This window comes from Seriola lalandi, unplaced genomic scaffold (assembly GCF_002814215.2).
Source record: "Seriola lalandi dorsalis isolate HSWRI2012SDOR001 ecotype SW California unplaced genomic scaffold, Sedor1 jcf7180002054972, whole genome shotgun sequence".
NCBI classification, from domain to species: domain Eukaryota; kingdom Metazoa; phylum Chordata; class Actinopteri; order Carangiformes; family Carangidae; genus Seriola; species Seriola lalandi.
The window spans coordinates 281486-425664 of record NW_019525660.1 but is presented as its reverse complement, the minus strand read 5'-3'; the positions used below and the strand labels follow the sequence as shown (position 1 = coordinate 425664).

The 144179-nt window shown below is 38.4% G+C and overlaps 1 protein-coding gene across 1 annotated transcript; it reads left to right on the top strand.

Annotated features, from left to right (window-relative positions):
• The first annotated feature begins 37163 nt into the window (after positions 1-37163).
• On the top strand, positions 37164-118950 carry lingo2 (leucine rich repeat and Ig domain containing 2). The gene is made up of 2 exons (XM_023397978.2): positions 37164-37246; positions 116010-118950. Exon 2 carries the CDS (start codon positions 116022-116024, stop codon positions 117861-117863), a length of 1842 nt encoding a protein of 613 aa, XP_023253746.1. The 5' UTR covers positions 37164-37246; positions 116010-116021; the 3' UTR covers positions 117864-118950.
• Positions 118951-144179: the final 25229 nt, after the last annotated feature.

Genomic DNA, 144179 nt, shown 5'->3' with positions numbered 1-144179 from the left:
AGGAGACAAATGTTAGTGTTAGTCTTGTTATGAAGTGAAATGTGTAGAAACCCATCTGTGCAATGAGACTGCTGAAGTAGAGGGTGTGACTCCATGTCAACCACAGCTTGTGGCTGCAGGGAGGAGGAGTGGGATGTGTTGTAAAGGTGTGCAGTGTACCTATTTTTCAAGGCATCTTTGACTTTGAAGCAGTCTGAGGTGAGTTGATGGTTTGACTTATGCAATGCTGCGAGATGTTCAGTGCATAGTTTTTCCCTTATGCACAGCCTTGTAGGCTCTGCACAGTTCAGTACTATAAATTCCCCAAGCAGTGACTTTTTAAAGCATGGTGAGTGCTTGGCAGCACTGTGTGAATCTTGAATGATTTTGTTGAGGTTTTGTCTCTCTATAAACAATGCCTGTGGTTCCCAACCTTTTTGTCTTATTATACCTTAAAATTAGACAATGTCTTCTCAGCACGCCTTGTCACTTTTTGCTTATGGCAATGAGCTATGAGCAGTTACACTACTGAGTGTCAGATTTGTTACATTTAACAAAATATTTCTCAAGAAAATGCTGCAATATTTGTAGCAAACTGTTTTAGATTCATCTGTTGACCATTTCGAGGGGTCCTGCCTCTCATGTTGGGAACCACTACAGTGGGTCAGGATGCCTGCACACCAACTGTGCTTCTGCAGGTTCCATTTTGAAAAAGTATTCTGATTAAAAAATACTGTTGTAAAACAACAGCAACCTTGAATATTTAAATTTGTTTTGCACATACAGTATTTTAAAGAATACATTCAACAGTTAAGCAGGTTTTGTTAAAGTTGGATCCATAAGATGAAAAAAAAAAACTAGTTATGTTTTGAAATAACATGCAAAGCAAATAAACTAATAAATCGAATGATGATATTAATAAAAATAATAATAATTCAGTAACCCAATATTTGCTTGTCATATAAAAGTCTTTTGTGGAGTGGCTGCGCTTTTGGATATCAATATTGTTTCATCAATAATGTTTATAGAAAAAAAAAAAACATGTCAAATCATTTCAGCTCAAGAGATTTTTTCCTTCATGAAAAACAAATCATCACTTCAGCGACAGGACACAATGATGTGATTATGTATTCTTGGAAACAAACATGTTTACACTAATCCATGCCGTCACCAGATATTTGTGCTCTGATTTTCCTCAGTTCTTCTTTCATTTGAAGTTTTTCTGTGCTTCGCCCTGTTCTCAATTTATTCTCCCATTTATTTATTTATTTCTTCAGTTTTCCTGTATTTCTGTCTGGAATTTGTATGAGACACATTATTTGCATTAGTTGCTGTGCAGAATAAAAGTTGAACTCCATTATCTGGCTGGTCTGGCTCACCCTTGTTTGTTCCCTGCCCTTTATTTCTTTTGCTCCCTATTTGACGTTATTTGGCCAACTTGTTTGTTGTCATACCCAGTTTGTTCGACTCTATGTTTGTCTGCCTTTATATTTGTTTTAATGTTTACAGAGAGCAAAGATGGATTTGTTCGCTCTTGTTTGCTTTTGCTGTTTTAGTGAGGAGGTTTTTGCTGCAGCACTTGCAGAGACCAAACGAAAGAGGGGCCTGTGCATTCCACAACATGTTCAGTCTTATTATACTATATAGAACTCCACTGAGATGTACATATTTCCTGAAGAAATATATGAAGCTCTTCTATAGAAAGTTGTACACAATAACAGCACCTACTATACTGTATACAGTATATAATGCATATACCATTCAATACTGCTCTTGTGGCACTTATACAGTTTTTGTTGAAAATGTGACTGTTAATCCAACACTGTGTGCTGTAGGTTATAGTAGTGTGATGTTGAACTGCAGCATAGGTACACACACATACACTGCAGGGAGGATCAGGTACACAGAGGTAGTTCTGTACTAAGGTGCACATTTTAAGTAATGCCTTATGGTGTTATTTATTGCATGGCAGCAGTTGCTGTTATTTTGTTCTGCCTCCTATTAGTTTATAGTTAAATTGATATCTTCTATCTAAAATCTATTCATTTTCAAGTATTTCACCGAATACTTCTTGAACCTTTAAAATTTCAGGATACTATGGATAAATAGCCATCACAAGTTCTCAGAGCCAAAGGTGACATTTTCATATTATTTGTTCTTATTCAACCAACAGCCACAACCCCAAATATTTACTATTCAGTTCACAATGATAGAAAACACAGAAAAGCTGTAAGTCATTGAGAAGCTTTAGGTTTGGCATTTGTAGAGTTTTGTATATTTTTGTGGACTGATTTAATAACTGACTTATTATTTGGGCACTAGCTGAAATTAATTTTTCTACCTTGTATGTGTTCAGATGAAAACTGTCTCGAAAAAAAGTAGAAAGGTCACTGGCTATATAATGGGAGGTTTTTACCTTTTGGGCAGAATGAAATTTTGACTGCTCCTTGAGACTATTTTAATGGAAATATTACAGCTTTGAAGCAATTTATTTATTATATTCATTGATCTATCCAACTAATATGTCAATACATGGGCACAGGGCAAACAAAATGTGTGTTTATATCTCCAGCTGGAATAACTGAATCCAGTTATCAAATCACCAACTACATGAAAGAACATAATGATTTGTATTTAGAGAACTGTGTGTGCACAGTTAGTTGTTTATGATGTCCCAACCCCCTGTGGAGCCACAAAGGTTGAGAGCATGCTAAGCAAAATGTTGGTGTGTGAGCAACAAAATCAGAGAGGGCTTGTCCTCTTCTGAACTAACAAAGAGGTCATGTTTGTTTAAAAAAAAAAAAAAAAAAACTCAGAGGGGGAGGTGAGGGAGGGGGCCTCATTGCCATCACATGAAGACAGAAATGCCAGGCCTCTGTTGTAATAAGAGAAAGCTCTGAGGTGGCAATGACCTGTCAGACATCCACCATACTTCTGTGACCTTTGACTTTTTGGAATCTTTCTATGTCCAAGCAAACATTATCTGGGTCATGGAAATACAAATGTCAAGTATTTCCGCATGAGAATAGTCGTGATTTGGGCCCTGGGGACAAACAGTGCCCCTTTGTTTCCTTTTTCTCTCAGCTTTCCCTCACTGTCTGATCTGTCATTCCTTATCCCTCTGTCTTTTTCATCTTTCCCCTCTCCCTCCTCCTCTCTCTCATTCTCTTCCTCCTTACCTCCGTATGTCTGTGATGTGGCACACAGGACCTGTCCGCTTGTTTGTGGAGAGTGTTGTGGTAATGTTGTGTGGCAGTTGCTGAGGACAGTGGCCGCTGGGTATTTTGTGATGTAATGATCCCTGCCATCACCTCTCGCCCCCCTCTGGTCAGTTAAGATGAGAAAAGGATGCAAGGTAACGGGCCGAGTAGAGAAACACGTAAGGAGGAGCGGTGCTGGGAAGCAGTATGCAAACAGAGCAAAGCTTGTGACTGGCTATTTGCCGGCTCAGATATTGTACAGGAAATTTAGCTGGTGAAGTATGCAGGCTCTCCCTTTTCTCATCAGCTGCTGCTGATGAGAAAAGACCTCAGCCTCCAGTGAAGCTGCTCAGTGGTGACCTGTAAAAGACAGAGGTTGCTCTGTATACTAGAAAAGGGCATGCGTGCTCACCAAATGTTTACGTGTTAATTAAATGTCACATTGGCTTATATTTGTTAAACAGCATGGCAGAAAAGAGAATTTGATAGAACAGCATATCAGCATTGCTTTTGCCTGCAGAGTTGCCTGCACGACAACAATATACTAATGACACACATGTGAACTTGATGTTTAAGAGATTCCACCAACACCAACAGTCTAATGGTGAGCATGAAAGTTTATTCTTGATCTTGGAAGCAGCAGTTCGACACAGTAATCTTAACTCAAGGTCCTGCTAGTTTTGGACCCCATCTTGGAGTCTTCATTAGTGGATGGTGTGAGCTCAGTTGTCATCACATGACCTGAGTATTCATTTTCTTTTACTGCGTGCACTGGCATCTCATTCTAAATCAGAGAGAGAAAAAATGAAAAGAAAAAAAAAATCTAGCTTCTTAAATGTGAATGTGCTTGTGCAAGTGCTTTTGCTCCCTGTAGTCATTTTCATCCTCACACTGTTGTCACTTTTTCATGCAGATGCATTGTTTCCTTGAAGCAGTGGTAAATACCTCTACTCACACAAAAGCATTACACAAGCATACCATGAATTGGAACAACAGTAAACAAGTGTGAAAGCAGACTAGTGAGGTTAGAGAGGGACAATTGACCTCAGGTTCAGACATAAACAAACAAACCCAGTGTGAAAACAGTGTAAGAAGCTGTTGTTAGATTGTTGGTGGTCAAGGCTTCTGCTGCATTTCAGTAACTGGCTGTTACCTAGTGGCCTTCAGCAACTGGTTCAAGTTGCATTTGGCTTTATTGTGTCTTTAATCCAGCATGTCAGCTATCATCTGCTGAATATGTTGCATGTAGGCTGTGAAGGTGGAAGTGTGTTTAGGATTCTGACTGGCTGTTCTCAGCACAGCCAAAGGTTCATTTCAACTGCCAACACAATAAAACTTTGCCATGCACAACTGGAATTGAGAAGCCAAAGAAGCAAATATATAAATCTGATGTTTTTTTGTTTTTTTTTAATGCATGTACCGGTGTGCACACGCATACAAACATGCAGATTGGTATTGTCATTCGTATGTTACCTGCTCAACTAACAGCTGACTTTAATGATGCTCCAATAACTAATTCATAATAGATGGTAAAAAAAGGAACAGAGCACAATTCAGCAACTCAGCTCTGCTACATAAAAATACTGTCAGTCAGGGTTCCATGTTCTGATGCAAGATTAAAAGAAAAGTGCAGATTTAAAGGCAGCAGACTCTAGTAATGACGAGAGAAGTTTGGGATGCATTTTTGTGGGGCAGCAAGATAAAATTGCTTCTTTTTTTATTGTTCGCTGCATTTTGATGTCACCAAATTCCACAGAAATATTATTTCAGCTTTTTGAAAGGGGACACACAGTTGACAAAATAAAAACATACAAAACACCAAAAAGACCCAAATATTTGACTGGGTTGCAATGTTCTTAGAAACCTTCAAGTCGTAGAGCACAAAGTCATCGTACAATAACGTGACTGAGAACAAAGCTTTGTGAATTGAGCCAACACTGCAGTTGTCTCTGGAGGACTCAGCAGACCTACATATTCCAATCAAAATCTGTTCAAACCGAAACACAACTAATAGGAGGAAAATTGTCAGTAATTAAAATGTACATCAGAACTTCTTGTCGAAAATACACCACAGGCTGCTCTTCCATCTGTTAATTACTCTATGAGTGGCTTGTTAAGTGAGTGCCTTGGCAATATGCTCATTTCAAATACATTCAGCTGATGAGCATGACTTCAATGATGAGGTCTAGATTTGTGTTTGTTAGAGCCAAATTTGATACATTTCTCCAGATATTTCCTGCCTCTCTCACTATAGAGGCTCTGTGTTTAATGAAATATTTACAACACATAACAGCAATTCTGTAAATGCCTCTATTTTCTGTATGCGATTTTGGAAAACATAGATTATATTACCAATAAAATAGTTATTTCTTTATCTATATATTTGTTTTGTTACTATTTGAAAAAAAATATTTTCATATGCACAATTACAAAATTCTGCTTTCTATTTGCATAGACAAGTTTGTATTTTTTTCACTCAGCTTGGTTAAATAAGGGACATGCAAGTCGCATCACAAATGGGATTTCATTATTCTGCAACTGAATTTGTCCAAAAAAAAAAAATGTTATTGTAATAATCTTCACTGCAAAATCATTCTGAGTTTGATGAAATTTATGTTTATGTTAATTATCTGAACTGCTGTCTCCACCTTCCATCTTCATGCTCACTAAGGCAAACTTCCTCAGCCATCATAGTTTCGGCATCTTGCTGAGTCCCGGTACAACTTGTCATTCTAAAACGTAAGTAAAACTGAGTATAATTTTTTGTTTTAAAAAGATTTGATTTAATGGCTGTTTTATTTGCAATAAGATTATTGTAGGATAAGAGATTTTTTTTAAATACATCATTTCATCACTGATTTGGAATAACTGGAATTGTCTTATCGATCAAGGCATGTGGTCCTCCTTTTTAATAAACCATGTTTTAATTCCAGTTATCAAACTACCAACTACATTTTTACAATATATTTTCTCTTATCTTTGATCATTCAGTCATACAGCGATATACAGAAGCCTTTGCAGAGTCAATCACTCTCACCAAAGAGTCTAATGTGTGACAACCCTTAGGGGTTTCTGGAGGTACGTTTTGGATTGATTAGCAAAGTTTGTGGTGAGGCAACAAATCTCCAATTGAACAGTAGAGAAAGACAACATGTTCCGAGCAGCTCCCAGATACTTGAATTTATTGTATTATTAGATAAAGCTGAATGAAAAAGAAGAAAAACAAATTAACATTGGAAGGGACCATTTGTGCCAAATATGTAAATACATTATAATTGGAATAAATCTGTTTTATTCTTTACATACATACATTGTGGCACTCACTTTGAATAGCAAACCTTGTTGTGATTCTTTTGAACTGCCAAGTGTTGTAGTTGTTTCCAGAAAGTAAACTCTTGTAAAGATTGAAGTTATTAGGGTCAGAACACAGCGGAGTACTTTGCCTTTGAGCCCACAGCATCTGCAAATCAGCTCAAATGGATGTGCTCAGGTTACACAACCGTTCATTATAATGTTGAAGCAGAAGCCAATGGTATGTTTTCCCATGAAGAACGCCATCACAATGAATTCTGATTGCAATGATTCACCCTCAAAATTAGTTGTTTTTCTCTTCTTGCAAGGGGACGTGCTTCCAGCAACACAAGCATGTTTGCGCACTTTCATCTGGCCATCCCTAGCTAAAGTGGGATCGCCCACACATTCCCCTCTCTACTGAAAAATGATTTGATCACTGCTGCCAAGCGGAGTTAACACACGAGTGTGGAAATGTATTGCAAGGAGTGGGAGAGATATGTGTGCAAGCTGAGTCTGCTTGTGATGTCTTTATCAGGCCTATGCAAATAGAGGCATCGCCACATTCCAGCAATGAGTGGAATAGATGGCAGTGTTATGATGCAATAGGATCCTGAATAAAAATGCTTTGTTTCATTGACTCCATGTCATTGTGTAAACAACGTGTAAATATTTATCTTTTGTTATTTTACTCATCACTCTTTTCACTCAGTATACTATATTTAACTGAATACTATATACTAAAGTGTATATACTATATCTTACTGAACGTCAGTCAAACCCTGCAGTTTTACCCTTCAGCGCTTACTGTATGTTATTCTGGTCAGTTGGCTTTATGATGTTTTCTTTAGCTGCCAGACTATACAAATTAATAATATTACAGTGATCATTGGAAGAAACACTAAAGGGCTATGGCAGCGGAAGAGCTAGAGTAAAACAAACATATCGTGCGGAAAAATGTTTCTCTCCTCTCTTTTTTTCCAGTGTCAAGTTTAGGTTGGTCAGCTTGGTGAGAGACTTCACTCCCCCTCTCCTGTATCTGTGTGGAATAACACCATTCTGAAAATGCATCAGCTATATTTTTGCTGTATTTGAATAATTAAATGAGGCATGAGGTAAAAAATAAATAAAATAATGTATCATGAAAATTTAACTTTGTTTTTACACCTTAGCTGTGGCTTTTCACAGAACTCCCACGATCCTTTTAACATAGTCAAGAATAACTATTCTGTACATCATCTTGGCAACAGCACTGTGGCATCTATGCTTTTTTTTTTTTGCTCTTTTGACTTGCATGACTTCCCCCTGGGAGGCATGTTAGAGAAAGAGAGAGACTCCCAAACACTATTATATTACACAGTTTAGCATGCACACTCATGGCAATGCACTATGCAATGCTTGGTGTTCCATGGTGAAAGCCATCTCTAGAGGCCAGTTTTGCATAATTTCATGCTAATATATCATGTAGAACCTGGTCTGCCTATGTAATTTGGACCCAGTCATTTACAGTACATTTTGATGGAAGCAGACAAATTAATCCCATATTCCTTGAGCCTGAGGTCTGTTACACATCATGTTGCATTCCTATTGAGGTTGAATGAAGCTTAGCAAGGTGGTATTTTTACAAAAAATACATAAAATCAATATTAGAAGAAGAGGAGAGCTCCCCATCCCCACTAATGTGACTCATACTACATTTTCTCTTTATATTTCTGTATTTTCTGTATGAATTTGATAAGGGCTCTAGCCAAAAATCTATCTTTCAGCTGGTAATTACTAATGTACTATTTCACATGTATGAACTTAAATCAGTGATAAAGTTGTTGTGTACCGGTTGTTGACATCATATATATTGTGGGTGCTTGCTTTGAAATTGTTGCTTGTTAGTGCTGTTTTGACCAACTAATCTGAAAGTAAAGGTGAAGGAAAAACCAGCATTCACAATTGAATAGTCTTGTATTTTATTATGGGGCAAACAACAAACACATTACAGCTATAAGCCGTCATCAGTGTAAGCATGCTTACTTACATCTTTCCTAACACTGATGATGGCTTATAGCTGAAATGTGTTCGTTGTTCATCCCATAATAACTTTTCAATTGTGAGTGCCGGCATTTCCTTCACTTTCTACTCTGCTATGATCGTGCACCCGACGGAGCTTCCTACTCGGGATTTGGAGCTGTGCGCGCTGTCACTGTTTTGCTAATCTCAAAGTCAGCACAACTTGACACCACTGAAGCAACTCCTGAAACTACTGAACGACATCATTGACAACTACTGTAAAACATACGCACTGGAGAGACACATGGGTTTGCTGTCATGAATGATTTGTCTGTTAGCCATAAAATATATGTAGTCTGTCATATGCAGAAATTCCTCAGGGAATCTGATGAAATCACCCTACGTACTGACCGACCCATGAGCTAACCTATATAGCTTCCTATGCATATTATCTATAAATGTATTGCGTCTACAGTATCTATAATAACTGTCTGTCACTGATAACATCGACATGCGTCTTGTTTCTGAGGCAGTGACGTACATGAACATAGTTCCTATATCCCATGTTTTCTATCTGCTCATCTCTTTTCTTACTCTCTCTCATCTGTCCCTGTAAGCTTATCATCTTTCACATACACACACGTTTGATGTTACATCCAGAATGATCAGATAATGAGCCAGAGCTTCTTGGTGCATTTGGGTCAGCATGTATACAGCAGTAGTAAATAGATGGATTTAATCTGTTGCCTTCTGGAGATTAATGGCAACCAGTGCAGTTAACCAGATCTAATTGTCATTTAGTTAATTACAATTGGAATCAGCAACAAAGGGCTTTAGCACTGCTGAAGCGACCCTCCATCAACTGTAAACCAAGAGTCAGCTTGCTTGTAATGTGTGACACTGCACAGTGGCAATGCTGGGCGTGACTACAGGTTTGAGGCATACTGGGATGTAGAGCCGCGTCAGGCGTGCTAACATACTGCTCTCAGCTCACCGAATGAAATGTGATGTCTGAAAATTATCTGTAAAACCGGCTTTGTGACTATTGCAAGTTGTTTACAGTAAATTGTATTACTTCATTTAAAAAGAAAATACTCCAGCATAAAGCTTTGTAGATGCTATGGGATCAATTAGCCAAGTAAAGCTGCCACAGCCTTGATAAAATGGATTTAGTCATTTGCATCAGTCATTATTTATGCTTTTGGCATTGTTATTTAAGGATTATCTTTCTTTTTGGTGTACTTTAATATGGTGCTTATAGCGCGCTTCATCTGCTGAATCAATAAAGTCACCCATGGGATGACTATTAAGCCTTTCATTAACATGACATGGTTGTACAGCAGTGACAAGTGTTCACCTCCAGTGTCAACATCAACAACTTGTAATGCTCATTTGATAAGAGTAACTAACAGCAATAAATAACTGCAGCGTGTCTCACCACAGTGTTAAATAACTAAGATGATTAGCGATTGTAGATTTTATAACCTCTGAAAACGACCTAAAATTAGAGTCATAACGGAAGACATGAGGCTGGGGTTTAAAAAGAAAAAGGCTTGCACAGGGGTTTTAAATCTGGGGCCTTGTGTGGGGCCGTGAGGTCATATGCTGCTCGTCTGATGTGATTTCTTAATTACCCTTATTGAATTTATTATTTATTTGCTCTGTTGAACCTGCTTAACCTTGCTGCCCTTCAGCAAAAATGATTTAGGAGGCAATAGGAAGTCAGCAGAGACCTCTACCTGTGGGAGGACCTCCAAGTTCACTTCACCTCTTTCAAAAGTCATCAAGTGGAATTAATCACATTTTGAGATATGAACCAGAAGATATAAATTATATTATCAGCGTGATTTAAATGCTTGACATTTTCAGTGGTGTTTCAACAGGCACATTAACAATTAAAACATTTGCTGAAAGTAATATTATATATATATATATATATTGAAAGTATTTCAATACATTTTTACTGATTCTAGTATTCAATTCGTTCTCTATTCTGATATGCAAAATACCAAATCAGTGTTCCCTGACAGTCATGTCATCATGTCCCTCTTGAGGTCGAGCCTTGACATTTCTGTCATGCAGTATGCTGGTACATGTCAAAACACCTCATCACGCCATTTATACATGGAAGACAAGCTACATGGTTTCGGCAAAATCCCATTAAAATTTGACGGATGGAAAATTCAGTCTTTCAACAGCATTGAAATATAATATCTAGTCATTAGCTCAAGGTCTCTAATATCTATATATCTATATATCTAATATCTGAGTACGATGGTTTCACATGTATTATCATTGATTTATATTAAGATTATCCCTTACTGTTGTGAGGTTAACACATGATTCTTTACAAAGGCTGTCATAGGTTTGGATTTTCAGGAAAACTGAGTACCATGTAAAGAGAAGTAAAATACAGTGTGATAGATATACATTCAAAAGTATGCTTAAAAAGTCCATTGATGTTCACTTTGGTGCATGCTATGTTAATATTTACTAATAACATGGTAAATATTTTAATATATTATCTGTGAAATGCAAAAATTCAAACATGTATCTCACAAATGACTTTGTATAAGTTATAAGTTCTATATTAAGCTTCAACTGGGTGATTTGCTTTCTGAGGTCTGTTCTCTGCTGTGTTCTTTGTGGGAATCAACAGAATTGTTACTGTTTCGTTTCCATGTCATAGAACATTTTGTATAAAGTTGCACTTTGCTTTGCCAGTTTTGGCGCAGCTTGTTGCCACTTTGCATCTTCATACCTCTGATTCTAGTTCCTCCTTGTGCCGCAGGTTTCCATCAGAAATAACTGATATCCCACTGCTTCTCGCCTCTTTGTAGCTGCAAGTCTGTACACACCCTACTGTCTGCCAAAAACGTTGCTAGATGTGTTGCAAGGCTCTTTTTTTTAAATGACAAAGTCATTTGGTTTGCTTCAAGGATGCCCAATTGGGTTGCTGTAAATGCAAGAGACATTCAGTCTCCAAGGCCAGTAAGTCACTCTGTTGAAAAATTGCATACATTCATGATTGGATAAAAATCTTCTATCAGTATTGCAGTGTCTTAATATTAGAGAAAGTTTTTCCTTAATTATGTCGCATAGGAATTTTAGCTCAGATAACTCTCCAGAATAGTTTACCACCCAAACTGGGGATTGTGGAATGACATTGAGTTGCCAAAAAGACAGGAAAAATGTAGAAGTGCATTGAAATTAGATAAACCCTGAACATGGAACACCTATCAGCTCCACTCAATTGGGCAAATGTGTCTGTTTACTCCAAGTCCTTGAAGGGCTGTGCTTTTGAGTTTGCCAGCTACTGGAACACATCTCATGGTCACATTTGCCTTCCGTTGCCATGGTATTTCAGGCAGAACTTACTAGATAGTAATGATCATTTCTGCACACCTTTAGCATCCAACTCACTCTTGGCAAAATTTATTGAGACGGAGAGAGAGAAACAGCATGCAGCAATTTGTGTGTCAGTCTGTCTCAAGGATTGAGGGAGGCATTGCCCTGGAGTTTCATGATTCTGTGAAAAACAGGACAAAGGGAAAAAAAATCGTAATTCAACAGATCCCCACACCCAAAGGCCTGGCATAGTGAGATTATTTATTTATTGTGTTGGTCCTGCTTCTTCATAGATGCTTTGTGAATGATTCATGAGTTAATTCATACAGTAAATAACAAAAGGTGAAACAGTTCGTCCATACATCAGAAGCTTAGCCTAATATTGCACAACCCCTGTTGCTAGCCTCTGCATGGCATATTGCTCATAAAGGATTTATAAAGCGTTTGGAAAAACCTTCATTACGGTACAGATACTGAAGTCTTTTGAAAGTTGTCGTCTAATTTTGAGGCAGAATTCTTTTTTCTGTGTACATCATACATTTAAAGGCAACTTAGCATGAAGAAATAGCCTGTAAAAAAAAAAAATAGCCTGCTAAAACTATCCTTTAAATTGTGTGGTAAGGACTTTGAAGGAGTTTCACTCTTCCACTTCTCATTAGAACTGACTGTGATTCTGTGGCAAATCAGTGGGGTTTGCCGTGAAAGGCAAGAAAAATGTATTCAGATCAAACTGAATTATGAAGTAGCCCTGGAAAATTGGGGTCAGTGATGGATCCCTTTGATTTATTTTTTTTTTCTATCTAGCAGCTGTGTGTCCATATAACTAAGGTCTGATTTGAAATCCAAATTTAGTGAAAGTAGTGCAGCACAAAACATCATGGCCATTTGAGGAAAAAAAACAACCTCTTGCCAGTGAATCAGGCTGTTGTGTAAATTAAAGGATTACGTCTTCTGCTATTTGCTGCGTTGAAGTCAAAAGGAGAAGCTGTGTAGGTGTATTGCTAGTCAAAACTGTTTCATATGAATATGATATTACAGTCTACAGCATCAGAAAACAAATCTGCTACACAGGTTTCTCATTTTCTTTGGAAATATACTTATGTAAAATGGCTCTGTCAATTACCCGTTTATATTGGATATAAAATGAAAGTGGAAAGGGTCAGATCAATTGTACAACTCTGCACCTAATAAAGGGAATATGTACTTCCACAAGTATTATTTGAACCAGCATGTAGGCCTGCTACATCTGGATTAATGGTGTTTTGACTACTCTCTGAGGCACTATGATTCAGTAGTTGATATTAATATGATCAGCTTTGAGCGCTTTGATTTTAATCCACAATTTGAGCTACTTAAAATCAACATATCACTTTTTTTTTCAAAAATCCATTTATTTTAACCAATGATTAGATAAGAATTTGTATGATCTGTTAAAAAAGGTCATGTTTATTTTGTAGATAAATGTAAAAACATTACACCAGCACCAGGTGGGGAGAGGTCCGTGCACTAATGTAGGATCAAACGGTTATTTGTTAAAAAGGAAAATAACTGTAATCATTTATCTGCCATTTGCAAAGTCACTCTGATAATCATGGATTAGGAGAACTGTAATTGAGCTAAAACCAGTAGTGGTCCAGTATATTGTTTAAGGAGGGACAGTCAGCACAGTTTTTTTCCCTCCTAGCACTCTGTAAAAGAGACGTCATGTGGTGCCACGCAGGAGGAGGTCTGTAACAATCAGGGCTTGTGACCTCACCTCAAAGAAAAACAAGCAGTGAGCACATCCATAACAACTTTTTTGGCATCTTAGTGTGTAAAACAACAGCATTACCCAACCACCAGTCATCTGCCTCTTTTCAAATAATCACATAGTTGTGGATGAATGCATAACAGCTTTAGCAGCCACCCTGTGTGCCCATATCTCACAGTGAACCCCTTTTTAAAAACAGGAGCAAGAAAAAAGAGGCCATAATGGTTTCCACTTCTGCATCCAATTAACTGGGAGGCATTGTGTCACTATTCATTTGTAATCATTATGTATATTTGCACGAGTCATGGCAGAGAAATACAACAGGTGAGGCACTCCCTCATTGCTGCGGATGATAAAGTTGCCGCTCGACATCTTTGATTACAAACCATTAAATGGCATTGGAGGCAGTTCGCAGTCTATAGCATCCATCATTACAAAAGAGCATGGATTCCTGATACAGGCATGGGAGGCTCTAAATCAAGATTCTAATATATTACATGTAGTGAGAATTAACAAACAGTTGTCAGCGTATATAATTTGTATGTATATAAGTACAAATAAGCAATAGGTTTCAGTTAAACAGCTAATTATTGCAAGATCTTATCTATCTGTTGATGCTGCCTGAACATTAATGTTACTGTTAGGCTGCTGCAGAGTTCTGTTCTTTATAGAAAGCCACGGTAGAGCACTTTAATAAGCAATGTTATTTGAAATCAGGACAAAGCCTCAAGACATAAAGATGAGGCAAGAATGGGAAGATTAGTAGAAAAAGCTGCTGTTTTTTTTTCTTCTTCTTCCTCGGTGAAAATGTTCTAGGACTTTTGACTCTTTTACTACAATGGACAGATGATGAGATATAGTTGTTCATCTTTCATATTAGGTATGCACAGCAAGGTGGACATTTTGTTGCAATAATAATTTTCATCATGTCAGCATGTCGCTTGGCTTCAAGAAATCACATGATGATGATCAAAAGTTTTGTCACCTTAACAAGATCTTTATTTATTGGGGTTATTCATTCATTTGTTTATTTTACAAATATTGTAAAGAGTGAGACTTGCTTTACATTAATGAGATGATTAAAATGAATTTCGCTATGGCAACGATTGTGTTGCAGCACAAAGGAAAAGTGGTCTGTCATAATCAGCTGGCTGACAGATTAGTCTCTGCTCATTTAGATGGCTGAGAACCAAACACATTTCAATTTTCCAAACAAATTAATGATGGAGATGAAACAGTGTTTCAGCAGTCATGATTAATGTAACTCGTGGAAGAGTGTTACAAAATTAACTTAATAAATGCTCGCCTATTACATCACATTATGCTACACATGTAATGCACGTGTTTAATGGCTGTTTTACCTTAAATACGAAACACTTTAAAGGCCATTGGTAACCACAGCATCCACTCAAAAAGTATTCGGTCTACACTTTTATCCAAAGCACCTTATGGTACCAGAAATACATACATGAGCAAAACATATATTTATTATCAAAGTCTTTAATAGTATTAATTTTACAAACACTGAGATAGAGTATTTTAACAGTCAGTAATGGAGCACCTCACCAATCAAAAAACAGACATCCCAAAAGAAACTCAACAGAGCGCACTAAAACAATTGTAGAGGATCTGTAACTCACTGATGCAAGAAATTGGGGTACAAATTGTCATTCTGTGTAACTCAATAGGTGGGAATTAGGGGTTGATTTACTGCAGAGGTCAGCCATGTAAAAACAAAAGTTGCTCTTGAGGGGCTGTGAGGTTCTTTAAATGGAAACATCCATCAAAGATCATATGCTACTTTTGTTTTTCACCGGTCCCAGAGCTTCGAAGCCGTTTTTCCAGGCCAGCACGCTGAATGCAGTTGCCACCTAATGCTTTTACAACCACTAAATGGATCACTTCATGTTCATGGATTTTGCTAATTCAAGTGAAAACATTTAACGTTTGCCGCCCAATTTGAACAGAATCGTGTCCAGATGTTAGAGCCCAGAGACCACCAAGATACGTGCTACCGTGTGTGCATCTTTGTTCGCCTTAGACAATAGCAATTGTGATGGCAAAACCATGCAATACTGCCAAAGCATGTGTGTGTTATCCCAGATACTATGCCGTCATTAAATATTTATTCAAATCTCTGCTTAGAAGAGCCAGCTGTTGTGCTGCCCTATTTAACCGCACTTCTGGCTGTTTCTGAATCCTTGAAGCAAGAACTTCTCTGCCCTAGGGGTCTTGGAAACTTCCCCTGCTCACTGGCATGAGATAATTGAATAACCTGTATGTGTCAAATATTTTTTGATTAATCACACAGGGGCAGCAGGTATGTATGGCAGGGTGCTTAGCAGAACCATTTCCTGATTGGAATGTCATAGGTTTGATCCAAAATATAGCCATCTCTTGTGAAACGCCCTTGAGCAAAACACTGAATCATGACTGGCTCCGTGTATTCCGCTACAGAGAGACTGTGCTCCGACTCGTCTTGTGAAATGCCTACATTTGTGTCTTGGAGGGAAGAAAGAAGTTTTAATTACCCTGTTTTGGTATTGTGATTGAGGCGCATTGAAATGCTTTGGAAAAACAATCATAGCTTTTCTATTCTTGAAGTGCTATATATGGCACCATAGCAAGATAAAAAATAATCGATTTGTTCCTTCAGGACGTTCTCTATGAATGTGCATTGGGTTTACAGTATATTTGCTTAAAATGTAATACATATATAATTGCCGCCACTGACTTACAAATATATGTAAGCAATAGTTTGTGTGTGTGTGTGTGTGTGTGTGTGTGTGTGTGTGTGTGTGTGTGTGTGTGTGTGTGTGTGTGTGTGAGTTAACAGATATCAGCCTCATGCATACAGTTGAAGCCTAGGAAACAAAATTATGTGAATCTGCCTAAATCTAAATTTAATTTTTTACTGCATTTTTTCTTCCTTTCAGCACTTCCGCTCTCTTATTGGAAACATCTCCACTTAGACGTCAGCATCAGCCTGATCTTAGAAAGGTCAAATAACCATCTCACATCCTTTGACATTAACAGGGACTGAAAATCTACAGTTTGGTTAGAATATATGAGGAGTAACTGAGCACAGCCTGAAACATAATATGTGTGTGCGCGTGTGTGTGTGTGCGTGTGTGCAAGGCTTTACAGTATATACAACGTTTATATCCTGGCTTTTGACTTTTGTCAAAGGCATTTTAAGACATTTTTCTCTTTCAAATCGAGGGACAAATGCCTTAGTCTCCAAATTGACTGATTGCCAAAAATTAAGATACAAGATATTTTAAAGATACATTATTTAGTGACCTTAGCTCACGGCTCTTGATGGATATAATGAGAACACTTTTACAAGATCAGCGTTTTAAGTATGTCCTTATCAGAGACAAATTAAGTGATATTTTACCCATTAACACTGAAATGAGCCTGATGGATTGATGAGCACATTGCCATGTACTGCATGTAGTGTCTGCCTCCAATCTGCCATCTGGCGGGAAAATGAAATGAGAGCTAAAAGGCATGTGACCATTTATTTTGTATGGAAGAAAAAAAGGAAAGACACCTTCACAAAGGACTCTTCTGAGCTGCCTGTGGCCTGTGGAGAGAAAGGGGTTAGATAGAAAGACAACGACAACGGAAACTGGGGGGGTATTTTTAGTCCACAGAACAACTGTGAACTAGATGGAAACCATACATTTAAATCATAAATGAGGCGTAGGATTAATCTCTGGGGAAACAATGTGCTTTTTTTAATTTGCTGCATTTTATGAAAGAGGTACACAGTCTAAATATGGATATATATATGATTTGTCTCAGCGTCAACACTGCCCCTGTCAAGACACTGGGTTTTTTTTTTATGGTGAGGAATCAATGAAAGGGGAGTGGAGAGGCAATCTCTTCTCAGGTACCCTTGTCTCCCTTCATGTCTTTTTTTTCCACATTGTCAGAGGCTACAGTAGCGACGACCCCCTGGATGTAGCTCCAGGGGGTCAGATACTAGGAGCAGGGAGGGAGGTCTGCTAATCTTAGCCATGCAGGCTTCGATTACACACACACACACAGAGAGAGAGAGAGAGAGAGAGAGAGAGAGAGAGAGAGGGTCTGTTTTCAAAGCATAAAGAGACAAAGAACGCATGAGCTAGAGGACATCGGCTGCCAGATTTTATTTCTTTTTACTCCATCGCTGGTTGTGAAGCAGAAATGTCAGTCACTCAGGCCTACAAGTGGATGAGATTTACAAATTCCCAGGTTAAAGTGAATTTGCTGATGTGATGTCATGGTATATCAGTGATTTCAGGAAATTTCAAGTGACTTCTAAGAGCAATACCCAATAATTATTGGCACAGAAAAAATAGACACAGTGACTGTAGATCTGTTGAGAAAATTTTCATTTTACTTATCCTGCTGTATTATACAACGATACACACTGCATCTTACTTTGCCATTGCTACTCACTTGTAAATATTTCAGTTGTAACGCAACGTGAAAATATTTATGATTTCTGACTAAATCTGCCAAAAAAATATGTTTGCTTTGCATTTCAAATCTTAAGGCCATGATTCAACTCACTCTAATGAAATATTTATCAGGAAATCATGCATACTCTGCAAATTATGGACACTGTTGTGGTTCAAGGCTGTGAGTAAACAAATGTAAACAGTTTCAGTGAGAATGCACATCTTTTAAATATTTTAGAAATGTGACTCAAGGGAAATTCAAAGGGAACTTACGATAGATATAGTGATCTCTGCTTCATTTTATGTGAAATTAATATTAACAGCTGTTGCAAGAAACAGACCAATATTATTAGTTTAGATACACTCCAGAAAATAAGACAGAAAAAACGTTGTGCTTTTTAAAATGTAACATAAGCTGATGTCATTATTCTAAGTGCAACAAAGCTGAAATTCCTTGATCACAAACAAGCCGTTGTATGAAGTGTAATGATAACACCATGACAAATTGTCTAACAATAGATGTAAGGACACACTCATGTATTACAATAATGATCAAGAGCTGCTTAAAACGTGATAAGGAAATGAGGAGGGTGTTTTTTTTTTTCTATAGTCTGACAAAAAAAGAAAGGAGGATTTTCAGAGTGATCAGTAGCAGAGGTGGAAATCAGAGACAGCAGTGCGAATCAGGAGGAAATAGGAGGCTGAGAACATGAAGTGTCCCCCTGTGTCCCTTTTTTTTCTCAAAAAGGAGAGATGAGTTTCAGCTTCCAACTGAAGACATTTTCCTTTCATGTATATCAGCTGATTTGGGCAAAGCTGATTAAGCTGAAACTGAACTGCCATTGTCTCTGTGCCAAATTATTGGCAACCTGATGTGCTGCTATATTTTCCTCACCCATTCATTTTCAGTCCCTCTCATTGTGTTATGGTGAATGCAGTGTTAGAATTTGCATTTTAAGTCGCCTATTCACTTGTGAGTCTCAAATTTCCCCCATTGTTCATTTACATTTCCGATTATTTGACTGCGCAGGCTAACTTCATATTGGATGATTTCACAGTTTTAGACCAAATCGATCATTATGTGTGAATCAGTCTTTACACAGACTCACTGTCATCCCGACAGGTAAAACAAAATGAAACCCTGAAGTATCACTTCTTCTCTATCTAAAGGAAATTGATATCCTTGGAGTCCTGTAATGCACAGTGTAATGCACAGTGTAATGCACAGTTCTACATCTCTCATAATGTACAGTGGGCATAAAGACACATATTATTCACTGTCTAATCACCTGTCAGTGATTCACTGTTGCCTTTCATATTCTTTCTTTTCTTTACCTGGGGTCAAGTATGGGCTTTTATGCTCTTGAACCCATACCATCTAATTTTAACTATGGCTCTCCAATTTTATAGAGGACTATCTGCAGAGAGTAGTGGGTTGTTTCCTGTTGTGATCCAGTTACTCAAGTGTTAGTGCATTATGATTCACCAAAGCACATGGATGAACGCCCATTTGCTGGGTGTGAGCCCTAGTTGATGTAAGTGATGGATGGCTAATAGCGGCATGCTAATGAGGTGGAGAGGCGATATGGACATGGCATTCTTGTGAGTGAATCTCAGCCATTAAGAGATGCCTCTCTTCCCAAGCAGAAGTGCTCTGCTTAATTGGTTCATTTCATCAAAAAGCTTTAATTGGGTGAGACACTGAAAGATGGATGCATCAGTTGTCCTGGAAAAAAATAAAGGTGGTATCTGATGTAGGTGGTTTATTGTGGTTTGTGTGTGTCTCAGTGTGCGAGTTAAACAGAGTGGAGGCTTGAGAGAGATTACATTAATAGCGCCCATTAGGTCAACAAAACTTTTTTTTTTTGCAGCACTATGGCTTTAATACACAAGAAAGTGTGTGCCTTTGTAAAGGTACTAGACACTTTCAATACAAGAACATGCTCGGCAGAGATACAGAGCAGGAGCCCACACATATTGTTGTGATGGGCGGATGAGGAGCAAAGCAGCTGAAGGAAATTCTCTTGTACATTATTACAGTATAACCCCAAAGTGTACAAATTTATTCTAACTATCAAAGTATCACTCGTGTTTGTTCTTGAAGCAGTGCTGTATCTAGAGAGCCTATAACTTCAATGTTTCATTTGCAACTACTGGAAAGCACATATGACTGACGTCACTCAGATACAGGTGCTCCTATCTGACAGGAAAATCACACAATGGGGCTTTTGTGTGTGTGTGTGTGTGTGTGTGTGTGTCTTTATTTGTTTCAACTCATATTGGTTCAGAATAATTGAAATCGCAAATTACTGTGACAATAGGTATTCAGAACTGCTTCTCTAGTCAATTGTTTAGGAGATAAAGAAGGAATAATTATGTTTTTCCATTTTTGTAAGTGAGGCCATTATCACGGCAGATGTTGAGAAGTGTTAAACCTTGTATTCACGTGCTACCTATTACTTTAATGATAATATTTCTTTCCCAGTGATACTGGTTGATCTATTTTTATCTTTTCACACTAAAACTTGCAGTTAAATGCAACATTTAAATGACCAACCTCAGTAGCTGGTATAAATAGACTTTCCACAATTTCACGAATGACAAAGCTGAACAAAATCTTTGTGTTTACTGAATTGCAAAGAACAACAATTTTGTTTGGTTGGCGGAAAGTTTTTTTTTTTTTTAATTTATTACCACTACTCACAACAAAATATGTATAGCGGGACAATCTGTATTTTTGATGTAAAAATCTATCTATAACGACAGCATACCCATCTAAATGGGCTGTTGTCTGTGACTTGCAGTTTGCAGTAATTTTATGCTTGGGGACAGCAGGTGAATAGGATTTATTAACATTTAAAAATCATTTGCTCAGTAGCCGGACGCATAATGTATAGAGATCCACCAAATGAAGTCAAAACAATGTGTGTCAGCAATAGGAAGAGAGGTTGTTTTTACCATTTAGGCCTTAAAATAAATCGACTTTCTTCCTTTTAATACAGACCCCTTGACTCCAGTGGAATCTGCTTTGCACATCTCTTTTTTTTTTTTTTTTTTCTAGTTCAAATTTACTTTTGAAGTGTAAAGAAATTATACACACTGTTACTTTTTACCACTCTCAAAACCAGCATCATTGTGTGCAACTGCACTCATGCCTCTGCTTAAGCTCACTTAATAGACATTCCCCACAGTGTGTGTGCAAAATGTCACCTCTGTGGTTAAACCCAGCAGCGCATTGTTGTGTTTGTTTGTACCTCTCCGGTGCCCGTTTGTGTTTTCTCGCCATGGAATCTGTGTGATAGACATTTTTAAATTAAAGTTATTGCAGTCTGTTCCTTGTTATTTTGTGCTTGGTAATGTTTTCCCTCAGGGCTTGTTGTACCTTTATGCCTGTATGTCAAGCCTCAAGGGACAACAGTACCAAATACAGAACAAAAGGAACCTCATAACCTCGCACACAGCTCAGAGAAGTGTGTTATGTTGGGTCTGTATGTAACTCTGCCCGTCTGGCCGAAGCTCCTGTTACATCAAAAGCCCCTCTTCTTTGACAATGACTGCATGCTGTTTATGTTTCTATTTTTTTTTTTTTTTAAATTTGGGGGCAATGTTACAAAGCCAATGAGGGACTTATAGCTTTAAGTTAACTAAACACTAAACACAAATGCTTATGATACTGAAAGTAGTGACCACGTATGAAAAACTCACAATACAAAAAAAAAAAAAAAACTCCTGCCACTTGGGGCAGCAGAACACTGGCATATCATATGGCTTTTTAGCCGGCTAAATGCACCACCATGATGACCAGTCAGTCACTAACTTTGTCACTGATGAGACCTGTGAGTGTGAATCGAAACAGTGAAGTTGCAGAGTGTAAAGCCAAAATAATAAGCTCTAGCTTTAAGACACTAAAATGCTACTTGGAGCTAAGGGGAGCTCCAGAATCAGGTGACGAATAGATTTTGGTTTTTATCATTATGAAGGACCCGTGACAAATCATATTTATGAGAGTGCCAGGAATGAAATAAAAAAATAAAAAAAGTCTGGGTGATCTGATTTCATCTTAAAACATGTTTGTTATATGTTATTTGATGACAGAATTAAGCAGTTTGTGACTACGGTACATTATACAGAGAGAATCAAGCAGACACCTGCTCTGCTCAGTTTAGCAGAAAAAAACACCTAGGTGCTGTGTGTCTCTCTTCCTCTCGGTTCCTCACATCCCTTTCTCTTTCTCTCTGTGTGTTTGCATGTGTCTGGCTGTGAGTGAGTGTATAGGAAACTGTGTGTGTGTGTGCGCGCCCATGCGTTTCTCGGTTCTCTAGCTATCCCAGTGGTGCCTTGCACCGGTTTTGCCTACAAGCTAGCGACCTATTTTTCTCTGCGTTGAACGAAGTAGACATTTGAACAAAGTGGGAGGCAGAGAGACGGGGAAAGGGGGGGGAGATCAGTTCCTCTGCTTTTTTTCAGGGCTATGGATTAATTACCCTGTACCTAAACCTGATCCTGTGCTGTGAGTGAGACACTTTGGCATCACGCTGATCAATAATGCATTTTTCTGTCTCTCCATTTAATTTGCACGCAGGCCCCACACGCTGGCATCACTATCTCCCTAGAAAAGTGCAGGAGACACCTGATACTCAAAGTGCAACACTCCACCCCCACCCTCATGCCACGCTCTATGACACCCCCTCCCTTCTCTGTTGTTCACTGACAAATTGATTCTCTCTTAATGTCCTGTATGGAAAAAAAATATCTCCTCAATCCTCAGGAGCAGCATAATAAGATACATGACATGTTGGATTAGCCCATCGGTTTGTACAAATTTGTACCTGTTTTGTTTTAAATTGTGACACTCTCCATTTCTAGGGATGATTATTTAGCAATTTAGGGAAGGCTTAGGTTTAAGAAGCAAGACAGTGTATAGTAGTAGCTACAACTCCCAAGTGGTAGCAGTGTTAGAACGGTGCTACTTCGAAACTGTCGAACAAGAGTAGCTCTTAATGGCAAGGTCAAGCTTACGGGGGAGAGAGGTAGGTCATTCGATCTTGTGTGATTTATCTGCTGTGTGTCTGTGTGTGTTTGGTTCTGCATTGAAAGGAGAGCCGTATGTCGGGACCTTAGACTCTTGCTTTGTAAAGCCTGTGGTTTTTCCTGAGTATCTAATTGAGTAGCCACTCTCTAAGGTGGACCAGGAGTCTCCAGACTTAGTGACCTGCATGACCAGATAGGCACTTTCCGTATGTCTTAGGGCTTTAGTTTTGGGAATCTATGGATAATAATAATAATAATAGGGACAATAAAACTTTTGGACTTGTTCTATGCTAATATCAGGAATGCATACACCTCATCCCCCCTCCCCCACCGGGACGCTCAGATCACAACGTCCTTCATTCCAGCAGCTGTCAGACTCCACAACTCCTGCTCTTCCTGACCATGTGCAAACTTGCACTTTTTCATGTACATATCGTGTGTATTGTGTATATTGTATTTATATTGTATTTATTAGTGTATATTTGGTATATTTTTGTTGTATATTTCCATAGATGTTTATTCTATAGATGTTTATTTTCTGCTGTGGTAAATGAATTTCCCAGTTGTGGGATAAATAAAGTTAATCTAATCTAATCTAATCTAATCTAATCTAATAAGAACAGGTAGTAACCAGTTGATAATTTGCACTGTTTCATTGTTTTAATGGCTGATCAGTGTATGATCCATTAAAAAGACATGAACTCTATGGGAATCCATATGTCCACAATAGTGGAACATTTTGAAGCAGCAAACCACATATGCTCTGTTGGTACAGTTTCACTAGTCTAGTCTTGTCATGTACACAGACCATAGTATGCTATGCATTGTTCCTTTGCACAGTATGTGGCCCTGTTGTCCTTGTACCATGTTTGTTCAGTGCTTGTTCAGTAAGTTGTAAATATGGCTGCCCTGCTGCCACCAAGACACACTTCTGAACTGCACATTTATTGCGCTTGTTAAGTGATTCTGATTTGTCAGTGCTCACATGTACCTTTGTAGAGATCCAGACTGACATCATTAGTGCTCTTACTGCTTAGTGCTTAGGAGAATGCTGAGCCAATTAACCAGCTGCCTGACTTCTGGCAACGCGGTGAACAAATAAACTCCTCTTTCCACTACCTTGCCTCTGTCTACTTCAGCATCTCATCTCAGTTAAGTGCAATGGAATATGATTTTAATCTTTTATTATGTTTCACTCTTGTATTCTGAGACAGAAGCTTAGAATTAATTGCTTATTAAATCAACATTAACCTTACGACACCATTTGCTGCCAAATAATACCACTGTGGCATAGGAGGGAAATTACGATGGAGCAATTCTTTTTTTCTCCCTCTGCATCTCCATTTTGTCGTTACTGAGAGAAGAGAGGAGATGGGTGTACAGCCCACATTTGAAGTATGTTGGTGTGTTTGCTTCTCATACCTGTAGAACTCGGGTATAAGAGGTATACCAACTGTTATTAACGAACAACTGATCTTTACAGTAGATATACTGTATCTTCATCTTTCTGCTCTTTTTTTAATTAGCATTTCCAAACACCAGTGTTTTCATAGTCGCACAATGCATGAACCTGTTTTTTTTTTTTTTTAAATAGACCCTTCTGTTATGTGAATGAGTGTGTGATGGGGAAATCAACTGATCATCAGTTGATGTGTGTGGCCAAATTACTTTCTTCTTACTTGAAAACCCTGAACTACAGTTATCTAAATCAAATCTATTTGCTTTAAGGTTTCAGGACACAGAAATGCACACATGGATTCTGCATTTTTTTTTGGGAAGGCAGCAGCTCGATTTCACTACTTTGTAATTTTGTTTTTGCTTTATAATCTTGTGGCTCTTAACCTTAACTTGTAACCTACATATGATCTGACCAAACATATCTGTGAATAGAAGTCATCCACATAAAGTACTTGCAGTGCACTGTTAACAAGTGCTGGTACTGATTTCCACTAGTGTGTTGACAGCAGAAAAAACATTTAAGTGTCTTATTTAATGCAGGATAATGAAAACACAGAGGTAGTGTTTGCCTCGGATTGGAATCTACAGCCAAGAGGTGGCTGTGTGCTGCAGACAGGAGTGTTTTCTGCTTACACTGCCTCTCTGTATCTGTCTCCATTACAGACAGAACTAGCCATAAAATCCAGACAGTTGTATAGTTTATAAAACATACCACACTCCTGGTAAATCATATTTATTTGTGAGGTGGTTTGTTGTGTTCTTGGGGACAAAGCTGGCATATCCTTGCTGTTTTGTAAAAAAGAAGAAAGAAAAAAAAAAAAGACATTTCCAGCCAGATGTGGCTGGAAATGGGTGACATAAACCCAGCAACCAGGGTAGCTCTGGGAGACAGTAATGTACCCTTGTAACTCAATCCCTAAGCAGACCACTGAATGGAGAAATGTAGCTGCTCTGGCTCACACCATTCTCTCATTCCCCTGTTGTGACCTTTTTCAGTACTCTTCTGCTGAGGGACAGCACTGATCCCGGAGCAGTCATTTGAGCAAGAGGAGAACAGTAAAGGGATAGCAGCATAATGTTTTGCTGTCATTTACGGTCATGGCATAGCAGTAGAAGAGGTTGTAGACAGTCTCTTTCAATAGACTATACCACACCAAAGTAAGCAAACTGATACAATAAAGCCATTGTAATCTGAGTTCAATGATAGTTTATTACTGTTTTTTTTTCCTCAAGCAAAATAAGATAAATGAACTGATCAAATGACTGAAAGCTTAAGCAGACCAAATCAGCTTTCTTTAAGGCCACTGCTTGTGTATGGAAGTGGTTTGTCTTTCCAGCTGGAAAGCATGTTATCACTTGAGCTATGGTTGCAATGTTTCTTCTTTGAACGGGAACCAATATAAACCTCTTGCCTTGAATAATTTACCTGTTCACACAGATTTAGACAAATTTGAGCAAAGCCTCAAGCACCATAGCAAATCATTTGAAAGATCAACACACGATGTAACATAGTAGCTTGTAAATATTGTAGCCCTACAAAGTCACTTAGGAAATAAATGAAAACAAAAAATACCTGCAGCTTTGGTTGATGTGGTGGTTGCATACAGAGTGAAGGACCGCAGTTCTCGGCCCCCTGAATTGGAAAGGCACCACTCAAAAAGCAGCAAGCGGTACAATATCTTCCCTTCCCTCAGGGATAATTGCTTCAGACATATTCTTTGACCTATCCCATGCCTTAACAAGCATAACAGTCAGGAGATTGATCTCTTCAAAGTTCATAAATGGACGGTTTGATTATTTTTCACACATTGATGCTGAAATAATCTCCACGTAGACACGTACCACATAAACATACTGATTTCTAAAATCACCATCGGTACAACCTGCCACCACGAACTTGTCAACCAGCAGGAGATATTTTGAGGTGTGTGTGTGTGTGTGTGTGTGTGTGTGTGTGTGTGTGTGTGTGTGTGTGTGTGTGTGTGTGTGTGTGAGACACAGAGAAGTATACACACATCCTAGAAAAATCAATGGATTGCCAGCAGCAAATACAGATTAAAGACTGATGAGTAATATCAGGCAGATTTATTTTTCTTCCGTTATGTTTTGCATTGTCTTTCATTACATTTTTTTTACATCTGTCTTTAGAATGATTTTTCTCGTCCTACAATTTTTTGCAAAGAACGCTTTCTGTCTTTCTGTGGTCAGACATTTCACCCATGTAGGCGAGATGCTTTGATGGAGAGATGAGTGACAGAGAGTGCAAGGTGTTTTTTGAGATTGGATGTGGCATGACATTGCCTGGCACTGATAAGAACTGTTGTGAACCACGGTTGTGTCATTTGTTAAAATAAGCCGTTGGCAGAAAAACAAACATCAGTGTAACATCTGTCATTGCCATGCTTGTCTTATGACTGCCACATTGCAATTGAAGTTCTGTTAAACCTGCAAGCTTGAGCATTTGAAATATGACAAGCATGAGCATGTTTACCATTTGACTTTTGTCCTAAGTATTTATCTTAATTAGTTGCATTAATCAGTTTTTTGAAGAATGACATTCAAAAATTGTTGCATACATAAAATATGCAAATTAATTTAATATGTTTTTCTAATCATTTGGATCTGTACCTGTAGAAACAGTAAGTGGCTCTGTTGTGGGAGGAAATGTGCTAAAATAACATGAGTGAAAAAAATCTATATTTGCTGTGGTGTGTTCAGTGGTACACATAAACCAAATGAAGCATTTCCATTGATTGTCCCTTCTTTGGATTCCTCTGTTTGGGAATGAGGAGGGGGGTCTCCCTCTGTGAGCTGACACGGCTCATTGTTCACCATGGACTAATAAAGAGCTTTACTGGTGCCATTACACATTCTCCGTTTCTAGTGACAGACTGGTGACAAACCTTAAAGATGGAAGCCATTTAACATTTAAGCAATAACAGATGGAGGGCCCCAGTCACTGGATTGCCTCAGCAGACATAAACCTGCATGTAATATTATTTCAAATAGCTTGGATGCCACAAGTACATATTTATATGTTAGTGGTTCAGAGCATACATATTAAGACTGGAGAATATTGTGTTAGTGTGTAACATCAATCCTTTGTATGTCTGGTGCACTGAAGTTTTCTAGTAAAAGAAGAAAAAAAAAAGACCAGCAAATTGAACAGCTGAGGTAAAAATTGGGATCATAGATCTTCTTAAAGTGTGTTCTCCGTCGCTCCTTTAGAATCTACACCAAACATCAGGGCCGTTACATAGCAATTGGCAGTTTCATGGGGGAAGCGAGCTGAGGTTTTGATGTTTTGACTCAAGCGCAAGGTCAGCGGAAGAGTGCAACAGCTTTCTATTCATTTCTATTGATGATTCTATTCATTCTATTGAATCACCAAAACAGGAAGTTTATGGAATCAAGACAGCCAGGTGGTAAGACTTCAGGTCCTTAGCCAAAATGCCGCAGGTTCAATCTCATGTCAGTGTCCTTGAGGAAGAAACTGAGCTCTACTTGCATGGCCACTGGCGGATTCTCAGTATAATTGCATAAGTATATAATAGTCTAATGAGAATTCTTAGCTGACTTTGACAATGATCAGAAACCAATCCTGTAGATAAAAGCTTGACCTTTCTGTTTCTTTCCTCTGTAAGATAATAAGCCAATTGCTTCCTCTTAATCATAAACTCATAAGCGTGAGGACAAGGAGCACCCGTTGCCATAGGATCAAGGTTTTCATGCTTGCTTCTTCTCTGTCACTCTGTCAATGTATCCTCATTGTCACATGTGATAGAAAATGGTTGTATGTCACATAACAAAGATGTGTTATTATATGTAACTTCAGTAAAACAAAATAAAACATGGTAAATGTGACCAAATGTTAAGCAACATAGTGTGTAACTTATACACTTGGTGCATTTTTAGATCATTCAGCCTTAAATATTTGTTTGCTGTTTGCAAGGTTGTCACTTTCATCTTCTGCAATTGTTTTCAAATTGTAGCTAGCTGCTTTGTTGTCAGGGGTTTCAAGATGCTGCCATTAGTGACAAAGTCATTTAAAACTGATGAACACAGAAGAAAGCACTGATTATTTCAGTAAATAATGAAGTGTATGGGTTCCTTTGGTATTTGCTAAAAAATTGCTGGTTGAGATGCCTTTGTGAATAGAAACATTAATTAGATCTGTGAAGGAAACAACGAGATACAGAGAAAGAGAGAGAGACGGACCAGCAGGCAGATACACAGAGAGAAAGACAGAGAGCTTTTTGCCACCACATACAATTTCAGAACACTTAAGTGATTCTCAATGCCAGCATGCCTCAGCCTGCCACTGGCATGACAGATGCTCCAAAATTGAATATAGATTTCAGTGAGCAAGGCAGGCGTGCCTGATGAATTTCAATTTGCTGCTGTCCATATTTCATAGTCACCACTATGGATAGCTCAAGGGGAGGCAGTGCGAGCACTATGGCTGCACCTGCCAAACTGTCAGTTGGCTAGTGTCAAATGATGATCGGTACTTCATAGAAGCCCATATTTATCCCGTACTAATTCATGCCCTACATCATTTTATCACCAAAATGTACATCTGTGAGTCGGGGGAAAGGAGTAGCCATTGAAAAGACATGCTTCATTTCAGTACTGCAGTAATCTTAAGAGAAAAAGAAGCTCAAATGATGACAATTGCTCAGCAGTAGAGGATTGTTGAAATGGTGTACAGTAGCTTGAGTGTGGAACATGTGTAGAGAGCTTCCCCAAGGGGAGTTCAGGGGCCTGGGCTGCTGTGTACCTGGTAGCCTATTTATAACTCGGCCTGAAGTAGTTTAATGACACTCGATGCTATTGTTTTGCAATATTACTGTTGTGAAGCATTTCTGCATTTCAAAATGATGACTGTTTAATCATTTCTTTTGTGTTAGAGCTGTCACTGATTTGAGTCATTTTAATGAACATAGCCGTGTTTTTATACATGTAATCCAGTTTATGACTCATTGTGTGTACTTCACATTACAGTTGCCCATTCCCCAAAGTATACTGCATATATAGCTTTTTATAGCTGTTACTATACATTTTCATACATTACATCCAACCTCTGTCATTTAATCAGTACAGTCCAGTTCAATATGAAAATGAATCTGCTTAGAACCCACTTTTAAATCTCTTCACCACTTAATAATGCCTCAGGGGGTGCAGAAAGCAAGCTAACTAAGATGTAACAAATGGGCAATCCGTCATATGACAAAATGTTGGAGCACAGTATACCACAAGAAATGTAGCACATTATGCAACATAATAAGTGCAGGGAAACTGAAGTATAAAGCATAAAACACAATATAACATGTTGGAAATGCAATACTGTGGAAGCTCTAGTTAATGATGACAACTTTCGACTGTTTTTCTCTTGATTTTTCATCTCACAACTCAGCTATATGGGCCATGCTTAACTTAGGAGATATGCAGCTACTGTACCAGTAAAGACTATCGCTCTCTATAGGGAACTGTCCACCTTACAGGCCACCAGCTTTCTGCAACAAAGGCAATACTGTGCTCAAGATAGAACAAAGCCAGTGCAGTGTCAAACTCTGGTAAGCAGTAAACCAATGTTTTGTGAAATGAAAAGATAAATGCACACACAAAGTAAATGGTATAACACAAAGTCCTATTTGAATTCCCTTTTAAAAAGCATTTTACAATTATTTTATTTTTTTTATAAATCTAGTAATTTATTAATGACGAAGACAGAATAACGGAATGGTATAATGAATTGAATATCTAACGAACATTTCGAACATTGTTTTATTAACAGATTAATTGTGCCATTAAATGTAAATGTGTTTAATTACCGTCTTGATTATTTTTTATGCATCTATAATTTAATCAACAATAATTAAACACTGAACTAATCTATTATAATTAAGATCGCTTAATAGAAGAAGAAGTAGAATATACAACACAAGCTTACCTATCTTACCTATATATCTTACCTATATAATACTGTATCTGGAATACTTAGACATACTTAGAGTAAAGTGAAGGCAAACAAAAGATTCCCTGAGCCTAAATATTTCTATCTTATTGCACTTAGAGCTACGTAACAAGGTGTCTATGATATATGTTAAAGTTATATATGAGTCAATGTCGACAACAGACAGCAATTAAACTAGCGCTCAAGAGAAGAAATGCATTACATGTAAATCCGCTTTATTCAGTATCTACATATGGCAAGACTTTAGTTTTCTGAGCACTAATTTCAAGCTCTGAGGAAAATGGGCACTGAGATATTTGTTACATTTAAAGTCTAACCTATATTCTGTAGCTTTTAAAACATTATTTCTTACAACTCCTCACTTGCTAGTAAAGTTTATGATGCTGGAATTTAATCTACCTTCCTACAGTGAGAAAAATCAGACAGATGCTCAGAATGCCATCTAGGATGCAGATTAAGAGAGATGCAAAGTATGTCTGTCTCTCAAGGTATATTTTATTGAGTGAAATGGATTTCATCACATGGAAATAACCATAACCAGTAGTACAAAACATTGCTCTATTGAACCAGTGTTTCTGCTGTGTGCTGTGGTGCTGTTAGCTTCTTTTCAGTTACAACTGCCATTGTACATAAAAGACATTCTGTTTTTTTGTTGTAGTTTCTTTTACCCTTTTAAAAACAATCCTTTGGAGTGAATTGCACAATGCCACCAGGGGGTGCAGGAGATGACAGAGCTTTCTTGTTTAATTAGAGTAGACGTGCTACATGTGTCTGTGTGTGTTGCCGCATCTCATTAAGGCGAGGTATGGGCCACTGAGCCGGCTAAAAGGAACGGATAGAGAGCATGTGGTTGTGTAGTTTTCTTCACCACAAGCACAGACACTCTGCTCTTTCTTTTCCTCTCAGGAGTCATGCTGTGGCCCCTAGAGCCAAGGCCAGTCAAAATGGTTCCACTTGATGCAAAGACCCTGAAGGAGCCTGTCAAAATGAACACACATTAAAAGCAAAATACAATCTATACGTGTGTTAATGTACAGTGCAAAATGTATCACATTGAACAAATGCAGTCATACAGAATATGGACAAATACACACACATGCAGTGCTGTTACTATAATAAATTCGAATGGAATGAATTGAAACAGGCACATTTCTCTGTTGAAAAAATAGAATGTCAATAGCTGTGAATACAAGAACACTCATGAATGTATGCATAGAGGTCAGTCTGAGATGTGCTGATGACAATTATCCTGACAGCTATACCCTGGGACTTATTTTCCTAGTTTTTATTATCGTACCAATATTGATTTTGTTATACATTTGCTTTATTTACGTTACTGTAAGTGCTGCTCGCTAGCATGCACTTAGAGGCCCACAAAGTGAAAAAAAATAGTCCTTTCAACATAATAATACACACTGTAAAATGCACTTCTTTAAAGACATGATTAAACAATTATTTTCACATTTACTTATATAAGTACATTATATACTCTTTGCTTATATACCCCAGTAAACCACAACATTAAAACCAGTTACCTCTTATAATGTTGCAGCTGATTGTTTTACTTTCTTGATTATTCTTATGGCTGCCAGTCATCTGCTGTAGAAGCAGTACACTTCTGTTGCTTCAACCTGAATGTGTCTTCCCTTTATTTTACACCCACGTTCAAAAATGCTTATAATTGGAGCAAAAGACCCTTTTTTCTCTCTCTTAAGTAGAGCTGGTTGTGTTAGTGCAAATTGCTGCTTGTGTTGACACATTGCCACACTTCTTGATGCCAGGTGGTAGCTAACTGGCCTCTAAAAATCCCAGATCCTTGAAACTATCCATCAAAGATCGATGTGAAGTCTTCTTCTCTGAATGACCGTATAAATTGTTTGTACATACCTACTGACACAAGGCATCTCAGGAAATAACCCCCCAATATGCAGCAGGTATACCTTCAATGTGTCATGGTTACAACAATAAACATGCAGTTAAGGTTATGAGATGGTCACCGTTTGGTTAGGTTAAGGTACAAAAACTTCTTGGTTAAGGTAAGGACAAAATTGCAGTTTGGGTTACAATAAGTACTTCCTTATGGTTAGTGGGCCTTTGTTGTGATTAAGGTTGTGCAACGGTCACGATCAAAAGAAACTGATGTCTATCGGTCTACCGTGTCAAAGTCATATGTTTGGTCAACCGATCCATCCACCTAGACCTTTTAAATAGAACTTTGTCATTCGACACATTTTTAAACACACTGAATAACGATGGAGAAAACACTAACACTGTAAATAACTAAATAAATTATCCTTTATGTCCATCAAATAAATAAAAGTTGACATTGATTTCAAATAGTGGGTCAAGTAAAGGTGGGAGATTATGGGAAGTTGCGGAGTTGTCATACTTGGTCAACAAGGTCAAGTTAATCTACTTTTTGTTTTCTTGTTCCCTTTTGTTTTGTTTTTTTTTTTAATGATTTTTTTGCATTATGATGTAATGTTTACTTGGGAGGACCCCAGGGGGAGTAGTTGCTACCTTTGTAGTGGCTTAAAACAAATAAATAAAAAGATGTACTAAATTTTTATGTTTGACATTTTGGTTTTAAATAAATCATAACTGAGTTCAACACCATTAGTAATGATCATTAGGTACATTTTTTACATTCTATACTATGCACTATTGTAAGCAAACAGAGGGGACGAAAGGGGGAAACAGAAAGACAGTAACGCCAGGCTACCTTCCATCAATAAGAAATGGCTAGTGTTAGACATTGCTGATTGGTTATTGATTTTGCAAGACAACATTTAGGCTACCAAATCTTGGATGCAAAGATCTCCACACCACATTGACTATGTCAAGGGTTCATTGATTTTATGTTAGCAAAGATACTTAGCTGCTTGTTACCTTACAGCAAGACTCAAAAGTCCATCTTTTTCCTCACGCCTTGTAGGCCTGAAAGGTGGATACAGAAAGTTGGTAGTTTCCTACCTCAGAGAAAAGCAGTTCTGTTTAGCAAAACACCACTGGACAATAAAGCTATGAAATCATCAATAGAACCCTCTTAGTCCTGCAACATCCTCCACTTCCGAACTGTTCATGTCTAAACCTGGAGTTTTTGACTCTTTTGTAACAATATTGTCTCTCACTCGAGAGCATTCACGCTTCACAACTTTGGGCTTGAAGAACATCTTAAGTCATTCCAGTTGAAAGGGTCGAAGTCCAAGTAAAGTCATACTTAACTGATGTCAAAGTCAAAGTTGATCAAATCTTAATGCTTCTTTCATGTGTAAGATGTGTGAAGTCACTAGAGTTGAACTGTATATGCAGGTACTGATTTCCAAGACTAGTCCCTATTGTCACATTGAAGTTGTGCAATGTTAAATCACCTGATGAAATGTAGGTTGACCTAATCTGGTATGTGTATCATTGTTTACCATGGGAACTGATCTCTCGTGCTAGTTATTGGAGCTTGGTAAAACAAAGGTATATCACATTATCTTAACGGCAGCCACTGTTATTTATAGTATAGTAGTAGTAGTAGTATATTAATGTTTGACATTTTATGAGTACCCAAGCCCTTGAATGCAAATCTGCCACAAAGTAAAAAAAAAAAGGTTATGTAACAAAAGGCTAATGGATTTAAATCTTCACATATGAACAGCACTTCAGTGGTAACATGTGAAACCTTGTCTATGTGGAAGAGTGGGGTTGATGGATGTAATTTACTGACTCACATTAACTTCCTAGAGGGAAACACTCTCACCTCTCTCATCCTGGGCTTTTTTTCTACCTTCACTGGAGCAGACCAACTTCTTAATTACCATAATAATGTGATTAATTGCTTTCTTGTCATTGGCCCCACTGAGTTTTACACTGTAAAGAAATATAAATCAGGCGTGTATTTACAAGCAATCAAATGCTCAAGATCGAAAGGAACATATAAAAGATGCCCAGCTGTGCAAAGTAATTGGTTCTGCTTTATTAGCTGTGTATCATTAGTTGAAAGGAAAGACATTTGGATCAGGCGGATGAGTTATTATGGCATGTAGTTGATTTTTTCAGATTTTTTGTATTTACTTCTGCTGTGATGGTGTTAAAACATAGAATGCATATGGCAGCCTTTCTGGTGAAATTAGGAGACATTAAAGTCTTGTGTTTCTCTCTCTAGTGAAAGAATATCAGGAAAGATTTAGATGCAGATCCCCCAAATAGGTTGTAGTCTCTGTTGTACCAAACTGGTTGGAAAATTATAAACGACATACAGTACTTTGGCAATCACAGGTTCTTTCACAAACATCGGGGTTCAGACCTTACTAAGAGTGACTCGCTGTGTAACAATCAGATTTTTGAATGTTATCATCAAGGTGCACAGGCATAACATCTTATTTCAAATGTAAATATGTGTAAATGAAATAATATTATTGACAAATAAAACCAACTGCTGCAGGAAAACATGATTATTTTAAATTTGATAAAATTATAAAACTAAAACAGAATTTTATATCGGTGTTCACCTTCAAGGATGATTCTGACCCATGAGATCATCTTCTCTTTATACATGCAGCCTAATTTTTACTCTTCAAGAATGAATTCTGCTGCTGCTGATGAAAACCTTTTTTTTTTCTTTAACCTTTTTCTCACTTTCAGGTGATCAGTGAAATGGTAAAAAAAACAAAGAACATCCCATTTCCTAATCTGTCCAAGCACCAGTTATCTGGGATTGGGCTGTGGTAGTTAAGTACAAATGCTGATGAAGCTCTGATGTCTATAACAGCATCCAGGTGCTCTTGCATATTAGGACACTTTATGGTCACATAATTAAGGGGAGACACTATTGTCTTGATTGGTGTGCAGCTTGATTCCAGGTGGCAAATGGCGTGCTAATGCATCCCTATGAATCAAGGCCAAGCTTTGGACAGACGGGGGAATGTTGACAATGGTATCTGAAGTATGACAGATTGTCCATGAATGATTATTAAATCACATTATATGCGATGATATGCTGTAGTTACAATCTGAATCAAGTTTTCTTTATTTGCAAATCACAATAAATACACAGGCATTCGCCATGGTGGCACCGGAGACATACCATCTATACATACTGAAACTGTACATCTCTGTTTATGTGTTACGAACAAGGGAACTTCACACAGTGCAAAGGGGCAGTGGATATATCCATAAGAATATAATGTAACAAGAATAAGAGTGTTATGTATTTGACCATGCTAACATGCTCACAAAAACATTGCTAGTTTAGCAGGTATAATGTTAACCTGCATCTTAGTTTCAATTGTCAGCATGCTCACATTTGCTAATTAACTCAACTCAAACGTACAGCTGAAGCTGTTGGGAATGTCATTAATTTTAGAGGTATAAAGCACAGTACAAGAACATCAGCTCTTTTCCAAGTCACATCAGTATTGGTAATAAATAGTCCAGCAGAGGTGGAGATATTTCATTCAGAGACAAAAAAGTCAACCTTTTGGTGATAGTAAAGATAAGTCAGGGGTCACCAAAGTCTTTAGGAGACATTATCTAGGTACCATGAATGCATGTACATAATTTTGTGCCAATCCATCTAATAGGTGTTGATATAATGTATTCGATACAGCAAACTTGCTGACCTGCTGGTGGTGCTAGGGGAAAGGCCACAAGGTCATCAGAGTCATTGGGCTTCATCCTTTGGGGACCATGAATGTAAAGAAATTCACAACAATCCATCCAATAGCTGGCATTGCCATCCACTATCAAGCTGCACTAGCATGCCTAAACATCCATGCCGATATAAGTACCTTTCAGTATGTATCATTTCTGTCTAATATTGTCATTAAAATTATTAGGAGGCCTATGTCAACATCAAGGAATTCATTTTTCAATCATGGATGTCAAAAATGTTTGGCTCATCTGTAATATCAAGGGCAGACAAAAAGGGGATAATAATGAATTCAGCAAAATCACCCTTTCACGGCCCATCAATATTCTGTGGCCATTGTGAGGAAGTGGGTTCAGGCTTAACAAGAGGATCCAACAGATAAATGATCAAAAAACAGGACAGCTATTGTCCTTGAACTCTTAATGGCGTACTAATAGCGCAGGGTGTCAAGAGTGATTTTAACAAGAGTGTCCTGAGTCAAACTTTTTTTTTTTTTTTAATCTCTCTGCCTTTGGACTGGAGGAGATAACTGTCTCCTCTCTCACTCTCTCTCTTTATCTTTCTTTCTCTCATCATCGCATTACCAACTCAGGCACGCTTTTTGCATAATCACCATCCTCTGTGTTTCCTCCTGCAGTCTGGATAAGGGGACTCATTATAGTAGAGAAAGTAGCAGGCAGGGGCCAGTGTGCATTGTGTAGGTCACACGGTTTGCTAGGGACTTGAAAGAGATCAGGAACGTCTACGGAAAAATGAGCCTTGCTTGGGTTAAAGGAAAATTGAAAAGATATACAGTATGTCATGTGATTTATTTATGTGGATTGAAAGCTCAGCATACAGTGAAGCTTTTGCTGATGCACTGTCACTGTTTCTACTATTGATTCCCCATCTCTTCTGTGTCCATCTAATTTCTAAGCATGGTGTTTTCAAGATGTTTGAAATTGTGATCTTCATGTATTGATTCTCATTGTGCTTTATAAGCTTACCTGTAATTTTTCTTTTCGTTTCTACTTCTTTCTTCTCCTCTACTTCTAGATAAAAGACAGAAAATAGGGACAACCACAGCAAAAGAAGAGAGAAAAGAATAGGCCATGGCTGAGGGGATGATTGCTTCTCAAAGTGGTAAGCAGCAGACATTTGTGTGTCATAGCTGTTTTGTTCCAGAAACTTGTGTGTTCATTTCTGGAAGATTTCATTCCTTTTACATCAATCCTGTTGCCTTTATGGTAGAGAGAAATGGACAAATAACATAAGCGTATAAAAGACTCTGTGGTTTCTGTTAGGTCAGGGTGACATAATTATGTTACTCACTACCTGTAACTATCTTGAACTTCAATGTGTGGCTCTCATCCAACCATTTCAGTCTTTCTATTGCTGCAACATGTTTCTCTTTCTTCATTTATGGTCACTGCAAAGAGTGAGAAAAGCCTATATATTACTTTACTGGCCAGAGTCCTCTAGTAAAAGACCAACAATTACATAAGTATGGTCCAATGGAATTTATTGTACAGGGCTTTGTTGGGCTCCAGTATTATTCAGATATATACAGAGAGTATCTTCAGAGAATATATATCCTGTATAAACTATAGCTTTAGCTTTGAGGCACTGGACATGTTCAAGTCTTCCAGCTCCTTTTGCTCGATGTGCTCTGTGTCGCTGAGTTGCATTGATGAGTCGATGTCCCCTGTTGCAGTCTCTCTGACCGCTGACATACAAATTATTTCTGAATGATGCCTTGATCCCTCATCAATGCAACCAGGACAAGCAGGTCAAAACAGCTGGATGTTTGCCACCTGAGGAAAAGGCTTCACGTTGTCACCTCGGATTTTCAGTTGAATCGGGAGCATCCTTTGAATTTACAATGCAGTCCATGAACTCTTCACAGCTTCTAAAGAAAACACCTACGATTCATAAATAATTTAAGATCATGGATTGCAGAGTAGAGCGAGTACTGCGTATTTCTCTTCATGCGGTGCTTTCAAGTTATAATAGGCAGTCATACTGAGGGAATCTGAATTATTATGTACTTATTCATATATATGATCAGATAATTAAGTTTGACGTTTCCTTTTCACATTAAAAAGTTCAGCGCCATTCATGACATGCTTTCTACTATTTAAGAAAATAAAAGCATGACACATAAGAGATGCATATGGATATTCTAAACCAAAGGCCATTACAGTATATTATCTGTGTGTCGATGTAATATGGTAAATCATAACTTTGACGACCTGCTCTTTTCATGACATTGTCTGACCCCGTGAATCCAGGAGACTGTCCTGTAAAAAACGAGCCCATAGCTCACCTTTGCAAGCAGCTTATTAAGATCCATAGTTATGCTTTATTGTTAGGTGACCTCAGATGTAGTAATGAAGACGGGAGCAAAGGAGAGGATAAGTTGATGTTTTACAGGGCCTGAAATTAATTTTTCATAATTGGAGGTGGTTGGGGTTTTTCCCCCTTCAGATAGGGGGGAATTTATACACTTTCTACAGCTCAAAGACAAATTCTTAACTCATTTACCGTAGGTTGCATTTCATCACTCTCCCCCAAATGAAGGGATTCTCTGTTTTCTTAGTTGTGTTGATGTTATGTTGACTTCACTATATTATAAATGTAGACATCAGTCATGTTTTCCTGCAGACCTACAGAACAATGTAGCTCCTCCTTAAGTCAGCACACACTACAGATGGTGTGGTTACTACTAGACAGAGATATACTAGAATTGTGTGTTGTACTACAGTGATTTAGTTTAGTTAGGATATAGATCACGGTAATTGATGACATCCGCTCTGTTCGTTACAATGTTAAACAGTGTAGAACAGTGCAGCCCCTTCAGACATGTTTGTTTTGCCAAGCATGTTGAGTGCAAATCCAGATTTTCTTAAGCCAATTCCAGTATTCGTACAACCAGAAGATCATCTTGACGAGTATTAATTTACAAGTCAGTCTTCAGTTGACTTCATCTGCCAGTTCCTGAGCTTTTGTCAGATTTTAGATTGCACTTATGAGTGTCTAAAAGTGTGTGTGTGTGTGTGTGTGTGTGTGCGTGCGTGTGCGTGTGTGCGCACGTGTGCGTGTAGGCAGGCGCCTGTGGGGAGCATGCACATAGTTGTGTGTGTGCCCAAATTTGAGTGTATGCATGACTGTGTAGTCAAGTGCGTCTACATCTGTGTTGGGGGGAGAGAAAGCGATAGAAAAGCAACAGAGGTGATGTTGTGTGAAGAGATGGGAGGCTGCAGACAGATAGTGTCATTCCCTCGGTATCACCATTAAATCTTAATCTCCTGGCACCTCATGGGAGGAGCCAGCCGAGCATGGGATTGTGTTTTGCATCTAAATCAAGATGTCGTGTTCCTTCAGAGAGGTCTTTATTGAGACAAAGTTTGATGTGTCTGTTCCAAAACTCACATACATCTGGACGCACAGGCTGATTATCCAGCTGCTGTTGTTTGTTAAATTCAGTTGCCTCATAAACTGTAACATCTCTAATCAATTAAAAAAAGAGAGAAAACAAATCTCCCAAGGGAGTGTAGTAAAGTTGTCAACCAGTGAGCGGAAGTTTCCACAGGTTGCATCATGGGAGCTGAATTTCCATGACAGTCAATACCACCAGCTCAGACCTGTAATTATATATACATAAAATATATTCTATTCTATAATCTATATATTATATATTCTAATACAAATAATATGATTGAGTATTGTAAGCAAATATTGGAGCTTGGACTAATATTGCTTTGTTCTCTTTATGTATTCAAACTGTTTGCAAGTAACCCTACAAATTTACAAAAATTGTTTTGATTCATTTATTTTCACAAATAATTTTAAAAAGGCATAATACTCCAAATGAATAAAAAAAAGGATTGTGTGGGTGAGATTAAAAAACCCAAAAAGACAATTGGAAATTACAAACAATTACAATGAAAATCACAGTTTATAAATTAAAACACTCGCATACACACAAAATAGCACCGACAAATAAATAAATAAATAGGACTAGTATCTATTTCATGTCATATGTTAAATGAGCAAAATAGTAATACTACAATTGCTACAAAACAGCAGAATAAATGAGGCCACAAGATACAAAATTCAGGTGGTCTGGCTCATCGAATAAGTTCTAAGTCTGATTTTAAAGTTTGAGAAAGAGGAGGACTGTTTTGTAGTATGATCGTATTTATTCCATAGATGTGCTCACCTGAATCTGATAAACTATTGACAGTGAGCTGTTCTAAATCTTGGAAGATGTAAGTGATTAATACATCTGGAATTATATGTGTGAATTATTGAATTTGTCTGAAAAAAATATAAAAAGACTGAGATTACCAAATTAACCTGATACACAAATTCGTAGACAAAATACATGTAAAATGGACATACATACATATATGTATATATGTATATATATATATATATATATATATGTATATGTGTATATATATATGTATATGTGTATATATATATATGTATATGTGTATATATATATGTATATGTGTATATATATATGTATATGTGTATATATATATATATATGTATATGTGTATATATATATATATATGTGTATATATATATATATATATGTATATGTGTATATGTATATGTGTATATGTATATGTGTATATGTATATGTGTATATATATATATATATATATATATATGTATGTATGTATGTATGTAAAGAAGGTTTGCTCACTTTTATTATGAAAAAAAGAGATCAAAAGTAAACACACCACCTGGCCTTTAGCGCTGTGAGATGTGCTTCTTCCAAATCTTTTCTCAGCAGGAAATGGCCTCTATTTCTCCACCGCCTTCCCATTTTCTCAGCTGGGAGAAGAGGTGAGCAGTAGTCAGTATGCATTACATTTCAAAATACCTCACGGTTTACCTTCAATTTTATCACCTGCCACACTTCATTCCACATGCCAGAGAAAACTGTGACAGAGCTTTTAATTATCGTTAAGGCAAAAATACGAGTGTTTATCCAGCGGGGATTAGAGATTCTGGTGCTGACGTTTGTGGATGCAGGATGTGTTTTCTTTTTGTTTTCATATATATATATATATATATATGTTATTATTTTTTTTTTCAAATGAAGTGCTACATTTTCCCCAACATCAATTGGATATGGTATTATTAGATCTGGCTGCACACTTTGAGATGTAAAAGGGAAAAATAATCTCTCTGGAAGAGGTAGGCTCTGACAGCACATTGAAACGTAATGGAAAGCCTGGCCACTGTTACAAAGGGAGAACACAGTAAGAAGACTGGTTTGGAGAGGGAAGCCTACTCACTACAGATAGAAGACAGGGATAAACCCGCAAAGATGTACTGCACCTAGTTATAATTTGTTATAGATCTGAATTTTTTATTTTCCTTTGTTGAAGCTTGAAGGAAAAGGCTCCCTTTTCATTCTTGGACAACTGTAGTTTAGTGAAGGATGCAGAGGGAATACACACGTGCTGTCTTAGTATTTGCCCGTGTTTTATTTTATGATGATTACTGTGAAATGTCAGAAATTCAAATTCTTGTCTCTGAGTAGTTGTTAAACTTTTCTTCTTCATAATGAGGTGGACAGTTGGTCTACTAGACACAGATGTATTTCTTTCCATTTCCAGTAAGACACAGTCATAATAATGGAAAACACACAGCATTCATCTTGTCTCTTATAATTTCTGTGCTGCCCACAGGCCTCATTATTCTTGGTAATAGATTCGTATCTCCACCAAGTATATTGATTCATCATTATTTTCTCAAGCCTTTGGCAATTATATTGCAAATAATACCAAATGATGCTTTATTGTTGTTGTTGTTGTTGTTGTTGTGTGGAACTACTTTCTATTAAGTATACATTTTTTTTTATTTTTATGCCTGGAGACATATTGTTCTCAGGTGGTCCATCTGTCCCATTCACATGAACGCAAAATCTCAGTAACACCTGGAAGAATTTCATTGCATCTGGCACAAACACTCACTTGAACTCAAAGATGAACTAATCAGAAATTGATTGTCCAAGGGCAAGAGCACTGTGACCTCAAAAAACACATTTTTAGCCATAATAAGAATTACTACATTAATTATGACAAAATTTCATACAAATGTCTAATAGGATAGAATGATAAAGTATTGACATTTTATATCCAAATGTGTGTCAAAATTCATTCTGACTTCATTATTTTCTGCAAAAGCACTTGTGGCTGTTATCAGTGCTGTAACTCAGGAACAGAAGGGGAGATTGTGAACATATGTCCTGCAACAACGTGACACTGCAATTCTAGTTTAACTTGATACATAAAGGTTGCACCCCAATAACTGAAATGTTAAATACATTTTAACATATATTCCTTTAAAGTGGCAAAATGATTTATTCATGCAGAAAGCTACATGTATAAATTAAAGCATGCGTTACTTTTTGACTTGGATATGATGAGGCTTGCTTTACAGTATTTTCTCAGTCCTCCTCAGGCTAACTCAGGTATTCACGAGCACCTCAGGTTCCCCAGTGTCAAATAATCTTGTGCCACCAGTATTTTTAGGACACGTATCTTTCAGAGGATGGAAACCCGTCATCTCTTATTGTTTAGTATGACTAACCTGTCATTATCCACTGACACTGTCCTCAAAATGCTATTATGGGCTGATTAGGGACATGCCAGCAGTGATCAGAATTTTTGGCCTTGATTAGAGAATATTCACCCCTTTTGTTACTGTCAAGAATGATCAAGAGGAGACAAGGTTTGTTAAGTGAGTGAACGTGACTGAGAGCGCCATCATCATCTTCTCTGTAACACAGCGGCCCCCTCATCTCTGAGAGAACATATTAACATGCTGCCGCGCTGTCATCCCCAGTGCCCTACTTAGACCAGATGGGCCTCATTCAGGTCTTTCACAAAAATAGGGATCTTAAATGTCAGTCTCAATATCACCAAAGCCATAATTAAGAATGAGCTGGCAAAAAGACATTTACTTTTGTGTCCTGCTTAGATGGATCTCATAAAATGTCTCATAATTGTGATAATTCAAACTGTGATCAGGAAGATCACAGATTGAATTATCTAAACCTAATAAGCCCAACCTGAAAAGGCAATGAAATAAGTCAGGTTTGTGTTTTTAGTTGGGCAAACAAGGAAGCATTACAAAGAAACACGATGTCTTTGAATGCAAAAAGCATGAATTATGCATATAAAGTCAAAAACAATTATCTTTCCTTGCCTAGACAGCCATACTGTAATTGGTATATGTGAAGTTTTCATATGACAAATAGACGAAAATGGCTTGTGGAATCTTAACCTTCAATTATTGATGTGCATAACATGTAAACTGTATTCCTGAAAGTGTTTGTTTTGTGTGTAAAAGGTTTAAGTTTCACATGTCTGAGTACAGCTACATCTACACAGCTTGAATACAGCACAGGGCTTTCTGCATGCTTTGGGAAACAAGTCTGAGCTGACTCTTTGAATTGAACATGTTGTGCATTGGAATACAAGTTTTAGTATGAAAAAATATACATACTTTATATTTTCTGCATAATTTTCCAATTTAAGTGTAGATAAGACTTTCTCATCTGGCTATTTTATATTTTATTTGTAAATATTTTAAATTGATATACACTATATATGTATATATATAGTCTAGAGTAAGTAGTGTAACTACACTACTTATCTTATTTTAATAGATTAATGTACAATTTTGATAATCATTTTATTATTTCTGAAGATTGCAGATCAGAATTGCATTAGATGCAGCTTATATTATATCATTGAACGGACCTACGTCTACATCAACAATATCATTTTCATGTAGGCATCTCTATTTCATCCCTGGTTATTTATGTATTTCGACATTGTTTGCACACAACTAACTCTCCACTGGGCTTCCATTTTGGCACTGACTTTGGTTGCCAGGCAATTTGTGCAGCATCTGCACAGCCTCTATAAATGCAAACCGTTATGCATGAAGGAACTGGAGGGTTGTAAGAAGGTGGTAGGGAGTGCAAATCTTTGAAGATAGCAAAGGTGAATAAAAGAGGGCAGAAACCAGGTGTTTATTAGATGTTCCTGTTCAAGGCTCTGTCCTCTCACATAGCCCACAATTATTGCAAACTGTAATAACAGAGTTCAGTGGTGGAAATCAAAGGGTACGCTCCCTGTGGCTTTCTTCCCCCATGTTTGTTTGTTTTTTTCTGTTGTTTTCCATACAGGAAATGCAAGGCTTCTAATTAAATCTTGGCGGGGGAGAATGAGGAGTCTTAGTCGGCCAGCAGTGAGCGGCTATCGCAAACTCAACTTCGATGTTTAATTTATGTGTGCTCTATTATTTATGGATGCCGTGATCTGTGTGTATATGGGGCTTTATGAAAACTTTGGCTCTGTGCAGTGTTTGTGAGTTTGGTACAGAGAAAGAAGAAATATAAAATGTGAAGCAGAGTATTGAGTGCATAGCCAGCTCAACTATTGTGGGGTCAACGTGAACATTTACATGCAACAGATCACATGCAGACCACAGTAATCTGTTTCCTGTCCTCACTCACTGAATTATACATTCACTGCACATTATATAATCCCACAGAAATCCTTTCACCTGTACATATATGGCATTCAAACATATGCACACACTTGACCTAGAGTATATAAGGATATTTTGTTGACATGTTCATTCTCATGAGGATTATACTAAATTTAAACATAACCTCTGTATACTTAGCCCAGTTTAAGACGGAAACCAGGTTACACTGTTTTGAAGGAGATAAGTGAATTCTAAATGACGAAACCAATTTTGTCCCCATTTAGAAAAGCCAACCCCAAATCAGCTGTGTATTCAAAAACCTCCTCTCTCTCTCCCTTTGTCTTTTTCTTTCTCCCTTTCTCTCTCACGCCCTCTAACACCTTATCTCCACAAACTTTATCATCAGCAGCAGCAGCAGCAGATGATGATCAGGTGGATGGGGTAATAACACCCATGACACTTCTGCCAACAATCGCCATGTTCCCTCCACTTCAACCTTTAATGTGCAGCGATGCGGCTCTAACCCACCGAATGTTATGCACTAGGCAGAGCCAACTGAGGGCTAAATCCCTGTCTCAAAAAATGGCTTGGATCAGCAGGTGTGACTGGGAAGGATAGCCCAGATTTGAAAGAGGGGGAAATGCAGGGAAAATAAATATTTCATGGAACATTTTCTCACAACACAGTTGAAAAGGAGCAGGGATACAGATCAATAGTAGTCAGGGACCTGGCTATGGACAGATAGAGTTACTGAGAGAGGGTAATACAACTTAAAATACCAACGGTACTGTCTATATACTTGGGCTTAGTTTTAAAAGAGTATATAGAATACTGGCTTATTTGTTATATGAGAATCGGGAATGCTTTGGTTGGCCTTACAAACTATATTGTAAAATAACTCTGCTAGTAGATAAATAAGGTAAATATAATTATGGTGGCTACATATTGTAATGTTCAGGAAAAGATAGAAAATGGAAACTTTTTTAGGGGGAAAGAAAATGGTTTTGTTGGCCTTTTTAACAGTTAACCAGTTTAAGAAATGTTTAATATATTATAAACCTACAAAGAAAAGCTACCACATTGTCATTGTAGCTAACTAGTTTGTTGTCACAGATAAAACCTGCAGAATGATACAAGGAAGATTGTTAGTGTCTCACAACAATCAATCCATGTTATGCAGTTGTTGATCCTAGGACACCTCCAGCCAATCACAAGCATCAGGGCAGGTCGTGTGCTCAGATGGATGAGTGAAGCATTAATGCAGATTAAAGTGGCCGTGCTTGGTCAGCATACTGTATATAATGCTGACAGCACATTTACATTTACTGCATCACCTAGAAAAACGACTTATTTTAACATTACTTTATAAAAGAAAATATTTTTGAATATGAGTTTATAAGAATAGATATGGTGTTGACTTTGGTTTCACGTCATGGTTTCATCAGCAAAAGAGATTCCCACTGTAACTCCTCTGTAAAGAAGTCAAGTGCTGGTGAAGATACTATGACTGGCTGAAAATGCTGATAGGTAAATGGCCAGTGGAGCAACCGCAATGAAACAAATAAGACTATGTCATGCAGGAAATTAGAGTGAGAGGAGCAATACTGCACCTAACAAGCTTACAGCACTTTGAATAAGGTGATTGAGAGGGAGGTAGTTTCCTGGGCAGGAGCACTGGACCATCAACCTTCAGTCTCACATATCCTATGGCCCCTGTCCAAAAATCACACACACACACACACATACACAACAAGGTGAGAGAAGGCACTTCAGGGCCTCTGCTTCACTGGAGCTGCTCAGTATCCAACAGAAAAACTGTGGTTGTACTGAATAACAAACATCCTGAATGAGAATGTATGTTACTGGGTTTTTAAACGGGAGTATTCTTCGAAAGAGTCTTTAGTAACAGTAGTAGTGATACTGTTTTGTTTTCACCATAGTATCACCATAGCGATATGTATCCTTGGGTGCATTTCACTGTAGGGTCAGGGCACAAGTTCCTCTGGGTCCACATATACTCAAAACCATATATTACTGTGAAGCTTTAAGATAAATATGATTTGGACCACATTTGCTGAAGTGATAGATACATTTCTGCCTCAAAAATTGTGTTAAGCAGTAAACTGAAATCCAAACCAGGGCTGCAGTTTTCATTTTTTCTGATCCATAGTCCGAGCCCAAAGGTATTCAGTTTACTATCGTTTAAGAAAGCAAAGGAACGGAAAAGAAAGGAAAGGAAAGAGGAAAGGAAGCAAATCCTCACATTTAAGAAGTTTGAACAATTATCAAAATTTTTACCGGTAAACATTGCATAATCAATGTTCCGATTGATTCAACAATTAATCAAATAATCCAAACTTTAGAACGTTTGCTTTGGGTGATGCCACAGAGACACAAGTTGTTTTTACAGTCAATAGTCTGCATAAGCTTACAATCAAATGTCCTTCACAAGGGTCCTTGAACCTGAAGAACTATGACTTTCTCTTGAAGACAGACCAACCAACAATCTAAGGGTTGCTGATTTGATCTCTGTCGCTGACAGAAGGGTGCATTTGTGAGCTTGCAACTGGAAGGTATTACATCAACCATCCACCACCAAGTGAGCTTGAGCACATGACTGAACCACCCACAACTGCTCCATGGGCACTGCTCTGTGGCTGACCCTGTTCTCTGATCCCTCTGGTGAAATGCATATCCAATTTGTATGTATAACCTGGGAAGGCTATGCAAAGAGGTTGATCTTTGAACTATAGCAGAGACAGAATTGATGAATATATTGTGGTTAAAAGAGCATAGTCACACTTGGATCCCTGGAAGGACTGGGGTGCCCAGCCTTTCTTACCAATACTATACCTAGCCTGGGTAAATAGGACAATATCAGTACATTGTAATTTTGAATTTTTTTGAAACGGGAGGAGAAACCTCTGTCTTCCACCACCCTATTTTACGTTATGAAACCTCTTCCTTTCTAGATGGACATAGTCTTCACCCATTTACAGGGAAATATATGATGCAGCTAGCTCATAAGACTACATTTTATGTGTTCAATTGGGAGTCGAATGGTCGTGAGTGATGGGCTCTGTGAGGGAGTGGACTTCATTTTAACGCCTGACTGAAGGTGAACCCGACCTCTCGTGTGTGCGGTGAGGACGGTAAAACTCCGAGCAGTGTAGCATAAGCATACACAGCAAGTTCAGTGGCTCTGAGGGGTCATTACCCCGAGGAGATGGGCTAGGAACACTGCCAGGCAGAGGCCATTATCAGTTTGTTGGTACAGGTGATTATGGTTTACTCTACCATAAAAATCATATAGTGCACTCAGCTTAAACTATATTTAGTTCCGCTACATGGTGCCTGCTGTATTAACGGATATTATATTTATGTTTATTAGTGACTTTCCATCTACTGTATATTCAAAGGGACAGCTTTCCCAAATCACAAAAAGCATCAATACTCTCTTACCCTAGGGATCTTTTGTTTGTTTTTATTTTTAGTACAGACAGAAAGAGAGACAGACATTTTTGAGGGTAATGAAATCCATATTACCAATACCTTTAAGCCAATAGCCTTATTGAAAAAGAAAAATGAAACAAAAGGAACCTCTTTGGGAATAAACAGGAACAAATGTGGCATTTAAGAAGTAGGCAGTGAATAAGAAAAGGCAAAGCATGCTGGGATGCAGAGGGGTGTGAAGAAATTGGCCATTTGGCAGCTTGTATAAGGTCACTGTAACTTGCAAACGGCACAGTAATTGACTGCAGTTTGGATATTATAGCTGATAGTGGCTCAAATGAAGAGCTTGGGAACTTATAATGATGTTCCATGCTTATTATCTCATTTCCAAACAAAATGAATATCATCACCATCATAATTAAGACACCGGTGTCTGAAAGCGGCAGGAGGGGTGTCAAAGGGCAGGTAAACTCCCCCAGACACTGCTTTGAGGTTTTCCCCTGGAACATGTTAAATTTTGGTGTAAAGGACATCAGGAGTTTATCACTGTGTTTGGACTTGAAATTAATATGAAAGGGTAGTACACTATCAGTATTTATGGAATGATGTGTGCTCTGTTTCTGGTGTAAGCTACAGCTAAAGGGTTAAATGTGTGGCATTTTTATTGCATGTGGCATGTGGGCACAGCTGTGGGTAGCTTTATTAATTAAGTTTGCAGTGTGTGGATGAATGCATTTGAGATAAACCCTAATTGCTTTTATACACACGTATTTCATTCTTATTGAGCAGTACATGGTGAGTGCTTGACTGCAGTAAAAACACGCATTGTAAAGAAAACAGTTGTGCACTTCACATTACGATTAAACACATTTCAGAGAGTGACCATAGAGGTAATTTATATTCATCCATACTGTGTTTGCATGCCACAGTGTTTGAGCTCTTGTCACCATAGTTTCCTCATGTCTCAGAAAGCAGGGTTTTTGTTTTTTTTTCTTTGACGGGACAGCAAATACCCCTGCAGCTGCACAATGAAGATTGCTAATTATTACTACATACTGTAGTGGAATTATTACCTGCTGTGCATGACCCTCCTGGCAAGCAATACATGAAAGCCACTTACAGTCACACTCACAGCTTGGAACTATCTCAGAGTCTGGAAGAATAAAAGGAATGATGGGTTTTTCTCTGTAGAATTTGTATTGCCAGCTATTGTTGTACATTATAAGCACTGTCTCTGAGCCATAGTCTGTGCCATCCCGTCAGAAAATATCCAATCACCTTCTTTTCGACAGCATGGCATTTTTACATTTTTTTTTAAATATATTAATGTTGTGATGGGGATCATCCAGTTAAAATTAAGTGAACTTGAAAACACATGTAACAGATTAAATAAATCATCAATTTATTTTGATGTTTTACTTCAAAAGTACAACACCACCCTAGGGAACAGTGACTGCCAATTAAGAGATCATCAGCAACAAACTTTATTTGGACTATATTTTCTGATTTTATCTTTATCTTTTATCTTTAATTCATTCATTCAACCATTGCCATTTTAATAAAGTTACTATAATTACACCTATATGCCACGTGTCAGTAACATGCCGCCTAACCTTTTAGCTTTGGTTCAGACCAGAAACAGTGCTTGACAGCCCATAACTAATTACACTGCATTATCTTCTTATATTAATTCTAAGCCCATACAGGGTGATTAGCTCTCAGTGTCCTCACCAGTGTTTTAATAGTGTTTTTGCTGTTTCTTGTTTAGCCATGTAGGCACCATTAGGGTTGAAATCAGGGGAGTTTTAACAATGTCATGTGTACACATTCAGCTTTCCACTAGAGGAAAATATTTTTTTATATCCAGCATATGAAAACAGGCCATCACAAACTTTTAAGATTCATTATGGACCCAGTTGACTCATCAGGCATAAATAACTCAAATAAAAAGATTTTCTTAGCCGAAAGAAATATTTATAACTCCAGTGTGTTTTTTTTTACAGATGTAGGTTCAGGACGCAATGGAAGACCATATAGTTAAAACCTCCCTCTGCAGTCCTCGTCTACTGTACTGCATTTACCACCACCAAACATAATCAAGTGGATTCAAATAAAGACAGAAGAAAGCTGTTGATAACGCATCATAAGCACCAAATCCCAAATGAGAAAGAGTTAACTGTATTTTTATTACTATTACAATACCATTGTGGATTCTCGACAATATTTAATCCGGGCAAAAAATCTGGTAACAATGGAGATTTATATACTGCAATTTCATTTCATCCAGTAATTTGTTATTTTCCACTGTTGTATTATTTTTAACTCACCCAAGGAATATTTTAAACAGACCAGCACCTTCTTGTCTGTGCAGTATTTATGTTTTTATTGTTCACTCTACTAGATCAGGAAAAAGTAAAAAAAAACCCTAAAGATGAATTGTCCGTGCCCGTTTTTTGTCAGTCACCCTGCTGTGATTGTGTTGTCAATCTCAACAAGACTGCAGCTGTCAAACCGAGCTGCTATTTAATACTGTCACTTGGTGAACCATTCCTGACTGCACCCTTGTCACCCTCAAGGACTTAATAACTAGCTTTAGTCACTACTGAGAAGGATGAATTGCAGTGGTGCCAGGCAGCACACTCTCTATGGCACCCTTATCTTTCAAGTTGTCTTTCCCAGTCTTGGTTTAATTAGATTAAAAGTTCTCTGTACCTCTGGGGAGGAGATGCAGGCCTGGGCCAGTGCCGGAGCCATTGTGTGCAGAACTCTTTTTTTTTTTTTTTTTTTTTTTTAATGCTCAAAGGCGGCCAAGACTTCCCTGTTTCCCTGCTGTGGTGCTTAGGTTGCTCAAACTTCGCTTGGGTCAAACATCATGCAAACTTGTTGGCATTGGCAATGTTTTAAGGTGACTGGGTGGCTAAAATGTTTGTTTTTTTGTTTTTTGTTTTTCTATGAAGCAGCAGGTTTACCCTTGTTTGACTTATAAAATAATATTTAAAGGTTATAAATAACTTGTTGGCTTTGCCCTGCACCTCGCAGACTGATAATTCATCTTTGACAAATGAAATTTCCCTTTTCTTGCCCGCTTGGTTTGTTCCGTGTTGCAAGTGATAAGTGGTCTGATTAAGCATGAGGATTACACGTAATTAGCAAGCTTGAGTAAGTTTAAACTCCAAGAAAACATCAGTGACACGTCATTGTGAGCAAAGAAGTGCCTGTCATGAAAGATCTTGTCCAGTTCAGTGATTTTTATTTGGCTGCTTAACAGTTGGCTGGGGCACACTAAACATCTTGAGGGTATTAAAGCTGTGCTATAAAGAAATCTAACATATTTTGAACCCATTCTGATCTCAGTCTACTGGCCAGGAGACCTCTGACTTATTTTAAATCTGAAAGTCTGCATGCAGTTTCTCCCTATTTTTATGGTCAGAACACAAACTTCTCCACAAGTCCAACACAAAAAACGTCTTCCCTCAAGCTATCAGGTTGATGAACTGCGTCCTCTCACCTCTGTATATTCTCAGCTTTGTCGAGCACATTTGTACTCTGTGCATCCTTAACAATGCTCTGCACATTTGCATACATTGTTTACAAAATTGCACTGTGTAGTTTGCATTGCAACTGTGTCATGTACATTATACATTTTTGGAAAACTGCACAGCACTTGAGCAATTTACTTATTTATATAACATATAAAAATATAAATATTCTATTATCTTATCATTTTTATCCTTTAATAATTCCTTTTTACTCTTATTATATTTTACTCAAGCATTTTTAGCACGTCCTTAAGAATATACCCTCCTGCATTTCACTGCACATATTGCACAAGCATGTCACATAAAACCTTAGAGTATTTAATGTTAACATTTGGAAGCTACATTTCAATTAGTCATGTAATGCTGCCGACCTTCAAACTCCAAACTAATCAAAGCCTGAATCTACTTCAAATCAAAAGCCATTGATAAACAGTCATATGTTGTTCACTCAGTAGATCTCTATCATAATAATTGCAAATTTGTTAGATTTATTGTATGGACACATCTGCTTAGCACAGATAAAGCATGCGACTAAAATATAACTGTGCTACCAGCTACTTTTCTAATATTTAGATGTGCCATGATAGTTTAACCCAGCCAGTGTTCACTCTTGACAAGAGCCAGCTCAAAGTTCAGTTCATTCAGATTACAATGAACTAATTCACATTCATAGATCACGATTTTGAACTTTGTTCACAGTCCCAAAAAAAATGAACATTCATATTTATTTATTTGTTTTTTATTTAAATTTTTTTTTGATAGTTTCTTCTTCATTCTCCTCCCACCCTTCTATCCCGAGCCCCAAATCAATCCCAGTTCCCAGAACTAAATAAATAGTGATACTACTACAGAATCAGACACAGCGTTGTTTTAATTAAACAGTTCCGCATGTCCGCACCATTTGAGTTGCTTAAATCGGCAGCACTAGCCATCCCCGACGAATATAAAGTGTCGTAAATCCTCGGGTGACGCCATAAAACCACTGGAGGTCTTGTGGGCCTACTCAGTTAAACATCGATCAAAGTGTGTCAACCCCAGTGACTTTCCATATCTCACCCCACTAACCAAACCTGTTTCCTGCAATATTTGAATTATCGATTGCAGTATTTTGATCATAACAGAACTCATTGAAACCGATTATACCTTTTTTTTTTTTTTTTTTTTTTTTTGTGTGAAACTCGTTAAGAAATGCTATGATAATTCTACATGTAAGCACTCCATGAAACATTGTAGCTGGTGACGCGTGTTTTTATGGGACTTGGGCATTATATAGAGGGGGAATGTTGATGATATGGCAATGTATTTCTCCTGGAATTGCATTTAATTGAATACAGCAGAGGGTTGCAAGCAAGTACACTGGGTGAAAAGTAATAACAAAACAAATAGAAATAGGATTTTAAGATAAGCGGGGAAATATCCAAGGAGCCAGCAGGGCTGAATGGAGATTGAGGGGTTCCAACACGCTTTAACGTCCAACCTGATGATTAATATCTTGATAATGCGGCCTACCTGCTCTCCCCGCTCTGATATTGTACTGACAGCAGCAAGACGTGTGTGCCAGTTAAAGTAGTTTGAACGAAGCCGGTGACAACGCAATATTTTATTTTATTTATCTTACTTCTCCTGCTGTTCATTGCTGCTATTCATTACCCAAGTGACAGCCCAAGCCTAGCGTACATTGATGTGTGGGGAAACGAGTTGTAAAGTGCAGGGGAATGTTCCAAGCCAGACATTTCCATTCATTGTAAAGACAAATCCCATCACACTGGAAGTTAGAAAAGGGAAAGGATAAAAAACAAACCTGTTTCATGTCCTGCTGCATTGATTGAAGAATAATTATTTGTTCATTTCATTGTCTAGGTGAGCTACTAGTTTGACACGAAACATTTCAAATGCATTGAACGATTGAGCAAAGTCTGGAGTGATCCACATCAAAGTGGATGGGTTAGATGTCATAGCTAACAGACATTTCATGGAAGTGCTTTTATCCATTGACTGTGTGACAACGGCACAAATGGAAAAAAAAAGAACCAAATCAGCAGCTGCAGTAGAGAGGAAGCTGCTGATCCCGGATCAAGCACACCTGCCATACTGCATGACCAACAGGTGCATGCTAGGTCTGGCTAAAGGTTCCTAAATGGATCCTTCAGCTGTGACTTCTATGTCCACTTCCACTGTCAGTGAGGTGTGCATGACCTTTCCGCAGTTTTTGATAATCCACGTTGTGACTGCAGAGCTCATTCACCTCAGTGTTTGAAATCTTAGCGGAGCACAGTGAGACCGAGTGGACCGGTTATACTTTACAATGAGACGAGAGAGACTGTTTCGACTGGTTATATTTTACAGTCAGAATGAATGAGCAGACGTTGGATATACAGCAGATTGTAGAAGAGTTTGTGGTGCACAAGACTCTCCGAGTGACATTCAGACAGATGTGTGAAAGAAATGACTGAATAAATGATTATTGAAACTAACTGTAGAGAGCAACAGCAACTACTGTGTTTCCTAGCAACGTTACTTTTTCTGTGTAAGTCAGCTGCAGCCACTGTGGAGTTTGTGTTTATACTTCTCCACTTTTTCTGCTGCTTTATTCTACTATTAATTCTATAAGAAGTGGCAGCTATTTGATTTATGTAGCTTTATATTGCTACATAAAGTCCATGGACACTCGCCATGGTGTTGTAATTATCAGTTGTATGCACAGGCTGCAAAGTAACTGGAATTTGACTAACTGGAGTGCTGCAGGGATGGGGGGCGGGTTACCCCTCCACTTCCCCCTTTTAAAAATATAACACTGTAACATTGTAACTTTGAATACATTTTAATTTACTTACTTTGCATTTTTATTTTTCACAAGTAATTTTACTTCTACTTGAGTTACTTAAAGATTCCTTTAAGTAACAGTACTTACAATTTTCCATTACTGTTTCCATCTGCTGAATTCACGCACATCTTTTGTAGTGACCATGGTTGATGGTTGGATGGATGGATGGATGGATGGATGGATGGATGGATGGATGGATGGATGGATGGATGGATAAAAACCAAACGGCACAAGATGAATTAACTTGCTCAGTTGTTTTGAAGGAAACATCAGTTTATCTCAGCTTCTGTTTGTTCCTTATGCATTGCGTTCTATTAAATTCTGACCCTCATCACTCTGTCATTAAACACTGATATATTTGAAAATAGTCAATGTTTGCCAGTTACTCAACAATCTTTCTCTGCCAGTTGCACAGGGAAACATCAGAAACTTTCTATAGCCAATAATTACTCTGTCTCATTTGCATAAATTTAAAGTTTGGTTGCTCCCCCTTGTATGACTGACATGTTAGTAAAACCTGACCTCTAGTCAGAGATTAAACATTGCTCACAAATGTGGTGTTTTGCTCCTTGTGACAAAAAGGACAAGATAATGAGTTCTGGGGGAGATGCTTTTTGGCACTGTTGAGTGAAATCCCTTTCCCTGAAAATGAATGCTTTTGGCAGCACATCTCAGTGTCTCTAACTGTATTTACGGGAAAGGAAAAAAAAAATAGAAAATGAGGAAAGAGGCCCGACTTGACCTCGTACTGTGTCATTGCGACCGCTTGTTGTTTATCTTTGTGTATTCGGCAGGATTGAGTGCATTGTTTACAGGATTATCAGGCATCCACATGGACCAGCTATGAATGCAAACTGTGATAATGTTTCTGTCCAGCCAAAATGAAAGTGTAAAACCCTCACAGATTACCAGTGGCTGCGATTGACTAGGGGTGCTGGCAATACCACAGCGAGAATCCAAGTAACACTAAGCTACCAACGAAGCAAATACAGCTCTCCCACCACCAAACTTCACATTCATTCAAAATTGCAGCAACTACTATGTTTTAATAATGACAGATATCAATGTAAGCAGTAGTTGTTCTATTACGCAACATTCACTGACAAAAGATCAAATAGTTAGTAAAAAATGTTTGTTCTGTACTGTTCTGTTCTGCAAATGTTTAAATATAGACACGACCTTAGACAGCTACAGTTTCTTAGTGAAAGAGAGAGGCTGAAAAATGCTGTATACATTAAACACACAGTGAAAGAGAGACAGGAAACAGGAATACTCGAAGACACGTGTGTTTTCATGTGTATCTTTGATTTAAACATGTGAGTGAACATGGATGAGAGTCAAAGAGCAAAGAGGAAAGATAAAGACTGTGAATGCTGCTTTGCTTTGGACATAGACATGGCCCTTTGCAGACGGCTTGTTAAAGCTGCAGAGGATGAGTCAGAGAGCAGTCCCCTAACAGGAGCCCTTGTTGTTCAGAGTCCAGTCTGGTTTCATCTTGTCAGCCTTGCTCAGGGCAAGCTTTAAAAAAAAAAAAATCTGCTGCACAGGAAGTCTTCTCCATGTCCTCAACTTGGCATTTTCCTCTCCATTAAATCACCTGGAGGCTCCAGAATAATTTCCTGTCCCAAGGAAAAGTGAAACCATCAGTGTTAACTGAATGATAACCCAAATGACAAATTATCCTCCTTGTGTTTGAATTTTTTTTTAATCATTCATAATTATTTGCGTTATTTTAGAAAATATACTGATACTTATGAGCTGTAACTTATATGCAGTTGTACTGCAGTCAGTAGGAGGGTTTCTAGTGAAAAAGTCTATTGTGGCTGTATGAGTAAAAGAGCTAGATGGAAATTTTGATTTACATACACTGAGATAGCAGAGCAATGATCAGATGAGTACAACAACAACTTCATCATCTGTTTAGCCCAGAGCCTTAGCTGTTACTGAAGCATGAACAGGGTTAGGGAGACAGAGAGGCACTGCTTCATTAACCCAGAATTACTACTATATCAACTGCAGTATTGAAACACTTGTAACATAATGCTTTTCATCCAATATATTACAATTTAAATATCCTGACATTTTCTACACAACATTTCATGTATCCCTCTTGAAGAAAAAATAAAACAAAAATAGACAGACCTTGTATAGATAACATGTAGAGGATTTATGCTCTATTCTGAAATTCACTATAATTTTTCTGAGTAAGTTTAATTTCACTAATAATGAGTAGGTTAATGGATTACTGTCTTTTTTTCCTTTAATACATATATATATATATATATATATATATACTGTATATAGAAGTGGATAGTGTTTGACAGGTATCCTTGACCTGGCCATTGTCCCTTTGCCATGGAAAATATTAGTAAAAAGACTCCGCAGAGACTGTCACCACTCTTAGTTTTTCTGAAACTAAGTTTGTGTTCAGTAGAGACACATTGTTTTGGCCAAAGGGGAAAACTGATGTGTGACCAATCTTTATTTCTTTATTTCAGTACAGTACACAAAGGAATTGACCTACTCGGGAAACTTCAGCATCATGTTTTTTCATGTAGCTCTGGAGCTAATTTTTTACTGTTAATGTTGATTGTGTGTTGATGAAGTATGTTTAGGAAAAAGGGAGAACTATTCCACAGTGAAAGGGAGAGGCTTCCATACTGACCTCTTAAAAAATTCAATCACATAGATCCTACTAAGAAAAGTGCAGTCTGTGGGCTAAATTGTCTCCATGCTTACCTTACACATTGAACCTTAAAAATAAATCTGTCCCTTTTTCCCTTTTACCATCAATAATGGAGCACCACAGGACTCCATTCTGGATATACTACTACTACTTCTTGATATACAGACGATCTGTTCTCCACTATATTTTTATCCATGTCATATGTGTGTGTGTGTGTGTGTGTATATATATATATATATATATATATATATATTAAATTACAGGCTCTCTCAACTCTCATAACTCCCCTTATCTACCTATGTCTCTGACCTTTTTTTAAATTAACATAATACCATGGTCTATTTTGTTTGGCATACAAATACATAAGAATGTAGTGACTGAACTGCAAAACTTTATGTCTGTAGTCAATAAAGATTCATTCTATGCTATATATTGTACTTGTGTGCTGTGTGCATCTATAGTCGCTCTGTGACACTACTTAATTTGTGCTGCAGGTAATGATGCATACCTTATCTAATACAAAGAACAATCACTAATGTTTGTATTTATTTGTAAATGTACCATAGTATATAAACTGAATGTATATGGATCGCAAGTAATGGCCACATGTTTCGATGTCTTTATTTCCATCACATATGGATCACTTGTGAAGCCCCGCCAAGGCTTCTCAGTACCCATGTGTCACAGATTGCAGGCAGTTAATATTTCAGTATAGTGGAGCTGCATTTGGCGACAGCCAAGGAGATGGGTCAGGTTAACAGGGCTGTTGCGTGCCGGTGCCCAAGAGAGTCTTCAATATTTGATTGGCTTTTTCTTCTTCAGCTTCCTCTTCTTTGAATTCACTTTAGGTTGAATCCCCATATTTGTAGTTCAAAAGAAAGTCTACAGAGACCCCACGCTGAGCTATGCTAATGTTTTTTTTACTCTAGGTTTTTGATATATACAGTCTGTTTGTCTCTGCTGTGTTATCACAGACGTTACAGCTGTGTTATCACAGAGGTTACAGCAATCTCTTGTTGAAATTCTTATGATTAATAATCCAGTGTATCTTTTATGACTACTATTATGATTATTACTTTTGTTAGTTCAAGCCATTATGTAAATGCCCTAAAGCTGCACTTGTTAGCTTCACACATTCACTGTTCCCATGATAGGTATAAAAAGTTCAGGATTCAGCAGACTGGCAATGTAATCATAGTAAACTTAAAACAGCATCTTCATGATTCATGATTTCAAAATATCAAACTCTGAATATATGTCCCATTTTTTTCTTAAAAACTACATTAAAGCTGGGTTGATGTTTATTGTAATCTTTCTACACTGTAACATCAGCTGCTGATTATCTGAAGTAGTAACAACCCGAAATGACAGCTTAGATCATTTGGCTAACCTTTAAGGCTGTTCAGACTTAGCAGCTCAGAATGTGGAGACCAACAATGTGTTTTTTCAAAGGGGTCATATCTTTCAATTAGCTCTCAACAGGCCAGTCCACAGGACACTTGGACCACAATTTTATAATATTTGCAGCCTGCAGAGCTGCTAGTTGAGTAACAACAAACCAACATTTTAGTTCTGCAGAAATCCATTTTATGATTAGCACCTTGAAAGAGAAATTTGATAAGAGTGAAAGGACAAGAGCCATCACAAGACGCATCAGTGTCACAAGAAAAGGGCTTTTTTTTATATGAATTTGATATACTATACCTCTGATACTGTTGTCAAGATGTCATACAATCACATTAAATACATAGTAATATGTAGGCTGCTTGGTTTTATCCTACAGCAAGCACAGTTTTCCGATCATTGAGCTATGACCTCTTAATGACATAATCAGCTGATCCACTAATCAAAAGTGACAGACTTGTCAGGCTTGTATTCAGAGATTCAAATCAGAATGAACACTTTAACATGAAAACAATATTTATTATGAACCTGTAGTTTAGAAAAAGCTTCCATGATACTATGTTAAAAGGTACCATTTCTATGAAATGAAGGCCCATAGTGATCGCCCCCCCCGGAGTTTAGATTGTGGTGATGACAAAGAGACGGCAGGTGAATGATGGAACCTAATTCTCATCTTATTCTTGCAAGACACTCTGAAGATAATGGTGGTGATGGATTAGGAGGTGGGCCATGCAATTTGTGCTCTCTAAGACAGAATGGCAGGTTCAACAATGATATTTAAATACCAGTATTCACCAGCCTACTGCAGGAAGAAAGTTGGATTGGTTAGACATGGTGGTTCGACACGGTGACATTTGAAATATATGAATGGAAGATTTTTCTTTCTTTTTTTCTTTTTCTCAGCTCTGACAACATTGGACAGATGAAGGAGGAGAAAGAAAGAAAACATGACTTCCTCTTAGACTTAGTGGAATGGGATATGTTTATCAGCGGACCTGTCTGATCAGAGCCCCATCAATTCCCTCCAAAGAGCAATTTGTCCTGGGCCTTCTTTGTTGTCCTATCAGAGAAATGTTGCACAGCAAATTGTCTGCAGTATGGGTGGTGGGAGATGAGGAAGAAGGAGGAAGTGACAAGAGTGTTGCCCTAAATTGCTATCGATTCAATTGTTTGAACGTTTTTCTTCAGGAGGTTAAGAGTCTAGGAGGAGCTGGGGCTGGGGTTCAAAGGAAGGGACTGTCATTCAGTCTTAATTCAAAGTGATGTCTGTCGCACCCTGTCATCCATCTCCAATTGACCAGTTAGGGGAAATTCGAAAAGTGAAACATTGTCCGTCAAGCAACAATCAACATGTCAAATACTCGTTCAGCGGTAGCTGAGGAAAATGCTGTTTATTTTCTATCTCTTACATCTCTTTACCATTGCTTTTTTATACTATATAATAGAATATTTTTTATAATATTATCTACATAATAGTCCAGTTACTGGCAGCAACACAGGCCAGCACAGTCTTAGTAATGTGAGTTATCTGGCTCAAGATAAAGGTTTAAAGCTATTGATTTCTAAACAATGTACTGTATAATGTTTTCTCCACAAATATTGATACAAATACAACTTGACGCTCACTACCTGTTATAAAAGTTATTGACTGAGATAACAAGTGAGGCTCTGTACTCCTTGGAGAGAGCAGACAATGCCAAATAGCCTATGATGGATTATGGCCTCTGATCGATAAAGATGCCTGATAGTTTCTAACATAAGAAGATCAGTGGAAATGTGTGCAAGGTAGTGGCACTTTGATTTATATTTGTCACAACAAGCACTGAACAGCACTTTGAATGGTTTTCAGGGAGTGGTCAGATGTCCATTTAAGCAGAAAAAACCAAGCACATGTGCTTGTTTTGATGCTATTTAATTCCATTTAGAATAGGAGTTTCAACAAATTGTATTTTGTTGCCAAAAGTACATGTTACCCTGTGTTTAACTGAGGCATAATATCTCTGTAATACTATCACTTTCTCCCTATTAAAGAGCTCACAAATTGCTTTCAGCCCAGTATATCACCATGGGGATGAAAGTATTCCAACAAGCGTTCAAAACTGTGCTCACAGTTAGGGGGCTTTAAAAGCCAACCAGTGCTCGGAGAGGATTATGTTTTATTTTGTATTACTGGGTGTTTTCTTACAAAAACACATGCTTCTAAAATAGATCAGAATTGTGGCCTGTATGAATGGAATATTACCCTGCAAAATGTCTTCTTTGAGCTCATTTAAAAGTGTACATATGGCAGTACACAACATCTTTCATCCCTTGTTTAATAACAGTGGGAGAGAGAGTTAGAAACAGCTGGTGTCATATTCTACAAGGAAAACTTTATACTCATTTCACTCTTTCATGCCCCGCCTCTCCCCTCCGTTCTACCGTCTCTGTCTCTCTCTCCCTTTCTCTCTCTCCTTACCTGTATCTCTCTCTCTGTCTCTTACTTTCCCAGCATCAATAACATTTGAAGAATCACAAATATTTCATAGCCATGCCGGTGGAAGGATTCCATCAACTTGAGGTGATTTGCATTTCAAGTGCAATGCATTATGCAACACTGGCAATGCATTCTGCATAAATCCAGTAGTTGAGTACATATTTGGTAATCTAACATTTCATGGATTCCCTTTTCCGGGTATTTTCTTCCAAACCAAAGTAACGAGCTGTTCCTGTATAAATTTTAAATTAAATCGGAAAATTATAGAGGTAAATATTTCCAGACAACTGTTTTAATCTCTGTATCTAGCACATGGGAATTTTAACATTTATAGCCAAGATAAAATTGATGTGATTTTCTCACAAAGCCGGGAATGATGTTGTGAGTAAAGAAGTCAGACTTAACATGCACAGTGGACTCTGTGGGCTGGTTGTGTGTTCAGTGTCCACCTGGTGGCTCTAGCTCAATTTTCTCAACCCATCTAAGTGGAAGTCAGCATGCTCTGTCCTGCAAGGGAGTCTCATTGAAGAATACTGATCAGGTTATACTCCTTTGTTGGTGCAAATAAGTCAAGCGAGGTGTGCTAACCTCCCTCATCACAGAAGTGAAAGTGCTCAGAGGATAGGCTTTTTTTTTTTAACATCAACCTGAAGGGTCTTCACAGCTCGATGTAGCTGCTGTGATCTTAGAATCATCCCTGTTCCATCTTTTGAACATGAAGTAGGTAATGTGAGGTGTAATAGCTTGTGACTGATGGACTGGACATAGTGATTACTGTTCATCATTAGTTTGTTACAAGAAAATGTTGCATTTTGCTATTCATCAGGACTGAAAGAAATGTGGTATTTTTTGGAAAAACAACTCTCGTTGAACTAAATGGTTGTCATGTATGTCAAGTATTTTAATTTGTATTCTACAAATTGCTATCTCACAAAAATACATGTAGTACCCTAAAAACCAAGATAATGCCCCTTAATAAATCACAGCCTTAGCTCAAATACTCTAAGAAACCGGATTAATCGCTACATAATGAAACAATCGCTTAAGTATGAAGAGACAATTCGGCTGCTAGTAGGAACCAGTAGATAAATCACTCTAGCTTTGACTGTATCAGAGCACCCATAAAAAATGATTTAATTAGAACTAGTGTTAATGACAAAATCCTGAAATGGCTAGCTTCCATCAACATGAATCTATATCAGTCTTTCTCACTCTAGATCAAAGGGCTTGGTCATTAAAGAGTCCCACAGTATTGATGCTTGTTTTATCACCAATCCAGGAGCCTGTGGAGCATTGTGGGCCATGAGAATGCTTCTCCATATCCACTGAGAGAGGTGATGCTCTGCAACACTGAGAGGGAAACCTTTGACCCATTTCGACTGACCATTCACTCTTCCCCACAAGCATAGGAGAATTATTGGCATGAGCAGCTCCACTCACATTCATTCACTTCCATTTATTCAACCATCTACATAGAGCATACAATCCTAATGACTTGTTCATATCACTAAAACAGTTTTATTTCCCCAATTGGTCGCCACGCAGTCTCCACTGCACATGTGTCAAACATGTCACATGTGCTTGAAGGTGCCACCAGGAAACGATGTTCTGTGCCCAGGAATCATTGTTGTCTTGGAAACAATAACATACGTAACAAGACACCAGAAAAGCTAGAGCTTCATTAAATTTCCAGCAACTCCCAATGAAACAAGTGAAAAAGAAAACAGAGGTTAAATATCGACGTCAACGTCTATAAAATAGATCAAATTTGGGTCAGAATTCATCAGACATACTATGTGTATGTGTGTGTGTCTGTGTGTGTGTTCATATGAACCATACATAACACATTTTTCCTGGATTTGGACTGAAGAAATACATGGTAGCAATACACAGTTTCAAACGGCACTCAGCAAAAGGTGCAAGTAATTTAAAATCAAAATCATGGTTTATATGTAACCACTGGCATGGGCCTATATGCGTGAAATTGATAGGTGGGTGGGGCATACAAGTGTTGAACACGTTTGTGGAGGATAGAGAACTTTATGTCAAGATTACCTGCAGCATTAGATCTTGCTGCTGTACTGTTTTGTAATATGTATTATTCAACTTAACTCAGCGTGGCATATGTTCATTTCTTCCTAGTTAAACATACAGTGTGCTGTGCAGAAATGTATACCCTGACACCTACCTTCACACAGATCTCCCCTCTGCATTAAATTTCCACCTCAATCACCTACATTTCACATTAATCCTTGATGTATCTCTTCATGAATTTTGATAATAACATACATTTTTAATGTAAATGTTTAATGCTTTATGTACCTCTGGCTGTCAGACCGGTTTTAATTTACGAAAGGGGATCATATTATATATGTCATGGTACTACTGTATACAAATATAATTTTTAAGCAATCAGCCTAATAAAGTATTTCAGACAAATGATAAATATCTCACAGTATGCACATGAGCAGTACGACGCCTTCCTGATTTATAATTTAGATTTTGTGAGATTAAAGACAGGAGAGAGAAAAAAAAGTTTGATAACTTTATTTTTAATTATTCATAAAGATGGAATTATTCCTCATAATATTGTCACTCTCTGGAGAAGTGTCATTCAAATTTAATAGCAGAGCGAAAGATAACCATTTGGCTTAATTCAGTGGCTGTAAGTATTTAGAAGCTATTTGCTTTTATTTTATGCCCAAATAATTGTAATCGTCCCACATGTTTGGCCATGAGAGGCAGTTTCTAAATTTTATATCAATATTTTATTAATTGGCATTCTCTCATTGTCATGGAACCTGTTGTAGTAACTAGTAATCATTATCATTATTCTTAAATCAATGAGAGAAAGAATGCAAAAAAGGAATAGTATAATTGATTATGATATCATTATGTTTTATTATACAGGAGACTGTTGTGAAAGACTTTAGAGGAGAAGAACGGTAGTATAAAATCCTGAAAGGATGTCTGCCTTAACACGTAACTTAAAAGCAAACTTGAAGGGTAATTATCTTCCTGAGCAGAAACATATCATTTTCCTGTTCTCTCTTGAAAGATGGCCTGTGTTCAAATAGAAATTGTCACAGTTTGAAATAAAATGTGAAATTTTTTCCTAACTTGTAACTTTTTGTTGATCCCTGAAAAACACAATTTCAGGAATCAGTTAAAATACTTAACAGCAACCAATTACAATTTAGTTTTTACCAAACCTTTTCCTAGAAATTACTTTCATATTCTACTAAGTTAGAATACAGCTATTACACTTGGAATGAACATATCTGCAAAATGACAAAATCACAAAAGAAAACTGACTCTTTGTTTTCCATACAATATCTGCTCACGGCAACTAAACACCCATCAAGGGCTTGTGTTTTAACACCTGCCATCCACCCAACCACCTTCCTACAACCTCTGTGCCACACCATAATGTAGCATTCCATGACTTAAAAAAAGTATTGCCAGCAAATATAATTCAGAGGGGAATCAACCGTCCCTCGAACATAGTTGGCAAAATAAGTTTGTTGTATATAAGAGTGATTCCTAGAAGCTAGGTTGGCTTCTCTTGATTGAAATGTGAATCTGTTGAGTCAGCTATGGGAGAAAAATCAAGAAGATTCAGCACGGGAATCTAACAAGAGGAGTGCTTCTCCACCACGACAACCCTCCAACATGCAAGTCCACAGTGGCAACGGCTGGCATCCAGGAATGCAGATTTAAACTCATCCAACACCTGCCCTCTTCACCTGATTTGGCACCCTCAGACTACAACCTCTTCCCCTAGATGAAGAACGAGCCAAGTAGTTGCCATTTTGTGATGGTGACATCATTGCTGGACGACATTTTGGAGGTACAAGACACTGACTTACACAAAGAAGGGATCTATATGCTCCACAACCACTGGAATGAGTGTCTAAATGTAGATGGGGTTTTCCCTCTACCTTATCCCATGAACACCCATCGTAAAATGAACCCTAATAAACCCAGTGTTCAAACACTGTTCTTCAGCTGGTCATATATAAATAGAGAGTAGAAAAGCATTGAGCTGTATGTCCTTCACTAAAGATGGAGGGCACTAAAGATATAAAACATAAGCATAAAAACTACAGCTATATTTCGAGGGCATAATATTATAGTTTTATGTATATTCTTTTCCATTCTTAATACTTTGGCAACTATTACAGACTTGCTCTTCCTTTAACCTTATTTGATCTCTTGAGTTCTGGCGCCAACAGATGTCCCTCGCTGGTCTCGTTCAGTCTAAAGGAAGACAGCCTTTCTCCCCTCTATCTTTCTTTAGGACAAAAGGGACTTTTTTTTGCTTCCCCAAGGGCTACATCGCACTCCCCTGCCAATCAAGAATCAGTGATTGAATTAGTGCCAGGTCCACTAGCTGGTGCTTCCGCTGAACGACAGACAGATCCAGAGCTGAGATTAGGCGAGTGTGAAGTTCACCCTCCTTCAGAACTCCTCACATGCATCTTTCTCCCAAGCTCTCAAAGGCAGCTCAGAGGAAGACAGCTCTTGCCTGACAGGTCCTGAATCGTCCGCCCTGTGCAGAATGCAAACGAGGCGGATGCCCATCTCTTCCTTCCCAACTCTCTAGGAAAGAAAAAAATAAAAAGCCTCATAGATGCTACATTTAGGATGCAGTAGCAGTTCCCATGCAATTTCTGAAGAGCTCTTGGATTTAAAATGAGTTTGCAAGATGAAACTCCACACAAGATGTAGCCTATAACACATATATGGTGTTGAATTTCGTAGTACAATCTGACAGATAACAACATGTACCTTTTTCTTTGAGTGTCTGTCTCAGGAGTGGTATATAGTCTGCAATTTTTTCAATCAGAACTTATCGTACCATTAAGATGTAAATTTGGTGTGGTTATATTCTAGATGGTAAATTAGCTCTGGTAAAATTGCTCCATTGTTCAGATAGTCTTGTGTTTATTACTGCTCAGGTCCTAAACACGCAGACGACCCTCCCTCCACTCCTGCCTGAAGCAGATTTTGCAGATGTGTAAATCCAGCAAGTCCAATGTCATGCAGCCAAGTGTGGTGTAGATATCATGCTTTGAGAGCAGAAGAGAAATGTTTCAGAAAGCAAACCAGCAAAACACCCTTTGGCTTGACAAACTGTTTAGGCAGCATCCCTTCAATAATCCACTTTCCCTGTATGTTGCCATTCTTCAAAACAAAGACCGAGACTTGTCTTAAATGTCCACTGGTTCAGCAATGATTTAAGAAGAGAAAGCAAGCAGAATAAACATGCTGTGTCACTGAACTAAAAGGCCTTGTGCGAGCTTTTCAGGGAAGAACGCTACTTTAATAGACTTTGTGTGGAAAATTGTACAGCCCCCATTCTGGTCAGGGCCCTACAGTAGATAAATACAATGTTTATGTAAAATACCAAATACGGCAGTAGTTTTACACATCACAACCATAATTTCAGAACCAATTTAAGCATTTTCTCAGACTTTAATTTCACACTGCATGAAATGGGAATAGGGCGGCGCCTCACAGAGAGAAGGTTCAGGGTTCGGACCTGGGGCCTTTCTGTGTGGAGTTTGCATGTTCTCTGGGTTCTCTCTGGGTACTCCAGCTTCCGACAACAACCCAGAGACATGTACATAAGGTTAATTGGCGACTCTAAAGTGCCCATAGGTGTGAATGTGAGCGTGACTGGTTTGTTTCAATATGTCAGCCCTGTGATAGACTGGCAGCCTGTCCAGGGTTTACCCCGCCCTCACCCAATGTCAACTGGGATTGGCTCCATCCCCCGTGACCCTATAAAGATACGCGGTATAGATTATGGATGGATGGATGGATGAAATGGGAATAGAAACTGGCCTCTAAAGAAATTTGCAGTTTATTCCAACTTCATCTTAATGAAAAGACACTTTTTAGTGTACAGTTTATCCATGATATGATATGTCAATCCTTCTTAGCCACCTTTCACTGTTAGTAATACAACTATTAGCTAAAAATACAAGAAAATAAACTTGATTGTCACTGTCATCTCTAAGAGTTTCTAAAGCTACATTTCTTGATGAAAACAATGTAGTTGAGTCCTAGTAAGTTTAAGAACACTGACGGGAAGGATTTTGAAGCATTAAGATGCTTTTTCATTTCTTTGGTTCCTGGATGCAACACAGTAAGAAAAACTGTTATTATTTCTTTGTTTTTATAATACATAAGGAGCGTTTTATTGACTTCTTGCCAATAATAATACAATACAATCAAAGGCATCAAAAGTTTGCATTAAACTTGTGATTCCTGATAGTTGACCAGTGATGATAGTGTTTCCTAATTGCTAAAAACTTGGTTATTAGTTTCCCGTTTATTACATCAGTTGGGGCTGAATATTCTGACAGTCTAATTAAGATCTAATTAAAGACCTTATACTAGTTATTAAGTTTTGCTGGATGATATGTGAGCAGCAGTCTAATGCACAAGTAAATAATACCAAAACCTGAACACTGTGCTGTATGGAGCCATTTGGTAGGCTTACTTTCTATCTAGTACAAATTGTTCAGGATGAAATATTTTCCTCAAATACCACTATGAGTCTGACAAAGTAAATGTGCCAGATCTTTTTGTAAGTTTCAAAAATACAGAGGGATAATAAAGCCAGCCAACATGATGCTTAACGCTCTACTTTACTAATGATAACACAGACAGCTGTACTGGCAGCGTTAAAATTTGCCATACAAAAAATGGCAAATGATAATCACATTTTATGCCATCAGCTTTGGGTAATGTGATACTGGCCAGAATCCCATTATCATCATAGTTATTATCGACCACTGCTGTGCGAGCACTACAAACACAGCCTTAGTGTCTGCCTTTGAGTTGTGGTCTGAGCCAGATGGAGATGTGGAAAGAAAAACGGAGACAGACAGAAGAATAGGTTTACTGGTTTTGAGTCGTTTAAATCGTGAGATATCTCAGGTCACAACATAACTTCTAGACAAAGGCGTACAAGGAAAAGAATTTAAGTTTTTGGTAGACCTCTAAAAGGAGACTAAATGAAACACCTGTCTACCACCTCAAATACAATCATATGGAGACACTGAGCTTGACATTCTATTTGATGGGGAGAAATGCAAGCAGTGCTACCAAACATTGCAGGGTCTCTGAACAGAACCTGCCATACAGACTGAACTGAAGAGGGTCTTTTACTACATTCTATGTCTTACTGGAGTAGATATTTCTTTCAGAGTGGTTACACAGTCTAACAAAGTCTCAGGCTTTAGTTCTTTGTTTTTGAAAGAAAATCAGGAGAATATTCTAATATTGTGAAGTGCTGGCATTGATTGTGACATTCAGCAGTTATTAGAGCTTGTACTGGTTTTGGATTTGCTGTGTGAGTGAATGCTAATACCCCTTTCATGTGATGCTTCAGAGGAATTAATCTATTTAAAGCCATTTTATGATAGGACTAGTAATAATTCGAAGATGTTCATTAACACTAAACCTCCACTGACCTTCAATCATTTCAATACAGAGTGATGCACTGTGTGTTTCATGTGAGAACAGGAAAAATAAAACCTACAGTGGTGCCTTCAGTGACTATAGGAGGCAAATAATCTTTTGAACTAATCCGTGTGTATACCTGAACTGAGTGAGTGTAATTGACGAGAGGTTCACAGAGCTCAGCTTCTGTGTAATAAGAGCAGATACTATGGCAGCTGTTAAGGGTCTGTCAGACTTGAGAATATACACATAAATCAATAACTTAATCTTTGAATCTGTCTGAAGAAGCCAGATATATGCTTTCAGTTTAGATGTAGGACTTTAGTAAAACAAATCATAACCACAAAGAAACGTGCACATATTCTGCAAAATTTTGCTTTTCAGTTGAATTCAATGAAAGCTTGTTGACCATTTGACATTTTTTATCAAGTTTTTAGTCTGTACTTTGAACTGTTTTATTCTTTCTTCCTATAGCTGTGTTTTGCTATATTTGATGTGACATCTAGTCACTAGCAGTTTTTTCCAACTTTATCAAGTGTTGATAATATAGACTTACTGTATTTGCACTGTTGAGCTAATACTAAAACGATCAACAAGAAATCCATTTTCAGACAGAGTTGCACAGACGGATTTAAGTGCTGAAAGAAACAGTTTTATTTCAGGCAAGATGTGTACTTTTGTATGTGTGCACTATTCCTGCCCTATCCTCCAACAATCAATTTCTTGGAGTGCTGGATGCACTTGAGTGATGGGAGCGCAAAAGTAGTGACACTCAGCCATCACGGAATGAGAGCATCAAATGATTGCCTCAGAGAAATTGCTGTATCTTCAAATGTCTTTGAGAATATCTCCCATCCCTGTCTGCTTTTCCTCTACTTGCTGCTCGCCAACACTTGGAAGACTTTCCTTTTGACTTGTGTTATCAGTTTGTGGTTCAGTGCGGTGCACAGCCTTGTGAAATGGCTGTTTGGTCCTGCAGGATGCCCATAGTGGAAATTTCATTACCTTTCTTGAAGATCCTAACCTTAGATTTACAGTTACCTGACAGCTCTGAGGACTTAACAACACTAACTCAACTCAAGTATTTTCTTTAGGTGTAAGGACATATGTTTAGTTGTCTCAACTTTCCTACTAAATACAGCAACTGTTTACTGTAGCTTAACATAAACATGATCCCTCTTGAGAACCCAAATTAGATTTCCCCCAACTACTAAATAGCAGAATGGAGAAGGCAAAATGTCTGACAGACAATGAACTCTCTCAGGATTCTGTCATTAGGAATTTCAGCGGTTTTAGGATTTTTCCCTGTCCCTCAATTCTGACATCCAGTAAACCGGCCTGGGTGTCCTCCATCAAAGGACAACACACAGAGGATTCATTCCCCAGAAATAATGGTTTCTAAACTGCCTTCTGTCATGTGAGCAATGGTAATTAGCAATAACAGGGATCAGCTACGGAAGGAACTGAAGACCTTGAGATCGCTTTAGAGGATGGTAAAGCCGAAGGACTCAAATTGGAACCTTATTAGTATTTCATTAACACGCCTTTTACCTTGTTCTCCAGTGTTGCCTGGATAATTAAAGCTCTGTCATGTTCTGTCCCAGACCACAGGACGCTTTTTATGGAAGGCGAATTCTCAGTTCAGTTGCTGCTGTATAGCTGGGAATCGTTGCAGCCTCCTCTTACTCTCTGATCGCATAGCCAGCCCAAGCTAAATAATTTAACTTAACATGTGCTGTATATATTTCAGTTTTTAGCAAAACTATTTTACAAGTGGGAAAATAGCCCAAATCACTTAACATCATTTTATTATTATTGTTTTCTTTAAAGTGCAATAATGCATTGTGCTCTGCCTCTCTGAGTAGCATGCTGTTTTATTGCCTATTTTTAATGGAGAAGACCCCTGACGTCAACCACATCAGGAGGAAACGATTTGATATAGAACTGAAATAGAAGCGTTTACTAATTTAGAGACAAAATATATTTGTAGGAATGATCATGGACTAAAGTCTTTGAGGTGTGAGGTGGATTCAAATGAATTATTTAATTTAAATGCAAAAACTCTGCAAATATCCCAGGGCATTGTGAGGTGAATGGGGTAAATAAAAGCGATGAGGAGAGGTAACACTGAAGGACTGTTGATTTTTCACTAAACTATATTTGTTATTTGTTTGTTATGTGGATGGTCATTCATTTAGCACCAGTACCGTTCATCCTTATTAATATGCAGGTCCTGCACACAATTTATGATTGCTGCCACATCATATGTATACAAAATAACTCTGCTGATTAATTGGTGTTATTGTTCTATTATTGTCTATTATTGGTTTGATTGAATTTGCTTCTTGAGTTACATGCAAGGTTTTTTTCACCCATAAACCCACAAAATAATTACTGAGGCTTATCTTTTTGACCTTTGAAGGTAATGTTCTTTGTTGTGCCGCCTGACACTCAATTCAAGGAAAAGTAACTCAGAAAATTCAATACTGCCAATAATGACAAGTAATCAAGTCTCATCCTGGAAAGGTGAATATCAGCACAGTGGTTCACGCTAGGTCTTAGTTCTTCACCAGAGGCACAGAGCAGAACCTCACCAATCCACTAACCTACATACACACCCTCACGCACCGCTTTCACCCAATGTCTCCATTCCCTCTTTTCACACTCCTCTGAATGATGTATGGGTGCAAACAGGTATGCGGATGTCATTTTTCACCCTATCCACTCACTCTCCTCTCTCCACATTGGTCGCTGGATGGCTGGCTGGGCCGACTGGGCCAGGGATCCTATCACTCTGTAGAATGTGATCCCCAGCATCTATATTTTTAATGGTTGAGAGTAAATCCACATGATATATACGCTTCCTGCTGGCCAGTGTTTTGGGGAGAGCACTACTGATCCTCCACTGTCACACAGTAGAGAGCCTTTAAATCATTATATGACTTACTTGATGGCTTTGACACCATTTGGCTACAGTGTTTGTCTTTACACTTAATCCCATAAGATATTATTTACTGTGTCAAAATCAGTATGGTCAATCAGCAGTCCATCAACAACGTACAATTAGGAGTCAACTCCCATAAGACTGGTTAAGGGTTTAGCAGAACTTCATCTATGAATTGTACTGAAAGTTGCATCACTGACAAAATCTTGATGCTCATTTCACTTTGAATCTTTTTTGTACTGTTTCATGAGGTGTTAACTCATGAACCGATAATGAATAAGTGATCATGGGAACCTGAGTGCCTTTGATCATCCGCTGTTCATTTTGTGATGTGGAAACAATTAATTTTCCCTGTGGTGTGGGGGCGTAAATGAACAAGTAAGAATAGTGTAGAGTTTGTTGACTAAAAGTAACACTAATATACTGTGTATTTTTTGTGTTTTTAATATTTTCCCAGAGGCCTTAATATTATTCTCTCTTTTCTCTCTCTCGCTCTTATGCTGCCCTTGATGTAGGTAAGTGTTTTTTTGTTTTCCTGTTATTAATGCTGAGGTATGTACCTATGTATTTGTTCAGTCCATTTCATCCAAATTGCTCTCGGCAAAGAGGAAGCAGAAATTGGGAAAAATTTGACGGATGAAAAAACTTTCAGACATGCATTATTCTCTGTGAAGTCATTCTATTGAATTTTTTTTCCTATTACCAGAGAAGCAGCTTTTGGTTTCCGTCCTAATTCATTCAAATAACAAAAAATAAAAAATGCCTCTGATTGAATGTATGTTTTTCAAAGAAAGAGAAATTATAGAGAAGACTATATTTACAATATATATTCATACATATTTGTAGCCATGATATATTATTATTTTCATCATCTATTAACCTTCTAGTTATTTTCTTGATCAGCTGATTTGTTTTGTCAATATAAATTTGAGAAAACTGTGAAAAATGCCAATTACAATTTCATAAAACTCAAGGAGACCTCTTCAGATGTTTTGTTTTGCTCAGTCAAAAATCCTATGTCCAGGGGCGTCATGTAGTGGTCTAAGCAGGCGCCCCATGTGTAGAGGCTACAGTCCTCGCTGCAGTTGGCCCCGGTTCGAATCCCGCATCGGACGGCCCTTCGCTGCATGTCATTCCCCCTCTCTGCGTCCCCGTTTCCTGTCTCTCTCCACTATACTATCAAATAAAGGCATAAAAAGCCAAAAAAATATACTTTAAAAAAAAAAAAAAAATCCTATGTCCAAAGGTATTAAATTTACTGTCCTATATTACACAGAAAAGCATAAATTCCCACAATTGATCAAATCAAATGTTTGCCATTTTTTTCTTGAAAAATTACTCAAATAAATCAATTGACTAATCAATTAATCGACTAATTGTTGCAGCTCTACCTCCTATTTCACGTATTTTGTATTAATTGAACCTAAACTCTCCTTAGACAAGTAAAACAAGTTCTACTTACCATTAACAGTATGTGTTTCAATATACCGTGTAGTGAAACTGTATCAATGGAGTGACAGTCATTAAGCCATATTTCCCAATACAACAGCAGTGTGTGAATATGGGTACGGACTGTGTGTCAGATGTCATTGACATCTTAGTTAAACCTTAATGACAGAACTTCATCCTTTCGTGCTTCTTCTCTGGTTCACCGCTATTTGGCAAGCTAGAAAGAACAACTTGGGTCTTCTGTTGCCATGGAGACTGTTGTATTTGTTCCAAGTGCAGTCACAGTCAGTATTTAGATCCCTAACAGCTCTGATGCACTGTTATAGGGTTTTTTGAATGAGTGGGTTAATTCATATATAAATAATGCTTCCAAAGGGAAGGGAAGCTGATTGACTGTTACGTGGTTTTAATAGCGGCAGTAATAGTGTTTCTGCATGCTTGAACCCATGGAGGAGAAATGATTTAGAGGTGGATGCATGGAAAGTCTAACACATACAATCGCTCAGTTCAAAGTTATAAAAATGTAAAATTTGATGATGTGGAAAGACACTGAATTCCTAAAGGATGAGGCTAGTGATGAGCAGAGAGTTGGAGGAAAGGATTGACTCACTTGTAACTTGGCCGAGTGTAGTGTAGTTTCACTGGGATTCAGACTAGTGCAGCTCAGAGAGGTCATTAGGATTCTACACGGTTTTGATCTGGGAGGCTGCGGCATGTTCCAGTGTGTTCCAGAGAGAAAGGTGGATGTTGGAGTTGTTCTCGTGTTGTTACGTAAGCCGGGGTTGAGACCAGGGTTTTCAAAGATAGACGACAATACCGTTGTGCCTTTTCTCTCACCCGGTACATATTTTTTATCTGGCAGTTTCCTACCATATACAATACCTTTGATCATTCAAGGCAACACAGTACTTTCCACATTTACGGATCGCTCGTTATTAAATATTCTTTAATATTTATTCTGTACATGCTCAGTATAAGAACAACAGATAACAATCACCTGTATGGTACATGTAATGTATTTATTTTCAAATTTACAAAATAAGCTTAAAACAGAAATGAGGGAAGGAGGTCAAGTTTACAATTTCAGCATCAGTGCTTACACCCACAGTGAGCATTATACTAGCAGAAAGCATCTGTTAGCCAGTAATGAATTCAGACTCTAGCTGTCTATCTGGGCCAAGAAACTGCTAGAAGGACTTATTTGCTATACCTGAATTTCTGTGGGTTTATCTGAAGCAATGTCTCCCTAAAGCAGGCCTAATCTGGGAGGCTGACCCGTACTGCCCCAGGCTAGATCAAACCCAGGGCTGAAGCCAAGGCTCTCCCACAGTCCCAGCTATGCCACCCTTTGATAGTCAGAGGCCCAAATCCTTTAAATGTCGGGCAGACTTTGAGAGACACTACAGCTCAGGAAAAGAAGCAGGCACTTGCTGGGAGCTTACATTCTCTGGGGAAAAGCAATGTCCCACTTTCAGAAAAGGGGGAGAGTACCCTCACATCACTTTGGGCACCACTTGGAGGCTGTGGCAGCAGGTAGAAGGACATTCATAGTCCCAAATGGTGTTGTGGATGCAGCGGAGTGGCCTCTACCTTGCTTTCCTCCCGTCTCATGCATCACCCTTATGAAGTGATGGAGGCTAGGAGTTGAACCCGGAGGGAGTTCAGCCCACGATGTAAAGTGCTGGCTGACACGTTGCATTGTGTTAATCGTACAGCAGAAGAGCACGGAAAGTGCACATACGGCCGTACAGGCCATGTCTAATGAATGAGCGGCTTGTGCATACATTTTGAATTTAACTTGGAGTGGCTTAGTTTTTTATATATTCTTGTACATTTGACAGTAGCTCACTAGCACAATTTGTCTTCCTCGTATAAAGGTCTGAATGAATTTCTGGCTACAGTCGGACACCTGCAGTTGAGTGGCATCCCAGAGTTAGTTTTGTTAACACACTAATTTATTGGATTCAGTATCTTTATTGTTTGGCAGCATAAATGAAGACAGATAGCTCAGATGTATGCTTTAAAACCCTGATCTGTCCCCTGCAAGTTAACAGAAAGTTAATTCAGTTTAGTGGAAATTGTTAGAATTATTTTAGGCCTGTGCATCTCCATATGTGAATAAGAGGGGTTCAGTCCTCAATGATATAACACACTGAAATTAGCTTTAGATTGTGTCTTTGTTTTCAAATTTCCCTCCATTTTTATGTTACTTGTTGTCATTTAGAGGACACACAAGGCAGTGCAGAGAGCTTGTGCAGAAGCCTTTGAAGGACAATGTTTCATTGCCATAGGGGCAACGGGGAAAAAAGAATTTCCTGGGTGTCGAATTGAAAGAGAAGGTGTTGGGTGGGTGAAAGAGATGAGATGAAAGAGGATAAGATGCACTGCAAACAGTCAGAGAAAATGGAAATAGAGGGAATGATGCAAAGATAGTGTGTGTGGGGGGGGGGGGGGGGGGGGGGGGGTGTCCAGATATGTGAACTATGAAAGATGAAACCAAGTGAGGTGGGAGGGCAGGGATTATAGCGACAGTGACAAGCGGATAGTGGAAGGGGAGATGAATGAAAATTAAAATGATTAATGTGCACACAAACACTTTGGGGTCTAAAGACACGGAGAAAGGAAAAGTCCCCCCTCCCCTCAGGGCCTTCAGGATGCTTACTGTATCTACGTCAGGGATATTTCCTCTGTGATATTATCTGATGACACAACAATGCAATTGCAGGCAGCAGCAAAGGTTGACTGCAGATGTCAACAAGCTCAATTACGCTGACAGCAGATTTGTTTTAATTGATTTGATGATGTGCAAAGTGGGGCTGGACTCCCTTCTCTTTTCAAGGGAATGAGATTGACATATAGTCGGGGGATGAATTATTAATGACAAATCAGATCTTGGGGATATAAATTTGTACCATTGTCGCAGCATTTTAGCAGATAAGTGCCATTATGCAAGATGCTCCACTGTCATGAGTCTAGAGGGAATAGAGGTTATTTTTTATTCAAGATGGAATGGTCCAGCTACTTACTAACTCTTCTGTCTCATTTAGATTTCGATATAGCTGAGAGTGACTGAAAATAGAGGACACACAGGAGAGGAAGTTGTCACAGTAGGCAGTATTTTGCCAACATGGGTAAATGTAGTTCACGAGACAGGGATCGTAACCACAACATCATCTTCAGGCATATTTTTCTCTTCGAATCTGAATTCCCACACCTTTGGGGAAGCAGGGCTGAACTAAGAGACCAGCAGTTCCTCGTCTCTGCTCTCCCTCTCTCATCTTTTCTGCTTCTCTCTCTCTCTCGTCGTGAGAGAAAGTCTGAAGTAGGTTAGCACTCAGCGCTTGCACAGGGGAGGAAATTGAAATGCTGAAATAAGGAGTAGCTTGGGAGAAGATGGAGGAGCTATAACCGGGACAAAATTGCCCCGCCATGATGAGAAGGAGAGACATATCAGCTCGGACACAGGGGAGTTCCTCCACTGGCCAATCACTGAGGTGTGTTGCCATCCTTTATTCTTCATTCCCATCTTGGTTTAGTGTCAACACCAGGCTTATGAATACTTTTTTTTTTTTTTTCTCCTTCTTCTTCACTTGTTGTATCCACATCCCTTCCAAAATTACCCCACGCTGGGGTATACTGGTGTGCGGGTGTAGGGATTTAATACACTTCACAATGAAATGGGCATCCTCCTGCCTTTCCTTGCTCTGTTCTTATGAGAGATTACTCCAGGGACTTTGATCGAGCAACAAGAATTCAAGCTGCATCTTCGTTGGCTCATGCCCTGTAAGCAGCACACAACACACGCAAGTGCACACACTGGGCTCACCCATGCAAGCGCCAAACACACATGCCGTCTTACTGTAGAATGCTCAGGCTAAACCGTATTCTCCCCCTTTCCTCAGCAGTTCTTGTTATTATAGTGCTCCCTTGTGGCATATCTTCTGTATTTGTTTTGTCACACTACATCACTTTCAGCCTACTCCCCTTCAAACAATGTATCTATAGCGCAATATGAGATTTCTTTTTTCTTTTTTCCTGGTAACATTGATAATTCCAATTTTATGCTGAGGTGTATTACACCCACTGCTTAAATTGGATAACAAAAAACAATGCGCACTTCCTAGGGAATCCACATCTCAAAACCCATTTGATCAGTGTTTGAAAGACACATGCTGAGATCTGTTGGATGGTTGTTTACGCTCTGGCTGCATTGCAAATAGCTTGTTGTTTTATGAGAAGTGAAAGAGACTTGGGAGAGTGACACAGACAGTCCCAATTCAATAACCCATAAGGTGATGCGGGTCTGACTCTTATCAGTAGGGTTTTTAAGGGTTGTCACTGTACTGAATATTTGATACCGAGCCAGGCCTCTTTACTGGAAAATATTGCTGCGGCAAACCTGATATTTTCCAGAGCACCTTTTTACTGTTTGGATAAAACACATGTGCATATCAAACCCTTTATTACAGTCCCATTTTACTGTTCACCATGTTTATTCAAAATGTGATATACAGTAAATAATGTAATTTACAAATCAAATTATAAGTAATCTAGTAATCCAATCTCATGAATAGATGATAGTAAACTTTAAAATCCAGTCTTCAAAAAAAGCACAAAAATTGTAATTATGCTTTTGTTTTTTCCATTTATTTTGTTGCTTTTCAGTTAACTACTTATTCAGACTTAATGTGAAATTATGCCTCTGTGAAGATAAACATAAACACCTCAGAGAACCTACGCAGAGAACTGAGTGGTTGATCCAATTCCTGCTGGGGGTGGGCTTGAAACAGAGAAGAAAAAAAACATAAATGTTATTTTTAAAATCCATACAAAGCTGTAGAAGAAATGGCTAAATGAACGCCCCCGAAAGTCATCGGCCTACCTGCAACCCAGAGAAGCATTTTTCAGGTTTTACCAATAAGTGCATCAAAATATAATGTGTCTTCTAAGTAAAAGATTCAGACCCAGGCCCATAAACGCAAGCATATTTGATGTTGAGTGTAAAGCAACTTCACTGTGAGACGGTCTGAGGGGGTCATGATTGACCATTCATTTTTTTAAGAGTCTAAGGAATTTTCTGAAGAGATCATGATATTAATACTTAAGCTCTGGGAAAATCACCAGGCTTTACAATTTAATGCAGCATGGCTGGATCCATGTTTGCATCTTTTCACACTAAAAAGTTAAGAATTAGCTCCTCAACTCCACAGGACTTTGGTACTATAAAATGGCAGTGGTTGCCCTTCCACTTTTCTTGAGCACAGACACCATTAGAGCAACAAGTGGCTTTATCCCAGGACTCTGTCAGGCACCTCGCCTTTTGCCCTGGTCTGATCACCGCTGGGAACATGTTAGGGCACACTACTCTCAAAGCATTTCCCAGATAGAGCCTCTTACGGAAGAGGACAGTGGTGGTGCCTCGTCCAAGACTTGCCCCTTTGCCCCTGTATCTCACCAACCACTGAACTGAGACTAGCTGCTGGGCAATGATAATTAGACTTTGTCATCTCCTGTATTTCTGCTACAGAATACAGAATTGGCTTCTACCTCCTCCTTCCTAGTTGTTGGTGGGATAGAGTTTGCAGTGTTGGAGATCAGTGAACTTTCCCACGCTCCACCGAGGACCAATTGTCTTCTGAGGACAATGTGAATTACAACAATTGGTTCTAGTAACCTTAATTCTGTGAAGACGGTCAGGGCCCCCTGATGCTCCACAGTTGGTCAGTGTGGAATTGGGTCACCACGCCTTTTGACAACCCGAGTTAGAATCAAGCAGTGCGACATCCATTGTCATTGAGCTAGAGTTATAATGCATAACCAGTGTTTTTTTATTCTTTGAGATAACAAGTCACATAAGACGCGGGCTAGTAGAAAATGATGCACAAAGAAGAGAGAGTAAATGAGAATTGGAGGCTGTTTATTTGATCATGATGATTACCGCTGCTGTTCTGAGTTGCCAGCCCTGCTCAGACACAATGTAAAGGGGTTACAGAGCTGCCTGGCCCTTGTTCCTGGATATTTTTAGAACAATGTACGCTCATTATTTTTATTCACATACTTGTTATGGTTTGTTTTTTGTTTTGTCATTTTCATTGCTCTAACACACTGATAAAACCCACCTGGAGACGCTGTGCAACTGTTTATAAATCAGCAGCCTGATCAGTGGTTAAAGTTTAAGAAATGCCCTGGGAGAGACCAGTTTTAATGGACTCCATGCATTCTTCCTGTAAGAAGATTTGACCCCACCGGCTGGGAGAAGGCTCAATGTCCTTCACTACAGGATCAACACATAAAAGAACTTGTCTTCCCTTGGGCCATTTCATTGGTTAACAATATGTACAGTAAAGGCCACTGGCCAGTCCTTCCACTGTAGAACCTTCAGCAGAGTTGTTTACCACAGCAGTTCTAACATACGTGCAGGACGTTGCATAAATCTCTGCAGAATTCAACCTTGTTTTCCTTCATGCTGTGTAATTTTTATCACTCCATGGTGTGCTGTTAAGCACTGACATACAAAATGTTCCCATAGGGCATAGTGAGGATTTCTAGTATTGTTCAGTTACCCACGTATAGAGATGCATGTTTAGAGTTAGTGAAGCCACACAAGCAGTATCACACGCAAAGACTGAACAAAGGAGAAGCAGATACAAGAACTGTAATACATGATGTACTGTTGTGTATATATCTGTCTTATGCATCTAGTTTATTTGCAATAGAGCTCTGTGTGCAAAGAAAATGTCTTACAGAATAAAATGTTATTCAGCAACTGCAACACCTTGTCTGTACGGCAAGCAGCACATCAGCTGCACAACAGCAGCAGCTGTAGTCATCTGTCAGTGTCTACACTACTCAGCATTCAAAAATGCTTACCGCCCAATACACAATGTACTCTTTGTACTTAAGAATGTGAGTTAGAATAGTGTAGACTTGAATCCTACAGACATAGTTTGGGTTTGTGTTACATGCATAAATGTGAGTGAAGCGTGAGTTGTTACATGGACAGTGTAGACAGCTGCATTGATTAAAACAGAAGTGCATTAGTTGCATCAGAGGGACGGGAGACAGAGGACTGAAAAATGCAAAAGAAAAGTGCCATATGTAGATGGGGTGATAAGGTAACGGATTATGTCTTTAAAAGCTTTTAGACATAAATAACTATTCTGAAACCCACTGGTGATTCTTTCAACCTATCCGCTATAGTCTGAAACCACTTCAGTTTTTTAGTAACACTGAGAGGAGAGTGTGGGTTTGAGATCAAGGCCATAGCTGGTGGATTTGTGTCTACACTGGGGAATCGTTGCAGAGTGTTGGGACTGACTGTAGGGTATGGCTTTGCTGACGCAACAACAAGAATGTCTAGATTGTGCTTAAATTGTGTTCACCTTTCCCCAGAGCCCAGTGTTAGTGGAATTCAGGATGTGGCTTAGCTCACTGGATTTAAAAATCCTCCCCGGCAACAGTCAGAGCTGTCAGTTAATGCATCCGGCGTGATCAGATGATAAAATTCACATTGAAAAGTCAGGTGTGACCACAGGTGCAGTGATCCTACATAAAAAGGCAGCTGGTTAAGTCCCAGCACAAGGCACGGCTTGCTGCAGGGGTACATGGGGAAACTGGCACCTGTGATGCACTGCTATGTTTGCATTGCTCTTTTAATGTATACTGTAACAAAACACACACACACGCACGCACAAGTAATCAGAGGCTGCCACTGTAAGTCATATACATTCCATGCAGATACCTTACACTGCACATGCAAGGCTACAAGCAGGTTCCATAGGGGGCAAACATTAATGTATGCACCATCAGCACCATCATTACTTCGTCAGTCATTTACACAAGCCACAGACATGCATGCAAATATACTAAACACACACACACACATACACACACACAGAGACACTTATTGCCCATGCTTACACAGTGTGAGACCTTTTATTACATGTAAGACAGACTGAGTGACGCCAGGCACCCACTATTCACCCTCCTCTTTCTGGCAATCTATTCTTACCTAATTATTTTGGGGGATGGGCTCAAGTCCTGCCTTAATTTGCCACTATGCGGCGTGCAATTAATCAAGGCCTTTGCTAACTGACAGCCTTAATGGACGCATTCAGCTCCTCTGTGATTGTCTGCTGGCTGCCTTTTCCTTCAGTGCGTAGCCTCAGAACTCAGACAAGCATATCCTTCAAGAGCGGCTACACATACAAGGACACTTCCACTGAATTGAATGGTGGGGTGGAGTGCTGAATGAGTACATTCATCTTTGCTTACCCACACCCACCTCTCAGTGCACCGTGGTAATAACTGTGTTAGAAATATCAGCCTTTGATTCAGTATGATACCGAAAGCCTCATACTCAACTGAAGCTTTTGTGGGGGCAATTGGGACTGAGTTAAAACAATTCCTGTTTTTCTATTTGCTTTGTTTTTCATTTGACTAGAAGAATGGAGGTTCTAAGATTATATAAAAGGGAGAAGGCAAGTGACATGGAGACAAAGGCAAGCATGGGTGCTTTTAAGGTTTTCAAATACTCCTCTGGCACTTAAAGTTTCTACTGCACTCAGCCAGAGAGAGAGTGAGGATGTTGCCTGAGGTGTAATGCAATGACAGAGATATGGCTGCATTTACACCTGGAAAAAACTTTTCAGAGAAAGTCTGCGTTCTCCAGAGGTCTAACCTCTATGAGGAACTGATGGAGTGTTCTATACAGAATTAGTTCTAAACTTGAGGGCACAATTCAAGTGCATTACACCTCCAGAGAGACCTTTTTATGTTGTATCTCAGGGTCAGACGTTGGAAATGTAGGGCTCATCATGGCACTTAAGAATCACAACCACTTTAACTGTACAATCACTTTTAAGTACTATGAATGCACAGCTGCTGTTTTTTTTGTTTTTTTTACAGGGACAGCTAGCATAGTTTTATTTTATATAACATCACACATGGTATTTTGAGTAAAGGACCTTCCAACTGCTGTGTAGTTTCATCTGCCACTCTCATTATTGGTCTGTTGAATCAGGTGGATTGCTACAGTACATGTTGCCCTAATGTTTGGTGAAATGGCCAACTGTTAAAGCACTGAGCTCTTTTTACCATGCAGCCTATCCAAAGTGAACTGACAGTTCAGTTTCAGCCAGCCACCACATTGGTGATGTGTGTGGGGAAAAGCACTTTTGGCAGACTTGAGGATATTTACCCATTCCAAACTGAGCAACATCCGAGGGCTTCTTTTCTCATCCCATGACCCATCTTTAGCATCAACATAAAGACTTGAGTGTCTTGATGGTTAAGTGAGTCAGTTTAAATCCACCCCAAGATGCTTTTCACATGTAAATTGCCCTTTTTCTTATATTTTCTACTTTTATGCCTTCTCTAAATGCAAAAATTCATAAAAGAAACTTTAAAAGGAAAAAAAAAAAGAATTAAACAAATTGCTTATGTGCACATAATAGGAATGAAGTTAAACCTATCTCCATAAGATTCATGTACTCATTTTGAAGCGGAGTTTCAGTCAGAATTGCTTTAAAGAAGAAACATTTTCACTTTTATATGCCTCAGTGCACAATCCTGTGGACCAAGATAGAATCCCAGCCATAATTATCTTTGTCTATTTCCATCATTGTTTCTGCTTTATGGCCCCATAGGTGACCACGAGTGGCAAATTACTGAGAGTACATGAAGATGAGTTGTTGTAATGAAAGCACAAACAGTGCCAAAGATGAAAGATGGGTGGAGACAAAACTGCCAATGTGATGATGCACCACAGAGCTGGGTGAGGAGAGGACGGAATTCCTGAAAGCAGTAGCACTGATTTTGTTGTTTTGGACAGGAGCGCTGAGGAGTGCATCTGAAAGTTCTCTACATGTGACACCACAGAATGGGAGGGAGCCAAGGGAACCAGGTCCCTTAAGCATTGTGCCGGTCTATTTTTCTCCCTATCAATCTCTCATTCAGAACCCATCAGGAGTTTTACATGTGAGTTTGGATTAGTAACATTTTGCACAATTTAAAAGCATAAACCACCGTTATTTGTATTGATAAATAATGTCACACCACTAACTTTACAAACAGTGGTTGGAAAAGGTGCAATATATTAGTAGGCTAAGGTTATACAGAATCAATTTGTCCCAATGAAAATCCAGTCTTTATAAAGAAAAACACAACATTTAATTTCCCCCCTCATCTTCTGCCAAGAGCAGTTGTTTGCTCCTCTGCTGAATAGACATCCATGGATAGTAATTATGTGAAATCATGTGAATTATTCTTCAGGCTATTTAAATACCCAACTACTGTGTCACACTGTTATTGTTTTCCTGTTTATGAATAGGAAGATTCCTGGCAATGAATACCCAATGAAAGTTTAGCCTTAAGAGTTGTTGTGTACCACAGAGCTTGACCAATAGAAGAAATATGATTGCGTGCCTATGGACTTTCTGCTGTTGCTGGAGGCTGTTGGTGTTTACTATAATGACTCACGAACATGCTGTTGGAGCCATCTTTAAATATGCATATCATTTTTTTTTTTATTTACTTCCTCCAAGTGTGGTTACATCTTTTGTGTCTATTCGTATCTGTTACTACAGTTATTGTGAAGATATGAGTTTTATTATCTTTATATGATGAAGTCATGCAAGAATTGAATTAAGCTTTAATATCAAAAAATATGAAAAATATGCACTGGATGGCATATGCTAATCCAACTGCGACAACATTGCTTGAGAGACCATTGACCAGAAAATTGCAGAAAGTACCACTTCGAACAATGGGTGCCTCGACCTTTGTGGTCTTTCACCCAGATGGTGGGTTTACATTGATGGAAAAGCCCCAGGGTTATGGTGATATGAATGGCCAAGTACTGACCTTTGACTCCTCTGCGCTTTACCCCCGACTGTGAATAAATGCCTCTAAAGGGCCCCATCCCAGAGGATTAATGTGCTCAGCAAAGCTTCAAGCTGCTCACAGAAAGCAGAGTACAGTGATACAGTGACAGTAAATGCTGGAACAGCTCTGTTAGGAATCTTGTTGCTTTTGTCTTTGTAGGAATCAGCTGTGTTTTAAGAGCAATAGTACCACAGTTGATGCCAAGGTGGGATTAAACATAATGTGCACCACTGTGAACCGTTGAAACATATTAATCATGTTGGATGATTATTACCTGCACGTTTTAATCGAATAAAGGTGAACAGTTGAAATGATACTGTAAATTAGTAGGTCATAAGAGGAGACCGTTATGAATTTGTGCACGTTCTCTCTGAAATCTCCATTTATCACTTTGACCATTTTTGAACACAGTATTAACCAAAAAGCTGAAAGGCAGATATCTCAAAACCCGGTGGAATACTTCTCAACTCTTAAAGGAATAGCTTGACATTTGCTTTCTCCCTGAGAGAAACGCGAGAAGAATGAAGTAAACGCAGTGCTTAACTTAGCATAAAGCTTGGTACAAAGGCTGAAAACAGCTGGGAACGGCTAACATGACTCTGTCCGATGGTAACAAAATCTGCCAACCAGCACTTCAAACTAATCCTCACAGTCTTTGTGCTAAACTAACAGCAGCAAGTTTACTGTACATACAATAAGGAGATAGTCATCAATCCTCTCATCCCACACTCAGCAAGAAAGCGAATAGCCATAAAATATTTCCAGAATATTTTGAACTATTTAAGTATTAATAAGTGACCTTGTTGGCAGAGACACAGTATATTTCCCAGATATTTTGATAACAACTATTTAATAATATTAGGATTGAACATCACAATGTCTCCTTTATTGTCACTATATGATTACAATGAACTCACTACTGTTATTCATTTATTTATTTATTTATTTTATTCTTGTTTACACCCATTCAGAATCATAAAGAGCAAAGACATCTCCCAGCATCTACTGGATAGGCAGTGCAGCAGGTCAGGAGAAAGGGCAAGTCTGCCTCGGAACAATCACAAATATTCAGACAAACTCAACTTTCACCGGTGGAAAAAACTGGAAACTCACCTATATTTACAGTCGTCCATACATACAGAGAGAGAATAGAGACTTGTCTGTTTGTTTGCATGGTATGGTTGATAAATCTGAGGTGTAACAGATGGTGATCCACAAGGCAAAATATTTTATACTGAGTTTTGAGTCAGTGATGTATCTCTGACCACAGTTGTTTCAAGGCACGTCAAACTTCAGAATTGCTTCTTCACTACTGAATTGTGAATAGCTGGAAGGAAACCAACCGGATATTAAACATGAAATAATTTTAGTGTGAAATTGCCATTTTCTGTTTTCTTCTGCATTTTACCATCTATCATCTGCCCAGTGTCTGCCTGTTATTGTCAGATTTGATTCCAAACAAAATGGATGCAGTTGATATGCTTTCATATTCTGATAAATTTTCCAGCAGGAAGATAAATAGTCCAGATATGTTTGTGCTTGTACAAGCGTTTTGCAGGGCTAGCACATTTGTCAAGCGCTGCTGACACTGTTGTGGAGGAGTCCTCATGGATCACTTGGTTTCCAGGAAGAACGGAGGCCAGAACGGACGGAGGGAGTCGTTTTAAATGAAGATGCCACTCTCACATGCCTTTAAATAGAGCCTTGGACCACCTGCTATATCGAAACACATAGAACATTTTAAGTGTATTATCAGCCCTGTTGTGTGTGTGTGTGTGAGTGTGTGTGAGAGAGAGAGAGAGAGAGAGAGAGTGTGTGTTTTCACCCACGGAGTCGGGGGTGAATTATGGCGTGTCAGCAGAGTTTTCTCTTATACTTTTATGTGAGTTGAATATGGATCTTTCCTCCTCTCCTCTGTCCCGCTCTCTCTCTTCATGCTGGTAAAGTAAGGCCCTCAGAAGCTGAGAGCATTGTTTAACTGTAGGGCCTAATTAAGCACAGGAGTGAAAAATCAGAGAGGGGGCTAGGAGGAGGGAGGGATACCAGTAGAATAAAGGGTTGGGTGTGGAGGGAAAAGCCTTGGCCCATAGCACAGAACATAATCCTACTGTTGCTTTCTATGCACATCACAAGCCGTGGCATCACAATCACCAGCTTGTAATTTTTCTTCTTTTTTTTTTTTTACACCACATCTTGAAGTCCTCGTTTTTATTCCTGTCCACTATCTGATCAGAAACCCCCAATGGGTGGTCCTCTGTAGCCATCACTCCAGGAGTAAGGCTGGTTGAAGTTAATTAAATCTGAGCTAAGTGAAGCGGCAGAGTTGGTTGGGAGGTAATGGTCACCCGTCTTCAGCAAGGACTGTGGAGTGCCCAGTCCAGTGAGAAAGCAGAAGTGATGCACTGCCTCGGAACGGCACAGGCAAATAGTTAAGGAGGATGGGGGCAACATGCCGTTAAATTGAATGGGAAAGATCTTTAAGGCAGGGGCGCAGCTCTCAGGCTGTGGCCAGAGATGATAATTTCAACGTCTACTAATCACATGAATGCCACTGAGTGTTAACAGCGCCTCAAAATGATGTTTTCATAATATTTTGCTATCTCAGTTGGTAATATTTTGTTGTTTTGTTCTGCTACCACAATTAATCATAAAACACTTCATCAAACAGACTTGCTGATTTAATGAGAGAGCATACCGACGAACAGGAAAAAGGGAATTCATCTCTGATAGATCTATACATCATTTGTGCAGTATGCATGTTACATACCCGGACTATGTGTAAGTAATTACTCATCATACACATTATGTAAAATATATATGATCCAACATTTGAATTATATCATAACATCCACCCTGGGCGTAAGCTACCTATTTTATATAATATATTTATATATACCATATTTTTGTTCATTAAATGGTATATTTTTATCTTTTGGAACAAAACAAACTCTTCGATGTATGAGTACAACTTATGAAATTCAACAATTACGAACATTTTTCCTTTTCAAAATTGCATTATTGCTACCCGGAACAAAGCTGAAAATAATACAGATCCCAGTTATTTGTCTATTTATCCTAGTTACTGTACAGCCTCTGAGAGCATCTGCAGCAGCTCAGCTTCAGTCCTCAGTATCTTCCTGATGAAATGAAAAAAAAAAGGAATGTATACATTTATAGCTGCTTCATGCATAGGTGAACAAGGAATTGACGTCTCAATCAAATGCATGTTGGTGGTGCTTTACAATAGATCATGGAATTATGGATGCAATCCATATATCACAGTCAATCAATATCAAGTCTGAAAAGAGTATGTCTCTCAGTCCATGTGCATTATCCAGGGTGCTGTTACACTTAACTGCAGGACTGATGACTTCACATTTCAAACTGCATTTGCATTTTGATGTAGATTACACCTTTACCTACCTACGATGGGTAATATTGATCCAACAGTTGGCACACTAGTTTAGGAGTCTGCGTGCATATGTGTTTTACTCCAAGTGGAAGACAAAATCTCTCTCTCTCTCTCTCTCTCTCTCTCTCTCTCTCTCTCTCGAAAATTCATGCAGAAGCTCAACATGTGCAGCCCGACCATTCTCTGGATAATTGGGAAACATCACAGAGTCTTTTCTGGCTAACTGGACATTGAGTCTTTTTTCAGTACACCTCAATGTGGAAAAACAACCCACACATTACTTTTAAATTCTCTTTCAGGACACACTTTCACAGCAAAACCCCTTAACATTTGAAGGTTTTTGAGTTTCTGCCCCCATGTCACAGTGACATATTGAGAGGGTTCGTGTGTGGATGAGTACATCTTTCACTGCTGACCTAATCTCATCTCTAGGAGTGAATATAGCACAATGTTCCCTGTGACAGCTGATGAAATCACATTCAGCGGGGCCACTAAGATGGGCAAATTGAGGCTCATTTTATCTGGGTTTATATTACAATATGTTATTATCCCAAAGCTGTCAGGGGGAAAAAAGAACTGGCATCCACGGCTCAAAGTTTAGAGTGCTCTAACACTGCAAGGCCTGGGTGCACAATACGTGTTTGTGTGTGTGCCCATGCAGAAATACACTTCTCATTTTGAACTCTACTTTTCAGTTATATTTTTTCAGTGGTCGCTTTAGTGCTTTAGAAGCCCAACAGTTTTGTACTATGAAAAGAACAGCATGCATGATTAAGAACAGTTAACTGTTTTTAGCATGTCATCACCTATGATAACATTAAATATACAGAAAACGTGTTTTCTCAATCAACAATTTACTCAGTAATCAAACACTTCTGCTAAAATTACAATTACTTTTTCACGAGAGATATCTGTCTTTCCATGATCAAACTGCACCCACACAGGCCTGATCAAGCAGATAAGTTGTATTTAATTAATTAATTAAATCATAAATTGAGTGTTTTTTTTTTTTTTCCTAACTACAGCTTTGATTGTTGCTTATTCGGGAGGATATGGGGCATGGTGAAGGGCAGATGATCAAGGGTCAAGATGGACTCGGAAGATATGATTTTTCATATATGACATGTCATAAGATTCTGCTGTTCTTCTGTCCACAAAATTGAAAGAGAATTAGATTTTCTGAATAAAGTGCACTGGAAGAAAAACATGGTGGGACCAAAACGGCTGAGGGATTTTTAAGAAGGAAAGGAAATGGGTTGGTCAGTGGACTGCAGCATTCTGGATGAGCTGCAAGAGTCAAAAAGTCAATGGAAAGAGGGGGAAAATGGAACGGTGGTCTAGCCTGGAAATGGCAAGACCAGCTGATGTGTGATTCAATGGATGAGAACAAATCTGCTGGCCCAGAACAGTGGCTACTATCTTCTCGGAAAGTTGTTTTTGTTGACAATAAGATAGAAAGGAAAAGTTGTTACAGGTAGTCACAGGGAGAATAAAAGTAATTTTCAACTCCAGCTTGTTGGGAACATTCACCTCAAAATGTCAGTTAGGCATGTACAGATGCGTTCTTGAACCTGAGTGTGAGACATGATAACTAAGCCACTGTGTGGCAAAGTGAAAATAGGAGGGGGCCAAAGACTGAACCCTGAAGCATGTTTTGCCTAAACCTCACGATTATGATTCCACTGAACCAAATTTCACACTTTTTTCCATCTCCACATGATATTTGGATGAACCTTTTGCTTTGTTACCAAGGATTTTTATCAGTTTTCTTTGGGTGCTGACAGGATTGTAATTTCTTATGACACGACTTGGACCTGTGGATAGTATTGTAGGTCATGGTAAATCTGTTTTTAGAACCTTCTAACATCCACAGATGAATCCCAGTGGGACAGTTAAGGAAATTGTTCTTTAATGTTGCACAAGTAGGGGGAATAGTTTTCTGACTATGATCAACACAAGTCCCTCAGGTCTTCTGTGACTCGCCCTTTTTACGGAGCCAGAATGCAGAATAAAAACCATTGGAAATGCCTCCCAGAGGATCTGAGAAAAACAAAGCTCAAAATTGACCTTTTTAGCCTGGTAGTATTTTATATTTTCATTTATTGTTCAGGTGTTTCTTGTGATTATTATTTATACTTTGAAGTAATTTGTCATTGACATTTGCTTCTGTGTTTTGATATGCTTATAATTTTCTGTATTTTTATATGATGACTTTTATATGATGTCAGTCAGTAGTCAGTCACTATAGATGGAATTAGATTGGTGCCACTAAATTGACTCTACATGCAGACATGATCACACGTAAGTTATTTCTCACAGGTGTGATTGTTATTTTTAAAAACTGGGATTTTGTCAGAGAGGATTTCAACAGAAAATACAAAAAACACCTCAGCTTAAGGTTAGAAAGATTTCACAAACACCTCTGCTACCTCAACGCTAGTCACTTTGTGGCTACATGAAACCTGGAGAACAGATTTACCAGTATGTGTATTCACAATGAATCTAAACAACAACCTGAACTTTGAATTGTTTTGCTGTTACTATCTTTTTTTTCCCCAGATGTGAGATAGGCAGGTAATTTCTATAGCAGGGCTTGATAGATAAAAACGAGACATAGCTGCCTCTGCCCTCAAAATAAGAGATGACAAATCTAATATCTGATATGATTCACTGTGAGGATTTTCAAATATAAAACATGGGATGGTCTGATAAACCGCCAGCTGAAGCTTTCAAATATAAAATATGTTTGTAGATAATGTCATGTTGGTGTAATAAATGTATTAGCTGTATTGCAGTGCATAGATACATTGTCTTTAATATTTATATCTCACAAGAAAAACATCACAACACAACAGATCAAATACAAATAAGTTTTTAAAAGAAAATAATTTTAAATTCAATTTCATTTTTCTTTGTAGGTAGCAGCTACATCTAACACATGTATGTAGATACAAGACATTCCTCCCGAGAAAAATGACCGAATCAGACGTTTCAGCAAAGGCCTAAAAATGACATATGTTTACGTTCAGGTAACAAAACCCTCTAGCATGTGAAGGAATTATGTCGTTTGTCCAGAACAAAGGAGTAAGGAGCTTCAAGCAGTACGTGTTGGATTCTTTTAACCAGTGTTAACTGTGGCTGTGGCTCAGGAGGCAGAACAGTAGAAATAGAAATAGAGCGGGTCATCCACTAAACACAGGTTGGTTGGCGGTTCAATTCCCAGCTCCTCTTGTCCATATGTTAAAGTGTCCTCAGACAAGACACCAGACTGGTCTGATGGTCAGACCAGCACCTCGCATGGGAGGTCACTGCTGTGTGTGTGTGTCTGTGAGAATGGTTGAATAAAAGGAAAATTGTAAAAAGCTTTGGATAAAAACTCACAATGTGTCCCTAACTCTAAACCTAAGAATACCTTATATAGCTATCTAAGATTGGACTTACTTTATACAGTAATTTGTAACAATGTTTGTTCGTTGTTTGGAGATCATTTTTCTTCCAGTTTGTCAGTGAGCTTGTATAAATCTGCAGCCCATGTACCCACATCACCTCCGCTGAAGGACATGAGAGCTTGGCTCCTCATGCTCATCATCCAAGCCTTATCATTTATCATTCAGGATTCTCACATCAGAAAATGGGCTTTTAATTATTTATTTTCTGGCTGTGTCTTGGGTAATTTGGGTGCAGGACCTTGTGGTGATTTACAAGAAGGCCGCGATGGATGATAAATGTTCTTCCCTGGTGAAATGATTGGAACCTTTACTGTCTTCCTCTGCCTGCCTGCCTGTTTTTTTTTGTTTTTTTTTTAGTTTAACACCAGTTTCCAGTTTTGAAAAAAAAAAAAGATCCTGCTGGGTATTTTTAACCTCACTTCATTATATACCAGTACAGGCAATGCATTTAAAGATGGAGAAAAAGCTACTGTTTGAATTACCAAACCTCCTGCCATGTTACTGCATGACTCACCACTAAATCCATTTTGAAGCGGATATATATCAAATTACAGAAGCATGAAGCTATCGAGATGTCTTTTAATCAACACACATTAGTCATTATTTTTGTTTCATTGGTCTGCCCTCTTTCCAGAATAATCAAGCTTTCCTAATAGATGCAGTAAAACCATGAATCTACAATAAATACGTTTTCAGGAATGAAGATGAAAATTATTTTCTGCTAATTTAGAATTTTTTTAAACACTTTTAACCAGTTTTACATTTCCCAGCAGTCGTGCATGGCCAAGTGGTCTCTGAACACACACTAAGTTAATCTTCCATTCATGTAACTGAATTAAAAAGAAAAAGTGCATTTTTTCAGCAACAACAGTGACATCCAAGCTCATCACAGAATGTCGGTTTGAACAAATTACACTCATAATATCTGTGACATTAGATTGAGATGGGAGAACAGTTACATAACAACAGATTGCTAATGATCACATTCACATTCTGTGTCGAATGTGAAAACATAGAACAGTGAAATTACTCTATAGTTGCATTATGCTAACCCACTTCTCTCTGAGAAACCGTACTGCACAAGGTGAAGCAAACAATTGAAGACAAAGCGTAATTCCCCAGAATATATTGTGATTTCTTCCCATCATTTGGCAAAACAATCTCCGCAGAGAGCAGCAGCACTAAAATGTCACAGAGGAGTTCAGATGAAAGGCCAAGGGGCGTGTGAGTTCACAGACTTTTCTGTCTTTTCTCCCCATTCCTATCCTCTTCATTTTGTGCTGAGGCTCCATCATGTGTGCACTGTGGTTTGATTAAGAGCTCCCCAGGGTTTGGAAGAGGGAAGAGAATGTGTTTACTACTACACTTTTATGCTATATACAATGTTCAGTTTGTGGTCTTGATTGAGCCCAGTAGGCCTATCGAGATCGCAGCCTCTGCTCTGTCTAAACCTCTAGGGGTTAATTAACCAGACTAGGTAACTAGCTAGCAGCCTCAGATTGCATTAGCAGACAAACAGACCCATTGAGTCTTCTTTGTCTATGTTCCACTCGTAGTAGATAGTGCGTTCACAAAGTTTAACAGATTTAGCCTTTAAAATGCAAGAAAACCAAAAATAACGGAGACTAATTTTTCGTCTGTGCATGAAGAATGTCCAGCCGGTCGCTTGCTCTGTAGTTTCCTGCAGCTGTGATACTCTTGAGAGATTTGTTGTCTGAGGTAGAGGCAAACACACAGGATGAAGATGAGGATTCCACTTTCTAAGGGATTGTTTTTCAGCATGGTTTGCTTTTTCTGCGGCATATCAGTATCAGTATAGGCTACTCTCTGAATGACTGGTAAGATGCCTTTACTTCAAATCTGTGTTGAAAATTGATTATGAAATACATGTCTCTAGTCTGTATATTATAAATATATATATCCACCTGGAGATGTAAAAAGGGGGGCACAGGGAGTCATCTGTATTCATTCCAGTGTAACAGTGTAATCCCCTTTGATTTATTAAGCATCTTTTTTTTTTATTGTTCATATGATGAGTGTGCACACATCTGCACTCAGCCACATTCAGTAACCTCATTTGGATGCATGGGCTATCATTCCTGGTTCCTATGTTTTATATAATCTGCAATACTTAAAGAGGGACATTGGATTTCTCCCCTTACTGCCTGAAAGTTTGTGTGCCACACTGAGAGTGTGTCTGCCTTCAGACAAATGATTATTTTTGACTCTCACACAGATGGGAGTAAATCCATGTCATCCCATAAAATCAGTGCCAGTGCCACCAAACTTTACAGAACCGTCATGATGCCAGATGCCCTTTGTGGAAAATCAGAACAGCTTGCATATCACTGAGTTGCCTTACTGAGCTGCATCCATCTTACAACAGAACTTTTGTGTAGAGTACCCAGCCTATTATCCTATTACTCATGTGCTCCACATGAGCAGATGAGTAATGGGATGCTGCAGCAACATAAATCTCCAATTACAACATGAACATATATACCTTGTATCCTGCAATCCTTGTGTTGCTATCTGATTACCATTTCACTCTCATGCACAAAACGAAAAACATAAATGATTCTTATCTGGAGATTCAGATCGGAACTACATGCTTTTTGAAACAAAAAATATCAGACCCCAAAGCGAAACAAAGAGCTGTGCGGGGTCATCTTACACAAGGTGCTTCCAACAGAGCTGTACTTCAGGCCTTAATCTTCCTCTGCTAAAATGGTGTGAAAATCTGAGGCATTATTGTCTTCAGCGGTGAAGTGTACATGTAATGAGCGTACACTGCTAGTCTGAGAGGTTTCACCAAAGTGCTGAGGCTTAAGGAAAAGAGGAGCATGATTCATCTTGTTTGTAAGGCCAGCCTTTATTAGGGGCAGAGTAAGAAAAAGGCCTTGGCTACAGCCCCTCCACCCAGAGGCTCTGTAATTGCTTTCGGCTGCACCTTGAGAATTTGATGAGTCAAGTCAAGACTTTTGTTTGAGTGACTGGACAAAACACCAGCTCTTACAGCGAAAGTGAATTATCACAGCATCAGTGTGGCCATGAGGTGCAAGTGAGCTTAAATGCATTAGACTAATTATTTTCAACATATGTGCCTTCATATGCATTAATGACGGAAATATAATTGCCTGGGTCTGCAGTTAATTGTGATTTTTTGAGTTTTGTAAGAGCGGTACACCTCTGGCTCACATTTTCCCCTCAACTGTGATAACAGCTCTTCTCAAGTATTGCATTGCACATACAGTATGAAGCCACAGCTCACAATATGTTTTTTTTTTTTTTTCTTTTTCCAGGTTGATCTTTTATTTATGTCGCATGCAATTTTAATAAGGACCATCTTCACATAGAGGGGTAACCTGATATTGTAACTGCTGATATATGTTGTGATAGCAAGCTTACAGATGAGATTTTGTTTGTAAAGCTCTTGACTAAAAAGGTATAACAGTAATATAAATACTTGTTTATACTATATACCAAATTATCATAGCAAAGTGTTTAGTAAACAAGCTTGGGGACTTGACAGCTGTGACTTGTGTGATTTTCAAATTAACACAATATGTATGAGATGGATTTTAAATACATTTAATGCATCTCTCTGAAAGCAGTTTCTTATTTATTTATTTTTTTTAAGGAAATGAAATAACGTGTTACACCAGGCCAAATGTCCATTTCTCTGCAGGAGACACTGCTTAACAGTCCTTTGTACTTCTGATGAGTCATTACCATAACTCTGACACCCCCCTGTACAAAGTGTACCAAATCAAAGCGAGTTACACTCACCACTGAACTGTAAAATCCCTTTATGTTTCGCCTTCGTTACATCTACAGATGGTTGTCCTGTCTCGCACTTCTGACTCTATGATCACACAAGCTCCATGATTGTGGCTTGTTGTGCTGTTTTGACTCGGTCCTCTTTAATTACAGCTAATTTCCATAATGCCCCCTCCCTTCCTCCTCATCCATTGCACTCAACACCCCTCTGAAAAGTGCACTCACCATTCTCCAACTTGAAGCATGCTACCAACTAGTATAAATAGACTTCTGAATGGGAAGACACAAGCAGATCCCTTCTCTTATTAAAGCAGAACGGAGTGTACTCTATCTGTCGAAAGAAGATAGGTTTGAAGTGTTTTCACAAGACCCTTTGGATATCCAGGATCCTATAATGGGACCCATGGGCTTTGTCATACATGATATATATCAAATTAATTGTCACATGGAAAAAATGGTGGCCAGTAGCCAAGACAAACCCACACATCATCTTCATATTGCTGCTTCAGACTCCGTCTGAAGTGAAAGATAAAACTTCCTGCCATTTGACCAGTCAGACGTCTGTCGGGAAAAGCAGAGGTCTATTTTCTGTCCTCTTATGAACCGCCTTGTTTTTGCAAATAGGGTGCCAGAAATTCACAGTAACCCTCGTTTTAAATCACAACCGTGTCCTTTAAATGTGCCTTGAAGGTACTTGAATTTTCTTTGCTGAAACACTTAAATCTCCTAAACATTGAAGCACAATCAGTTTGCCATGTGCATCTTGAATTTGCCACAGAGTGGTCATGATCAAGGGAAGAGGTTATGTTTTTTCAGGTTCATGTCATCACAGAAACACCTGTGATAGGCTTGAGATAAAAGCTACACAGTTGCTATGAACGAAGTAATAAAATGTCGGGGAATTTCCCTAGAGAGGAGGTGTTTTGCAAACAAACATCAAATGCGACAGAGGCAGTGAAGCTGCGTTTTAAGATGTAAACATCACGGTACACCTGAAATATATAAACAATAACCTCTTTAAAGTCTTAGTCATAACTTATGCAGAAAAACATTCAATCACAATTATTCCATATAATAAGAACTGAGGATATGTTTGCTCACCCTTTGGAGGGGTGCTGACCATGTGTGGCACGTGGACATTCAGTAATTAATTGTTGGAAGTACCTATTCAGACCATCTGGACTATAATTAGGCCACGGTATTGCCCTCTAGCTGAGAGTCATCATGTTTCCTTTTTCCCCCCACCAGATTGGAAGCACTAACCTTTTCCTCTGAACTTTTCTACTGTCATGACACAGCGTCCTTAGAAGTAACCCTAAGGGGCACCATGGGACAAGTAGAGCATTGTAGTGCTGTTTTTGGCTGTAGTTTTTGCGGCCACTCACACTGAAACTTTCATGAAATGGGTCAGTAATAAAACCAAATACCATTCAAGATAATTATGTGTTGCTAGAAGTATATTATGTGGGTGTACTGGTTGAAATTAAAGGGGCACAGACTGTGATGTTGCATACAATCAAATACCATTATGATAATAATTTCAAACTGACATTACCAGATGTAGGTGAGCTTCAAATTGTGCATGATTCTGCAGCCCAGGTGTTTTCCCATAGCACCCTGACCCCTTTTTTTAACTGGTGGCTAATTATCATTACTTTATAATAATATAATTACATGCATGATGTGACCTTTTACCTGCCTACTGTTCTCAGACGCCTGTTGGGTCTGCCAGTTTAGGTCATTTTGCTGCTTCAAAATCCAGGTTTAAAAAAGAGTGACCAAGCTTTTGCTGTAGTGGTGACTCATGAAACAAGTTTAGAATTAGATCTGCTGACATCACATCTGCCTCATCCTTGACTTTGTCACAATTTACTGTGTCATTTCATTCATACTTTTGTTTTTTTATAATATGCTTTGTCCTGTCATTACTTTGTTACAATTGTTGTGTTGTCGTTCCCGCTGCTGCTTGCATTAGTAAGACTGTAGGTTCAGCCAAGGTTCTCACCTTATGATGAGGCCTGATTATACTTTCTGTCTATTCCTTGTTTATATTTATAACTTTTTTTTTTTTTTTTTTTTGCGGTGAACATGAAATTCATTGAGATTTAACAGAAAAAGCTGAAGATACTAGAGGCTAAATAACCGCCACTGCATTTGTAAATATTTTCTATTTTCTGGGAAAGATACGCCGAGGATACACAAAAAGAGAAGGAACTGTTCTTCATCCCAGGAACATCGTCCCGCAGCACTTGGCCCTTAAATTACAAAGTAAATTCATCTCTATATTTGGTCAGTGACATATTCCTGAGCTGTTTGGAGACCTACAAGATTTGTTCATAGCCGGTCAGTGTTTGAAGTTGCTGGCAATACAAACTTGGCCAGAGAGTAAGAGGTTAGCAAAATATCTCGAGTGTAAATCTGTCTGTGTGTCTCTATTACTTCACAATGTGTTTGAATGCTTTAATGTGAATAAGCAGGCGTAAATAAATTGTGCGTCTATGGGGAACACTGATATAGTTGGAGGACACCAGCAGATGGACTGTGAGATGATGTAAGTGTTGGCCAGACAGGGACTTGAAGGTGGGGATTGACTTATAAAACAGGTGCCATGGAAGATAAGCCCAGAACTTAGGGTCCATATCCCTCTTCAGTAGCAGTTCATACCTTAAATACCGCATGCTTTATTTTCTAATACATCTACATCTTTGACATAAATTCTGTTAAGAATTTCTTAGCACCAAACAGAATAAACGACGTACAAACCTAAACATGAATTACGATCTGGAAAAATAAAATAAATGGCAGTGGTTTAGGGAAGGCAGGCAAGTGGACAGCAGTTTGAGAAAGTGTCTTAGCAGTATTGCAATGTTGTGAGAAGAGTATAATAAGATTTTGGAGGGGCAGTCCATAGAGCAGCTGATTAATCCACAGATTAATTTAATCTACTTTCATAATAAAACATTCCCTCCTCTAAACATTACCTTTCAGCCCTCTTAAAAGATTATACACTCCCCAATCACTTACCTGGAAGCAGTCAAGAAAGTCATTAAGTTAAGTAGACACTGTCAGTGTTCAGGATGCTGAAAACGATGGGAGAAATTGGTGAAGTGCCATGAGAAATGGCCATGTTAATGATTCTTCTGAAAAAAAAAGGTCTGTCTGCAGTAGAATTGGTTTGGGGCTTATCTTCAGCAAACAGACCCTTGATGGAACCTGCCTCAGGTCTCCAGGTGGCAACAAACTTTTAATATGAGGAAGTGGTTCTGAAAAGCCGAGAAAAAAAATCCACAATGAATCTACTGTATAAATACAGCGTTGTTGAGGCGCGTGTCTCCAAAACTGTTTCCTTGGCAAAATTAGTCTGCAAATTACCTCAACTCCTCTGCTTTTGGACAAATGTAAACTGGTTCAGAAAAGATTGGTTTCCAGAAATGAACATGGTATTTATAGGAACTGTTAGTAAATATAGCTCAACTGATACTCAGTTTTTGAGGGTAATAATACAATCAAAGTTCATCTCACAACGATACAACAGCCGATTGTAATCTTATTTTCACAATCCCACAAGCCCCCCAAGATTTGTTTTTTTATTAGGGTGACCAAGATACACTCTGGTCGAGACATTTTGTTATTGTAGAAATAAACTTGTAAGTGCTCTCTATTGGACAAACTATATAATGGAGAGGATTACCTGAAACCTAGTTTGGCATTTCTGTATTGCAATTTCTTGCTACTTATCAACGGACATACACAGTAAATCAATACTGATAAATATCCACAATTACCGAGTATTGGCTGATTTATTGGCCTAGATTTGTTTCTTAGACCTTACCAATAAGATGATCCTTGGCAGATGATGTAAATCACATCCCCTTTCATGACTCAGTGCTGAAGTTGCTCAAAAGTTACTACTTAACTCGAAAAATATATATTTTTACTTATCTGTCAAAATGGTGTCAAAAAACTTGGACATACCCTCACTCACAATAGGTTTGAATGTTTCCTTCTGTCTCTGTGCTCTTTTATCTGATCTGTAACAGAATGAAACACACTTACTTTCATTTGATGTACAGATTCTGTTTGTTAGCCGGACAGGCCCAGGCACTGTGCTGCTGAGAGGAAAATACAAAAATGTGTTTACAGTGATGCTGATATTTGATACCATTTCTGCAATTGATTAATGGAGCTCTTGTAAACACTTAGGGTTATAACCTACCAGATTCCTCTGTATTTACTAACATTGCACCTACACAGTGCTGCATTCCTATCAAGCTGTCTTCAAAACTGATGTGATCATACGTTAACCTGAGCAGCTTTTATTTGTTAAAATGGAATTCATCTTGAATTGCCAATAAAATGCATTTCCTGTTTTCTGATCCTGTTAAATTTACAATTTACGATATACTGTTGGTGCATGATAAATTCCATACCAAAATGGAGAAAGAAGCATGCTTTTGCATTCTGTTTTACAGACCAAACAAAACATAAAATATCACATTTTCTATCACAGTAAATAAGCCATAGACTTTCCATCAATGGCAAATAGTTTTGTCTGACACTTTGGCTTTTTTCAGTTCAATACTTTTTTACGTCTTCTAACTGAATATTGATCTTGCTGACCTTGCATTAAATAACGATAAGGAGTGACTCTCACTGTGTCTTGTTCAAGTTATGTCTCTGGATTTTAACTGAAGCAGGAAAGCACATATTTATCCTTTGAGGGACTTTGTTTGATTGATATTTCCCATACTGTCGATTTGAGGTACACATCACACACATCAAATGTTTCAGTCACTGTAGCTACCGAGAACACATTGCCTTTGTAGCTCTATTGTTAAAATATTAGCTTCCCTCACCACCACCACTTTCCTAGTGCTTAAACTAATCACCCAGGGCTATTGTTAGCTAAACTGCTGCGGTGTGGTGAGCTACAGAGTCCCTGGGTGGATCCAAATGCTTACTCACTGCTCCTCCTCCGCTAAACATCATCTTCAAGGAGACATGAAACAGAATAAAGTGAATGAAAGGAGGAAGTGAGAGAAAGTCGAGGCCATTTTGGAATTGTTATGTGACATATTATATACATAAAACTATTTAGCTGTTTGTTTTTTCAAAAGTTTTTGTTTCACATTATTATGGTTATCTAAAGAGCACCAGCTGTGCTAAAAAGATTGAAGGCAATTTTGTTCCCACTGAAATTATTACATATTAAATTAAAATGATCAGTGATATTTAAATTTTTTAGAAATGATTTGCAATTATTAAACTTTTTTTTATTGCACAATACCAGAAAAATTGCCACAGATTTCATCTTTTATTTGGCCATTTTGGTCGCTATAATGACAAAAAAAAAAAAGATTCTACAGGGATGAGTACTTAGGGTGCTCCCCTGCCTCAGTCACCCAACACCCAAGGGAGCCAAATGAGCAGAAATATATTTCAGTTTGTCATAATGACAGACACAGGAGGAAAACCATTTGTATCAAATCTGAATTTAGATGGAAGTAATTTAATAAAGCTGAGATTTTTTTTATAATATTGCACTTGTACAAACTTCTCCACAATAAAGCCAAAGTTGCTCTAACTGTGTCTGGAAATCTTATTCCAGTGTTTGTACTGGAGGCAATCTGCAATGGAGAATGCAATTTAATTAAACTTGAACATGTTTATTTTGATTAAATTCTAGCTACATTGTTTCATACTGTTGTCACAAGTCAACATTGTTTTTAGCAGTGACATTACCTGAGTGCCCACCGGCAATGCAAATTCTCTCCTGCTCACACGCGTTTGACTGAATGCAGCCTGTGGCTATTGCCTTTGACGAGCAGCTCTGACAGATCAGTACTCAAATTCAAAGATCCCTATTTTTTCTTGTTTTCTTTTCATTTTACACCCACCATTTGCTTTCCCCACATTGCTCCAAATGAGAGATCTGTGAGAGATACAGGGAGACCACCCAGGACTCACTTCATGAATTATTTAAAAGTATGGGAAAGTATCATGGTAGGAAAATTAATCATACAACTAAATATAGATGAAGGCTATGTTTTGTTGCTCAAGTTTGGCTTCTGGAGGGCAATACATCAGAGCTTGGGAGAAATAAACTGTGGCACTCATTACTGTAGAGAGTATTCAAATGACTTGGTATGTGACATACATACAACAGACATTATGTCACTTCTTGAATGCAGCTTGTAGACATGAATTAACATATGCATCAAAAGAAAGTCAAAGCATGGATGGCTGTTTTGAATAACAATATAGTTTTACCAGTTACCTTCGCCAAGGAGGTTATGTTTTCACCCGTGTCTGTCTGTTGGATCGTTTGTTTGTTTGTTTGTTTGTTTGTTTGTTTGTTTGTCAGCAGGATTAGGCAAAAAGTACTGAACTGATTTACACCAAATTTGGAGTGATGGTGCGTGGGCCAATCCAGTTAAAGGGATGGATCTTTCAATTTTTTTATCACATTCCTTAACATTGTGAGATTGGAGATTTTTCAACATTTTCCTCAATTTCTCAGGAAATGTTTGGACCTTGATTTTAAAAAATCAGACATATTTGTGGTGCTGAGATCCATGACTTTTTATAATTTGGATTGTTTGGCCTTGGCAGAGGAATGCGCTCTTGTGAATGACATTCTAATTCTTATTGTTTTTGGGTTATATTGATTTAGGTTTCTACAGTTATGCATTACTTAAAGAAGGACTATTTAGTTGGTTGAAGCTGCCACACATTAAATAAATATTTCCAAAATCAAGTTCACATATAACTAAAGGAACCACTGCACAAGGGTTTGGGATCCAGTAAAAATCCAGCCATCAACTAATGTGGATGGTCTAAAACCAGTAGAGAACTTAACTAGTTCTTGCAGGAGAACTAGGGCTACAACTAGCAATTATTGTCATTATTGATTAATATGTTAATGATCTACTCGGTTAATGATCTTAGAAAACAATGAAATAAGTCCTTTATAATTTATCACAGTTCAAGGTGACATCTCCTCTTTTGTCGAATCAACAGTCCAGTGTAAAAGATGACGATGATATATAAAATGATATAAACATGAAAAAGAAGCAAATCCTCACATTTTAGAAGTGATCATTAAAATAGTTGTTTCAACTCAAATGTAAACCCTTTTATGTCCCCTCCCTTATACAAGATCCTTCCTCAGCATATGAGGAAACTGCAATTTAGTGACTACCATAGTAAATTTTATGATTTTTTATGCCTTAATTTTGTCTCAGGCTAAGTCATAGAGCCCAAGTTTAAACTTTAGAGCCCAACCGGTGGTGGATTTCTGAGGTAAGAACAAGAATAAGAAAATTAAAAGTAAATAAACCTCTAATAATAAACATATATCCTTAAAAAAAAATTTTTTTTTTTTTTAAGAATTAAAGATGTGTACTGAGGAGCGAGTTCAGTTGAAAATTAAACTTTCTGTTTGACAAACTATCAAATGGCAATGTCTACTTGGCAGATTTATTAGGCAGTTCTAATCACAATGTGACAGTGAACAAGTGAAAATATGAATAAAGGTGACAAAACCTTAAATAGGAATATTCAGGTCAATTGCAAACTGTTATATGAAAATGGTTAGGGATAAATTATAAATGGTAATGCAAATGGAAGATAGAGCACTGTGTAAATGTGTGATCATCATACCTGCTCTGAATCACTATTCAATTTTGAATATACTCGCACATACTACATTGTGGATACTGAGTTATTTTTGAAAAGGAATACATAGCTGCTGAGGAGAGGGGTGGAATATGATGACAAACAATTTCACTGATATTTTAAACATGATGAGAGCTTTAGGAAACCTATCCCACAGCGTTTGAAGTGGAAGTGAACAGCATGAAGTGCTATAAATGCAATATTGACTGAGACATTCCAGACAAGAATCAGCAGGACGGTCAGTTTGGACATTATCTTTTGCCACCTGCTGTATTTTTTATTTTATTTTGTTGCTGTTTTTCTACAACAACTGAATCATGTGACCTGATCAATATCCAATAAGGCTTTGAGATCCTTGCATGGACCATAATCCCACGGGAAAACCATATTGGATGGCTGATAACAGCAAGCTATTAAAACAGTCAAATCACTCAAACGCCGGCGTTGATTTGTCCCCAGAGAGTCCGTTAACCCTTTGTAAACCCTCTGTCTCCAGCCATAACTGCAGACAGATTAGCCCTGCTGGTTAAATTCCCCTGGGTAGTGATAATGCCCTGAGGTCTTGAGACAATGCCACCTGTGCTTCTGTATGTGCAGTGTTTTACTAGAATCAGCAGCATTTACATTTTGCCACTGGAAAGGAAATATCGTGCTTCTCAGTGCTAAATCTGTGTCAATAGCAATGGTATGCAATGAAACAACATTGGCATTAATAACATTAACACTGTGATAGCTCACCGTACACCTATCATAACACATTTGCAATCGCCTCATTATTTCACCTGAGGCTCAGCTATTTACTCAGCTAATAACATCAGATCAGAACAGCTTTAGGGAAGTCGAGTGTATCAGGGCTGCAAATAACAATTCTTTTCTTATCAATTAATTCAGTTATTTTTTTTCTCAATTAGTCAATTCACTGTTTTGACTATAGAAAATACTATATCAAAAAATATTTTAAAGAAGAAAAAGAAAAAGGCCATTATTTAATTCTCATAACCCTTGCTGATGTCTGCAAACGTCTTGATTTATTGGACCAACCAAGTCCAAAACCCAAAGATATTCAAATTACTATCACACATGACAAAGTAAAGCATCAAATCCTCACATTTTCATAATCGCTGCAACTCCAATTTGTCTATTTTCCTTTTCATTGCTTTTCATCTTTTGTAACAGCAGTGTCACTGGTCGTAGCTGAGCTTTCTATCTTTATATGCATACAAAAACGTATTAATATGTGCTCTCTTTTCTACCATTTTCTATGAAGGGGATATCTAAATGGAGCAAATGACCCTGGCAGATTGGATAACAACATGGAACATTCAAACATTTTATATGCCTAGTTGTAAAGGTAAAAGAATATGTCACATTTTTTATTATATAAACATTTTTTAGGACATTTATGAACTGAGATGGATAATATACTACTCTGAATACAAGACTGTTTTCAAGATGTGAATGCAAAACTCAAGCACATTTTATTTGTATAGCCTCAACAGGCTTAACAATGAATAAAACATTCAGCACAACACCTGTTATTCTTGGAGCCTCAATTTGGAAGACAAAAAAAAAAACATTAAAAGAAGAGCAACAAAGAAAGTATCCCTCTTGCAGGATGGGCACAATATACAATAAACCAAAACAGCAGCAATAGAATTTCAAAATGGAAAAACTGACTATCAGTCAACAAAGTGCAAAACATACATGAAGAGACTGTGCTGAAATCCATTTGATGGTTAAAGCATCAACACTGCATAATCATGTGGACCTTTGCTGATAATGTTCTTTTGTTTGTTTAAGAATTTGATTTGGATGTTGAGTGTGAACATAAAATAGATCCATTGGAGTCAATCAATACGCCAATACTTTTCCCCAGAGAGTTTGAAATACCATTCTCAAGCTACATAAACATATATGTATCTGATAACCCTCAATAGTTTTTAGTCTTCTCACCAAACACCTCACACCAGCAGGTGACTCAGACTATATGAGAGAGAAAAACATACAAGCATAATCAAGGGCTGGTATTAAGGGCTGCATAAGGCTACACTGCCTTTTTGGAGCATTACAAGTTGCACAATTGAAAGGAGTGTAATGGCATTGAGCTGCAAGGTCAGAGGCCAGATCTCTTGATTGAGTGAGGGGAGAGAAAAAAACAAAGAGGAGGGAGAGAGCAAAAGACAAAGAGAGAGACACACAGGATGGAGCATCACACGCACAGAAAATAATAACGTGGGAGAATTAGACTTAAAATAGGACATTTTGAGTCAATTTTGGCTTGGAGGACGGGATGGAGAGATGTCTCGCACATATTTATACGAGATTTCCTGCCAAGTATACAGAAACATTGTTGGGACATCACGGAGATGCAAGGGTATGTCAGAGTTGCATGTGTTCCTTTCAGCGAACATCATGAATAATTTCTTTCCCTTACAAAAAAAGAAAAAAAAAATGTTTAAAATTTTATCTCTGCATTTGTATGTCTGTTTTTGGTCATAAAATACTTTCTCTGTGATCTCTGGAGTGTGCTTAAGACGGTGCATGCAGAATGATGCTTTATGCACAAATGACAACACTGGTTGTGATAAGAAATTTTTCAAGCTTGCGCAAAATGCTACAAGATCATGTTTTAAATGAATATGGAGTTTTATTAGTATGGCAATGAGATGTTCGCAGTGTCTCATTGTAATAGTGAAAAGCATTCTCTCAGCACAGTACTTGGTCTAAGCTTATGCACTTTTGGCAATGGGAAGCGTGATGCTTTCATTATGCTGCAGTAATACTGTTTGTTGTTTGCTGAATTTTCGCTACAGGCATTTATGGAGTCAGCAGTACATGTCCTCCTTTATTATGGCTGATTGTTGATATAGTTGCTTTGTTTTTTTAACCATGAAGCATTTTCTGTCTTTTGTTTCAGGCTGTACATGCTGTATGGTATATTTAGTTTTATGAAAGCGTTTAAATGTAAATATAGGCCAGAGTGAGGTGTGTGGGTAGAGGGGTAAAGGGGTTTGCCAACCACCTTAAACTGTCTCTGTGGTTGCGTCACGTTACAGATGAAACACCCCCTGACTCAGACCTGATGTAGGCTGTCCAGACGTGAAGTTGTTGGGGGGGGAGGGGGGTGGGCGGCGCACAAAGCGAATCCACAAGGGCTCTCAGGAGCCCACACAACGTGTTAACGGTGCTGCTGCAGATGCATTTTAATCAGCCCACACAATTTATCTCACAAGGCTTTTCAGTTCCAGATATGTCAGAAATTCACCCAAGGTTCTGCTCACCCTTTTAAAAATGATCTTTAGACGGGAGGCTGAATAGATACACAGTCTAGGTCAGTGAAAATATAAACTATCAGTGACAAAAATTAAGACAGTCTTGCCTGTTATCCAAATTTATTAAGGTCATTAAGGGAAAGAGAAGATTTAGGAAAGGACTGAAGGAGCTTCTTTTTTCATTTTTTGTCTGACTCTTATCCTCTTCTGTACCTGTTAGTGGCAGCAGTCAGGCATGATTTAGGGAGCAGTTCTGTTACACCCGCTGCTCCCAGGCCCAAGTCTTTGTTTGGCAAGCGTGTGCACACACTGCACGCTGTAGCCATGAGCAAGACACAGCATTCCTCACAGCTTCAGGGTAGCTGTTGTGGGCTAATCTCTCTGTGGGGGCACCAGGTGGAAAAAAAGAAAATCCCTTTAAGCATCACTGACTTATCACAGTACCATTGCCTGAAATGTGAAATGAAAAATGTCAAACCTGAATCATGCTTTGTGTTAGTTGTACATTGTAACACTGTGTATCGATACTGTAGTTAAAGTTGGGGTAGGCAGCGAGTTTTTGGGCGTCACTGGGGGAAAAAAATCCCTAATCACCTTATGGTCTGAGAGCAAACCAGATGTGTGCACCTCTTCTGGCTCTTTTTTCAGGCTTTAGAAAATCTAGCAAGTGACAGGAGACTTTGGCCAATCGCAGGTCTTTTCAGAGAGAGAGTGTTCCTACTGGCTGTTCTACAAAGGCAGATGTGTGAGCACGTCCCTTTCAGACGGAAACGTGTCAATATTAGTGAAGCGTTTCAGAGATGGAGAGAACTTACTGTACCTCTCCTGCACAGGTAACAGGCATAATTTCATTTTCTTGTAATATCTAAATTTGTTGCGGTGGATGGTTGTGTAGGTAGATTTACCATGAAAGCAGGTGATGAGTTGCTATTTTGAATTTTGTTAATAGTTTATCCTTCTGTATCCGGAGACTCACAGCTGCGGCTGTATAGTTCATGTTGCGTGCGTTTTCAAATTCTGGCGTTGTTTTTTTGTTTGGTTTGTTTTTTTTCTAGATCTATGGCTAAACCAGCTTTGAGTGGTTTGTTAATCATTGAATTACTCCATAATGTACTTGCTCTCATTCATGTAAATGCCTGCTTAATGCTTGTATGACAGGGATTCTGGTCTCTAATGCAGATATTGATATTTCAGTCAATGGAGCCAGTGGAGCTTAGTGAGCTACTTGTTATATTTACTGTTTGTAATGGAGTTACATATACATAGAACATACTGTATGTTGTATACATTATCATTACTAGTCTAAGTGGTGATCAGGGTGCAGACGATGAAAGATCTGTTTTCATCATCTAAAAATAATGCTGGTTACAGTGAGTAATGAGCGTGGGGGTTTTGCTGTTCTTAGTGAAGTGGAATATTAATTTGTTCTGGGTATAGAAAACAACAGAGATGTTAATCAGCTGCATGTCATAGAGGTTGCTATGTAGAAGCATCCAAGCCCCACCACTGACAGTAGAATTTTTTTAACGCTTTTTAGAGCCCGACCATCGCTGGATCTTTGAGCTACAGTTAAAACATCTAGCAGCAACAACAGCCTTGGCCAATATTCCCTTTTTCACATAATAATATTAAATGAAGAAGATTTTTTGAGAAAGACCCTTTAAATTTGGTTAATAATTCACTGTGAAACATTTCTAAGAGCGCACTTATTGTGATGTATGATATGCCAAGTGAATTTGGGCGTGGATTAGTATATACGGAGCACTGTGGAGTTTTAGAGGGCCATTGGCTTCCACCGACACCTTCCTCACTTTCGCTGTGAGATCAGGAGGAGGATGAGAGAAAAAAATAATAAGTTAGACCTCAACTAGTTTGAAAATAGAATACAATTTTTTGCCAACTGTGATCAAAACACCCACACCCTACTACAATATATCACTCTGCTAGCCACTACCAATCTCAAGATAATATTGTTGTTCAGTTCTACATGATTGCCAGGCTTAGCTAGTCACCCGAAATCACATTTGACTGAATATAAAAACACTCAAGAAAGGATTTTTGACATGTATTTGAGATAACTGAATGATTGACACAAACTAGAAATTTAGGATTAGAATTTGGAAAATTTATTTTTTATTTCACTATTTCTTTAAAAGTTTGTTTGACTGACTGACTGAACAGGTTAACTGAGATACTGTTTGTGTGCAACAAGCTAATATAAGTCTGATTGATTTATTGGTCAGGCTCAAATGTGTTTCCATCCAAATTAACAAATCAAATATCTACTCATAGGATCAGCTAAATGTTAATACATAAGAGTTGTGCCATCTGACCATATCTTGCTGTAGATTCTTTTGCTGTAGACGTTTTTTTGTTTTTTTTCTCATCAAATGAAGAAGCACGACAATGTTCCTCATCTTTTAAAAAAAAACATTTGCAATACTGTCTATCCTTTGGGCAATTTGCACCTTTTTAGACTATTTGCTCCTGTTAATGTCCTGAATGTCCTTGTCACAGTGAAAGAACACAGACTTCTCTGGAGACCATTCTGACCTGCTTAAGTGGTACTATAAAGCACAATAACATCACCTCAATATCAATATGTAGGTGTATTAATGTTTATAATGAATGAGTTTAATGGGGGTGGAAAGTGGGTGTCAGAAAAATAAGCTGCAATAAAGATGTTAATACATAACACATTGGTCTCTAATGAACTGACAAATTGGTTGATTTTTTTTTTCTTTGTCACTTTGTAAATGTAATGAAATGACAATGCTCTCTCCCCCTGTATTAAGTCCTCTCATATTGTTGCTATTGTATTGTTATCCTCATACATTTAATCATTAAGTTTTGTTACCTTTTTACAAGCTTCCTTCCTGTCTCCAAAGTTGAGAATTGTTAATAGCTATTAAACATAGGATTAACTCTCTTCTCTGAGAGGCTTTTCCCACGGGATGAATTGAGATCCGGATGTTTGATGCGGTCGTTTTGACTTTTTCCCAAACCAAGGGTTATCAGACACAGAAAAGAGCAACTGACTCAATCTAGAAAGTTTATCTCTAATTAACACGGATTAATTGGGCTTTGACTTCGCTCTGCAAGCCAAGCAGAAGGGCAATTTGTGCATGGAAGCCTGTTATTGCCCAAAGGCTGTTGATCCTCACTGTTAAATGCTTTAGGTCCCAAAACCCTTGATCATGTGACTGTGATAATGTTGCTCTTGCAGTGTGTGTGTTAATGAATTATACAGTTTGCCACATTCAATCCAGTTTATAAAAGCGATTGTGCAGTTACCAACGAGGGTTTTTAGATTTTTTTTTACTGCCATCTGTGCATTAAGAATCATCAAGGTTGCTCCTGCTGTTCTTTTGTTTCTCTTATTCTGCCTTTAGACAAACTACTGTCTTCTCCTCTTAATTATTTGTATTTGGAAAAATTAATGGAGGCCAAGTTGTTTAATCGTATCCAGGTCACATCCTAAGGATGCATTCTGTTGCATGAGAAGTCAGACTGACAGTGGTTTATTAAAGGAGTACAGTGTCATTTTGCATGTTGGCAGGCTCACCTGAAAGCCTCGCTGGCCTTTACGAAGATCCTCTCAATAATAGATAAGGCAAAGAGCATTGCAGTCCCTTCTCTCTCATTATGATCCCATCTGATTACTCGTCAATGCTCTTTTGAAAAGGTGGGTTAATTGCACGCTCTGACTATGAACTAACCTGCAAGTTAATAACATCTTTCCTTCAGGGTAGCATCATTATAAGATATAAGCCTCATTAAAATAAAATGACGATTTAATAACTTTCCCTTAAAGTGACCCTTGTGAGGTTGTACTGTTTTTTTGAGGGGGAGGGGGGTTGTAGTTATCTGGGAAATTAAGACATCAAACACTGTGCTTTTGCATGTCCTCTGCTGTTTTCAGAAAGCAAAAATTAACTATCTCTTGACCGCAGCAACTTTAATTACCCAGTGGAAATAACAATGCTTACGCTAGCCATGCAGTAGACTATATGCACATGTCAAAGCGGTCACAGGGTTTTATCTTGTATATCTTAAATGGACTTGATGAATATAGTGCGTATGCAGGGACCCACTGACGTGAGGGCAGCCATGTCAGATGCTAATGTACAAAAGAGCTTGCTCTATAAGTGCTGCGCCCAGTATCTAACACTTTCTCTCCCTGCATGATTACGCATAATGTTGCTTTTATTATTGCTTTATTCCTCACACAGCCCGATTCCTTCTGCGTCTTTGCTCCAGCTCAGAGTTAATTTTCCTCCTTTTCCTGCCTTTCAAAGAGGCTCTTCCTCCGGAGCCGTCTCCCAAGTCAAAATATCAAAATTTGACGCTTTGATTATGCTTTTTAAGGGGTGTTGATAATTGCCGGGTGAAGAAAGCAACTGTCTCCCACCATCCAACATAAAGGCAGGGAGGCTTTTCTGTGTGAAGAGGAATCACATTATGTTCAATGATCAGTGCCTGGGGGCCACATCAGACACTGTCTGAAAACCTTTCCAGAGGAGATAGAGGCAGGCCAATTTCACAAGTGGCTTTTTATTGGTTGATTGCACAGAGGCCAAGTTGTTATCTAAATCCTTAAACTACTTGGGCAAAATAAGAAGTGTCTTGTGAGCGTTCAGGGTGTGCAAACTTACCCCTCAGATGAAAGCCAAAGCAAAATGTTTACAACCAATAGTTTTCCAGGATTATGGCTTAAGAGACTAAGTGTAAACAGGATGTGGTGTTTACAAAGTCCACCAGTGACATACAGTGTCATTGCTAGTGCGGAAAAGAACGTATTATGCCAACTTTGATTTTCATGTTTTCACTTGAACTGACGGCTTAGATAATCCTTTCATGGATGAATAGGTTGCAAGCTCTTATAGCCTGCATTCAGATAAATCCAAAATATTTTTTAAAAAGTATTTAAGGAGCATAAATTACATTATGTACAACTTAACTGTGGTTATATACTCTCAGTATGTTTGCATCAGATGCGAAGTCGGACTTTAACCTCCCTTGCCAAGATCATGTTGCCATCTAACAGGCAATTTTCCTATACAGTGAGGTCTACCATTGAGTGGCTTAATTTAGCGTTTTACATAATTATACACACCTCATATTGGAGCTGTGGGGCTAATTAGTTGGTAAATAATTTTGTATCAAACATGGGTAGTGGGTGTCCACGCTGCCCAGCAGAGGGAGAGACACTGATGAGCAAACTGACCTGCGATTGCTTGATTTGCTCCAATTAAAAGAAAATCAACTACCATGTTTCTGTGGAGTTTGTGGCTGTACCCCAGAGGAGCTTACAGGAAAGCATATGCTTATGACCACAGCTGTAGTCTGCATGTGCTATTCCTAAAATCAAAAAAACAAATATATTAATTTGAACTGTCTTTATTTTGTGCAAGTTAATGTGCAAATACTCTTAGAATGCAGTAAAGAAAAAAAAACACAGCAGAACATAAACCAAAACTTGACATTTTATTGTTAATTTTTCCCATAAGAGAGAATTAATGAATAAATACATGTAAATGTCAGGCTTTCATTCTAAAATCACCTCATACTAAATTAAATGTCCTTACTGTAAGAATTTTCAGCATATGTGTCACAACATTATGACACAAAATGACTGTAAATGTACGAAAACCCCCAAAATTTACCACAAAGTATTGGATCTTACACACTTAGTGGTATTTTCGTTGTCACCACATGACTGCTACATATAATTACTTTTTAATAGCCATGATATTTACTGTATTGTTTCTGTACTTATTCTATGGCCACAATTTTACTGAAATTGTTAACACTTTTACACTTGAATGTTATTTACTTACTTTTAAAGTTGCAAACCCATTTGTTGGTTACGCAGTATCACCATCATTATGTGGACTTGAGAACTCCCTTGGTCTGTGTTTTCAGTGTGAAAACAAACCAGAAAAGCAGCTAGATAGTGAAGAAGAGTAACAGCAACAGTGTGACACAAAAACAGCAGCACAAAAAATAGTGATAAATAGTGATAAAATTGTATATATGGATAAGGTACACAGAGAGTAGGTAAAAAAAAGAAGAGTCACACTTAGAGAAAGATACCGACAGAAATTCGGCAATGACCAAGGGAAGATATCGCTCGACTGCCTGGGGAGCGATTGCAATCTCCTGTATACAGTACCTCTACTCTCACCTCTAGATTTCTGTCTGATAAAACTTCTTGTAGCTTTGAGTCACCTAGACACCAAGTGAAGAGCACAGCGGTCAAAGCCACACCGCACTATATCAGCCTGACAGGAGACATAGCAAATTCGCTTGTATTCAGTGTAATTATGTATGAGAGTGAAGTTGAAGATGGAGAAATATAAGCAATTCTTACACACGCAAGGCCTTTCAGAGTGCTCAGGAAGACATGTTCATAGAATCATGACTAACAGCACGACAGTGTTTTGCCACTCTGGTGAAGACCGACCACATCCCTACTCATCCTCTTACCAGTTAGCCCCAGGCTGTGTTGAAAAGTAAAGAGCGGCATCATGGGATGGGAGAGCCCCACATGTTTTCAGTGATTCATATGGAAATTAGTTTGTGATGGGAATATAAAACTGTATGGGTATAAAAAAAAAAAAAAAACAGACGGAGACAAATATATTCCCATGTACTGTATTTGTCATAGTGGAAGAGAAAATCATAATTTCAGGAAAAGTGAGCGAGTGAGTTTGAGCTTCACGTACAGGGCCACTTGTGTACATATGCTCACAATGATGGCATTGTGCAGGCGACCTCAGCACCCCCAGCGAAATGGCTGTTCACTGATTTATGCTGAGTCAGATACCATTAGCTGTTATCATCCCCCTCTCAGGATCCGACCCTGCACTAATGTGGGTCAGGGGCCACATAATAGAAACACCTTCACTGTGTCGTCTTATCTCACTGTGCATTGCAGGATTTCTGCCGTCACAGGACTGTTGCTGAATGTCAATGGAAATTTCTAGAAGAATTTCCAGATGAAATGGAACTGTTAGGAAAAATTGTAAAAAAACGAATAAAATAAAATGAAATTTACCCTAGTACATCCTCAGATTCAGTCCTTATAGTCATTGTAATCCAGAGACTATTTTTATTTAATTTGTTGTGGCCGCACTGCATGTATCGAGCACGAGGCGGTAATTCTAGTTTTTTTTGTTGTTTTTCTAGACTAGTACCAATGCAACAATCCGAAAATACTTGGTTACAAGTCCTATATAAAAGGTCCTATTTAATCAAAGGAAAATAACAATTATCAGCAAAATGTACTTAAAGTATCAAAAGTATAAGTATTTGTTTTGCTGAAAAATGTGGCCGACATATTCTTATATGATACATTATTATATTGTTATTGAGGCATCAATCATCATAAAGTGATGGGGAATGGGATAGGAAACATGAGTAACTACGACTGTCAAATACATTTGGTGGAGTAAAATATATTGGACAGTGTTTTCAAAAAGTACAATAGTGGAGTAGAAGTATAAAGTAATAGAAAATGGAAATAGAAATGGAGGCACCTCAAAATTGTACTTGAGTACATTACTTAAGTAAAAGTACTTAGTTACCTTCCACCACTGTACCAGGATCTGTTTGTGGAGATGTGTGGGTGTAATCACATAATCTCAAAAAATGGTGATTCTAGAGAGAAGCCTTTGCCCTTTGACTCTGAAAATCAATTGATAAAAAGGCTACCACTATATCAGACTTTGTCTGAATCAATTTTTTCTGCTATCATGCAGTAGTGTTACCTCAATGTCATATTGCTAACATAGTACCAGTTGTCCATATTAATCAGAAATGTTTTCAGAAATATAGAAAATACACTGCTGAAACAGTTTTCTAACATTGTTGAAATAGAATTTTCTCTCAAGGCTGAAAAAACAAGGTTAAATTCAAATGTGTTTTTTTTAATGTAACTATTGAATATTATAGGTCACAGAATTTACCATCCTGTATTTTGACTTGAGCAAATTTCCTTGAACTGCTTGAGCAAAACACAGTCAGTACAAATCTGCATAAAAGATGGGGCACATTCGTAAGGTGTTTTTTACAGTTACATTATCAGGGAAATTATAAGGAAATGAGAAAAATAAGAAACACATCCAGCAGGGAGGAACACATATCCACACAGAAATCCACCCTACATGAACAGATAGCAGGGATTTTATTTGCGGATGTCACCCCAGGACATCTGACTAATTCTGTGCAGCATTTGCTACTGCACAGGACACACTTCAGTAGGTGCTACTAATGATACTCTTGCATTATGGTTCTCTCATTCAGCAGTGCCCAGGTGAGGGGGTCACATCACAGGCTCACTCTTACTCTGATTACACACTGTTACAAAGACATCTAATCATTATCCTGATTAGACACCCTCTTAGTAAACCATTGAATCATATGGTGCTGCAATTCATGTGGACAGCGTGTGTGTGCGTAAGGCAGTTATTATGTCAGAAGAATCTGCAGAAACACAAGGACTCAAGAAAAATCCCCTGCACAGAGATGTGTGTGTGCATGCTGTATCACACTGGATCACATTAGCCATGTGTATTTAGGAATGTTTTGTTCAACCCTACATTAAACAAAGTAATTTATCAACTTAATTTATTAACTGTTGTAGAGGGTACTGGGATTGGGTATTATATTATAATGTTGCCAATTGAATTGTTTCTGTATCCATATCAGAGGCAATATTTATTTCAATACCTGACTGCTGAATATAATTAATTTGGGTTTATGCAAACAGCTGTACTACACTGCCTAAATAAAATACAAAAATATCAGAACAGTACCTTATAAGATTAAGCATACTTTGTCAACTGAAAAGCTCTGCTGAGTATGAAGCAGAACACTTGAAAAAACAAAGGAACAAAATCCAATAATGTGCCTATTTTTTCCCATAGTGCTTCACAACATGCAAGGCAAATAGCCAAGTACAATGGATGCAATAGCACAGGTGTTTCATGAGGTCAGGCTCAGGCAATTACAATGTTAGCACAAATGTGAAGCGAGGGTACCGCTTTTAAAGCAGAGAGTAAAGATTTAGCTTAACATTCCTAATGTATTAGAAAGCTGTTGAACACTTAAACAAGCCTATGCACATTTGGCAGTGTTTCACAAGTCAGTAGCAATGGAGAGTCAGCCATATGGTGCCCCTCTAACTATAGCAATTAAGTGCTACTGCGAACTGGTGAAACGGGAAGTTAAAGAAACAAAAACAGGAAAATCAATGAAAATCAGAAATGTGTGCACATATATGATGAATGAATATATAAAAATATTTGCAGATTTCATCTTAGCATTAACCTGACGTTCATAAATACTGGAGAAAATCTGAGCATCACCTACTATCTAAATTTTGCATCACAGAAATAGGAATAAATGTAAATATCCAGTGACTCTGTTAAGCCACTGCCTCCGGCTACATTTGGTTTATTAAGATCAATTAAGATCAATGTGGTGGCACTTTGGATGAAAATGATGTTTGGAATTTTGAATTGTAAAATGTATGAGGATGAATTCTTTTATTGTGCTATTGTGCGCAGTGTTGCACTGTTTGATTTGTTTTTATTTTTGATACTCTGAGTTGACAAAAAACCACTTGGTGCTTGGCTCTGAGATTCTTTTTTGGCCATTTGAATTGATTTCTTACGTTTATATAATGTTTCCCCTCAGATGGGTATGCCATCACATTATCTTTGCTCCATAATCTCTTAGCATATTAAGAGCCTGGAGAGAGATTCTGATTATTCCTCTCACCGTTTAAATTTAGCACAGCCCATGACACACCAAATGAGGCAGGAATGGTTTACAGCCTTTGCAACCTGTCACCCAGTCTGTTTGTGGCAAGCAGTGCATTCAGTTCAAATATCTGCCCGTCTCCATGTGCTTATATAATATATATGAGTAGACCTATGGATGAAAAACCAGCATTCATAAATCGATATAAAATGGCCCAGGTTGTGTTTTAATGTATAAAAATGCAAGATACATTCTTCCATATATATATATATATATATTCTCTATATTCAATATATTCTCATCCTATTTATCCACAGTGAGGTCCAAAAGTCTGAATCTGAGACCACAGAGGTCTTGCAGTAAGCACTACCAGAACTCTTCCTGTGGACAACAAAAAGTAACATTGTACACTGGACTGCAAAACTTACACTTTGTATTCATTTAACAGTTGAATTTTGGTGAAAATGTGCCAACAGTGACCACGGAAGCATTTTAACCAGCACTGCTGTGTCTCGATCAGTATCCCACAGATGAAGGGAAAACAAAGACAGCAGACAAATTCAACTGGTGACTGAAAACGTAAGAGAGGCGGAAGTTATTTAATTCAAACACTAGGAGATACCCATCCAAAATTTGGAGCCCAGCAGCTCAGCTTGCCTGTATTTGAATATGTAACAAGATGGAAAGAGGATGGCAAAAATGAGATATTTGTGTACAGCGAGGTCTATCGAATCTGTTGTCAGAGGAGCACATGAGGCCATTTTTCTCCACAGCAGATTGAGTCCTGCCATGTTATTAACTAATTCTACTTGAACACAGCTACAACAGGGTCCATCTTGAGTGTTTAACTAACCTTTGTTTCTCTTTGTCCTCTCTTTCTCTTGCAGAACCGTGACAGAATGGTGGACTGTATGAGCAAAGTCATGCTGCACACGGTCATCTCATGCTGGCAGCCATTCCTGGGACTGGCCCTCGTGGCTGTCTTTGTGGGTTCTACCCTGGGATGTCCCTCGCGCTGCGAGTGTTCGGCGCAGAGCAAGGCAGTTGTCTGTCATCGCAAGCGCATGCTCAATATACCGGACGGCATCCCCACAGAGACCAGGATCCTGGACCTGAGTAAGAATAAGCTGACAATGATCAAACCTGATGACTTTGTTGCCTTTCCTGGTCTTGAGGAACTTGATCTTAGTGGAAATATCATCAGTTATGTTGAGCCCGGAGCTTTCAATGCCCTGTTTAACATGCACTCGCTCAGTCTCAAGAGCAATCGTATCAAGCTCATTCCTCTGGGTGTCTTTGGAGGTTTGACAAATCTTACCCGACTGGATATAAGTGACAACAAGATTGTCATCCTCCTGGATTATATGTTTCAGGACTTGCACAATCTAAAGTTCTTGGAAGTAGGAGACAACGATCTGGTTTACATTTCTCACCGTGCATTCAGTGGACTTTTAAGCCTGGAGATACTAACCTTAGAAAGATGCAACCTTACAATTGTGCCCACTGAGGCCCTTTCCCACCTGCATAACCTTGTCAGCCTCCATCTACGATACCTCAGCATCAGCACTTTGCATCCTTACTCATTCAAAAAGCTGTTCCGGCTGCGGCATCTAGAAATTGATAATTGGCCTTTGCTAGACCATGTGCCAGCCAATACCCTGCACGGCCTCAACCTTACACTGCTGTTCATAACCAATACCAATTTGTCCTCCTTCCCTTACCAAGCCCTGAAGCATCTGCCCTACCTGACACACCTCAACCTGTCCTACAACCGCATCAGGCACATTGAAGGGGGAATGCTCATGGAGCTGGTCCGTCTGCGAGAGCTCCATCTGGTTGGTGCCCAGTTAACCACCATTGAACCATATGCCTTCCAGGGCCTACGGGGGCTTAAAGTCCTTAATGTCTCTCACAACCGACTGGATACACTGGAGAAAGGTGTTTTTCAGTCCCCTGAGTCTCTCGAGGTTCTTCTGATTGACAACAACCCTTTAGTGTGCGACTGTCGTCTCATGTGGATCCTACAAAAAAGGCACTCCATCTTCTTTGGGGATTCGCAACCGGAGTGCAGCACACCTGAGGGTATTCGCGGCAGGCCTTTTAAGGAGTTTAAGGAGACTCTTTTGTCTTATTACGTGACATGCACCAAGCCAAAAATTCGTGAGAATAAAACACAAACAATCACTGTGGATGAAGGCCAGCAGGCAATGTTGCGCTGCAGTGCTGAGGGGACACCAAGGCCCACTGTGTCCTGGTTGTCCCCACGCCGACGAGTTCTGACAAGTAGGAGCCATGGTAGAGTGACCGTCCACAACAATGGCACACTGGAGATCAAGTCAGCAGAGGTACAAGACAGCGGAGTGTACCTTTGCCTTGCATCAAACACCGCTGGGAATGACACCCTGATGACTTCATTGGCGGTGAAAAGTCTGGGATCGCTGTATGCTAACAGGACCCAGTACTACACAGATCCTAGCAATACCACTACCAATGGGACGACTGGTGTGACCCTTGGTCTGGACCTAAAGACTATTCTGGTGTCAACAGCTATGGGTTGTTTTACGTTCCTGGGAGTGGTCTTGTTTTGTTTCCTGCTCCTTTTTGTTTGGAGCAGAGGCAAAGGAAAACATAAAAACAACATAGATGTTGAATATGTGCCTCGGTCAAAGTCCAATGGCACTAACGTTGACTCGGCAGAGGGACAAGCTGGTCCTCGTCGTTTTAACATGAAAATGATGTGACTTCTTTTATAGATTATGGATTGTGGAAATGCCTAAAGTACAATGTATTTTTTTGCAAATAGGACTACTGAACTTCCCAATGCAGGGAGTGGTATTGAGAAGATTTGGGGCATCCTAACAAGAAGAGCAGTACCTTAAATCACTGGATCTTTACAAAATGCTTGGATACTGTTTCAAATACTGAAATGCGAGTAGGACATCCTTACATAATGGCCAGCGGGCAACTTCTTCAACATGGATGAGGAGAGAAAACTGTTGCCGTCAAGGGGACCTAAAGGGAACAGGTGTCATTTATCAGCTTTTTGAAATTTATATGCCCAAAAAGAACCCTTCAGTTTTGGGTTGGATCCACAGACTCTGCTGAACCATGTACAGTACAAATTTGTATCTAAGCTATTAACCTACTTTGTTTAGTCTTGCGCCATGCTTATTCACAGAACGAATCAATGAAACAGACCATCATTTCCTATGTTCAATACTTTGCATATGTGTACCTAATGCTTCATTATGTACATGTATGTACATATTCATTCAAAAGAACTATTCATAGCAATATTCATGGGATGCATTAGCCAAAATTGATATAACCCCACATTCAGCAAGAACATTCTTCAGACTTTTAAGGTTTCCATGGATTCAGGAAGGGCTTCTATGGGTGATTATCTGTCCCTGTTCCCCCAATTGATTCCTAGATATTAATAAATATATATTATTTATCAATGAAAATAAAAGAAAAAAATCAAAATAAAATGTTGAGCATTTTACAAAATCAGTCCTCAAATACTGTTCAGGATCCAACATAACACTTGATCATCATAAAGATGACCCAGTATTGGTCAAAGTACCTACATGAACCACCTTTTTGTCCTATTTTCGTCTCTTCTTATTCCTTTAACTGTACCTTTGCTGGTTGGCAAACTACATGTGTCAATTTTACTACAGTGACATTTGCATCATTTTGCCCAGTAGGAAATTTGGACTTTGTTGTGGTAGTTCCTCATTTTGTTGTTGAATCACTTAGATTGTGAAAACTTCAAAAGTAAAAGTAAAAAAATATGTATGTGAAATAAATGAAGATGTATTTGTACCAATGTGTCAAACATTAATGGTTATTTTATAGTGAAACATTTCTCTTCAGCCTCACAGTCTTCTTGTGAGGAGGACGTACCTTCTTATATTTCACTTCAGTTACCGTGAATATAGTGGCTTAGGTGTCATATGTTACAGCCCCATTAAAATTGCATAACTAAGCAATATCACACGAGAGGGAGCGATGTTACACTGACTATCAGCACGGTGGAGGCCTGCAGCCTTGTAGCAAAGACATATTAGTTAAAAGTAATAAGCAACAAGAAATTATGATTTGTTTGTATATTTCATCATTTATGTGGCAACACCAACACAAATAGTTTTGCAACTGGAGTGGCACTTTTCCTGACCTGCACACTAGCTTGCTACTTTGTTTACACGTTACCTCAGGTGTGCGCTGAAGTATCCAGGTTTTTTTCCTTCCCTTTATCCTCTTCTGACGAGCAGAAGAGGATGCAAATGCTACTTCTGGAAATACATTCATCTTTGCAAAGTTTGTTACAATCTAAGATAGATAACGACTGTTGATGTAATGCTAAATAACGGTTAGTACAACACCTGTAAAGCGGAGTGACACATGTCCCAGTGCTGTAGTACTCTATATCAGCATTCATGGAGTGCCTCTTTTCCAATCAAATTACTTTGTCGGACCTAGCTTTTGTATAATTCCCAAGTGGGAATGTTTTATCACAGAAGCTGTTTTCATCTATATTTTGACAATTAAATCAGTATTGACTTCACACAAATGCTGTTGAACCACCACCCATACCAGCTTTCACCTAATTATTTTGCTTCTTTCTTTTCGGCTGGATGGCCAGGGCTTATCAGCTGACCAAGATGACCAGGTGTATTAAGTGCTCATGTGTAGCCGCATTGAGTGTTGACTTTGTTAAGCTGCTGTTGGACTGAGAGCTGTTCCTGTATGTCTTGTGAAGCCAGCTACCTCCAGAATGTTTCCTTCTGGACCAACAACCAAAAATCTTTTTGATTAACATAATTTTGACAGTTGCCAAAAGAGCAAGTGTGGTCAAAATTTAGGTGGTACAATCCAATAACTGGAGCTCACCTCAGTCACCTCAGGATTTGTGAAGAACAGCTCTTTATAGTGAGAGCTTTTAATAAGTTGCAGTAAGTTTTAGATTAAACAAAAAAGAGTCCATGTTTAGGTTAACCTACTTATTGAGAGACACAAATTTTCCTACCCTACACATTTTCATATATGCAACATTTTTTGGGGAAGTTTTAAATACTGTAATTCTCTGAGGTTTATGAAGATTTTCTATTAGAAACTACCACTAAGAGAAAACACATTTTAAAGAAAATATCTTTTCTTAAAAAATAAATAAAATAATAATAAAAGTAATAATAATATATATAATCTTGGGCTAGTGCTAATGTAGACCTCCATTACCTGCAACACTGTTCCTTGGATTGTACCTCAAAATTAATTGTGCCCCTATAAAACTGAAATGTATTTAAATTACAGTATAAAAAAGGCTCTGCTTCAACTGCTGATCAACATGTTAAGATCCAAAGCTACGGTGTTATACATCAAGAAATGCTTGCTAAAGGAAAGAGAATATACAATAATTGCTGTCTGCTCATAGTAACTACTTAATCTATTTGTATGACACGTAGGAAATGAATGGTTTCTTTTTCACTTTTTTTTTCTTTTTTTCCAAAGCATGTATCACTTGTGCTGTCCCTCATTTGTGCCGTCTCATTAGGAGCCACAGAGTATGTTTGGTTTCTCAGCCTGCAGTCTCCTGGGCTGCTTCAGAAATCAGAGCACCAAATGCTACAGCTCCTCCAAAAATACAAAAGAAACAAGGTTAACTTTGTAGGCCAGTGATGCCCACAACCATTTAGTCAAATTACATGAAAAATGTTTTCCTCGCTGAACCTGTGAGCACGGTTTTGTATGACTGTACAAATGAGGACTCTAAAGTAGAACCTCCTTTCTCTCCTCTTGTTTAACGAGGTCTGCCAGAGTGACATTCATAGTACATAGCGTTCATGTGCTGTATATCCTAAGTCACACTCTTCCCAACATGTGGCACTGGTAGCGATATAAATGTCAGCCTTTCATTGTATCGTAGCAAGCCTTTCATTTATGATAGGAAAGAGTTATTAAATTGGCATCCGTGTTTATAGCAAAAACATGGACCTACCAAAGACAAGAATTAATGATCAGTAATGCTTATATCACTAACATGTTTCTATGGTAATCAAAAGAAATCTAACAGCTTGCGTAAACTGACATTATTCTGGAACCAAGGTATGTACAAAACTGTTGAATTTTGAGTTTCCATGGAGATATGCAGAATAATCCTTTTGTATTATGCAGACCTCTTTATACTATTTGACTGGATTTTGATTGGATTGGTGCATTTGGATTGCATCTGAAAAGCTGTTAGCACTGTGTGGATGTTTGTCCCCCTCTTATCGGTTATTGACTGATCTGACCACTCATATTTTCAGAGTAATTAGCGAGGATAATTTTCCGAAACAGATGGGAGTCTACAGGCCTAAAATGCCTAATGCAGTTTCTATTAAAATAGATCAGTTCTTGGCTCGCACTGTAGAGGAAAGATTTCAAAGACTGACATAACCATTATTAATCAATCAAATACATTAGACACTTCAGTCATTAAAATTGAAAATGACATACAGTTTTGTGAAAGGTCGGACGCTTCAGAACTTTGGTAAACTCCATGAGTAACCAAGTATGGCTACATACACGTCAAAAAGTTTTCATAGAAAGCAGCCATTTTTGCTAAAGTGATGGCATGATAGTTTCTTCGAAGCATTTTGCTATTCAAGAATAAACAACATAATGATGATGTATGTATTTCAAGTCATAGTCTGTTGTGGTTCGTAAACTTCGAAAACTTTTTCTGCCAGGCAACACAAATGTCAGAAAAAATGATTCTATTTTTATCAAACATTATTAACAAAGGGCCTACATCACACAGCAAAAGGCTGTGTATATAATGAGGTAATTGTTATCTCTGTCATGTAGTAACTAAAGTGATCATGAGATGAGATTCGTCATGATCTGTCTGATGCAGCTCAGCAATTAGCGATGATTGATTACAGGCCCCCTGTGGAGTTTTCTTGTAAACAAACAAGAGTTATATTTACATTCGATGTTACTCGCCAGAACAGACTGTGTGTATCCTTGAGGTTTAGCAAACATGATGAATGCACTTCCTCCCAGTTTGGGAAACACTGGTGTACGTTGTGATTTATTTACTTATTCAACAAAATGACAAAAACAATATGTCAACCTCTTGGTGGCGCTAGTCAGGGCATTACCAGACATTTAGGATTCATCCTCTGGGACCTCAGGGACCTTAAATATCTAAAATTTCCATGCAAGTTCAACCAGTGTTTGTTTGTTGTTTCAGTGCTGGACCAAACAACACGTTGCATCCTTGGAGCCGAGCAGCTACTGTGGCTAAAAACAGAAAGACTGCAGACACACTAGAGAACACTTGTGAAGCCTCATGTACTGTAGCACACCACAAGAATCAGGGATATAAAATGAACAAAGTGCCCCCCTACACACACACACACACCCACCTCTCCACTACAAAATCACACAAACATGGTAGATTGGCTGTGAATGAATGAATAAGCTGAAATAACTGTCAGCTATGGGTGAGGAGGGCTTCTGTTTATCTCTCTACTCTGCGTAAATACACATATCTGCAAAAACAACTCCCAGGAACAGAAAAAAAAATCCACATTTGCTCATTGAAATCCCTGTAGTTTTGGAATTACACACTACATTGTTGATAGATTTCCAAGCCCCAAAGGCTGCGGATCCCATGCAACACATAAAAGATCATATAGACCTGCGACTCAAGTGAGAAAAAGAGCCTGGAAAACGTGAGCTGTGTGGTTTTACTTTGACGAGAGAATGGAGCTGGTTGTAGCTGAAGTCTGGGGCAGATGTTAGCCGGCAGGTTTTGGCTGTGTGTGCTTTCATTAGGTTTAGCTTTCATACACTCCCCGGTGACAGGCTGGGCTGCCAAATGAGCTCCCATGTGAGCCGACTCCAGTTCCAACCCAACGTCCAAAAATCGTGGCTGGCTGCAAAAGAGGAAGACATGCATGTGCTGCTATGCATTTTCCACACACATTCAAGCATTCACCAACATAAAATAAAAAACGCACGCTTCTAGAGAAAGGCAACACAATGCTCAAATTCTTTGGCGCATTTTAAAGAGCATACACACACGCACGCACACACACACTGCTTCCTGCACATTGCATCATTGTTGATCTGCGAGTTAAAGCAGCTTCTTTTGTCTTTGCTCACAAAACAAAGGTAGATTTATGGGATTGAAAAAGACTTATTCCTTTCTTTTTAAATATAAACCTCTCCCACACTGCAAGTCGGCAGTGAAAAACATCTCCGTGGATAATAGAGGGGAAAACATTATTAGCAACAAAAACCCCTTCACAATTCACACTGAATGTTCTCCTGTAAGCCAACAGTCGATATTTCTTTGTTAGCGTGTTGCTGCATTCTGTAATTATGTTTTTGCCCTTTCTGGGAAACATGGTCATGAAAGAAGAAATGAGAGGAGGGAAATTGAATTCTTTGCCTATGTAATTGTTTAATGATGAATGGCGCCATAAATTGGAGCAAAGAGACGGAAAGTTTTACATTCCTCCCCTCCAGAAGTGAGAGCAATATTTCCTCTCTGTGAAATAAAATAATTATTTATTCTGCTTACGCTGTTGAAGTGGCACCATCGTCCCCAAGTATGAATTTTATGTAGAGCATTTTATTACCAGCAGTATATTTTGACGATTTATTAAACAATGTGAATACGTAAAAGTCACGGCTAAAGTAGAGTAGATGAGATCATATTTACAGGTGTGGGCAGGTGTCGTGCAGGTGTGAACTCTGTCGAGGTTCAGCCCTTCAAGAAGCAGTTTCTCATGTTCATCCTCATAAATGCTTAAATGTCACATCAACATTTATCTACTGAGGTTTTCAGGGGAAAGTGCAATAAAGATAATTGGCCTTTCTTTAGTTCTTTCGGTGCAGCCGGTGCAGCTGAGAGGCATATCATGCTTTGAACACCTTCACAATGATTTAATTACAACATGGACTCAGCCACACGCTCTCTGCAGAACCAAGGTAATTAAAAGGGGGCCTCAAAAAGTCCATGTTCGTGTTTCATGATAACACATAAGCTGATATTCTGAAGCAGGAACACCAGACTGGGTAAATTAAAAAAAAAAAAAAAAAAAAAAAACCTAAAAGAAAAGAATTTGTTGTGACATAAAGACAGGTAGTCTATGCATTTACAGGTCACTAACTAGCTCTTGGTGCAGTTAATTAATCTGAAATTAATCACCATCTTCACAGTCAGGACAAAGTGTTATGTAGCAGATAAAGCTAACGGAAGCACAAGACACTGATATAGAAATAAAATGTGTTAAACTCATCACACTGTAAATCAGTACTTGCATTAGTGGCTGTCTCCTGCTATGTAGGATAATATTCTCTGATCTGCATGGCTGTCACATCCTCTTGACCACCTTACGCCTGATTGATGGACCGCTTTGCTTCAGTAAGAAATTTTTTGGGGTTTTTTTAGCATCTAACATCATGTCAAACCTTTCACTACAGCTGCATCTGTTCTATTTCTGTCTGCTGATTTCTTATAGGAGGGCTTGAGGCTTTGCAGTGTGAACTTCTCCTTTTTTACTCTTGGGTGAAACTTCTGTGACTGAAATGTTTGGAACATTGTTTATGCTAATGATCCAATTTTAATGAACTGGTGGCATTCATCTGGTTGAAAAGAGCAATTTACAGCGAGTCTGTGCAGCCAAGAAAGTTTGCTGATTCCAACTTGGAACCCAGGTCCTTGATATCCTTGAAAGTTTGTGAATTTGAGAAAGAAAATCAAGGCCTTGAAAGTTTATGAAAATAGACAAGATTCATTGAAAGTTCTTGAATTTATTTTGTTAATTTTTTTCATTTACATAAATATTTGTTTTACTTAACATTAGTAAATATGCTACGTCCCGCTGATGTGTGAACAAGACCACAGTTTGCGTCACTGTGACCAGTCTCAGCCCAGCTGAGACGTTCACATATTCAAGCCTCTCTCTCGGTTTAATTGTTGTCTGTGAGCTTCTGTAAAGCTTGCTATTTCTCATTATAACAATTCTTAGTGTTGCATCAGTAATTAGCCTTGATGTGTGTCTCAAACTATGCCGCTTTGGGTCCTTGAATTTGAGGGAATTGGGCCTGGAAAGCCCTTGAAAAGTCATTGAATTTAGTGTTAAAGAAGGTGTGGATACTCAATATCACACAGAAAAGTGGAAAAGTTTAGAATAAGAACACAAACATGTTCTTGCACATGGCCCAGTGTGTTGCTGGTCTTTTGCAGGGAATTATAAAGGTACGCTGACACCAACCCCATCTACTGTTCATATGCTGCTAAACTGTTTTCCCAATTACATGATGGGTGCAACGTAATCGGTGGCTGGATTATATTCAGAGGCAACAGGTGTTTTTTTGACTGAATGAATGAATAAAGTGCTACATAAATATCAGCAGAGTTGCCAGCAGGTGGTCAGGAGGGATGGCAGGTGAACAAAGCACAACACTGTCGCACCAGAGACCAGATTTTGCATTCAGAGTCCCATCTGTGGTTAGGTTTAGGCAACAAAAGCATCATGGTTTCACTTCGGTGTAAATAATCATGTAGTGTCTGAAGTTATGGTGAACTTTTTCTGTAGTAAACCAGACCACGATCTTTTCCTTAACCAAGTGCTGTGACTACCTAAACGTAACCATAAAATTTTTGATAATGCCAAATGGGTATTGTACTGAAAGACCAGATATTGTTTATGACCATTTTAACCACATATCATATGTTAATAGAAAATGTAACCGCTTGCAATTACGTTTCCTTTAAAACTTATTTACTGTTGCAAATTAATTTCTGGGAGACAGAGTAGGTTTACATTTAACATGAATTTAGAGGTAGCACAATTACAAATATAAAGTCAAGGCAAAGATGCAAGTAAATGCAAAAGTGGTGTGGTGGTGGTGTTTTCATCTTGGGTGGTGCATTTGTGAGTTAAAAATGTTTCAACTTGAGCAAAAGAATTTTACTTGTCCTGAGACCTTTGAATAAACAGATACAGGAAGAAAATATATAACACACACATGTAGCTGTTGCTAGCTAGCTGCAGCTAATGTCTGTGCAAGCCGTACACAGAACACTGGGTGTTTGGGGCAAATAAACATTGGCTGCAAAAATGCTTCACCATTCAGATAATAAAGCAAGGGGAAAATAGTTGTGTTCAACACTCCTCAGTCTGAACCACTTTCTGTGCTGTAAATCAAAGTGCTATTAGATGTAGATGTTGGAAACACAATCCCAGCAAGAACTCTGTCCTCACAGTTACCGGCCCATTTTTGTCTTCTGCATAACACATCTCTTTCCCCTCATATGTCCTGTCACATACTGCACACTCCAGTCAAGGTCTGACTCCCTGTTGTGCTACTTCCCTCAATAAATATAGTCGCTTTTGTACAGCCGCCTTGTCCTCGCTGAGCAGATGCTAGCTTGACCATTAGCCACTCTCTGACCTTGAAAAATACACCTACAATGTGCAACAAAGCACACAGTTAAACCAAACAGAGATTTCACAAGACATCACATACATGCTGGTAACCTTAAAGGAACTCTGCCCGCCATACATAAGTCATCACCACCTTCTCTTCACACTCCCGTCCCCTTCCCACACACCATGGCCTCCATGATCCACTGGAATGTGGTTAGCCACTTCCACTTTTCTCATCCCATACTTTCAATAGATGCCTTGGGATGTTTTAAATCACTGCTTACTGCTTTAACAGCAGCTAAAATGGATTTTGGCATTGTGATGTCATTAGTAGACCATTATCGAAAACGCCAGCATCAGTCAAGATCGACTACTTTACAATGTATTGTGTCAGAAAACTCACTTTCATTCTCCTTTCTCTATATTAGTATTATTAGTCACTTTCAAATGTAACGGTTTAATATACAGTATAAAACAATTTTAAATCTTTCACTGTAAGGAAAAGCTAAGGAGTCCTCATTTCAACTTGCCATTGATAATCAAAAATTCATGACACATGTTTAGGGGATACTTTTGTCTAAAACTACTTACAGTGACAGGAGCAAGAGCTCCATTTTGTCTCACAGTTTTTAAGTGAAATAAGATATTAACTAGTAGCATGGTGTGTAGGGGGCTGCAGCCTGCAGCAGCAGAAGGGCGCTGACTCTACTGTTCTGACCTAAGCTGGGAGTTCATGCAATCCCTTTGGGCCCAAAAGAGAGAAGAGCCTTGACCGAGATGAGTGACCACAGGATCCTGTGAGTGATGGGCAGGCAATCATCCAGAGGCAGAGGAGCACAGTGGTTGAGCTGGAGTGTGGAGTTTAACTGTAGCTTGGAGGTAGGAAGGAACAGATCCCTACAGTGACAAGTCGGCCAGCACCAGAGTCTTGAACTGGATGCAAACTGCAACAATGTAGTAGTGCCAGAAAAAAATGTATTGCCACTTAATCTCTGGACTATCTGCAGAGGTCCAGTAGTACATGTAGGGGCTCCAGTAGGGAGTTACAGAACTGGATGAGCACCTGAGTTATTTACCTACTGAGGAAGAGGTCACTCCTCCAGGGGCCAGATGTATACACACAAAAACCATGCATGCACCTTTTCCCACACTTAAACTGGTATTTATAAGAGAGGAATGTGCGGTGAGAATGTGAGCACTTCACCCATACTTACTACTTACTGATACCTTCGACGTGAAATATTATGTAATCTTGGAGTAAAAGAGTTCCTTTTTGGATTTTTGGATTTTGCAGTCTCTGTAAGATGTCAGTGTGTCATTCTTTCTTAATTACGTTCTCCGTCATCACCTCCATGTGTTGATGATAGTTTCATTTTATCCTGAATTGTGAGGGCACAAGTATCAATATGCAAACAGATGCATTTCTTCATCAGTTTATAGGGATCTGTCGGAGTGGATGCATTCTCAGTTCCACCATCTATAAAGCAGAACCAGGCGTACGTGCAACTTCGGAAATCTGACATAAATAATGAATATGCATATTTCTGTCATTGAGTGCACAGAAAGTTGTTGATGAGTCATTGTTGTGCCCTAACATAAGTGAGCCACAGCAGCGTCAAATCAGACGCTTATTTGTGTTGGTATTTGTACTTGTTGGCTGCTCCCACCTCCCCACACACCCTTATTACCTCTGACTCAGATCCATGATGTTCAGGTGGTGCAAACTCTCCAGCACTGCTGCTGCTGCTGCCGCTGCTGCCCACCATCACTTCCTGATGATCACTATCAGTGACTTTTATAGCCACATCTAGCACCTGTAAGTGGCAGGTTACTCCTTCAACCCCTGACTTCCTCCACTTTTAACCCACACAGAATTGTACACTGCCATTTGAAAAAACGACACAAGCTTTTCCCCAACGTAGAATATGAATTAGACGGTCATACTGGCTTTTGGTTTTACATTAGTTCTGTGTTTCAGTGTTGGGTAGTACATGGGATCAACAAAAAAATTTATTATTTTATGTGGTATTTGTAATTGAATCAGAGTGAATTAGTTTGAAATAGAAACTGATTTCTAAATATGTTCAATTATGGCAAATTGAGTCTAGAAAAGTTATGAAACTGATGGCTTCTGCAGAAGAAAATTCTGCCATCACACTTTCTTTATGTTCTTTAAAATCAGCACACTACCATGGCTCACACATTGAGCCAACGGTTGTTGAAGCTATAGTCACTACGGAGCATAGACCTGAGGCTATTTAATGTGCACACACACATGCAGACACACAGGTAAAATCAGCTGGGGAGCTTGTGTTTTTCTCTCTCATTCTCCCTCTCTAACACACAAACACAGAGACACACTGTATATAGATTGCCAAAGGAAATGGCACAGAGGAGTCCTGAGCAAACAACAGAATAAAACTGCAAAAACAAAAATATTTATTGTCATGTGTGTTTGGTGTAAAAGTTGTGTTGTGTATAGGGTGCTCAAGCTATGTCTATCCAGACTAAAAAAAACACATTAATTCTCTCCTGTCATTAATGAGTTACAAAATACATTTTGTATTTAATATTCAATGCAGAAGGTTTATCATCCTGGGAAAGCTGGGGCAGGTCATTTTTGGCCCAGAGGTCATGTGGCGCAGACAAAATAGGAAGATTAAAATAATAGAAAATGTAAAAGTCCATGAAAAAAAAGAGCAAAGTCTTTAATCCCTCTTATAATATATATTCATACACACACACACACACACACACACACACGCACACACACTGTATAAATCTGTGATTGTTTTATGACAGTTGTTGCTAAACCTTAGATATACAGTGCGATCTGTGTGCTTCTGAAAGCAAAAGGTTTTGCAGTGAGGCCAATATGAATCATGAATCGGGCTCGTTGATAGAAGGGTGCTCCACAGGAAGGAGCAGTTGTGCAGCCCGCAGGGTGACAGGAATCCCGGCTCGACATATATCCAACCTGCTGACAAATAAATGAGACTGAATTTTTCAACTGTGGAAAATAAAGCAGACTTTTTGCTGACTTTTTGAATTGATTGAACTGAAAATGAGCTGACCCCACCTGTGCCGCCGAGAGATAAGATTTACAGTGCACGCGGCTCTCGATCAGCAGCACACGGCTCTTTTCCTGTGTAAAATGAATGGGAAGAATAATACAATTTTTTCCGGTTGTTTCATCTCCTCCTGTTTCCAGATTCTAGAGGGACTTCAAGAGCTGCCCATTTAGTCTGTGAGATGAAGTTATTTTCCCGCACTATTGTGTGAGAGGCCACCTGAGTTCAGATTCGCTGGAACAGGCAATGTCACAACTCTCAGCAAGAGAAGATCAAAGCCCCACCTCTGGGCTTTTGTTACGTATTGAGTTAACTTCCAATGCTGCATGATACGTCTCTCTCCCTCAGCTCTTACCCCTTTTGGCGAAAGAGCGAATTAAACTCGACTTGTGTCATCATACGCAATCCGTCTTCATTTGTGAATGCGTCAGGGCCGGGTGTTACTGCACTGTGAGCTGAAACCAAGCAGCCCTGCTTGCTTCACGGCTCGTCATACCACCAGGGCTTGTCGCTCAGCTTTCAAGGTCCCTGACAACATCACTCCTTTGCAGCGATGGATTTGCCACGCTGGTAGAGGAGGAAGAAGCAAAACCGAAGATTTGTGCCATGTTGGTAGGTGATGTGTGACCCGAAGGTCAGATTATTCCGTGTAAATTATTATTAGTTACACACCTTTTCTTCTACATACATTTCTCTTTGATTAATTTAGCTTGCCTGGCATAAAGGAGGAAACTGAATCATTCTGGCAGAGAAAAAGATCCAACATGTCAAATGCAAAGATGAATGACAATCCAGACGAAATTCACAACATTGTCGGTTCCTTCAGAGACAAACACGTACATTTTATTTTTAAGTTTCAACCACATTGGTCACAGAAGCAAATTGATATGTAATCGAAATGTGTTCAATACTGAACCTTCTAATGTCAAGCTGCTGTTAAAACTGCTTCTTCAACTTAAACGTGAGCGATATGTCACATCTGTTCAACACTAAATACAATTATTTCCCCAGTCACTCAGAGGATATTGATGATTTCTATTTATCAGGGAAATTGAAAATGATAGATCTTAAAATTGTTTTACGCTGTTGTTAGCTAAAGAATAACATTTATCAAATCCACAAACACACCCTCTGGATCAATTTGTTGTATGAACTGCAGTAAGTATCACTTATGGTGTTCTGTGATGACAGAGATATAGAGGAATCAGGGTCATTAAAAAGAAATCGCTAAAATGGATTTCACGTTGGATTTAATCTAATATAGGCCTACTGAGAAAATGATGCACAAAGGGAGGTCTACTTTTTGCAGCAGACACATTTCAGATCTATTGGTGATTCAAGATCCTGACCCAGGTGGTGTGACAGAGGTGATTACTTAGATGACGACTTTGATCCTTGATGCTTTTGCTCCCGATGGAGAGTTAGTTTGGGAAAAGATTCAAAAAACACTCAAGGGAGCATTACCAGAGATACCATTCACAAATTTGATACTGAAAGAAAATCTAGTTTGAAAGTTAGAAGATTAGATTGTTTTCAGTTTGCATTTTTTCAATATCTAAAAAAAGTCTAAACGTATGTGTTCACCTTGATTCAGGGGGAAAATCATTTTTGAAAATACAAAATACAAAAGTCTGGGTAAAAGAAAAACGTTGTTTATTTGCAGCAGAAACACAGTGCACAGTAGTTTAACTGTCTGTTGTTGTTTTTACTTTGTGAGTGTCGGGTGCATAATCAGCAGCTCGTTTGCTGTTTCGCATTTTTCTCCTCGTTTCCTGTCAGCTCTAAGTAGTTGAAGCTGTGAAGAATTCTCTGAACAGCAAACATTGCAGGACACTTAGTTTTCTACAGAGTGCAGTGAAGGCCCCAAAAACCTGGGTGAAAGGTTAAGTTTGGTGGTTTCTTCGTGAAAAAACAGTAAAAACTAAAAAACAATGAGCCCTATTGAGACCAACCTGTCCTACTGACAGTTCCAATCCTCCCTGCCATTCAACCATATCCCTCTTAAAATGTGTTTTTTTTCTTCTTTTTCTTCTTCATTTTGATAATAAAAACATCAGCTAAAACTTTAATTTACAACTTAAAGCTTGAAGAGGTGAAGGTGTCCTTCACTGACTTTAGTCACTGCCTCCTTAAACTGTCTTTGCTTGGTCAGTGTTGCAGCACAGGATTTGCAGTTAAGAGCTAAAGAACTACAATATGCTGTTTAGTGCTTTTTGAAGCTGGCCTTGGCCTTTGTCCAAACAGCCCCCTTTAATTGCTAATTATTATAATCAGAAATTGTTTTGTGCCAGTAACACCCAGAGAAACTGAAAGCTTATCATGTACTCAGACATGATTGGGTTGACGTGGCACGTGTTACTGTACATACAATATAATGCAGTTTTCAGTTCATACTGATTTAACATGCAGATTATTTGGTTCAAGTTGTATTCTGGTAAACCAGTTGGACTGGATTAAATCACCATGGAAGAAGTATTCAGTACCAGTACAATAATCTAAAGACTGTAGCTGGTTGAGGTGGAGCTGTTTTTACTGCTTTATATACAGTTAGGTAGTTAAGTTAAGTGTTAGGGTCCCTCCAAAGAGACGTTGTGAGATGGTTAAAAACTTAGTCTGCAACACTAATCATTTCATTTGTTGGACATTTTTTTCTAATCTCTGCTTTTGTTGTGAATTTCCTTATGTTTTCTTCCTACTGCTGCTGTAAAATGAAGTGACTGGTGTTTGTACTGGACTCACTGGGAGCTGTGGTCCTGAACTCACTCTGCTGCTCTGCTCCTCCTTGTCTTCAGAGTTACTGCTGCTAGATGCACAACTATTTTCTCTGAGCTTTTCAGTCACACCCTATCTCACCAATTTTATTTTTTATTTATTTTTTTTTTTTCTGACTTTGTTATTCATGTAAAGCCAGTCAGCAACAGTCCGCTGCTCGCTTCCTCAGTGTTTAAACAATGATAAAGAAGGTCCCTGTTCTCCTGATGGCTACTCCGTCATTGCAGCAGAGCCAGAGGTATCATCTTTTTTTTCTTTTCTTTTTTTTTTTTTTGCTCATTCTTCTTCCTTGTCAAAACCCTGGCGCCTACATTACACACAATGCAACTCAACCACCGGCAGTTTGGTCGACTGGGAGACTTTTCACAGCTGCCTCTGGAGCCACAAACGGCTTCATACAACATTTTATACATATGCAGTGGTAATTCCCAAGACCTGTAAACACACTTTCATGAGTAAAATCAATGGAGTTCTCCTTTAAGAGTGAATGTACTTAGTTACTTTCCACCACTGTGATTCAACACTTTGACAAAAGAGTTATATTTACCCCCAGTTCCATCTATCCTGTTTCAAACCACCTATTTCATCACACATTGGGTAAGAGTCAGAGTAGACCCCCAGACATGTCACCAGTCTATCACCTGGGTAACACACACTGACGGACAAATACATTACAACCTACATGCAATTTGTGTGTCTCCATTTCAAATAACCTGCATGTCACAGGACTGTGGGAGGAAACCCACGCAGACACAGGGAGAACATGAAACCATATGGTGCTGTGGTGACAGAGCCAACCACCGAGCACCCACGCCACACTGACATTTAACCTGAGCTGCTGTAGTTAAAAGTAAATGTATCTTTCCACCTGCCCCTTGTTCCTCCACACTCCCAGTTTCCCCTGCACCGTTTCAGTGTCAAACTGCTGCCGAGACCTATTTGTCTCCTGCACGTAATCCCTTTGTGTGGTGGGAGAACACATTTCTCTCATTTTTCACACAAGGCATTTATTTGCATTTTAAAACATCATGCTCATTTCGCAAAATTTCATGCATCCAGGCTGAAAGTATCACAAAAAATAAAGCCTGCATGCCGCAATCTACGGTCAAGAGTATTTTCTTCTGAATCCAAAATAAGTGTCTCACTCATCTGAATTTCCTATTTATTTGTGCCAGCGTTCAGAAATTCATGGACTTTTACCAAGTTATGAATACAATTTTTGTCAGCTGCTGATGCCAGGCTGAGACGGCAGCTCATATGCTGTGAACTACAGACACGCACACATGTGCAGTATAAGCCACTGTGGATAAACAGCCCTAACGGAATTAATGAGACCGTGATAAGTTAGTGTGTTTCTGGGAAATGGATAGTGAAAGCGGTGTGCATTATACATGTAGTTTTGATTTAAACTGGACAAAATAAACTGTTTTCTCTGTTACAGAAATGTCCTGTGAAAGTCAAATTCTGACATTTGGTAGTTAAGTTGTGATGTTGTTGTCTTGTGCTGATCAACCACCGTTAAACCTTATGCCTTAAAACAAAAGAGGTTTTGATATATGAAGCACATTTCTATAAGGGGTTACTTCATATTTTTCAGATCCACCTACACCTTTCTAGTAAGACATAAAGGAAAACTACATTTTATTTCAACTTGAATTTAATTTTGTGGATGCAGCCACCACTTCTACTGGTACTCTTTACTCACCTGACTACATGCTGAGATCTGGGAACACAGTGTTCTCCCTTAAAATAGTTCTAACGGGGCAACAAGAACAAGTAGTCTAATGATTATACAGCTGAAAAACAAGCAACTGGGTTAGTCAGATTTATTTCTGGACAGGGAAATGAATGCAAACTGTGAAATTATGACCCTAAAACAGAAACATCCATCACAGCTTGCAGGCTGACTTCCTTTCTGGTACAACTTTGACCCACCGTGGTTGTGCACACTTTCTGGTTTTACTGTGTAATGAAAAGATGATCAGCTTCATTTCAGGTGCGATCACTTTTGGTGTAAAGTGGTAACTAAACTGGTCAAATTTATGGTTTATTTAAAATCAGAACTGCGACAATAAAATGCATAGTTTGATAAACCATATTTTTCCTCAGTGTACTTCAAACAAAGCGTTTATCGAACATCTTCCTTACATCAGAGCTCGTTGGTCAGGTGTGCTGGAGAATCTTTGTAACTTCTGAGACCAACCAGCCAATTGTTTTGAAGATTTTCTCTTCATGGAATAAGTATATGTTGTTGATTTGTTTATTTGGCAAGACACAAATATGCTGATACTGAACGGATCATAAAAATGTTCACAGGCAAACATATTTGTTTTCCACCAAAATATCCAATTGTGCAGTACAATATCCTCTTGTAGTGAGCACAGCATGCTCTGCTTTTCATTACAGGCACACCTTATACAAATTTGCTATTCCCAGATGAATGGATATTTTTTTTAATCAGCTGTGTGTATTTGTTCTGTTCAGATGAGTTCACTTGGCTGCTGATTAAAGCCTGGTTCAGGCTTATGGTTTAGTACTATCTTACTATCTTACTTTCCTTCCAGAGGCATTTCAAACCCTCTATAGTGACCATACGCATGGTTCAATGAGAGCAAGTGGTTGACTAAACGTAATCATACACTCAACATAAAGGGAGCAGATCAGAAAAGGCTTGTATGAGTGACACTGACAAGCAATCTTTTTTTGATGTTTAGATATGAAAACATGTAAGTTAAAAAGCCACAAGCTCACAACAGCATTTCACAAGTTGAAAATTTACCACCTCAAACACTTGACTGCTGTTTTTTTATTGCTGCTGCTGTAAATCAGACTGAACACAGAACGAGTCTAGACTTGTTCCCCTTTGAAATGAACGGACAACAAATTGCGGTTTGATTGGATCTTTAAGATGAAACATATATGAATGAGTGGGAACCGAAAGGTCTGTGCAATGGATGAACCTGCTGATCATTTGTCAATCTGATATATTTATAGTAAGAACCTCCAGCTGGCAGTAATGTAATTAACACTTTATAATTACATTTTTGGCAAAGTCAATAGGCAGGTTTATACGTACTGTGCCAGTATTTTTTTATAACATTAATGAAAAACACTTGAATTACAAAGAGCTGAATGTGTGAAAAGCTAAACTCAGTTCACTCTGTACTTTTGTTGCCTTTGATTTCTTGGTTTGAATGTCACACGGTGAAGGAATGAACAATTTTTATTTGGGAAACAAACTGTGCTACAGATAATTAGTTCCTCTGGGAAAAATAACTCATAAAATGTTCCCCTGCATCCCAAACTGTTTCCCGCTGGATGAATTCTTGCTTCACCTGAATCTTTAAACTAAGAGACCAATGAAAGTAATACAGCGATTGATTTTAAAAGTCCTGTTTTTACAAAGAAAAGTTCTCCAGATCATACCACAAAGGTGTTTAAACATTCCTGAATCATGTCAGTCTTCTTTATTGGTAAACAAATTGTATTATTGATCTGAAAGTACTGTAATATTATTGATTAGAGTAAGAAAATGATGATAAGGTTTCAGGCTTGGTGGCTCGTTACTCAGATGACACCTGTGCTTAATGAGCTGGAGCTTTGAAAGTTCACCTGCATCCTCGCTCTCTTTCTCTCTCTCTTTTCTCTTGTCATAAATTCATTTAATTTTAACCCCAATCACATGTGCAGCCTTATATTTTCTTCTTATTTTGCATATTTACTTTAGGACATGATCTGTATCCTCTTGTCAGTTCACTAAGACGCTGCATGAACCAGAGCAACAACTCTTCACTTCAGTAATTGAGGAGTTCACAAGGGACAAAAAAAAGTGGTCAGAAAACACCAACCCTTTCTTTGACACAGCTATCGTTAAAGGATTTTATTTATGACTATTTTTTTAACGGTGTTGTATATATGGGCATTTTATTCTCGTCTTAAAACAATCTCAAAAGCCTTAAAGATTTGGTTTATGGTGAAGAATAGAACGTGCTTGGTTATGGTTTGGGTTTGGGTTGAAACATGTTTATCTCCAAGGCCAGGGAACAAACATATTTTTCCATTCTTATAAGAAACCAACTTCCTGACTGTCTGTAGGAAACAGGAAGCAAACAGCTGTCTCGTTGACCTATCCGTCTAGCCAGACTTCCTCCCTCTGCAGACTTTGTGTCTCTCTAACAATGTCATACTATTTCCTCCTTTGCTCCTGATAGACAAGAGTCAACTCCTGCAGCCACAAGCTGTCACTTTAAATGCAAACATATAATTTTATTTGACATTTGCTGATACGCCTGAAGCTGTCCATTTTCATGGGAGGACAGTCTTTTTGTCAGACCCTTGCTGTCTGGTGAATGCCCACATTCAAAACAGTTACAGTTCAATGCTTACGGCACAATCAGACTTCCCATTAATTTCTGTGTGAAACGGAGTGAGACACATTCGCTTCTGGTCGCGAATTGACCACCTATTTTCATTTCAATCTGACTGAACTTTGACCTGTGAAATTGCAGCATGTGCAGCTGGTTTGATAGAGGGGGACGTACTCACCTCTCAATCAGGAAATATAGTTTTTTCATATATGTTATGATTAGACTGTTTCCAACCTCCTCTCCCTCTATTTTCCTGCTGTTCCCCTTTCTTTGTGTGTCTTGTTGGTCTCCAGTTTTTCTGTGTGTTTCTGTGTGTTTCTGTGTGTGTGTGTGTGTGTGTGTGTTTGTGTGTGTGTGTGTGTGTGTGTGTGTGTGTGTGTGTGCGTGTTTGTCCTGCTGGGTGTGGTCACCTGATTCCAGTGCACCTACACACCTGTGGTTCATAATCTCATCAACTCAGCTGCAGCAGTATTTAAGCCCTGGTTCTTCAGTGGTACAAACAATACAACCCCCCCATCACCCGGGCCTGTTTGGTTTGTTGCTGACATCATCGAGCCACTCAGTCTGCGCTGCTACGCCATCTCACCTACAGCCCAGAGGCACTCTGAGCTTTTCCTCTCAAATGGCCTGCTGTAGTTAATTTATAACTATGTTAAATATTTAGATGACCTCCCTCCTCTCAACTAAATGCAAAGGCCTTGATATTTAATAGTACAATTGTGTACGCGTCCAATCTGTGAGAGCGCTGAGCACTGAGGCAGAGCACTCCATTGTATATTCAACAAGACTGCTGCACAGTGAAGTGATTCATGAGGAGCAGTTAAATTCATCCATGTCAAGTTACGTGTGCTGCGCTGTAAAACTAAGTGATGTTATCTACGGGTTTTTATCAGGGCAGAGCAGTCCATTCATTAAACAGGACAAATTATGAGATCGGATGCCTTTTTAAAATGAGATTTCCCCATATTTCACTGAAGTGGTTTGACCCAAGATTTATGGGAACATGTCCTGTTTTAAAGGTGCAGGTTTCTTAAGAAAAAGGACGTCTGCAAAGATGTTTTCAGATTTAAACTACAGTCCTACATAATCTGCACTTTCATCCAGCCCACTAAGTATTATCCTCTGGACGATATTTATTCAACATCGCATATTGGTGTTACTATGTTTGTGTGTTCCGGGTCAGAATTACTGCCAAGTTATATGTTTTTCAGAAATAGAGCCAATAAGGCTATTTCTCATTGTTAACTATGCATCAGCAAAAATATAATGGACTCTGGTATGAATCCCTGCGAGGATTATATGTAAGTCAACATGGAAATTGTAGAAAAACAATGATGATGGTTGATTTATTTTATTTTGTACAGAAAGTTCTCTACATATCTTACTGTTCTTGTGGGATTTAGTTTACCATCATTAAGGCTTGGTAAACTTTGGCAGGGTCAAGTTTGCACCAAATTATCACACGTATGACCAATTTTGTGAGTAAACAGTTGAGTTAAGGCAGTGTTGGAAGAGGTTCTTTCTCTTCCTTTTGCAGTTGTGAAGTGTTAACGTTTAAACAACGTAACAGTAGTAATAACAGATCCAACCTGATGCTTCAGTTTGTTTATAGACTCACACCTTGACGAGGCCAACAGCACCTGAGGAGAGTTGAAGCTACAGATTGAGGTATTTTGTGTTTTTATTTGAACTGCTTTTTAAATCATTTCTTATACAGTAATGGTTTCCCAGGAATCCCAGGAAAATCATCAGGTGAGATAGTTCACCATCTAAGATGGGTAATAGTATACTGCAATACATAATACATATAAATTGATGAGTTTTAACTATAAATTATAATAGACTGATCATGTGTAACAATGGACAAAATCCAAAAGCTCTTCACAGTCACTTATATGACGTCAAAACTGAAACTCCCACACGTACATACATACACATCCCACATGTAACCATATAAATTCATAACACGATAGTCATATTCATTTTTTTTATTCCCAAATGTAAAAAGTAAGCTTGGAGTAATACATCCTGGCTGTGTGATGACACCTTGAGTGCTTTTCAGCCACAGTGAACCATCTGTGTCCCAGAAATCCTCTGACAGCTGTCACATCACAGCTTGTTTCACTGTTGTTTCAAGCACTTTCTGAAGCAGGGTTTTATAACAACAACAAATGTCTATGTGTAAAAATGTCTTTCCTGCATCATCAAGCTTATTCTCATATACTCTAAATGTCAAATGAAAGAGTTTTGTCCTTTTCTTGATAACTTTGCATATAAATGACTTCAACAGAATCAGTTCAAGAACTTTGAGGTGATAATCATCACAATCTTAGACAAAGCTCAAGTATCATCTACTTTTGAGGAAGGAGGGTGTAACTATATGATCTGCTGGAAAAGAGATCTCTGGTTAATTTGTAATGAATGAGTTCACACTGTGTGAATTAGAGGAGGAACTCTTGACGGATCTGTAAGAAATGTATTTTCTCAAAAAGCACAAAGTCTGTGAAGAAAAGGTTTTAATGATTTCTCTCCTGCTCTTGAGCACCAATTTTCTATTTAAAAAAGGGTGCCTAACAAATACTGTAAATGAAACTAGTTCAGTTACTCAATATAATCACATGAGAGCAACAGATCCAGGTATGTCACAGATTAAAATGCAATGATATAACATCTGCTTCAACACTCATTACACTCACATGCCTGAAGAGTGTAATGATAAAACTGGGAAGCAGTTATGACAGATTTCTGCCTGAATTGCCTACAGTTTAGTATGCGACATTGGTTATGACTATATATCTGTCCCAACTGCTAAATGTGTGCAAAAAGAATTTAGTATAAGTCATTTATATTATATTACAGCACATCCAATCACATCTAGGCCCAACTGCGAAAACTTGAAAATGTTGATCCTGTAACTTTGTTAATAATAGACTGAAAAACAAGCAGAAAATGTTGTTTTGTTCGTAACCTCTTATATTGTTAATTATTGATTTACTAATATGCACAGATGCTAACTCATCTGTGTTCCTTTATCTCTTTCCTACTGTTATGTATGACATGCGCAATACTGTTGTACCAGACAACTTCTGAATCTTTTCAAAGTGAATTTCCCCTCACACAATCAGCAGCACTGTGTCGCATCACGTGAGCAGAAGCCTAAGCAACCGTCGGCAAAGAGAAAGTCCTCTTGTGCAGCCAGATCAGAGCTTAACTCTCAGGCATCCTGCCAGGACAGCTGCACCCATTTGGAAGACTTGCAGCCAGAGCCGTGAGGCGCCTCAGAGGAGCGTTTGATGCATTGATATTACCGCCTAACCTGAGAGATGAAGCAGGAAGAGGCACAGATGGGCGTAGAGAGAGGAGACCAGTGCAGTGAGTATACAGGAGATGGTGGCAATGGCCATGTCACGGTCAACAAGGAGAGAAAACAAACCCTGCACTGTCACAGGTGCAGTGGCTGGTAAATCCTATAATGCATCAGTCACAAAGGATTATACTGGTGGCGTTTCCAAAGCCCGCGGCAAGCTAACATGACGTTTAAGATTGAATCTTCCTAGTTTCTCGGCAGCAATGGAATATAATTCAATCAATTTAATATGGTATGAAAATCAACTGACAAACACCATAGTGAGCCCTTTGTCATCTTTTGTTTGTTTGACATATTATGTTGTACATTGAAGGGCACTCCGAGTAAGTTGCCTTTTTTTAATGAAGAAATTCATGTAATCTGAACACATTTATATTTCCCCTTTACAAAATCTATTTTCCAATTGTGGAAACGCTTTATTTCACTGTACAATACAAATTTATAAATCTCATTATATCTGCTTACACCTACATCATAGTGTGATTTATACCATGTATTAAATGCTAATATAGTGCTTATGAAAATAAGGGGGGCTTAAAGTAATGTGTGACCCTTTGGCCAACTTGGCTAACGTTAGCATTAACAGCTGTTTACTTACCAGTCCAGAAGAAATATTGCTAGTTCAGCATCAAACGTCATTCCGTTACTCACCAAGCCCTGTGTCCAGCGGTGGAAAGCAAGCCTTTTGCTTTGTTTCTATTTTTTCACTTCTTTTCTTTGACTGAAGTTAGCATGCTAGCTCCAGCGTAGGTTGGCCTGTCCTGTCACTTTCTGATACCGAGTCACTGTAGCATCCAGTCTGTCCTGAAAAAGTAACACTGCTAGGAGGATGTATTATTAACCTCTTGTCTTCTTAACGCAAGCTCTTGGCAAGACTGTTGTTAATGCTAAAGCTAGCTATGTAGCAATAGCAAAACTTACAAATCTGGATGAAATTCAGAGGTGAATTTACTGATTTGAGGGCTCCAAGAAAATTTAACTGGGGCCTCCTTCATGCAGGGTAAGGTCACGTTGTCATGTGTCTTACATCATGCATTTGCTGTTTCATTTTGAAATCACCAACGCTCTCTCTTCACTTCCTGCCCTTGTGTGTTTCCCGCCTCTGTGGTTGTCTGCCCCGCCCTAATGTGCTGCACCTCTGTCTCATTGTCTTTCCTCTCCCAGTTTATTAAGTCTGTGTCTGCCCATCCCCTTGTGCCAGTTTGTCTTCATTCCTTGTGACAAGCTTTCCAGCCATTTCTAGCAGGAGTATTCTTACTGTGTGCATGACTTCAGCCCAGGTTTTTTGACCTTGCCTCAGCCCAGTCCTTTGGATTTGTCTGCCTGTGTTTATTTGCTCTCTCGCCCTTTTTGCTTAGAAAAAAGACTTTGATTTTTGAAACCTGTTTGCGTCCAAGTCACGCATTTGAGTCCTTGCCTCATGGTTATCAGTTCTTGTCATTTGTTAGCCTTGAAGTCACTGAAATTACCCTGCATTCAGCCCTAATAAAGGATGTGATGCCTGCTGCCACTAAATGAATATTGAACAGAGCAATCACATTGTAATCAGTGCTTGAATGCAATATTGCATACTGGGTAATGTTCTACTAAATATGGTGGTGAAACATGCCAGAATAAAAGCCTCTTCCATTTCCAAACACAGAGCATCATTATTTTTGTTGGCTGAAGTTGAACGAAGGTGCTATCTGAACAGCGAGTCCTCTGGAGCCAGCTGGACATCACATCAAAACAGGAGACTAAGCTTGAATTTATCAGTTGTGCAAGCTTTAATAGAAGTGGATGGGTACTTCCACTTTTACTAATTCATAGCATTATTGCCATTAAGGGAGTTACGGGTACAATCATTTACTTTGTTTTTTCCTACACATGAACTGCTCCTTGAACCAGCTTGTAGCTGCACTATGTGGTGTTTCTGAGTTGTTGTGTCTTTAAAAGTGAAATATAGAATTATATGTATTATTCATGCTAATCTCCTAGATATTTTGTTTATAATATTAATATGTTTTACCCATTATGCAGTGGTAATGCTGTCTGTGTGTGGTTACATTTAGACAACAGATACACTCTGGTCCTAGCCACGGAAATATTGTTATATTAGTTAAAAAACAAAGTAAACACTTTGTACTCAGATCACTATGGGCTTTGTCTGTATATAACTTAGACCACCATCTTTACTCAGCCTGAACAAATTACTGTGAGTTTCTAAACATAATCATAAAACAGTTTAATCATGCTGCAGTTGCAAAAGCAGATATTGAATTGCAAGAGTGGGTATGGCAGAAAAAGAAATGAATTAAATTGTCAGTGAACATTTTGCTGAATATGTTAAGTATGGACATTTTGTGCCTTGGCAGATGCAGTACATTCCTTAACAATATGTCCTCATTATGTTGACAAAAATGTCATCTGGGCAGCATTATGTCTCTTTCAAAATGTATTTGCTGTTGTATATAAGTGTAATTCTTTTGAGAGAATGGTTATATCTGTAGCTAATTTTGGCCAAAGGTCTTTTGGCCAGTAGTCTTAAGGCCAAATACCAAAACAGAAAAAAAAAGTTGGGTGCCCATAATATTTCATTTCCATGTTGAAGAAAGCTAGTTGTGCTTAAAACTATAAATATAATTTAGCTTTGAAACTGTTCAGATGAAGGAATAAGGCTGCTCATTTAAATTAGACTTTTCTATCTCTGTGTTCCCCTTAAATGCCTAAGATTAGACAAAAAAAACCCTGGGTAAAAATGAGTTATTCATGAACAGAGGAACTGTACTTGGCACCTAGTATTCAAATGAAAGGAGCATCAGATAGATGAATACTAAATGGGGAAGTCAACAGCAGTGTCCCAGGAAATTTAGGCTCGGAACAGAAGCTTTGGTATGTGAATGGTTTACAAATACATATACAAAATTTAATAACAGGAAAACAAACAACCCAAAAATATTTTACATCGTTGTTAAATTACTGCTGTTGGAGAATAATTGTGAACTGGTCTGCAGGTAAACTCTGTGGACAAACTGAAAACTGGTATTCCCACAGATTCAGCTGTGATTTTCCTCACCATTGTGATTAAAATATATTACATCTTCAGAGTTACATTATCAAGATAAAAATATACTCTCATACTAGATGTTATTACCTTTCATTAATCTAAAATATTTTAAGCATCCATTGCATTTTATTATCAAAGTAATTAACATCATAACAAAATAATGATCTAAAAGCTTCAGAGTTCTCATGCATTTGAATTTTCTGCCTCTCTTCTCTCCTTCCCTCTCTCTCAATGAGTGTTTTCCTCAGTGTTGAACTGAGAAGTACAGTCGATTTCCTTATGTAAACGTAAATGTAAATGTAAATTCAGAGTTACATGAGGACGAGGAAGTGTAGGATCTATAAAGCCTACAAAGTCACAAAGGGTCAGATATTGGAGCTAACATCTGGGTGACCACAACACTATTTTTGACATTGAATGTATTTGAACATTGTCCACACAGTGCTATTTGTTTAGTTTAATGAATTTGAATCAAACTAAAAGCACTCTGCTTTTACCTGGAAAGAATGAATAACAAAATATTCACATTTACTTCAATTATTCGGGATCATTTGGGCACTTTGAAAAGGTACATGTGCTTTGTGATATGATTTGATAATGCTACAAACGTGAAATAATACATTCAGCAAATTTGTTTGTGTTACAATGAGTCAATTATTTATTGAGGTGGATTTTTAGTTTTATCTCAGACCAACAACATCAAACAACATCAACATCAAATCAGTACAGATGTCTTTTGATAACATAAAGACAAATCCAGAAGAAAAACATCAATCATAATATATAGCTTACACCTACACTTGAGAGAAATACTGGTATTCTGTCTGTTAATGGTAGCTTTGAATTTTGAATGTGCCCGTGACAGACTCATGACTTACAGTTTTACCTTTCCAACTAAAATTTTCTGTGGATATTATATATTCAGGAATGAAATCCTTCGAATTTCAGCCTGATCATAGTAGTGTTTACTGTATTTTTAAGTTGAGGTGAAACTATTTT

What these genes read in the sequence shown, in the direction of transcription:
- lingo2 (XM_023397978.2), top strand. Translation starts at nt 116,022, where the DNA reads ATGGTGGACTGTATGAGCAAAGTCATGCTGCACACGGTCATCTCATGC.